The sequence below is a fragment of the Bombina bombina genome, chromosome 11 (genome assembly GCF_027579735.1).
Source record: "Bombina bombina isolate aBomBom1 chromosome 11, aBomBom1.pri, whole genome shotgun sequence".
In the NCBI taxonomy this organism is placed as follows: Eukaryota; Metazoa; Chordata; class Amphibia; order Anura; family Bombinatoridae; genus Bombina; species Bombina bombina.
Genome location: NC_069509.1, coordinates 77,549,888 through 77,694,066, shown reverse-complemented (window position 1 = coordinate 77,694,066; position 144,179 = coordinate 77,549,888). Strand labels below are relative to the sequence as shown.

The following is a 144,179-nucleotide window of genomic DNA, read 5'->3' as shown; positions in this document are numbered from 1 at the left end:
TCCATGCTATTAAAGGGGAATTAAAAGCAAAAAATAAATTTCTATCATGTATATGAAACAGAGCTGTTTTAACACATTACAAAATATATTTTTGCGTTAAATATTTTTTTATTTAAAACTGTTTATTTTGATTTTGAAACAAACAGGAAGTGTTCAACTGGTCAGTAGAATAGAAGTTCATTGGCTGTTAATGAAATCTCCCATTCTAGGCAAGATTACAAGTGACGCGCTAAATCATTTGTTTGCTCGCACACATACACCACTTAAAGTGGTGAGAACAAGACACAACACACGCTAACTTGAGGACTTTGTATATATCGTGACAGCGTTAACTTTTCCCCATGGACTTGAATGGAGCGCTCTGTTTTAAAAAAAATCTAACATTTATCGTTATTCATATATATTCAAATGTTCTTCACATAGAAGAAAATTTTCTTTCTCTTTTTAAATATATATATAAAAAAAAAATCGTAAAAATATAAATATATATATATATATAGACTTAAATATCTATATGAATATATACAGGTACAGATATATACCGATATATACTGTATATCTAATATATATATATATATATTTAAAAATACTAAAAACATTTTCTACTTTGTGAAGAACATTAGAATGTAAAATATTTACAGTAAATACAGAATAAAACACATAAAATATTAAAATTGAATAAAAATTATTTTTCATTTTTTAATGTATTTGAGTGTAAAGGACTCCAAAGTGTGTATGTATATATACGTGTGTATATATGTGTTTATAAGCTTATATATGTATGTATGTGTATATATATATATATATATATATATATACATACATACATCAATATACATGTATATACAAATATATAGACACACATATACAGTGTATATATATATATATATATATATATATGTATGTATATATATATACACACCATACACATTTTTATATATATATATATATATATATATATATATATATATATAAAAACATTAAAGCCCTTTTCATTCAAACACCTTGTCATATACCATATACCTTTTATACCTTTTAACCCTTATAAAAATTGTTATTAATATTTATACAAATAATTGTTATCAGATAGTTCATATATGAGTGTAACACCTTATTTTAATGTATTTATGTTGCGTTTGGAGCAAACCCAGCACACGCTAAATTTGTTTGCGTTCGAGTGAACAAGTTTACTTTCAACTTGTAATATTCACACAAGTTGGCACAGGCGCAATATTGCTTATCGTAACCTGCTCTAACATTAGTGCGCCACTTGTAATTTAGCCCTCTGTTGGTGGATTGTGACACACCCACAAGGTTTTAAAGAAAAAAACATTCTCTCAACCTAGGAATATATGTTCAAAAAATGAAGAAAGACAGAACATCTATAGTACTTTTTAAATTGCCCTCATTTAAACATAGCAAACAGAAATACATTTTAATATTTATTTAAAAATGTGTCGTTTCACAGCAATATACAATAAAATAATTATCAGCAAAAGATTGTCAAATATTAAAATTTACCAAGGAGATCTAGAAGTTTATCTAATATTTTGAAAATACAGTTTGTATTATTTTTGGTACTATTTACTAACTTGTACAGTGTACGTACCCTATTCATTTAATGTTAAAATATGTTTTTTAATACAATTTGTGCGTATGTTTAAAAAACCCTTGGCATGCCAGACTGCAATCAGTACATAGCCCATAGGGAGTAACAGGTCTAAAGTAACAATGTACTCAAAATTGTTCTGTTTACCAAATAGAAAACATGTTATTAATTTGGTATTTTTTTATTTTTTTTGCAAGAAGAAGTTTGTGAGCAAAAAGCTTTATAAATTTGAATTAAAACTAACACAGCTGTATGATGTGTACTTTCTTTTAATGCTCATTGGCTGATAGGTACTTCCTGTTAATGCTTATTGGTTGTCAGCTACTTCATGTTAATGCTTATTGGCTGATAAGTACTTCCTGTTGATACAGACTGAGTATTAGTAGGAAGTACACATATGCCACTGAGTGTTAGTAGGGAGTGATATTGGTATAATAGTTTAAGTGTAAATTTAAACAGTTTTTAAAGAATATTTTTTAAGGCAAAAAATGCCTACATGTTTAAATGCAGCTCATTCATATGAGTTGTAGATTTGTTTTCTTGTACAGTGTCCCTTTAAGTATTACTTTATGTTTTGAAATCTAAGTCCTTTAAATGCCCAATAAGCTGAACAGGAAATGTTCCCCTTTTTAACATTGCAGTCTATGCAGAGTTCCTTCATAAATGCTGTAATTATGTATTGTTGTGTTGGACCAATCAGAAAGCTCTGTGTCTGAAAGGTCCAAACATAAAAGACCTTACACAATGGAGTGTTCGGATTTGCTAATCTCACAGCTCTTATTAATGGGCTCATTCCTAGCAGACATCAGCTGTAGTCGCTTACTATCCAGAATACCCTTCCAATCATGACTCCAGGATTGAAGCCTCCTCTTGGGAGCGGTCAACAAGAGGTGCTGGTTGTGGCAGGCGGTGAAGAGGATGTGTTCCCAGCTTGGACTCAGCTCTGCACCTACCAGAGGGAATTAGAAGAAAGTGGAACATAAATAGGTAGTTAGGCCTCTGTTTTACAAGGAAAGATTTAAAGGGACATAAAACCCAAGATGTTTTCTTCATGATTCATATATTGCATACAGTTTTTAACAACTTTCCAAATTACTTCTATTATCTAATTTGATTAGATCTCTTGGTATCTTTTGTTGAAAAGCATACAGAGGAAGGCCCAGGAGCTGGATGCTGATTGGTGGCTTCACATATATGACTTTTGTTATGGGCTTATTAATGTGTTCTGCTAACTTCCTGTAATACATCCCTGCTCTTTCAACAAAGAATGCCAAGAAAATGAAGCAAAACAAAAGTAAAAAATCTGAATCATGGAAGAAAAAAAAACATAAATTATGCTTACCTGATAATTTAATTTTCTTCTGATGGAAAGAGTCCACAGCAGCATTCATTACTTTGGGAAATAGGAACATGGCCACCAGGAGGAGGCAAAGGCACCACAGCCAAAAGCTTAAATACTCCTCCCACTTCCCTCATCCCCCAGTCATTCTGCTGAGGAACAAGGAACAGTAGAAGAAATATCAGGGTGAAAAGATCCCAGAAGAATAAAAGGACGCCCCTCAGAAGATTACGGGTGGGGTGCTGTGGACTCTTTCCATCAGAAGAAAATTAAATTATCACGTAAGCATAATTTATGTTTTTCTTCTTAAATGGAAAGAGTCCACAGCAGTATTCATTACTTTTGGGAAATCAATACCCAAGCTAAAGAGGACACTGAATGCCAAGACGGGAGGGTACATAGGCGGCCCAAACTGAGGTCACCAGACCTGAACCACAACCCAACAAAAAATTTGAAGAAAAGCCCCGCTGACACTGACTCGCAGTCAATCCAGAGCCAAACAAGAGACCGCAAACGGACTCAACTGAGCCAACAGTCCTCCAAGAGATACCATCGCCCCAATAAACGGTTCCTCCAACCATCCTAAGCCCCCAGGGGCAAGGCAAGGAACCGAAGAAACCAAAAGGTTCCTGTAATACGATAGAAAACACCTCAAGTGTGTGAAGATCCGGCTCACGGAGACAAAAATTGATCCAAACCGAGAATAAGGCCACACCACATGAAGCGAAACACCGGAATAATCTGGACACGGAGATAGGAAAACCTTTCCCCAACATCCTGCAAGCAAGGACGTAACAGAAGACACAAAGTCCTCCCTGCTCCCGCCCATAGAATACCAAAGTATTCATCATGAAAATGTGTAATAGACCCAGGACAAAACCTCATGATCAACAACACCGTGTCCATAACAAGACGATACCAAAGAACTTGCAAGGAAGTAAGAAGCAGTCCACAGTAAGTGGACCGTATAAAAACAATCCCTAAACTGAGGGCATTCTCTCAGCAACCTAAGCTGCCCAACCTAAACTTAGGCCCCTAAAAAGGAGAACACAAGCCTCCATCAAGGCCTCCCGAGAAGGAGAACATACCCTCAGAAGCCGAAGGTAGAGAAAAACAACTCCTGTGTAGGAACAAGGAGAAAGAGAAACCCTCTCCCTGCAGACTGAGCTAACAAGCTCTCACAGACAAGGGATACCTCGATCCCTAGACCGCTCGGACAAAATAAACAGCTGCCACAGCAGGATTCAAACTCTAAGCCTTCAGCTTACTAGACAGGATAGTTATCCCGTAGGCCACTAAGTCCTGCCTGCAGACTCATACCCAGCTGGACCAACCCAGCCATGCGGATTCAGTACAGGAACTAAAGAATCCCGAAACTGATACAGGAACGAGCAAAGAGATGGGAGAACCATCTCACCGGAGTACAAGGACAACCCGACTCTGACCATAAGATAAGGCCATAAACTGATAAGTATCTATCAAAACAAGGCCCACAATCTGCTTAAAACGGAGAAGGCCCCAGGCGGACCACCTCCACCCTATGCCTCCCGAGCTAAAGAGGTCTTAAACAAAAAAGGACTTCATCTCCAAAGAAAGGAGAATATTCCCTATGAAAGGGAAAGAACCGGAAAGAACAACAATGACCCAAAGGTCCGAAACCACCGGTTAAGTGAGTATAAAAACCCCAACGTAAATGTCCTAGAAGAGGACCCCCTTACAGGTCGCATGCCAAACAGAGGCACAGCCAACCCCAATTACCTGCAAAGCAGAAATCCACGGGGACACTGGTAACCGACCAGGGAATTGCAACTCTAAGGAGCAACAGAAATTGGAACCCCCCGCCAGCAGCAGAGTCAAAACCCACACTCAAGGCGCTAGCCACCCAGGAACTCCCAGATGACATGGGATACTCAGTAAGGAGTAATAAATATGTTGATACCAGGCCAAATCTAACCCAGACAGGTAGATAGATCAAGGACACAGCCCAAATCCCCACTACCAGAGAACATCCCTACCAATCCTAAAATTCCAGAATCCGAATTAGGAAAAGGAGCAAAGCCCCAGAAGCAGAGTCTTTGAAGGAAAATAGGTCAAGGCTTCTAATAGTTCAGGCAGTCTCACCCTGGAACTAAACACCCCAACTGACCAAAGGTCAGACAAAAAGGGGAATGGACACATATCCTAAATTCGGATAGTGAGAGACAGGCCCCGACTAAAGGAAGGGACCATCCCTAGCTAAAGTTCAACACTCCAAGAAGCTAGGCCAGAAGTCATATGAAGGGACCTCTGAGCCACAGGACAACAGCGGGGAACCTCGTAGCCCACAAAACCCTACTAGCCGGGCTAGGCTCTCCATTACCTCCACACAGGCAGAGGGTACAGAGAAAAAGAAGGTTCTAAACCTTCCCAGCTCCGGGTAACCCCGAGCTAGACAAGTCCCCACAGGGATCAACCATCATCCAGGGCGCAGATCTCCAAAAGGGTATCTGACTCACCTGGAAACATGAAAAGAGACCTAAAGGTCTCAACACTAGGATAGACCACACAGTCCAGAGTAAAAACTGCATCTAGAACACTAGAATAGCAGACACACCCCCTATAAGGAGTCCAGCGCTGCAACAGGTCTTAAAGAAAACCCTCCGCAAGCTGAACAGCTTATCCATAAGCCGTAGGATCTAGTCCTAACAGGACCATCCTGAAGCCTAAACTGAAGGCAAACCACTCAAACAGCGGTAACAGGACCTAAGTCTGCCCACCCTCCCCCACCTGGAGGAGGCACTCAAGGCTCTGACGAAATCAGATGACAGATAGAGCTACGCAACGGAACACTCTCACCTAGCTATAACTAGAAGCTATAAGGACAGGTTAAAACCTTCCCGCTTTAAGAACCCTCGGGTTCCTCTCGAATGCTGCAGAACATGAAAAAATTATAATCTAAGCACTCAGCACTGATACCAAACCACAGTCGAAACAGCGCCACGTGTCTGAGCAGCCGCAAGACCGGACAAACCCAAACAGGGCCAGCCCGTACTAAGGGTCCTAACCAGCAAGCTGCATAAACTCTCCCTCATAGGGGAAAAGGAAAACAGACATTTTAAACATAGGACTAACATGTCCAACAACTTCCGCAGAAGTAACCAAGAGTATCATCCCAGATGGTTCCCGAAGGAAACAAAAACAAATAAAAGACATCCATCGGATATAAATAAATTATAAGGCAACCCAAGGGTTAACGCCCCAAAAAAGGACACGGGCCTACCCGTCGGACCAGCCAAACTGAGCCCCATCTCACAACTGGGAAAGAAACTCAAATAAAGACAATAGGAGATTACCTCATCCCCATGAGGCCTATTTATCATATGTCTGTCGGACCTGATCCGACAGACATCGCTGAATGCGGAGAGCAATATGCTCTCCGTATTCAGCATTGCACCAGCAATACTCGATCGGGTTGAATTCCGGTGATTCATGTCCGCCTCATCAGAGCAGGCGGGTAGGGTTATGGAGCAGCGGTCTTTAGACCGCTACTCCATAACTTGTGTTTCTGGCGAGTCTGAAGACTCGCCAGAAACACGGGCCCTCAAGCTCCATATGGAGCTTGATAAATGGGCCTCCATATGTCTAAAGTTTAGTACCATTCGGACCATAGGACTGAAAATTCCCATATCTATGTACTATAGGGTCATTCAGTGACTCAAACAGATGTCTGAGCAACACGCGAAGGCGCGCAATCCGGTACCGAAATGCACAACACTCCGGAACAGAACCCTTAGGATACTGCGGAGGCCCACCCCAAGGTGGAATACCCGGGACAACAGGGCACAAGCACATTCTTAAAGAAACGTCTGGACTGTGTGGACGAGCCATCGCCGACATTATCTGAAAGCGAAAGCGTGCTGCAAGTTCCGGGGGAACACACCACCCCACATGGAGGAACTATAAACTGGGTTACTCGCATGTGTAAGAGGAACATTAGGTAGGGAACTCGCTCCTTGGGAGACAGGACCCCCAGAGGCAGATGGCTCAGCAGACCCCTGATTCCCAGAGCCCGAGGAACCGGGTGCTCTCACATGGCAAATGGAACAAGAATGGTTGACAGAAGTCTATGAGGCTAAATCGGATTCGTCACCTGACACCGAATCTGAATCAGATATTATAATTGTGTAGTTATCCGAATCCTCCGTAACTGAATCTGAAATGACCACAGGCTCAGCATCAGAATCCCCCATAGCTTTAGGAAGGGATAACAATATGGACTACTCAGTAACAACAAAACGGCACCTGACACCACCAATGGCTGGGGCACTCACCACCTCCTATGACCAGACCCACGCGGACTAGAGTAAATCTCAGACGCCACACGATCGGGAATGCGGAAATGGGAACAGAGCGTAACCACGCCCGGACACAGGGTGAACGGTATAGTCTAAAAATTGCGTAGAGCCAACAGGCCACGTCACTACCAAAGGCCTCCAACCACGAGCCCATAACCTCACACATAAGCAGGTTGAATCACATAACAAACATGATTATAAACCCCCCTGTCCCATAACCCCCCTCAGGAGATATTAACCCTCGATTCCAAGATTAAACGGAGATTCACTGAGACCCCTTGTTAAAAGTTAAACCCGCGAGGAGCTTTAGCCACACGGGAAACATCACATTACAGTACATTGCATAAAGTAAACTGAAACGATCTTACCGGAATCAACGCCGTGGAACAGGAACACGGCCTTTCAAGTGTGACGAATAGTAGCATCGCCTCCGCCATGAACTTGAGAGAAGAAAGCAGGCAGCAAAGTGAAGTTTGACAACACTGATTGCTTGAGGAGTTGTTAATCTGAGTCGGGATGGTTTTGCAGAAAGAAACTTCCTGTATCTCCGGACTCTAACTTTCATCCAGGCCCATCCCATGCCGAAGAGTACTACCCTCCATAAGAGACAAAAACAAAAAAGAAAATTTATGCTTACCTGATAAATTTGTTTCTATTTAGACACGATGAGTCCACGGATTTCATCCTTACTTGTGGGATTACGCCTCCTGGTCAGCAGGAGGAGGCAAAGAGCACCACAGCAAAGCTGTATATATAGCTCCTCCCTTCCCTCCCACTCCAGTCATTCGACCGAAGTTAGGAAGAGAAAGGAAAAGCCAAGGTGCAGAGGTGTCTGAAGTTTAACAAAAAAATAATAACCTGTCTCAGAGAACAGGGCGGGCCATGGACTCATCGTGTCTAAAAAGAAACAAATTTATCAGGTAAGCATACATTTTCTTTTCTTTTTAAAGACACGATGAGTCCACGGATTTCATCCTCACTTGTGGGATACATTACCAAAGCCATAGTACACGGATGAAAAGGGAGGGACAAGACAGGGAACCTAAACGAAAGGCACCACTGCTTGAAGAACCTTTCTCCTAAAAACAGTCTCAGCCGAAGCAAATATATCAAATTTGTAAAATATAGAAAAAACTTGAAGAGAAGACCAAGTGGCGGCAGCCTTGCAAATCTGCTCAACCGAAGCATTACTTTCAAATGTCCATGAGGAAGCAACAGCCCTGGTGAAATGAGCCGTAACTCCTTCAGGAGGCTGCTGTCCAGCAATCTCGTATGCAAAACAGATGATACTTTTCAACCAAAAGGAAAGAAGTAGCCGTAGCTTTCTGAGCCTTACGTTCTCTAGAAAAAAAGTCAAACAGAGAAGACGATTGACAAAAAGTCCTTAGTCGCTTGTAAATAAAATTCTTAAAACAAGCACTACATCCAAAACGTACAGAAGACGTTCCTTCTGAGAGAAAGATTATGACATAAGGAAGGAACAACAATTTCCCAATTAATGTTTTCGTCTGAAAAAACCTTAGGAAGAAAAGCAAGTCTAGTACATAACACCACCTTATCCGAATGAAAAATAAGGTCAGGCGAATTATATTGTAATGCCGAAAGCTCAAACACTCCTCGAGCAGAAGAAATGGCAACAAGAAATAAAACTTTCCAAGATAACAACTTAATATCTAAGGAATGCATAGGTTCAATGGAACCCCTTGAAGAACTTTAAGATCTAAATTCAAACTCCATGAAAAAGTAATTGGTTGAAACACAGGCCTGACTCTAAGCAGAGCCTGACAAAAGGATTGAACATCTGGGACATCTGCCAGATGCTTATGTAACAAAATAGAAAAAGCAGAGATCTGACCCTTTAGGGGTCCCCTTTAGGGAACTCGCTGAAAAACCCTTCCCCAAGCCTTCTTGAAGAAAATACAAAATCCTGTGAATCCTAACTCTACTCCATGAGAAACCCTTGGATTCACACCAATAAAGATATCTATGCCCTATCTTATGGTAAATCTTCCTAGTTACAGGCTTACATGCCTGAATTAAGGCATCTATGACCGAATCAAAGAAAACTCACCTGTATAGGAGCAAGAGTCCAATCTCCAAGCAATGAGCTTCAGAGAAACTAGATTTGGGTGGAAGAAGGGACCCTGAATAAGAGGTCCTTCCCCAACGGAAGCATCCAAGGTTGCAGAGATGACATTTTCGCCATATCGGCCTACCAAATTCTGCGAGGCCACGCAGAAGCGAGGAGAATCACTGATGCCTTCTCCTATTTGATTTGAACAATCACCCGGCAAAGAAGCGCAAACGGGGGAAATAGATATGCTAGGCTGAAGGATCAAAGAACTGCCAAGACAGTTATCAGCTCGACTGGGGGCCCTGGACCTGGAACCGTATTCCAAAAGCCAGGCATTCCGACAAAATGCCATGAGATCCAACTCCGGCCGACCCCATTTGAAAATCAGGTTGGAGAATACTCCCGGATGGATGAAAAGTCTGTCTACTCAGAAAATCCGCTTCCCAAGTGTCCACCCCGGGGATATGGATCGCTGATAGATAGCAAGAATGAAACTGGGCCAAAGAGTCCAGACCAGAAGAGCCTTGAAACTCGCTCTCAGTTGCAGGAAGTCTTAAAAAAAAAAAAAAGAACAGACTCCGCCAGAGTCCACACTCTGCTAAACCATGTTCCCTGGGATAGATGAGCCAGAGACAACCACCATAGAAGAGAATCCCTTGTCTCCTGATCCAGAGTTATTTGAGGAGACAAGTTTGCAAAGTCTCCGTTCTATTGCCTGAGTATGCTTAACTGCATAGGTCTGAGGTGGAACGAACAAACAGAATTTTAAATGTCACAAGGCGCTGCTCATTTTATCAACCTTGGAAGGATGAAAGGTTGAGTGGACCTCACCAGAGATTGAACCTACAACCCTCGGGTTGTTACAGACCTCAGCCACCGTGCCTTAGGATGCTGAGCTATCTGTCCGGCTAATGTCCATTGCCGTCACCATCAGCCCAAATACCTCTATGTACTGAGCCACTGAAGGCCGAGAAGTGGACTGAAGGACTAGACCAGAATTGATAGACCTTGATTTCCTGACCTCAGTCAGAAAAATCTTCATTCTTATGGAATTTGTCATGATTCCCAAGAAAGCTACCCTTGTGTTTAGGACTAAGGAACACTTTTCCAAAGTCACCTTCCACCCGTGAGCTCACGGGAAGTATAACCCCATGTCCGTGTAAATCTTGCTTGCCGTAAGGATAACACCTGGACTTGGATATTAGCCAGATAGGGCGCCATTGCAATGCCCCGTAACTGAAGCATCGCCAACAGCGATCCCAGAGCCTCCGTAAGAACTCGGAACTGTGGCAAGACCGAAAGGATGGACTACAAGCGGGAAGTGTTTGTCCACAAAGGTAAACCCTAGAACTTGAGACGATTCTCGTGAACGGCACATGAAGGCACTTGACCTTTAATCCACCGTTGACATAAATTGACCCTCTAGGATCAAGGGAGAAACAGAACAAATTAATAGGTTCTATCTTGAAGGACAGTACCCTTCTTAAAAAAATGGTCTGAAGATTCCCCTTGTTTTGGGAATCACAACCCGACCGGTAACCCCAAATCCTGTACCAGTATGAGAACTGAAACAACCACTCCCAGGTCTGAGGGGTCTCCTACGCAGTGTAAGGACGTCTCTCCCTTTGTCTGATCCTCAGGCAATCTTGAAAGCAGAAACTGCCTCTGAGAGGAAAACATTTGAGCTCAAAACCGGAAAGTCAGCCCCCTACAAGATCCAATCCCGGACCGGGGCATGTTCCCCATGCTGTTTTTGATTCAACAGCAGGCTATGTGTTTACATATAGCCATAAAACAATGCTCTAACCATAAGGTTCCAAGAGTTGGAACAGAGCCACCTATGCTCCCAGTTTGATAACTGGAAGGGAAGAAATTGAAATAAAGGAATTAGTCAATGTGAAAGCTTTATCCAGTTCTGGATTTTATCCAGGGAAGCTACTGACTAATAGCCTCAGATAACGCAACAACCCAATATGCCGTCACACTAGTGACGGTAGCAAAGTACACAGATGGTTTCCATTGTAAACCCTGGTGTGTGTCCCATCACTAACTTTTGTCCATAGGACTATCCTCTAAGGGTATACAAGTTCTCGTAGTGAAGTTGAAACTACTCCTTCCCCCCTAAGGAATGTCGTCCAGTCTCCTTAGCTGATTCGGCTATGGGAAACAGTCTTGTAAATATAGGGAATGCCTAAGGTACCAATTCCATCTGAAACTGAGATTCTCAGTAACATGGAGGAATCTTTTAGAATAGCAATTCCTCTTGGAAAAATATAAAATGCATCATAACCCCGAGTGGAGTGTGAAGTAAATGCAGGGCACTGCATGTGGGCCATAAAATTTCGACGGAAACTATAGGAGAAATTTGTGGCCATTGTTAACAGACTCCCAAACAGCAATCGTCATAGAGGGAATAGGTTCAAAAAGAAAAAATAAATTTGAACAAATTTTAATACATTTTTCACATAGGAAACGATACTGTTCCTTTAAATCTGAAAAGTAACTCTATTCTTGTGTGCGTTTGTTTCATCCTCAGTCACAAGGGATGAATGAACAAATGAACAGCTGAAAATCATTTATTATAATGTACACAGAACAAAACGTTACTGTCTCTTTAAATCTTAAAGTGACTCATGTTTGTGTGTTTTTGTACCATCCTTCGTCACAAAGGATGAATTAACAAATAAACAGCCGCAATTCTTTTAATAAAATTTACACCGAAAAAAATGTTACTGTCTCTTTAAATTTTAAAAGAACGTCTTATTTCTGTCGTGCAGAAACAATCCAATAACAATATTAATATTGCTGTAACTAGACATCGCTATGCACATCAAAAGCAATGTCTGTGCAAGGAACCGCAGAGCACTGCCTGTGGGTCATAAATGATTTTGGACACTATAGGTAGAAAATTGTAGCACGGATTGACCAGTGTCACCAGACTCCTAACAGTCATCGCTTTAGAAGGAGTATTTACAATAAAAATGAACACATGAAAATATGTTACTGTCCCTTTAAATTTAAAGGAACTTTATTTTTGGTGTGCTTCTGTTCTATCCTAAGTCACACAGGATGAATTGAACAAAATAACAGAAATTATATATATATATATATATATATATATATATTTTTTATTTTTTTTTTAAATAACAGATAAAAAGAAACGTTACTGACTCTTTAAATATCAAAAGCAACAATATCCTTGTGAGTGTTTTTCACATTAAATTTCAAACTGTCACCTTTCCATTATGCGTGCAGGATTGAAATTAAAATAGTAAGCCAACATTGGACAAATACTATCAGAAACTGATGGTGTAAGGCCTCTTACAACCCAAGTTGTTTAGCTAAAAATCTGGTGGTACTGTGCCTTTAAATAGTAAACAAAACAGTGCTTTATCTTTACAATATGAACTGCAACAGTTGTCCCTTTTTGTCAGCTAACGTAAGGCTGACCAACAAACAGTAGGCAACGCACCACTCCAAACTAAACTTAACACGCGTGAGAAAGCCTCCCTGACGAATTGACCGCAGCAGAGGAGACCCCTTCGCTCAACGTTTACCGGGACTGTACAGAAAAAGGCGTGCAAACTTTCTTTAGTGTGACGTAGCGTAGCCTAGCTCTGCCCATCGTGGGTAAATCAAGCTGGAACTCCCGGGCAGCTATTAGTAAAAATGGAGCCGTCGGAACAGAAATACACAACATAGCTCCGCCCCTTGTGGGCGTATCAAGCAGTAACTCCCGGGCGGCTAATTAATAAAGATGGAGCCGTCTAACCCACACCATAGCCAAGGAAGAAAAAAAACATACCTCCCGATCGGCTAGAAAGTAAAATACCGCTATCGGGAGTGGAGAGTTAAGCTACCATGATTAACCCCACTCTTTCTGTTGTTTTCTCCAGAAAATAAAAGTTAGTCATCTCCCGGTCTACGCTGAAACCGCCGGGAGTAAAATAACACTGTTTGCATTCAGCCCCAGTGTCTGTAATATAGCTCTCCCTCATGAAGAGACCACAGTCCCATCACAATAAGAGCCCTACTTTATCTTAGCCCTTGACATGTGATTGAATGTAATGTAGTGCTCACTTTCTTCTCAGAGAATGTGTCCCCAGAAATAATAAAGTTAGCACTTACCTTGAATGCTGTGCGACAGCATGGTAGTCCAGCAGGTGTAAGAGGTCCTCTCCCTCCCATAGCCCTGTTGAATAAGATAAGCCTGAGTAAAAAGTGCTTAGGCTATCTGGATTAGGGCAGCAAATATGTATAGGAGGCGCAGTGAGAATAATGTCCCACCAGTTCCTATTGCTTTAAAGCCACCAAATGCCCTACTGTAGAGACTGATCTGGTCTAGGCTACACCCTAGCAAAAAGTACCACTCTCTGGCACTACTTTAAAAATAATAAACTCTTGATTGAAGAATCTTTTCTAACACCTCACTTTGCCATCTCCTATCTACTAACGCAGGCAAAGAGAATGACTGGGGTGGGAGGGAAGGGAGGAGCTATATATACAGCTTTGCTGTGGTGCTCTTTGCCTCCTCCTGCTGACCAGGAAGCGTAATCCCACAAGTAAGGATGAAAACTGTGGACTCATCGTGTCTTTAAAAAGAAATTTAAAAAATGACACGTCTCTGCCAACCTCCTGAGACGAAAGGCAAAGAATGACTGGAGGATGAGGGGAGTGGGAGGAGTATTTAAGCTTTTGGCTGGGGTGTCTTTGCCTCCTCCTGGTGGCCAGGTTCTTATTTCCCAAAAGTAATGAATGCTGCTGTGGACTCTTTTCATTTAAGAAGAAAATTGGTTTTGTGTCCCTTTAAATACGCCATGCCACAAATGCATCCACAAGCATAAATAATGTGATTTATCTGTTATATGCCACAACCTGGCCTGCCTATGACATTAAAGAGATATCATAATGTTTTTTTGCCTCTTTAATATCTAAAATAAGTTATTTTATAAAAAAACATATCACAGTTTTTATTTTTTGTAAAATTGGTGTGATGGGATGTAATTAATTTTAATGGTTTAAAAACATTAGGAGGAAGAACTTTGTGCTAGGAAAATAATCAAAATTATCTGAAAGAATAACTTTAATGGACCACCTATGTATTTATGGGAGTTAAACATATAAACAAATTCAGCTCCAAATCGGCAACGCACTTCCAATCCTGAGATTAACACGGCTGGAGATTAGTGAAATTTATCGGACATACTCAACAGAGGGCCCGGTGCAAATCTTGTTTTTTGGGTCCCTTCAAAAGGTAACTCAGTAGTAAGCAATAGTAATAATATACGTGCTACTCTGTGTAATGATTTTGAGGATAGATTAGATGATAGATGATAGACAGACGTATTAATAGATAGATAGACATATTGTTTAAATTGATAGACAGACATATAGATAGATTAGATAGATGACCTGTTACTTGCAATAATTAAAGGGTCCCTGCATTAGGATTGTACACAATCTGCATAAATACAGACCGGACGCTATGGTCCCCCCGGCATTTGGGCCCCGGTGCCACTGTACTGCACCATTGATAGTTCCTCTCCTGATTGGTGGCAATGTATATATAACTCCAATTATTTTTCAGTAGCCATGATCAGCTCCAGACCAGTATTGCGCTGCAAGTCCATAGCTACTATTTAACACCTTTCAAAACCTTTGTGGGGCTTAAACACATAGGTCTCCATTTATCATAGATTCAACTGTTAAATCACTGAAAATATGCGTCAAATTACACGCAAAATTTACACCCCTAAGTTATCACCCCTAAGTTATCATTGCGACAACATTGTCAAATGTAGCTCAAATTGCTGTAACATATGTTACAGTGATATACGTTCGATATAAATTGGAGGCAACGTTATTTGAACGTAATGATGCTAATCTGCCCGTACATTCGACTCTGTTCGACCAAATTAAAATATATGTAACATTCAACTGGTACATTCAGGTCTCAATTGACGCAGCGATTGTTATTCTCAATCTGCGACCTTTGAGCTCACGAATGCCAAAAGAATTTAAAGGGATGTTAATGCGATTTTACTAGACTATAAACGGGCGTGAAAACATCATATTACAAGGTAGATAGACAAATATAAGTACATAATAAGATAATGTAACAAATATTAGTGACGCCTCATAGTAATATATATATATATATATATATATACTGTATATACTAATATAATATATTTCTGAGACATTGATAGTTTGAAATTTATAAATAAAGGGCCGAATTAGGAGTGATGCATATTAACAGCTACGCGCGAGCAATGTCGGATTTATTGTGGCTGTTTTTGCGCATGTCGGATGTAATGCATGCATTACAAGTTGAAAGTAAACGCGATTGCTTGAGCACAATTTAATTTAACAAGCCTCGGGATATGAATAAATAGAACATTTTCGGCTATGTGAAGAACATTGGAATGTGGAATATTAATATTTTCATGTCGGGTTAGTGCACTTGAGAATATGAGATCGGGATTGTGCGCGAGTAGGCTCTTAGGTTTTTTCCACTTTTTAGCTCCATTGACTTCTATGGGGAAATATGTTAACGTTGTTGCAATATTCTTTTAGTGGTTTTAGTGCACAAGCAGGAGCAATAAATACAGATCCACTCATAAACTGGCCCAAAATATTTTAAGGATGTAACAAGTACATGAAATTAAAAATACCATTAAGAACTGTACTTATTCATGAACAAGAATAAAATGGATTTTTCAAAATGGCGATCTTTATAAAAACTGTATAAAAAAACTCACATGATGGTCATGTGATGGTGATCGAACAAAATTCAAGGTCGATTAAATGATAAATACTAAAATATGCATCATTGATGATTCATAGTTATTATCAGTATGATGTGCTTCGTGTCAAAATTGACGCATACTTGTTAGGACTTTTTTTTTTATAAATAAGGACGTCGAATTTAGATTCGTGGACAGTGAGCATACTTAACCCAGCGAATGTTACCAGGTTGACACACTTTGATAAATGGAGCCCATAGTAGTTGATCACAATCTTGTGCTTGTTTTTGTCAGATAAAAATGTGTCAGCATGGTTTTTCAGTGATCACATTCCCAAAATGCTTCTGCCGGTAGTTGCTCTGAAGTTCGAAATCATTACCTCCAGAAAACAACACAAAATCATTATCTACGTCATTAATCTCCCGATTTTGGAAACAGAAAATAAAATGTGCACAAATAAGGACAAACAAAATGGCGATTTTGCAGGTATAGTGAATACATTACAGGTTGAAGGCCCTTTATTTTGACAGACCCCTTTTATAGTGTGTTTTGAGGTAAATAGGTGATATGAACCCCACTTTCTTTTGTGATTCAGACAGAGCATACCATTTAAAAAAAGTTTCCAATTTACTTCTATTATCAAATCTGCTTTGTTCCCATGGAATTCTTTGTTGAAGAGCTACCTTGGTAGGTGTCTGATGCAATACATGGCAAATAGGCAGGAAATAGTGCTGCCATCTAGTGGTCTTGCAAAGCAAATTTTATAATAGAAGTAAATTAGAAAAAAAATTAAAATCACATGTTTAACACCATTCAATATGGTGGCACCTTATTTCAGTGGCCTAGTTTTCCTTTCTGTTGTAAACTGTGTAAACTAGTAGTAAACTATTATTAACATAAAACATCTACAGGTATAGAAATAATTGTTCTTACCACAAGCTTATACAGTTTACAACAGCTATGGAAACTAGGCCACTTTATTTTGCCCATGGTCAAAGCAAATGTAATATCTGAAAAATGTTGGGGTAATTAGTAGTAAGTGTTGCCTATGGGTTTATAGTTATAGCTATTGAATTTCGTAAGAGAAACATGACCCAGTAAATGTTTTGTTAAAGGGACACAAAACCCAATTTTTTTCTTTCGTGATTCAGATAGAGCATGTGATTGTAAGCAACTTTCTAATGGACGCCTATTGTAAATGTTTCTCCGTTCTCTTTGTATCTTTATTTGAAAAAGCAGGCATGTAAGCTTTTGATTCAGCACCTGGGTAGCACCTGCTGATTACATTCCTGTTTTTTCAAATAAAGATTGCAAGAGAACGAAGAAAAAATTATCATAGGAGTCAATTATAAAGTTGCTTAGAATTGCATACTCTATATGAATCATTAACGTTTAATTTTGACTAGACTATTCCTTTGTAATTTAAAAAAAAACTAATTTTTTCTATTATCTAACTTGTTTTATTCTTTTTATGTCCTTTCTTGAAAAGCATACCTAGGTAGGCTCAGGGGTACAGCAATGCACTACTGGGAATTAGCTGCTGATTGGTGGCTGTTCAAAAATTATTCTTCTCATTGGCTCGACACTTAAAGGGCCACTGTAAGTAAATATTTTCTATGTCTGTTACTAACTAACTACCCCAAATACGCTTTTTATCAATAGCATTTCATTAACATATCTCTACCGTATATCAGAAATCTTGTCTGCAAATTTAATTGCTTTCCAAACCCACTCCGTGGGTATCCTTTGCTCTGTACCAATCCGTTTACAATACCTAGGTTTCAAAATGGCGCTTTAAACACAAAGTTATTGGTTTAAGTATTTTGAACATGCAGTGCTGAAAATAGTGGGCAGGATAAAGTGACATCATCGGCGAATAAAAGATATAACTTTTAGAACGTTATGAAACTTCGTTTTGGAGAAAATATAGGTCAGTAGGTTTTAATTAATGTTTATTAACTTTAATATGTTAGTTGTTTAGCTTAAAAATTATAACAGAAAGTAATCCTATAAGTGCTCAGCTAAGTCCCCAGTAGCCCATTTACGTTCCTTTAACAAAAGGTACCAAGAGAATGAAGAAAACAGTAGTAAATTGAAAAGCTGTGAAAAATGTTATGCTCTAAACCATGAAAGACAAAAATGGGTTTCATGTATCTCACATAAGTGCAGCAAATATTATGTCAATTGCTTTTTTTTACAATTTACGTTAAAAATGACTTTTCTAATTTGCAAGGTGTAAGTATTATTATATACTATTATATATTTAGATATATTTTTGGGGCACTGATATTTTGGACAAATGTCAGGTTGGTTTAATCTGCAGTCTGTGTTTGATTTTAATGTTTGGTTTACTAAAAAATGTAAATATTTATATATTTATCCTCAATTTATTTTACCAGTCAAACCTACAGCTGATGTGATGGTTTTTTTTAACTGAAGCATTATCACCTAATAGCTCTTTATAAGTTGATGATTACATTACCTGTAATATCAGGTCTATCATCAATCAGAATGTCAGCAGAGATCACAGTTTTGTCTCTTGTCAGAATGATGTGATCAAGGAAGTCGTGTCCCAGATGCTCCTCCACCCAGGAGTACTGCAGCAAAAAATAAAACGAACTTAAAGGGACAATTTACGGTAACATTTTCTCCCCTTTACTGTGTTCCCAAGTATTTATTTTACCTACTGGAGTGTATTAAATTGTTACAGATAGCTACTTTACCTTTATTATGTCATTTAAAGTAGCTGTTTTTGCCAGTTTTTTCCCCACCTATACTGAAAATTTCAGCACTGCAGTATTGGTTTTAAAAAAGCACAACTGGGCTAAAAAAGGTTGTTCCCAGGAGGTGATTTGCCAAAGAACATACTACTGAGCTGTTGTTTGTTTCTGCTAGACAGCTTCTCTTTCTATAAATATGTTTCTTATGACCCTGAGGAATGTCTCTCTAAGGATGATGGGGGAAACCGGACATAGACTCCCTGACCTATGTGATGGCAAACCTTGGCACTCCAGATGTTTCAGAACTACATTTCCCATGATGCACTACTGGATTGCAGAGTGCCTAAGCATCATGGGAAATGTAATTCTGAAATATCTGGAGGGCAAAAGTGCGTTCATGCAGTATCTTTTAATACAATGAACTGTTTTCAGCTGCTTTCCTGAGTACAATGTGTCAATAAAGGATAAAGAAAAAAAAATGTGGGCATTGTGTATATATTTTCATCTATAAAATGCAGTACAGCGCTGGGCAACAGTATTGTTTAAAGGATATGAGTCTTTAAAAGGCTAAAGTGTATAAACAGTTGTCATTTTAAATACAACCCCAATTCCGAATAAGTTGGCACAGTATGGAAAATGCAAAAAACCAAACAGTCATTTGAAAATTCAATTCACCCTGTACTATATTGAAAATACATTATTAACAAATTATTTGATATTTTACTTTGTGAATTTAATGTATTTGTGAGACTGAGAATACACTCATTTCCAATCTGATGACTGCAACACGTTCCAAAAAAGTTGAGGCAGGGGCAATTTAGGACTAATAGCGATGTGACTAGATGAAATAAGAAGGTGAAGTGAAACAGGTGAGGCAATCGTTTAATCATAGTATATAAGGAGCTTTCAAAAAAGGCCTAGTCCTTTAAGAGCAAGGATGGGTCGAGGCTCGCCAACCTGCCAACAGATGCGTCAGCAAATAATACAACACTTTGAGATTAACATTCCCCAAAGACAACTCAGTAGGATTTTGGGTATTTCACCTTCTACAGTGACAATAAAATGAAAAGATTCAAGGTATCCAGTCAAATCTCGGTGCGTAAAGGGCAAGGCCGAAAACCACTTCTGAATTTGCGTGATCCCCGATCCCTCAGACGTCACTGTCTCAAAACCCGTCATGAGTCTATAATAGATTTCCTGACATGGGCTCGGGAATACTTTTGTAAACCTTTTCTCAGTAAACACCATTCACCGCTGCATCCACAGATGCAAGTTAAGGCTTTACTATGCAAAGCAAAAGCAAAACACCAACAATGTCTAGGAGCGCCATCGACTTCTCTGAGCTCGATCTCATCTGAGATGGACAGTAGCACAGTGGAATTATGTTTTGTGGTCCGACAAGTTAACATTTCAAATAGTTTTTGGAAAAAACAGCCGTCAAGTTCTCCAGGCCAAAGAGGAAAATGACCATCCAAGCTGTTATCAGCGTTAGGTCCAAAAGTCAGCGTCTGTCATGGTATGGGGGGGGGGGGGGGTGTTCAGTGCCCATGCCATGGGTAACTTGCACATCTGTGAGGGCACCATTATTGCAGAAAGATATGTATACATTTTGGAGCAATATATGCTGCCACCCAGACGTCGTCTTTTCCAGGGACGTCCCTGCATTTTCCAGCAGGACAACGCCAAACCCCATTCTGCCCGGATTACAATTGCATGGTTGCATAAGCATAGAGTACAGTTGCTAGCATGGCCTGCCTGCAGTTGTGACTTGTCTCCGATTTAGAATGTGTGGCGCATTTTGAAGCGTAAAATAAGGCAACGAAGGAGCTGTACGGTTGCGCAGCTGAAGACATGCATAATGCAATCATTATGCATGTCTTCAGCTGCGCAACTGTACGGGGCCTTCGTTTCCTTAATGGGGGAAAATTCTGCTTGCTAAACTTAACCAACTGGTGTCTTCAGTGCCCAAACGCTTAATAAGTGTTATTAAAAGAAAGGGTGATGTTACACAGTGGTAAACAGTTGACTATCCCAACTTCTTTGGAGTGTGTTGCAGTCATCAGATTTAAAATGAATGTATATTTTCAAAAATACATTCAATTCACAAAGTAAAACATAAAATAATGTGTTAATAAAGTGTTTTCAAAATAGTACAGGGTGAACTGAATTTTTTTTTCAGTTCACCCTGTATTTTTCGGAATTGGGGTTGTAATAAAGATTCTTGTCACAGCAACATACTCATGGTCAACAAGTGTCTACTGTCCCCTGCTGCTGCACCCTTAGGCAACTGCCTATTTGTATTGATGATAACACCAGTCCTTGTTGCTGAACAAAAAAACTATCTGTTTTGCTCACCCAAGAGGAAAGTGTTGTATCTGAAGACATTCAAAGTGTGAGTACTGGTTTAATGCTGCCTTTTACGCCAGTTAATTCACAAAGTTGATATATTGGGGGTCTACAATTCCCTGTTCTTCAGCATCACATACATTATTATCACAAAACTAGTATTGGATATGCACCACCTGTGCCCCTAGACACATTTTAATTAAAGACCCTTAGCTTTTCAGCACACTGCTGATATGAATGCTTACATATACTGTACATGTATTATTACTAGCACAGAAATCAATATATGTTTAATAAAAAAAAAGTATTATTTAAACAGTTATGAGATGTAAGTTGATCCTGAAAGAGCTGAGTTTTACCACGTCTGGTCAGGAAGGTATCCCTAGGCAGCTGCCTTATAGCAATATGAGACATTTTTCAGTGCAAAAACAAATACAGGTACAAAGCCCTTTATCAATACTTCTAGGGACCAAAACATTTAGGTTTTGGAATAGTTTATTTGCATTTGTAAAATGGGACAGCTTGAAAAGTGTAAACATATCATTAGGCGATACTTACATGTTATAATACAGCTTATATATAAGGTAGTTTTATAAAAATATTAATACTTTTGTATACATAGTACCATCAGTAAGATAGTACAGTACTATAATCAGAAAGGTAATAGTTGATGTTTTAAATAAATATAGACTAGCATTGGCATTTTAGAAAACAAACCAAAGAGACTGGAACAGAAGATTGTGACTTACTAGTGGGGAACTTTTTTGTCATTGTATTTATTTATTTATTTTAATATTAAAGGGCCATAATACCCAAATGTTTAAACACTTGAAAGTGATGCAGCATAGCTGTAAAAAGCTGATTAGAAAATATCACCTGAACATCTCTATGTAAAAAAGAAAGATATTTTACCTCAAAAGTTCCTCAGTAGCCACCTCCCATTGTAAAGGATTTCTAAGCAGCATATTAGTATGTCTGTCCCGGGACAACTGAAAGGATGAGCTTCGTGCACTCTCATATTATTTCACCAATCAGGTAAAGGAAGCTTACTATGAAATCTCATGAGAGTTAAGTCAAATCTCATGAGATCACAGTAAGAGTTCATGACCTCAGCACTGCTGATGCTGATTGGCTGCTGTTCATTTCTTCATTTTTTTAATTTTTTTACCTGCAGCTGGGAGCAGCTGAGTATAACTTTTTACACAGAACTTACTCTGGTGAGCTGAGGAAATTGTGAGGTAGAATATCTTCCTTTTTTACATAGAGATGCTCAGGTGATATTTTCCTGTCAGCTTTTTACAGTTATACTGCATCAGTTTCAAGTGATTTAGCATATGAGTATTATGTCCCTTTAATGAAAGTTTGGATTTCAGAATCATACTAAAAAAAAAATAGTTTATTATCTTACCTTCTCATAAGGGCAATGCTGGTAGCGTTTTATGGGACTGGTGCATATGAAGACATCTGTGCTGCAAGAAAACAAAATCAAAGCTATGAATAGACACCTTTGTATAACTTGGGTAACAATATTTTTATTTATAAAGCAGTGCTGTATAGCAACGGTGAGATGTTTAAATTGATATACAACAAGGAAAACAATATTTACTGTCACAATATTATACTGTACACAAATTTATATTGAATAATAATAGGTACATATGTAAGATTAATTATACTCAATTGCCGAAAGACACACTCCTATTATTGCAATAACCTCTTAACCCACTTCATACCTCCTAAACAGCTATAAACCCCTAAACCAACAAACCCCTCAATGCCATAACCACCCCCCACCACCACCACAACAAATAACTTTTAAACTGCCAAACCACAACTTACGGCTAGATTACGAGTTTTGCGTTATGAGCGGTGCGGTACTAACTTGCAAGTTATTGTCACCGCTCACTTCCCTACAGCACTGGTATTACAGGTTTATAAAAACCCGGCATTAGTAGGCAAAAAGTGAGCATAGAGCAAAATTGAGCTCCATACCGCACTCCAATACCAGCGCTGCTAAAAGCTGCGCTAAGCTGGTTTTACGTGCTCGTGCACGATTTCCCCATAGACATCAATGGGGAGATCCGACTGAAAAAAAGCCTATCACCTGCAAAAAAGCAGCGTAAAGCTCCGTAACGCAACCCCATTGATTCCTATGGGGAAACAAAATTTATGTTTACACGTAACACCCTAACATGAACCCCGAGTCTAAACACCCCTAATCTTACACTTATTAACCCCTAATCTGCCGCCCTCGACATATACATTATACTTATTAACCCCTAATCTGCTGCCCCGACATCGCCGACACCTACATAATGTTATTAACCCCTAATCTCCCGCCCCCAATGTCTCAGCAACCTACCTACACTTATTAACCCCTAATCTGCTGCCCCCAACGTCGCCGCCACTATACTAAATTTATCAACCCCTAAACCTAACCCTAAGTCTAACCCTAACACCCACTAACTTTAATGTAATTAAAATAAATCTAAATAAAACCTACTATTAATAACTAAATTATTCTGATTTAAAACTAAATACTTACCTGTAAAATAAACCCTAAGCTAGCTACAATATAACTAATAGTTACATTGTAGCTAGCTTAGGTTTTATTTTTATTTCACAGGCAAGTTTGTATTTATTTTAACTAGGTAGAATAGTTACTAAATAGTTATTAGCTATTTACTAACTACCTAGCTAAAATAAATACAAATTTACCTGTAAAATAAAACCTAACCTGTCTTACACTAACACCTAACCTTACACTACAATTAAATCAATTACATAAATTAAATACAATTAACTAAATTACAAAAAAAACCCACTAAATTACACAAAATAAAAAAAGAAATTATCAGATATTTAAACTAATTACAACTAATCTAATAGCCCTATCAAAATAAAAAAAGCCCCCCAAAATAAAAAAAAAAACCCTAGCCTAAACTAAACTACCAATAGCCCTTAAAAGGGCCTTTTGCGGGGCATTGCCCCAAAGAAATCAGCTCTTTTACCTGTAAAAAAAAATACAACCAACCCCCCAACAGTAAAACCCACCACCCACACAACCAACCCCCCAAATAAAATCCTAACTAAAAAAAACTAAGCTCCCATTGCCCTGAAAAGGGAATTTGGATGGGAATTGCCCTTAAAAGGGCATTCAGCTCTTTTTCCGCCCAAAAGCCCTAATCTAAAAATAAAACCCACCCAATAAACCCTTAAAAAACCTAACACTAACCCCTGAAGATCCCCTTACAGTTTTTGAAGACCCGACATCCATCCTCAATGAAGCCGGCAGAAGTCTTTAGCGAAGCGGCAGAAGTCTTCATCCAACCGGGCAGAAGTCTTCATCCAGACGGCATCTTCTATCTTCATCCATCCGGTGCGGAGCGGGTCCATCTTCAAGACATCCGGTGCGGAGCATCCTCTTCTCTTGACGTCTAACAAAGAATGAAGGTTTCTTTAAGTGACGTCATCCAAGATGGCGTCCCTTGAATTCCGATTGGCTGTTAGAATTCTATCAGCCAATCGGAATTAAAGGTGAAAAAATCCTATTGGCTGATGCAATTACTCAATAGGATTGAGCTTCAATCCTATTGGCTGATCCAATCAGCCAATAGCATTGAGCTTGCATTCTATTGGCTGTTCCAATCAGGATGGATGTTGGGTCTTCAAAAACTGTAAGTGGATCTTCATGGTTAGTGTTAGGTTTTTTTAAGGGTTTATTGGTTGGGTTTTATTTTAAGATTAGGGCTTTTGGGCGAAAAAAGAGCTAAATGCCCTTTTAAGGGCAATGCCCATCCCTTTTCAGGGCAATGGGAGCTTAGGTTTTTTTAGTTAGGATTTTATTTGGGGGGTTGGTTGTGTGGGTCGTGGGTTTTACTGTTGGGGGGTTGTTTGTATTTTTTTTTACAGGTAAAAGAGCTGATTTCTTTGGGGCTATGCCCTGCAAAAAGCCCTTTTAAGGGCTATTGGTAGTTTAGGCTAAGGTTTATTTTATTTTGGGGGGCTTTTTTTTATTTTGATAGGGCTATTAGATTAGGTGTAATTAGTTTAAATATCTAATAATTTCTTTTTTTATTTTGTGTAATTTAGTGGGGTTTTTTTTGTAATTTAGTTAATTGTATTTAATTTATGTAATTGATTTAATTGTAGTGTAAGGTTAGGTGTTAGTGTAAGACAGGTTAGGTTTCATTGTACAGGTAAGTTTGTATTTAATTTAGCTAGGTAGTTAGTAAATAGTTAATAACTATTTAGTAACTATTCTACCTAGTTAAAATAAATACAAACTTGCCTGTGAAATAAAAATAAAACCTAAGCTAGCTACAATGTAACTATTAGTTATATTGTAGCTAGCTTAGGGTTTATTTTACAGGTAAGCATTTAGTTTTAAATAGGAATTATTTAGTTATTAATAGTATTTTAATTACATTAAAGTTAGTGGGTGTTAGGGTTAGACTTAGGGTTAGGTTTAGGGGTTAATACATTTAGTAAAGTGGCGGCGACGTTGGGGGCGGCAGATTAGGGGTTAATAAATGTAGGTAGGTGGCAGCAATATTAGGGGCAGCAGATTAGGGGTTAATAAAAAAATTACTAGTGTTTGCGATGCGGGAGTACGGCGGTTTAGGGGTTAATATGTTTATTATAGAGGCGGCGATGTCCGGAGCGGCAGATTAGGGGTTAATAATTTTATTTTAGTGTTTGCGATGCGGGAGGGTCTCGGTTTAGGGGTTAATAGGTAGTTTATGGGTGTTAGTGTACTTTTTAGCACTTTAGTTATGAGTTTTATGTTCACTTTTTGGAGGCAGACTCGTAATACTATGGAAGTCCCATTAAAAAAGGACTTTTTGAAAGCTGCGGTAATTACGTTGCGTTACGGCCAAAAAAGTGTGCGGTGCCCCTAAACCTGCAAGACTCGTAATACCAGCGGTAGTGAAAAAGAGCCTTAACACTGCTTTTTCACTCATACTGCAAAACTCGTAATCTAGCCGTTAATTAACTCTCTAAATGCCATAACCTCCAAAGCAAAAAAAGTGCTATTAACCCCCACAACCCCAATGTTGAAAATTTCCTTTCACTATTAAAACCACCACAACCCCCAACAAATAGGATCATTGATCTTATTGGATGATTTAAAAAATCGATCAGGTAATATAAATAAAATTAAAAAAAGCTGGACAGTGCTGAACCACAATTTTGTATACATGACAGAAGACTTTGGACGGTAAATAGAATGGGCATTTTTTTCTATGAGGGTTTTATTTTTATGTAGTGCTTTTTCTTCTAGTTTAATTTTATTTCTTTTAATTGTAACTTTTTACTAGTAATCTGAATAGTCTTCTTTTCTGTATTTTTCTTTATATGCAATTAGGGTTATGGTGGGTTAGGGGTTAATAGTACAATTGACGGCAGCAGTTAATATACCTGTAAAGTTTTTTATTTTAAGCTTATATTTGTTTGTGTCTTTGCGGGCATTGTGCTACTGTAAATGTTTTGTTTGGACTACCACAATGTACACCACTCACAAAATTAACACAAGCACAAAAAAAGTAATCATTAATGTAATTTTAGCTCAAAAATTAAAACAGTACGGATTTTGCACAACTGATATCAACAGTCCGTGGCAATTGCATTTTTGTGCTCCACTTCTGGCCGATAGTGTTTATAAAATAAACCTAAAATGAGTTTATATTTATAGTATTATTTAGTTGCTGTAAAACCTACATATACACAAAAATACATTTGAAACACACAGATAGAAGAGAAATTAGTCAGCATTCAGTGTGCAACAAATCTAAAGAAGTTTGGGAGTACAGACTTGGAACTAGGTCAAATAAAAAAATCCGGAGAACGTTGTTTGCTGAATTGATGCAGGTGCCACTATGACGATGGCATTTCAGCTGTTATTGGGCATTGCCCTAGATTCTTCGGCAAACATGAGATTGCTGAGAGGCGTCGTTTTAAAGGCAAAATTATGTCTGAAATTCATTTCAATGCATCACTTCACCTATATTTTCTAGCATTTTGTTAATGGGCGCTCTTGACATTAAAGTGATGATAAATTTAAGACTTTAAGAATATTGCAATAAAAAATATATTTGTTTGTTTGTGTATGTATATTTTATAATAAAAGATTTATAATCCTACTTGGTATCTTCTGTTCCTCTGCCCCCTTCATTTCCTCTTTTGGATTGGCTGTTATATACAGAGCAGTCCCACCCACTCTCTACATAGGCTTCCTAATGGCTGGACTTCAAGAGTGACATATGACACACACACTGATTGGATGTTCATTGGAATAGTCATAAAAAAAAGTTCATCCCAGTGGGCCGGCATAACATTGTAATAGAAGCATTGCTATAGGCATGGATTTAACCCTTTTCACAGATAGATTGGTGCACATATATATTTTTTAACGGCAAAGATTACATATATGGCATTTGATTAGCTAAAGTTTACCATAATGATTCAGATAGAACATGCAGATTTTAACAACTTTCCAATTTACTTCTAGTATCTAATTTATTTTGTTCTCTTTGTATCCTTTGTTGAAAAGCATACCTAGGTAGGCTCAGGAGCAGCAATATGATACAGGGAGCTAGCTGCTTATTGGTGGCTTCACATATATCTTGTTTTTGGCTCACCCACTGTGTAAAGCTAGCTCCCAATAGTGCATTGCTGCTCATTCAACAAAGGATGCCAAGAAAATGAAGCAAATTTGATACAGAGAACAGAGGTGAATTTTAAAGTAGTTTAAATTTTATTTTCTATCTGAATCATAAGAGAAAAATGTTGGGTTTCATGTTTCTTTAATATCTATAGTTTTATGAGGTGCCAACCCATGATATCTAGCACATCAAATGTGAGCCACGAGCAACATGGTAAAACAATAATTAGAGCCGGGTAGAACCTCCAGGGACTGTATAGATGAGAAAAAGTAGGAGAATTGGATGTGCAAGCTCATTTGTGATGCCAATCAGTGGCGTTTACAGGTATTTATTATTGGGTGGTACTTTCAGGAGATTTTGTGGGCGGACACACTAGAGGAGGGCTAGGGAAGGCAGAGTGGGTGGTCAGTGGGCGGGGCCAGGTGGAGCTGGGAGGAGCCTGAACAGAGAGGTGGCGGGAAACCAAAGCGATGATCACAGGTGGTTGGGCACAAGGGGGCTCAGCTCTTATGCTAGGGAGAAAGTTCCCCCTCCAGCAATGCAACCAAGATCTTTTACAGTATAGCTCTTTTTCACGGCGTGACCTCAGGCAATGTTTGCTCAGGGGGGAAGCCATGATTGGAGGAAGCCGGATTCGTTATTGCTGACGTAAGAAGAGACGACCTGTAGGCGGGGAATCGCTGCTCCGGCTTGCAAGAAGAAAAGGTAAGTATTTTAACAAAACCGCTGAAATGTAAACTTTCATGAATTAAAGTGCCCCTGTTTCTAATATTATTTTTAAAATCGGGCACTCATACGTGAAAGTTTACCTTCACTTTAATGGATAAGGAAATTAATAGAATGAGGCGGGTTAAACAGTCAAAGAAGTGTAGGTAAAAGTAAAGGTTATAGGAAGGGATAATTGTCATAGAAAAAAGTGACATTTGTGAGAAGAGAGGAAAATTAAATATTTGAATAGATTTTAAAAATTATTTCCAAAGGACACCATAATGTCAGAGTTGCCATGGCAATGTTATGATAACAAAAAGCCTTTGCTCTAACCCTTGAGATTTAAGGGCCGATTTATTAATGTGCGGACGAACATGATCTGCTGTAGCGATTATGTCTGCCACACATTGATAAATGCCGACAGCATACGCTGTCTGCATTTATCATTGCACAAGCATTTTACTAGAATTGCTTGTGCAATGCCGCCCCCTGGCCGCTAGCAGGGGGTGTCTATCAACCCGATCGTATGCGATCGGGCTGATTGCTGTCTGCTGCCCCAGAAGTGGTGGACGAATTAAAGAGCAGCTGCTTCTTAACTCCTGTTTCCGGCGAGCCTGAAGGCTTGCGCGTAAACAGATGTATTTGGCTGCATTCGGCCATTAATAAATCGGCCCCTTAGACAGCAAATGTAAATTTAAACAACTTTCCAATTTATTTCCTTTATCAAATTTGCTTTGTTCTCTTTGTATCTTTTCTTGAAAAGTAAACCTAGGTATGTCCCCAAACAGGTTTATTACAGTCTAAGTTGCATCTACTACACGCGGTTTACCTTATCTCATGTACTCAGTATAAGTTGCAATATGTGGGTATGACCGTTTTTGAAGTTAGAACCAGAATTAGGAAGCATTTGAGCAACCTCTGGTTAGATAAAGAATTTTCAGCCTTCAGACTTTTAAACCTAAGAGAGGAGGAGATAAAGTCTGTCTTCTAGAGGTGAGAGACGTTTTTTGGATACATAAACTCTAGACAAGAATTCTAAAGGTTTTCAGTTCCAATTAGTATATTTTGTTTTTTCTTTCAACATTGATACAATTATATTTGGATAGGTTCATTTTATAAGTATACAAATTCATTGCAATTTTATGCACTATTATTGGGAACATTAAAATAAATGCCGAATGATATTTACTGAATAGGATATAAGGTTCTTATATTGTACACATTTACACAAATACTTAATAGTAAATCTGCTGAATATGAGCAATGTATTCTAATGATTCATCTTAGTAATTTATGTTTGTACTTATAATAACGTTACAAGTATATATATATATATATATATATATATATATATATATATATACACTGTATAAATAAATATCAGATAGATTACGAGTTTTCAGCGCTATAGGGAAATTAATGACTGCCACAAAAGCTGCGTTATTTCACCTCCCTATAGCGTTGCTGTTACAAGTTTACAAAAAGCAGGCTTGTAAGGGAAATATGGTTGCATTGAGCTCCATACCGCACCCAAATACAAGGGCTGCTTTGACGTGCTCGTGCACGATTTCCCCATAGACATCAATGGGGAGAGCCGGAAAAAAAGAAGCCTAACACCTGCGATTGCGGAAACAAAAGCTCCGTAACGCAGCCCCATTGATGTCTATGGGGAAAGAAAAAGTTAACACCCTAACATAAAAATCACGTCTAAACACACCTAATCTTCCGCCCCGACATCGTCGCCACCTACCTACTGTTATTAACCCCTAATCTGTCGCCCTTAACATCGCCGTCACCTAAATAAAACTATTAGCCCCTAATCTGCCGCTCCCGATATCGCCGCCACCTACATGCAGTTATTAACCCCTAATCTGCTGCCCCTAACATCGCCGCCACCTAAATACACTTATTAACCCCTAATCTGCCACCCTTAACATCGCCGCCACCTACATTACAGTGAGCTGGACCACTACAAAGTTCCAGTCTGCCCCACTAGCACCATTGGGAGCGCTGCTTTTGTGAGTACCCATCTTCTTCTATCAAAATATCCCTTTGCTTGACGGAACTAGGCCATGATGGCGCCTCTGTGTTTTCTTTTCTCCTAAATACAAACTTACCTGTAAAATAAAACCTAAGCAAGCTACAATATAACTATTAGTTACATTGTAGCTAGCTTAAGTTTTATTTTTATTTCACAGGTAAGTTTGTATTTATTTTAACTAGGTAGACTAGTTAGTAAATAGTTATTAACTATTTAATAAATACAAAGTTACCTGTAACATAAAACCTAACCTGCCTTACACTAAAAACTAACATTACAATAAAATAAAATAAATTAAATTATTAAAATACAATTTACTAAATTACAAAAAAAAAATAAACACTAAATTACAAAAAATAAAAAACGAAATTGTCAAAAATAAAAACAAATTACTCCTAATCTAATAGCCCTATCAAAATAAAAAAGCCCCCCCAAAATAAAAAAAACCCTATCCTACACTAAACTGCCAATGACCCTTAAAAGGGCCTTTTGCGGGGCATTGCCCCAAAGAAATCAGCTCTTTTACCTGTAAAAAAAAATACAAACACCCCCCAACAGTAAAATCCACCACCCACCCAAACAACCCCCCCAAATAAAAACCTATCTAAATAAACCTAAGCTAACCATTGCCCTGAAAAGGGCATTTGGATGGGCATTGCCCTTAAAGGGGCATTTAGCTAAAAAAAAAAAACACCCAAAAAAACACTTAAAAAACCTAACACTAACCCCTGACGATCCACTTACAGTTATCGAAGGTTGGACATCCATCCTCCTCCAGCCGGCGAAGTCCTCATCCAAGCGGAAAGAGGTCTTCATCCAGGAGGCCTTTTCTATCTTCAGGATTGAGCTCTCATTCTATTGGCTGTTCCAATCAACCAATAGGATGAAAGCTCAATCCTATTGGCTGATTGCAACAGCCAATAGGATTTTTTCCCCTTTAATTCCTATTGGCTGATAGAAATATTTCAGCCAACAGGAATGTAAGGGACGCCATCTTGGATGATGTCACTTAAAGGGAACCTTCATTTTTCCAGCAACGACCTTAAGAAGAGGATGCTCCACGCCGGATGTCTTGAAGATGGACCCGCTCCGTGCCGGATGGATGAAGATGCCGTCTGGATGAAGACTTCTTCTTGCTTGGATGAGGACTTCGCCGGATGGATGAAGAGGCCTCCTGGATGAAGACTTATTTCCACAGGCTGGAGGAGGATGGATGTCCGGACTTCGATAACTGTAAGTGGATCGTCGGGGGTTAGTGTTAGGTTTTTTTTAAGGGTTTTTTGGGTAGTTTTTTTTTTAGCTTAGAGTTTGGGCAATGTAAAAGAGCTAAATGCCCTTTTAAGGGCAATGCTCATCCAAATGCCCTTTTCAGGGCAATGGTTATCTTAGATTTATTTAGATATGTTTTTATTTGGGGGGGTTGTTTGGGTGGGTGGTGGGTTTTACTGTTGGGGGGGTAGTTTGTATTTTTTTTTACAGGTAAAAGAGCTGATTTCTTTGGGGCAATGCCCCGCAAAAGGCCCTTTTAAGGGCCATTGGTAGTGTAGTGTAGGCTAGGGTATTTTTTTATTTTGGGGGGGCTTTTTTATTTTGATAGGGCTATTAGATTAGGAGTAATTCGTTTTTATTTTTGATAATTTTGTTTTTTTATTTTTTGTAATTTAGTGGGGGGGGGTTTTGTAATTTAATAAATTGTATTTTAATAATTTAATTTATTTTATTTTATTGTAATGTTAGTTTTAGTGTAAGGCAGGTTAGGTTTTATTTTACAGGTAACTGCATTTATTTTAACTAGGTAGTTATTAAATAGTTAATAACTATCTACTAACTAGTCTACCTAGTTAAAATAAATACAAACTTAGCTGTGAAATAAAAATAAAACCTAAGATAGCTACAATATAACTATTAGATATATTGTAGCTAGCTTAGGATTTATTTTATAGCTAAGTATTTAGTTTTAAATAGGAATTATTTAGGTAATAATTGTAAGGTTTATAGGGGGTATTAGGCTTAGGGTTACGTTAGGGTTAGGGTTACGTTAGGGTTAGAGGTTAATTATATTTATGTAGATATAGTGATGTGGGAGGTCAGAGGTTTAGGGTTTAATAATTTATTTTAGTATATTTTGTTGTGGAGGCTTGCGGTTTAGTGGTTAATAGGTTTATTATAGCGGCGGTGTGGGCGGACGGAAGATTAGGGGTTAATAATCTTTAAATAGTGTTTGCGATGCGGGAGGGCGGCGGTTTAGGGGTTAATAGGTTTATTATAGTGGCGACGATGTCGGGGAGCGGCGGAATAGGTTTTAATAATTTTATTTAGTGGCGCCGATGTCTGGAGCGGCAGATTAGGGGTTAATAATTTTATTTTAGTGTTTGTGATGCAGGAGGGCCTCAGTTTAGGGGTTAATAGGTAGTTTATGGGTGTTAGTTTACTTTTTAACACTTTAGTTATGAGTTTTATGGCACAGCTTTGTAACATAAAACTCATAACTACTGACTTTAAATGGCGGTACAAATCTTGTGGTTATAGAGTGTACCGCTCACATTTTGGCAAACTCGTAATACCGGCGCTATGGAAGTCCCATTGAAAAAGGACTTTTTTAAAAGTGCGGTACTGATGTTGCGTGGCGGCCAAAAAGGTGTGCGGTACACCTATACCTACAAGACTTGTAATAGCAGTGTTAGGGAAAAAGCAGCGTTATGAAGCAAAACGCAAAACTCGTAATCTAGCTGTTTATAAATATGTATGTGAAAATTATGTTTATATATTGTTTGTTTAAAGGAATTATTTAGTCAAAATTAAACTTTCATGATTCAGATAGAGCAGGTAATTTTAAGCAACTTTACAATTTACTCCTATTATAATTTTTTCTTCATTCTCTCGGTATCTTTATTTGAAAACGCAGGAATGTAAGCATAGTAGCTGAACCATTTTTGGTTCAGAACCTGGGTAGCACTTTCTGATTGGTGTCTAAATGTAGCCACCAATCAGCAAGTGCTACCCAGGTGGTGAACAAAAAATGGGCCAGCTCCTAAGCTTACATTCAAATAAAGATACTAAGAGAACAAAGAAAAAAATATAATAGGAGTAAATTTGCTTAAAATTGCTGCTCTATCTGAATATGAAAGTTTAATTCTGACTAGACTATTCCTTTAAGGTGAATTGTTACATTTATTTATATAAAGAAAAGGAGTGTCTGACAGTGGCACAGTAAATTACGGTCTTAAACTGAAATGCGTCATACACCATGGTCGACGACAATGCCTACTTACGTTTTCTGGGGGGTTTTATGCGCCCTGATGCTATTCATATGGGTTTTAGATGCATGTATTAATAAAGAATGAGTTTTCTTCAAACCTGACTGCCTTACACATTATGTTATTGAGATTAATCCACAAAAAATGTTCAGCAGCAGGTTAAAGGGACAATCTAGTCCAAAAGAAACTTTCATGATTCAGATAGGGCATGTATTTTTAAACAATTGACCAATTTACTTTTATCAACAATTTTGCGTTGTTCTCTTAGTATTCTTAGTTGAAAGCTAAACCTAGGAGGTTCATATGCAAATTTCTTAGACCAAGAAGCCGCCTGTAAGCTTAATCCGGTTTGACAGTTTTTCACCACTAGAGGGTGTTAGTTCATGTGTGTCATATAGATAACACTGTGATCATGCACGTGAAGCTCCTAGGAGCCAGCACTGATTGGCTAAAATGCAAGTCTGTCAAAAGAACTGAAATAAGGGGGCAATTTGCAGAGGCTTAGATACAAGATATTCACAAAGGTAAAACATGTATTAATATAGCTGTGTTGGTTGTGCAAAACTGGGGAATGGGTATTAAAGGGATTATCTATCTTTTAAAACAATAACAATTCTGGTGTAGTCTGTCACTTTAAGTTAACTCTATACTAATGAGTTTGGGACTTGCTTTGAATCTTGTTCAGACTATAGTTTACGTAAAGGTTATGTGACCCTGTTACCTGGAATCGAGTGGACTGATGAGGACGATACTGGCCTCATGGCAGCAGTAAGCTGAATTTGTCTGTTCACCTTTGTTTGCATTTGTTAAATGCACTGAATTGACATTTTGGATACAGTATTGTGTTATTTGTTCTACGATACTTTGGATTGTGCTAATCGTTCTCCCTTATGTGCATTTGAACATTGACCGGGCCTGCATTTTCATGTGCACTGAACTCAGTTACGAAGTGGCTGCTTTTGGTATTACTGAAAACTCTGCTGCCATAGAGCACTAAAGACACGTGCACGCTCCTGAGCTCATATGAGCCAACCTAGATTTACTCTTTAAGAAAAGATACCAAGAGAACAAAGCAAATTTGATAACTGAAGTAAATTGGAAAGTTTCAAACTGCATGTTCTATCTAAAATCAGGGATGGCTAACTGGCACGTCATAGGCCAAAAGCGGCCCTCTGAGCTATGTTTTGCTGCCCCCCCCCCCCCCACCAGCCCAGAGAATGTGAAACTAAAATTCATGCTTTGGGGACCTGTGGTGAACAGTCAGACAAGGTGGTACAACCAAAAATAGCCCACTGGAGGAAAACAGCGTAAACATGTTACCAAGCAAACTTACCTAAATCTGACCCTGTATCCTGGGATTTTTAGGGTAATATATTATTTTATGTAGCCTTTAAGGCTTCTAAAACATTGATATGCGCCCCCCTCCCCCTTCATGTGTTAGGAAGTTGGCCATCACTAATCTAAATCATGACAGTTCACCTTTGACTTTACTGTCTCTTTAAGGTCTATATGTGCCCTGCCCTTTTTTAGAGGTTCAACTTACTTTGCCAAATTTGCCATCTCTTTCACAGCCTCCACTGCACCTTCAATAGGATCAAGGTCCAGGAAAAAATTCTTTGCCTCCCATATACTGGTAGCTTTCTTCTGCGATAAGAAAATGAGATAGTTACTTGTTAGATGTGGTTTATAATGCAATATAATACAGGCTCTATGCATTCAATATTATTATTGATAACATTAAAGTGAATGTAAATTTTGATGCTAAAGTGCCCAGTTTTTAAAAATCTGATTAAAAACAGGGGCACTTTAATTCATCAAAATTTACATTTCACTCGTGTTGTGAAAATACTTACCTTTTAATCTTGACAGCCGCTGCATCGCTTCCTCCGCCCGTCGCAAAGCCTCTTCCAGGGTCTAAAATGAGGAATCCTGCTTCCTCCAATCACGGCGTTGAATCAGACACTGATTCCCCCAGGAGGGAAGCCGTGATTGGAGGATGACCGATCCGTCATTTCTGATGTATGAAGAGGCTTGCGACGACCGGGGGAATCGCTGGAGCGGCTGACAAGATTAAAAGGTAAGTATTTTCACAACATGAGTGAAATGTAAATTTTAAATATTTATAAAGTGCCCCTGTTTTTAATCGGATTTTTAAAAACCAGGAACTTTATCATCTAAATTTACATTTACTTTAACTGTGAGACTTACCCTAAGTGCTTTGTGCTTAGCTTAATGTATTTATTTATTGTAGGTTTTAATTATACAGGAACAAATTCCTAAATCTGTATTTGCAAAATCCAAACTTATTTAAAATTCCAAACTTTTTAACTATTTAAAAAAATATATAAGAAATTAATATTTTCCCAGCCTGTAAGTCACAATCTTCTCTGCCAGGGGGGGCAGACAAACATGATCCGCTGTAGGGATCATGTCCGACGCACACCGATAAATGTCGACAGCATACGCTGTCTGCATTTACCATTGGACAAGCAGTTCTGGTGAACTGCTTGTGCAATGCCGCCCCCTGCAGATTTGCGGCCAATTGGCTGCTAGCAGGGGGTGTCAATCAACCTGATAGTATGTGATCAGGCGGATTGCTGTACGCTGCCTCCGAGCAGGCGGGCGAGTTAAGGAGCAGTGATCTTAAGACATCTGCATCAAGCTCCATTCTATGTAGGAACCAATCACCAGCGAACTCCCATTAGTGGAGGATATGTACTTCAACACAGGATACCAAGAGAACAAAGTACGTTTGAAAATTTTGAAAATTTACTTTGAAATTAAAACTGTTTTAAAATGACATTCTCTATCTGATTCATGCAAGTATAATTTTGACTTTCCTATTCCTTTAACCTTCGTTTTAAATGACATGTTTAAAGTGATATTAAATTCAAAATGTTTCTCTCACGATTTAGATAGGGCATCTTTCTAATTTACTTCTATTATGAAATGTTCTTCGTTCTATTTTATTAAAAGGCAGAGATGTAAGCTCGGGAGGGTGCAGCAGCCTAGAGCACTATATGGCAGCGGTTTTGCAAGAATGTTATCCATTTGCAAGAGTTTCCTGCAACTTAGTGCTCCAGATGCCTACCTAGGTATCTCTTCAACAAAGAATACTATGGGAACAGATTTTTTTTTAATTGTATGCTCTGTCAGAATCACAAAATAATGTTTTGGGGTTTCATATCCCTTTAGCTGTGCTTCTTTCATGCACTCAAAATTTTTAGCTACTGCGTCCCTTTAAGAATGGTATTTTTACTCAGCTTATTAGTTGTTTCAAATTGATTTGTTCCAGATGGTGCCCACAAAAGAAAGGTCTAAGCACAACATTCTGATGACTAACAAGAGATTATTTCTTTTTTTTAACCCCTTAACGACCGAGGACGTGCTAGATACGTCCTCCAAAAAAACAACCATTAACGACTGCGGACGTATCTAGCACGTCCTTGGTCAAAGTGAGCGCTGGAAGCGATCACTTCCAGCTGCTCTCAGGGTTTGCAGCGATGCTTCGATATTGAGGCATCGTACAATACCCTCCGGTCAGTAACTGATGCAGAGAGGGCCACCCTATGGAAACATTGGGTATTTCTAAACTCAGGACAAACTTTAGAAACTATTTAGCATGGGTGTTTTTTGGTGGTTGTAGATGTGTAACAGATTTTGGGGTTCAAAGTTAAAAAAATATTTATTTTTTTCTATTTTTTTATCATATTTTATCATTTTTTTTATAGTAAATTATATGATATGATGAAAATAAACTGAAAAAATTACAGCTAAACACAAACACCGCAGAAATGTAAAAACAGCCCTGGTCCTTAAAGGGCCATTATACACTCATTTTTTCTTTGCATAAATGTTTTGTAGATGATCTATTTATAAAGCCCATAAAGTTTTTTTTAAATGTATAGTTTTGCTTATTTTTAAATAACATTGCTCTGATTTTCAGACTCCTAACCAAGCCCCAAAGTTTTATGTGAATACCGTCAGCTACCTTCTCCAGCTTGCTCCTGTTTGTGTAAAGGGTCTTTTCATATGCAAAAGAAGGGGGAGGGGGGGAGTGTCTTATTTCCCACTTGCAGTGGGTGTTCCAGTAACCTTTTCAACAGAGCTAAACTGAAAGCTTCTAAGTAAGTTTTTAAACTATTTTATACTGGATTGTTATATCAGTATCTGTGCATCTTATTCTTTATAGTAGTGTCTATTACATGCAGTTATATGAAAATGAGTGTATACTGTCCCTTTAACGGTAAGAAAATTTAAAAAAAAAAACGGTTTGGTCACTAAGGGGTTAAAGGGATATGAAACCCATTTTTTTTTTCTTTCATGATTCAGATAGAGCATGTAATTTTAAGCAACTTTCTAATTTACTCCTATTATCAAATTTTCTTTGTTCTCTTGGTATCTTTTTAGTTTAGGAGCCGGTCCATTTTTGGTTTAGCACTCTGGGTCGCGCTTGCTGATTAGTGGCTAAATATAGCCACCAATCAGCAAGCGCTACCCAGGTGCTTAATCAAAAATGGGCTGGCTTCTATGCTTACATTCCTGTTTTTTCAAATAAAGATAGCAAGAAAACAAATAAAAAAATATATAATAGGGGTAAATTAGAACGTTGCTTAAAATTGCATGCTCTATCTGAATCATGAAAGAAAACAATTGGGTTTTCTGTCCCTTTAAAGGACCACTAAATACAGCTGAATTTAACAATTGACAAATACACAATAACAGGACAATGCAATAGCACATACTTTGAATTTTAAATAAGAGCAGTAGAATATTTTTTATGGCAAATTTCAAAGTCAATCTAATTTTCCCTTCCCCAACATCATGTGACAGCCATCAGCCAATCACAAAATATACTTTAATTTTGACGTGTGCTCCTTTAAATCAAATTAAATTTACACAACCTTTCCCTTCCTTTTTTTAACATGCAAATAAATAAAATGATGCAGCACCAGAGTGGCCCCGTTTAGCTAAATTGTGAACACAATGACAAAAAAGGTGGTTCACTTAGAAACAGACTATTACAGGCTATTATTAAACAGGCCAGACAAACCTCTGCTATATACAAAGTTATTGTTGGGATGCCCCAGGCAGTAGGAGAGGTTCTTTTGTTTATCTCCATGCAGCATAAAGTTAAAAAGCTACAAATAAATGGGGAATTGGCCTGCAGTAAGCATGAGATTATCCAGCCTCTCTGTACAAGCGGGCTTGTGCTTCACCCCTCTTGGGGACTGAGGGGAAGAGATACCTGGGTTACACAAAATAATTATCCCATAATTGTCCCTAAGGGGCATATTTATCAAGCTCCGTATGAAGCTTGATGCTACGCGTTTCTGGCGAGCCAAGTTATGAAGCAGCAGTGTAAAGCCGCTGCTCCTTAACCTGTCCACCTGCTCTGAGGCGGCGGACAGACATCGCCAGAAATCAATCCGATCGAATACGATCGGGTTGATTGACACCCCCTGCTAACGGTCGCAAATCTGCAGGGGGCGGCATTGCACCAGCAGTTCACAAGAACTGCTGGTGCAAGTATAAATGCTGAGAGCGTATGCTATCGGCATTTATCGATGTGCAGCGGACATGATCCGCAATATCGGATCATGTCAGCTCGCACAATGATAATTCGTCCCCTTAGGGTGAAGGGCACAGGTAGCTACTGGGCATGCACGCCCTCATGTCACTTGCAGGGGCTGTTTGTAATCACTTGCTGGGCAGTAGCATAGGAATTATTGATTGTGTACACAAATTTGGAAACACGTGCATACGATTTGCTTAAAGTGATTGTCATATTGCACCTCTTTGAGCATTCCTGTAGGTTGGCTATCCCAAATTAGTAAAATTGCTACTTTTTTTTTAAAAAAAAAATTGATTGCAAAACAATTTATATTCGTTGTGTAAACTTTTATTGTTACCGTGCCTCGCTCTGCCCCCATTATACTTCCTGCTCTATGCTCAGTCGGATGTAGAGAGCTATTCATTGCTTACTCATGTAGTAGAGAGCTAAGTTGTGTCTCATTTCGCTGCGATCGTAATCCCCTAGACCGAAAGAGCATTTTAATTTAATAACTGTGAAATTAGATGGAATTCCCTTGAGTGATCAACACACATGCGTCATACGGGAGCACGCTTTTACTTTTTAACTCTGTTAAGTAACTTTAGTATGCACTGCAGATAGAGGGGGCAGTTTTGCTAAAGTCCTGGTCACCTAGTGGCCTGGATTTCAACTGGATACCAACAAAAACGTCATAAAAAAAACGGGTGGAATACGGGACACTCGGATTGAAAGTTTTAAGTATTAATAACTTTATTTTTATTTAAAAAAATAAAATGGCGAATGAAATGTTTATCTCAAAAGATGTAACAAATACTGCTTTGAACATGACACAACTTTTCAATCACTTTAATCGATTGTGCACATGATTTCTTTTTTTATGTGTACAATATGCAAAATCATGCATAATAGAATGCTCTAATTCAGTACAGTTTTGAGATTGCTCAATGGTAATTATCGGGTCTGCCACCTTTCGATTTGACGCAATCAATAGCGCATGTTTGGCTCTTTCTTGCACCAACAAACGTGTTTTAGCATCCTTGTTAAAAACCCGATTTTTACTATGCGGACGAAAACATCTCGTTGATCACAATCCATTTTTGAGGCCAGTTTTGACTTTTCAAACTCAACACCTCGAGGCACTTGAAATGGGATTTTGGAGACATCTTTGCAGCTATTCCGAGACTATTTGGAAAAAGTCTTTTATCTTGCACATGTGCAAAACACTCACAGGAGAGATTGCAGAAGTATATAAACATATGTGATATTGATTCATTAAAGTTCTATTCATCATTATTGTATAGGCGTCTACACATGTCAGGGCATACAATTACATATTTATAGGTTCATACATAAACATATAGCAAAAATATAACAGAAGCACAACTAATATAAATTAAAACACAATTATTTTAATATTAAAAACAGTAAGAATCACACTCACACATTCAGACTTCAGTTATATATACGGTATAAATAAGGGCATATACAAAGTTTTCCAATGTAGAATAGGGTATTATCCCGGCTTGTTTAGAGCAGTGTTTCTCAAATGCGGTTCTCAAATACCCCCAATAAGTCAGGTTTTTATTATAGCTGAACCAGTGTACATGTAAAGTAATCAGCTGAATACCATGGTAACTTTCTCTCAACCATCAGATGATTATTTCACCTATGAAAACCTGGGCTGTTGGGGGTACTTGAAGACTGCAGTTGAGAATCACTGGTTTAGAGGAGAGAGTTCCGTGTTCAGCTCTCAATTTAGGTCTTGTGTCGTGCACCTCTCCACAAATGTGTTCCAATAAGAGTACACCTTCCTCGCGCCTACACAGTTCACAGATGTACGGTGTCACTTTCCTCTACTGTATGAGTCCTCTATGTCCAAGAAAAACAAACTGATGAATAGTTCTCACCTTCTCGACTCCTGCTGCTTGTCAGAAAGCCGATATGACTAACTCTGGGTGTCGAGAGAGGCAGCGTCAACAATGTTGACATAGTCTGGCGCGTTTCGTATGGCTCTAGCCTACTTCATCAGAGGCATGCCCACCAAGCTCAAATTTCATATTTAATTATCCCTATTAACCATTTTATTTCTTGAGACATTTTTGCCAAAGAATATGAACAGTTCTCATTTTGGGCGTGATCTAAAAAGAAGATGGCGACTACAGGTTTCTATTGAAAGGATTTATAATATCTTCTTTTACTGGATTTTAACAGAACTGAAACTGTAGAGTGTGAACCTGCTCCATTGCAACATTTTATCTGCCTAGAAGTTGTTTAAACAAGATTGTGCCTTTAAAGTGTGCTCAATAATGAAAGCGCAAGCATTTTGTCATGACCGTGTTGGGACTTAGCATGCATAAAGGTGCCCTATAAAACATCCCCTATAAAAACCCGGTCATAAAAGCGCAATATCTTTTGAGCATCTACTATGTAGAAACAATGTTGAAATGGAGCGGGTTCACTCTCAACAGTTTCAATACTGTTAAAATCCAGAATAAGAAGATATCATAAGTCCTTTCTTTTAATACAAACCAGTAGTCACCATCTTGTTTTCAGATCACGTCAAAACGGAAACAGTGCTTTAACATACAATCAAAATAAATATTGTAAAATACAATACTTTTCAAACTAAAATACAATACAATACGTAAAATACAATACTTTTAAAACTAAAATATATAGCGATGGAAAATTGAACGCAGTATTCCCATCTGCCAACATATAATTGGCATTCAGATGGTTTACCAGTGGTGCGAATTGGTAACCGATTGCAATAGGTTCCTATAGAACTCACGTTTAAAAGTCCAGTTATGAAGACGCCTGTACTGTTAGTGACAATCACGACAGTAAGAGTGTGACTTAGACTTAAACATTTACTTTAAGAGATTACTACACACCATTTGTAGATGTTAGGGTCCTGATGTGACTACTGTAGTATGTCCATCATGCTAAAATATAAATGGCATTCAGATGGTTAATCTGTGATGAGGATGGATTTGGATTGCAAATAGATTAGTCACACATGTAAATTGGTATTTCCTTTCCATAGTAAACAAAGGAGTTAATTGATTAGACCTACTGTAACATTAAGACGTGTGAATAGTCTATTGTATCAGTCAGATTCAGGTGAGTTCCCAGTTTCTATTTTAAAAACAGGTATTTAACAAACTAAGACCTAGATTTGGAGTTTGGCGTTAGCCGTGAAAACCAGCGTTAGAGGCTCCTAACGCTGGTTTTAGGCTACCGCCGGTATTTAGAGTCGTGTAGGTAAGGGTCTAACGCTCACTTTTCAGCCGCGACTTTTCCATACCGCAGATCCCCTTACGCCATTTGCGTATCCTATCTTTTCAATGGGATCTTCCTAACTCCGGTATTTAGAGTCGTTTCTGAAGTGAGCGTTAGACATCTAACGACAAAACTCCAGCCGCAGAAAAAAGTCAGTAGTTAAGAGCTTTCTGGGCTAACGCCGGTTTGTAAAGCTCTTAACTACTGTACCCTAAAGTACACTAACACCCATAAACTACCTATGTACCCCTAAACCGAGCTCCCCCCACATCGCCGCCACTCGATTAAAAATTTTAACCCCTAATCTGCCGACCGCCACCTACGTTATACTTATGTACCCCTAATCTGCTGCCCCTAACCCCGCCGACCCCTATATTACATTTATTAACCCCTAATCTGCCCCCCACAACATCGCCGCCAGCTACTTAAAATAATTAACCCCTAATCTTCCGACCGCAAAGCGCCGCCACCTACGTTATCCCTATGTACCCCTAATCTGCTGCCCCTAACACCGCCGACCCCTATGTTATATTTATTAACCCCTAATCTGCCCCCCTCAACGTCGCCGACACCTGCCTACACTTATTAACCCCTAATCTGCCGAGCGGACCTGAGCGCTACTATAATAAAGTTATTAAGCCCTAATCCGCCTCACTAACCCTATAATAAATAGTATTAACCCCTAATCTGCCCTCCCTAACATCGCCGACACTTAACTTCAATTATTAACCCCTAATCTTCCGATCGGAGCTCACCGCTATTCTAATAAATGTATTAACCCCTAAAGCTAAGTCTAACCCTAACACTAACACCCCCCTAACTTAAATATAATTTTAATCTAACGAAATAAATTAACTCTTATTAAATAAATTAATCCTATTTAAAGCTAAATACTTACCTGTAAAATAAACCCTAATATAGCTACAATATAAATTATAATTATATTATAGCTATTTTAGGATTAATATTTATTTTACAGGCAACTTTGTAATTATTTTAACCAGGTACAATAGCTATTAAATAGTTAAGAACTATTTAATAGTTACCTAGTTAAAATATTTACAAAATTACCTGTAAAATAAATCCTAACCTAAGATATAATTAAACCTAACACTACCCTATCAATAAAATAATTAAATAAACTACCTACAATTACCTACAATTAACCTAACACTACACTATCAATAAATTAAATAAACACAATTGCTACAAATAAATACAATTAAATAAACTAGCTAAAGTACAAAAAATAAAAAAGAACTAAGTTACAGAAAATAAAAAAATATTTACAAACATAAGAAAAATATTACAACAATTTTAAACTAATTACACCTACTCTAAGCCCCCTAATAAAATAACAAAGCCCCCCAAAATAAAAAATTCCCTACCCTATTCTAAATTAAAAAAGTTACAAGCTCTTTTACCTTACCAGCCCTGAACAGGGCCCTTTGCGGGGCATGCCCCAAGAAGTTCAGCTCTTTTGCCTGTAAAAAAAAACATACAATACCCCCCCCCCAACATTACAACCCACCACCCACATACCCCTAATCTAACCCAAACCCCCCTTAAATAAACCTAACACTAATCCCCTGAAGATCTTCCTACCTTGTCTTCACCATCCAGGTATCACCGATCGGTCCTGGCTCCGATATCTTCATCCAACCCAAGCGGGGGCTAGACATCCACTGAAGAAGTCCAGAAGAGGGTCCAAAGTCTTCCTCCTATCCGGCAAGAAGAGGACATCCGGACCGGCAAACATCTTCTCCAAGCGGCATCTTCTATCTTCTTCCATCCGGAGCGAAGCGGCAGGATCCTGAAGACCTCCAGCGCGGAACATCCATCCGGCCCGACGACTGATCGACGAATGACTGTTCCTTTAAGGGACGTCATCCAAGATGGCGTCCCTCGAATTCCGATTGGCTGATAGGATTCTATCAGCCAATCGGAATTAAGGTATGAATTTTCTGATTGGCTGATGGAATCAGCCAATCAGAATCTAGTTCAATCCGATTGGCTGATCCAATCAGCCAATCAGATTGAGCTCGCATTCTATTGGCTGATCAGAACAGCCAATAGAATGCGAGCTCAATCTGATTGGCTGATTGGATCAGCCAATCGGATTGAACTTGATTCTAATTGGCTGATTCCATCAGCCAATCAGAAAATTCATACCTTAATTCCGATTGGCTGATAGAATCCTATCAGCCAATCGGAATTCGAGGGACGCCATCTTGGATGACGTCCCTTAAAGGAACAGTCATTCGTCGATCAGTCGTCGGGCCGGATGGATGTTCCGCGCTGGAGGTCTTCAGGATCCTGCCGCTTCGCTCCGGATGGAAGAAGATAGAAGATGCCGCTTGGAGAAGATGTTTGCCGGTCCGGATGTCCTCTTCTTGCCGGATAGGAGGAAGACTTTGGACCCTCTTCTGGACTTCTTCAGTGGATGTCTAGCCCCCGCTTGGGTTGGATGAAGATATCGGAGCCAGGACCGATCGGTGATACCTGGATGGTGAAGACAAGGTAGGAAGATCTTCAGGGGATTAGTGTTAGGTTTATTTAAGGGGGGTTTGGGTTAGATTAGGGGTATGTGGGTGGTGGGTTGTAATGTTGGGGGGGGGGTATTGTATGTTTTTTTTTACAGGCAAAAGAGCTGAACTTCTTGGGGCATGCCCCGCAAAGGGCCCTGTTCAGGGCTGGTAAGGTAAAAGAGCTTGTAACTTTTTTAATTTAGAATAGGGTAGGGAATTTTTTATTTTGGGGGGCTTTGTTATTTTATTAGGGGGCTTAGAGTAGGTGTAATTAGTTTAAAATTGTTGTAATATTTTTCTTATGTTTGTAAATATTTTTTTATTTTCTGTAACTTAGTTCTTTTTTATTTTTTGTACTTTAGCTAGTTTATTTAATTGTATTTATTTGTAGCAATTGTGTTTATTTAATTTATTGATAGTGTAGTGTTAGGTTAATTGTAGGTAATTGTAGGTAGTTTATTTAATTATTTTATTGATAGGGTAGTGTTAGGTTTAATTATATCTTAGGTTAGGATTTATTTTACAGGTAATTTTGTAAATATTTTAACTAGGTAACTATTAAATAGTTCTTAACTATTTAATAGCTATTGTACCTGGTTAAAATAATTACAAAGTTGCCTGTAAAATAAATATTAATCCTAAAATAGCTATAATATAATTATAATTTATATTGTAGCTATATTAGGATTTATTTTACAGGTAAGTATTTAGCTTTAAATAGGAATCATTTATTTAATAAGAGTTAATTTATTTCGTTAGATAAAAATTATATTTAACTTAGGGGGGTGTTAGTGTTAGGGTTAGACTTAGCTTTAGGGGTTAATCCATTTATTAGAATAGCGGTGAGCTCCGGTCGGCAGATTAGGGGTTAATAATTGAAGTTAGGTGTCGGCGATGTTAGGGAGGGCAGATTAGGGGTTAATACTATTTATTATAGGGTTAGTGAGGCGGATTAGGGGTTAATAACTTTATTATAGTAGCGCTCAGGTCCGCTCGGCAGATTAGGGGTTAATAAGTGTAGTTAGGTGGAGGCGACGTTGGGGGCGGCAGATTAGGGGTTAATAAATATAATATAGGGGTCGGCGATGTTAGGGCAGCAGATTAGGGGTACATAGGGATAACGTAGGTTGCGGCGGTTTACGGAGCGGCAGATTAGGGGTTAAAAGTGTAATGCAGGGGTCAGCGATAGCGGGGGCGGCAGAATAGGGGTTAATAAGTGTAAGGTTAGGGGTGTTTAGACTCGGGGTACATGTTAGAGTGTTAGGTGCAGACGTAGGAAGTGTTTTCCCATAGGAAACAATGGGGCTGCGTTAGGAGCTGAACGCTGCTTTTTTGCAGGTGTTAGGTTTTTTTTCAGCTCAAACAGTCCCATTGTTTCCTATGGGAGAATCGTGCACGAGCACGTTTTTGAGGCTGGCCGCGTCCGTAAGCAACTCTGGTATCGAGAGTTGCATTTGCGGTAAAAATGCTCTACGCTCCTTTTTTGGAGCCTAACGCAGCATTTTTTTGAACTCTCGATACCAGAGTTAATTTTATGGTGCGGCCAGAAAAAAACCCGCGGAGCGTTAACAGCCCATTTACCGCCAAACTCCAAATCTAGGCCTATATACCCAATAAACTCAATGACCAATTTGGAAAGAAAGCAAAAATCATTTTTGGCAGCTAATCGCTGATCAGTTGTAATTGAACCCTATGGGCCATATTACGAGTGGAGCACAAACATTTGCGCGCGAGTGATAAAGGGTTTACCGTTCAGCTTACCGCTCGTAGTACGAGTTGAAAGTAAACACGATCGCTTGAGCACAATCGCAATTTAAGCTAGAATGAGTACCATGACTTTAGAGCTCTGGTTAACTGTTTTACAAAATTAAAAAGTTGCACAAAACACATCAAAAAAAGTATAGTTACACTCATAATAACACTATCTAATAAACATTAATAAGACAAAACATTGCACACAAGTTATAAAGGCTTAAAGATATGAGGTGTTAGAAAAAAAGAAGATAGGCAAAGGGCTTTAACATAGAAATACATATATATACATGTCTAAAGATATATATATATATATGTATACATATGTATTTATATGTGTATATATGTCTGTGAATACATATATACACATATAAACACATAAGTACGTATGTACACATATATAGACATATATATAAATGCATTAGAGCCCCTTGCCATTAAGTAGATGAAAACATGAAGAAAAAAAAATATGCAATAATCATATTTAATAAATTGTTTAACTATGTTTTTACTGTAAATATTTCACATGCTAATGTTCTGCACATAGCAGAATATGTTCTAAGTATTTTTAAATAGATATGCATATACAGTATATATATATATATATTCATATCAGGTTAGTGCACATGAGAATACACAATCAGGTTTGCGCAATAGTGGAGAGTTTTCCACTTTTTTTTACTTCTATGGGGGAATACGTGAACGCACACACAATATTCTAAGTTCGGCTTTCTGCGCTCATCGGGTTAGCGTGCGAGTAAAAAAGTTTACTTTAAACTCATAATACAAGCGCAACCTGACGAGCGCAAAAAGCTTACTTCTATTTACTCGAGCAGGAGCGTTAATTAACACGCCACTTGTAATCTGTCCCTAAGTTTTTAACGGCAAAGGGTTAACACATAGGGGTAGATTTATCATGGTGCGGACGGACATGATCCGCTGTAGAGATCATGCCCGCTGCACATCGATAAATGCCGACAGCATACACTGTCTGCATTTATCATTGCACAAGCAGTTCTGGTGAACTGCTTGTGCAATGCCGCCCCCTGCAGATTCGTGGCCAATCGGCCGTTACCCGGGGAGTGTCAATCAACCCGATTGTATGCGATCGGGCGGATTGATGTCTGCAGCCTCTTAAGACCGCTGCTTCTTAACTCCTGTTTCCCGAAACAGACAACTTTATCTCTCAAGCAGGTCATTTCATCTACTGAATTGCAAAATGTAGGCCTCACATTTATAACTAAAACAAGCTACATGTGTGATGTCATTTAAAGGGACATAAAAATAAAATGAAACTTACATGGTTAAAATAGAGCATGTAGTTTTAAGACTTTTCGGTTTATTTCTCTTATCAATTTTACTTTGTTTTCTTGGTGCTCAGAAGCAGCAAAGCACTATTGGAAGCTAGTTGGTAACAGGTGACTACACACATATCTCTTGTCATTGGTTCATCAGATGTGTTCAGCTACGTTCCAGTAGTGCAATGCTTCTCTGGCGCCGACTTTAAGGGAAATAAAACCCAAATTTTTCTTTAGTAATTTAGACAAAGCATACACATTTTAGAAAGTTTCCAGTTTACTTTTATTATCAAATTTGCTTCGCTCCCATAGTATTCTTTGTTGAAGAGATACCTAGGTAGGTGTCTGGTGTGTTGCCATATAGTGGTCCAGACACGTGCATGCTCCTGAGCTTATGTCCCTGATTTTCAAAAGAAAATGGAGAAAATTTGATAATAGAAGTTAAAGGGACACTGAACACATTTTTTTTATTTCATGATTCAGATAGAGCATGACATTTTAAGCAACTTTCTAATTTACTCCTATTATCAATTTTTCTTCGTTCTCTTGCTATCTTTATTTTAAAAGCAGGGATGTAAATCTTAGCAGCCAATCCATTTTAGGTTCAGCACCATGGATAGCGCTTGCTTATTGGAGGCTGACATTTACCCATCAATAAGCAAGCATAACCCAGGTTCTCAACCAAAAATGGGCCGGCTCCTATGCGTCACATTCCTGCTTTTTAAATAAAGATAGCAGGAGAACGAAGAAAAATTGATAATAGGAGGCCAATTTATCAAAGGTCTTGCGGACCTGATCCGACAGTGCGGATCAGGGCTTTAGGCCGCTGCTTCATAACTGCTGTTTCTGGCGAGTCTGAAGACTCGCCAGAAACACGGCTCTTCGGAGCATTCGGAGCTTGATAAATGGGCCTCTAGGAGTAAATTAGAAAGTTGCTTAAAATTACATGTTCTATCTGAATCATGAAAGAAAATGCTTTTGTGTCATGTCCCTTTAAAGTGAATGTAAAGAGGCACTTTCATTCATTAAACTTTACATTGAGGTGTTTTTTATATACCATTTATTTATAAAAACATCTTCCGCCCGCAGCTCCTACTGTACTTTGCACAGCAATGACGAATCCAACTTCCTCCAATCGTTGCAAGCACCCCAAGGCGTCTAACTCATGAGGTCACGCAATGTTTGGAGGAAGCCGGATTCGTCATTGATATGGTAAGTACAGCAGGAACTGTGATCGGAGGATCATCGGTCTGTTTTCATAAATAAAAAGTATTATAAAAAATATGCTTCAATGTAAAGTTTAATGAATGAAAGTGCCCCTGTTTTTAAGAGTATGTTTAAAAACCGGGCACTTATTCATTTAACTTTACATTCACTTTAACTTTCTACAAATATCCCTATAGACTTGGAGATTTTTTTTAGAAAAATCAATTAAACTTTACTAAAGAATTTTGAGTCATAATTGTTTAACCCATTCGCTGGAATTAACAAAGATTTCTATGCAATCAATAGTGCAAAAATAAAAAATGCTCTCTAACTCGTAAAAGTGAATGTAAGTTTTCACGAATGAAAGCCCTGTTTTTAAAACTACTATTAAAACCAGTGGCACTTTCATTCATGAAAGTTTACATTGCAGCCGTTTTTTTAAAATACTTACCTTTTATTCTTTTCAAGCTTGGAACACTGCAGCAGCGATTCCCCCGCACCAGGTCCTCTCTTCTTACGTCAGAAATGACGAATTTGGCTTCCTCCAATAACGGCTTCCCCCCCCAGAGCAAACATTTCCTGAGGCCACGCTGTGATTGGAGGAAGCCGGATTCGTAATTTCTGACAAAAGAAGAGACATCCTGGGGGCAGGGGAATCGCTGCTCCGGTGTTCCACGCTTGCAAGGAATAAAAGGTAAGTATTTTTAAAAAACGGCTGCAATGTAAACTTTCATGCATAGCACCGTATTTTAAAAATACTTACCTTGTTCTTCTGAAACGCTGGATCGCCGTTCTGAAACGATGCCCCGCCTGCTTCTTCCTGGTTTACTTACCCAACAATGACAAAACCGGCTTCCTCCAATCACAGCGTTGCCTCAGGCAATGATTACCCCGGGGGGAAGCCGTGATTGGAGGATGCCGAAATCGTCATTGCTGACGTATGAAGAGGCTTGCAACGGGCTGGTGAAGCACTGGAGCGGCTTCAAGAAGAAAAGGTAAGTATATTTTTTTTAAAAACGGCTGAAATGTCAATTTTCATGAATGAAAGTGCCCTTGTTTTTAATAGTTTTTTTTTTTAAAAACTGGGCACTTTCACATGAAAATTTACCTTCACTTTAAAAACAGGGCTTTCATTTGTGAAAATTTACATTCAGTATGTTCTTTTACACTTTTATATCCTTTTAACATGCAATGAATTCCTGTATCATCTATCCCTATTCACCAATTTCAGTAAATAAAAGCGTATTTAAATTACTCTGCCTTTTATAAATATTTTAAGTGCTCTGAGAAACTTACATCTAGCCCAGGCTTCAAATGTTCATATTGTTCGGATACCCAGAATCCTCTGCGATCCTCAAGTGTAATATAGGGTTCCTCAGGGTACCGAGCTTGGAATTTCTTCAAGAAACCACCTTCAAAGTCTGCCAGCACCCCATCCATGTCTACCAGCACCCGCAATCTCCTGGCAGTAGTAGAGGAACATGTTCTGTAGTTTTGTGAACACAGGTTGGCAGAAAGCATAGTGAAATGGCGCAGAAGGCGTTTTAAAGGGAGCATGGTAACAGACCTAGGCAAGCATTATACAGAATAGAATATTGCTTTTGGTAAATTCAGCAGTTGCTCTGCACACCCAGTAGAAAAACAATTCTCAGAAGTTTGATAAGCTCAGAGAGAGTACATAATGATACTATATGGACCTTATTGTAAGTATATATATGGCCTTATGACCTTAACCAAAGTCCCTGTACAACTATAATAACTGCCATCCATCTGAAATGAGCCTTACTCACTTAAAGTCAGTCCCATTCATTCAGCACCAAAGTCCTCATTGACAGCAACAACATACAATTAAGGGATTGCAGAATCATTCTGGTAAAATGCCACTCGTGGGTCCTGTCACTTTTGCACGGGAAGACAGATGGCAGACTTATATCAGTGCAGAGCAATGCAGCATTTCCTATAAGTCCAGTCTTGCAAATAGACCTTTGAGAGTGTGTGCAGCAGAGGCGGAGCCTGGGTGTGCAGCTGCCCATAAGAAAGCGGTGCAGAAGGGAAATGCCTTTGGGATCAGCTGCAGGGAGGTGTCCTTACGTTGCTGGGGAGAACACAACTCGGCTGTGCATTGCATAACATACAGCTCTGCAGGGAGATGACAGTGAGCTCTGCAGTGCAGTGACAAACAGCTCTGACTCTGCAGTTCCTGTGCTTCTGTTGCCTTGTAGGGACAAGCTGCTTCCTCTTAAAGAGACAGGCTACCAGTAACCTAAGGTGCATGCAAGCCCTTGCTGCTGTCAGACTTGCTTGTAAAATATTACAATAAAACATCAGTTTACCTTTTTATATTAAAATCTGGTATTTGTTTTTTTTATTTGCATAGATACTGCAGCTATAACAACATTAGTATTGTACTAGCTGCAGATACATTAGTAAACAAACTGCTGGCATACTGCAAAGCAAATATAGAATTGAACTATGTATGTAAACTGATTATAAATCCCAGCTTTACCTAAATGTAACTATGGTAAAAGCATACACAAACTAATAAAGAAAAGGTACCACACTAAGTTATAATTCTGTTACTTTATTAAAACTTTAAGGATTATAAACTCTCAGTTTTGTTTTGCTATTGATTGGCAGCAAAGTTTGCAATATATCAATATATTTTACACAAAAACTATACAAATATATATGTGTGTGTGTATATATATATTTATATATACATATATATATGTGTGTGTGTATATATATATATATATATATATATATATATATATATATAATACACACACACATATATATATATATAAAAAAAAATGTGAAAAATAGAATATACCACTAACTAGTAGTAGTATAAGCTCTGGACCTGACAAAGTTATGGGAGTCAACTACACATAAATCAGGGTATAATGATGTATAAAAATGATGTATAAAAATGAGGACACCCTAATAAAAGCAGCTAGAAACACTGTCCCCCAAATAAGCGAAATATCTTTTCCAAATATTTCTAAAACAAAATGTATTACAAAAGGGATATGGGTGAAATGTAACCAGCGCTAATAATAGGAGGCCCAAAAAATGTATAAATATCTAAAAAATGGTTATTTCATATATAATTATAAGGTAATAATAAAACAATAAAATATTAAAACCAATAACTTGCAATGGTTATCTCATATAAATATGAATAAAAATGAGACAATATATATAAACCTCACAAAGATACATATATCATCATACAACAAATATAGATAAAATAGCAGTCTAAAATCAAATATAGATAAAAATATAGATGAAATGTAGATACCAATGGCAATACAACATACGTAGATAAATAAGGTGGTCTGCGGTGTGTCGATCCGAAAATAATATTCTATCAAGCCTAAGCCTAAGGACACTTATATGAGAGGAGTATTGTTCACCATTTGGAGGGTGTTTGAAGTTGAAAAGAAAGAAACACAAACGGCTTACTTCTTTCATAATTACACCCTATTGACACTAATTGGGACTTCTTATGTTGGGACTTTTTTCACTTTCCATCTAAGTGTGTTTTCATCTATATTTTTATCTATATTTGATTTAGACTGCTATTTTATCTATATTTGTTGTATGATGATATATGTATCTTTGTGAGGTTTATATATATTGTCTCATTTTTATTCATATTTATATGAGATAACCATTGCAAGTTATAGATTTTAATATTTTATTGTTTTATTATTACCTTATAATTATATATGAAATAACCATTTTTTAGATATTTATACATTTTTTGGGCCTCCTATTATTAGCGCTGGTTACATTTCACCCATATCCCTTTTGTAATACATTTTGTTTTAGAAATATTTGGAAAAGATATTTCGCTTATTTGGGGGACAGTGTTTCTAGCTGCTTTTATTATTTATTATTATTAGCGCTGGTTACATTTCACCCATATCCCTTTTGTAATATATATATATATATTTACACACAAACACATCATATATACAACCACTCACGTACACACACACGCACGCACGCACATATATATACATGTATATAGACAAAGGCACACATGTTGAGCAATTACAAAACAAAGCTCTGTCGTGGTCCCCATTTATTATGCCGCCGCCCCTGACAAATATCTTTAAAATAATTTTTATTTTGGGTAAAGCAGTACATACATTTGAGAAGCTTTGAAATGATTTTGCATGCATACGTGTAAGACTTATATTAAAGGATGTCTGAATATTTCAGAAAATAATTTATGTGAACAGGAAGATGTGCCAGTTTTGTGTAACTGATTGTCATGTACAACATTCAGCGATGTGAGGCATCTTCAACTGCCCTAGTTGTGTCACTTAAAACTATTCAACATGCCTCATGTTTATCTTAAGGAGATCCTTTTTTTAAAATGTAACCTAGAATATGTCTCCGCTAACTATATTTTATTTGGCCTCACATGTAATGGATTCCCTGTAATGAGAGGAAAAAATCATAAACATGAAACAGGATAATGTAGAAGGAAAATCCTTTACTAACATCAACTGCCCTAGTTGTGTCCCTAAAAACTATTCAACATGCCTCATGTTTATCTTAAGGAGATCCTTTTTTTAAAATGTAACCTAGAATATGTCTCCGCTAACTATATTTTATTTGGCCTCACATGTAATGGATTCCCTGTAATGAGAGGAAAAAAAAATCATAAACATGAAACAGGATAATGTACAGGGAGTGCAGAATTATTAGGCAAATTAGTATTTTGACCACATCATCCTCTTTATGCATGTTGTCTTACTCCAAGCTGTATAGGCTCGAAAGCCTACTACCAATTAAGCATATTAGGTGATGTGCATCTCTGTAATGAGAAGGGGTGTGGTCTAATGACATCAACACCCTATATCAGGTGTGCATAATTATTAGGCAACTTCCTTTCCTTTGGCAAAATGGGTCAAAAGAAGGACTTGACAGGCTCAGAAAAGTCAAAAATAGTGAGATATCTTGCAGAGGGATGTAGCACTCTTAAAATTGCAAATCTTCTGAAGCGTGATCATCGAACAATCAATCGTTTAATTCAAAATAGTCAACAGGGTCGCAAGAAGCGTGTGGAAAAACCAAGGCGCAAAATAACTGCCCATGAACTGAGAAAAGTCAAGCGTGCAGCTGCCAAGATGCCACTTGCCACCAGTTTGGCCATATTTCAGAGCTGCAACATCACTGGAGTGCCCAAAAGCACAAGGTGTGCAATACTCGGAGACATGGCCAAGGTAAGAAAGGCTGAAAGACGACCACCACTGAACAAGACACACAAACTGAAACGTCAAGACTGGGCCAAGAAATATCTCAAGACTGATTTTTCTAAGGTTTTATGGACTGATGAAATGAGAGTGAGTCTTGATGGGCCAGATGGATGGGCCCGTGGCTGGATTGGTAAAGGGCAGAGAGCTCCAGTCCGACTCAGACGCCAGCAAGGTGGAGGTGGAGTACTGGTTTGGGCTGGTATCATCAAAGATGAGCTTGTGGGGCCTTTTCGGGTTAAGGATGGAGTCAAGCTCAACTCAAAGTCCTACTGCCAGTTTCTGGAAGACACCTTCTTCAAGCAGTGGTACAGGAAGAAGTCTGCATTCTTCAAGAAAAACATGATTTTCATGCAGGACAATGCTCCATCACACGCGTCCAAGTACCCCACAGCGTGGCTGGCAAGAAAGGGTATAAAAGAAGAAAATCTAATGACATGGCCTCCTTGTTCACCTGATCTGAACCCCATTGAGAACCTGTGGTCCATCATCAAATGTGAGATTTACAAGGAGGGAAAACAGTACACCTCTCTGAACAGTGTCTGGGAGGCTGTGGTTGCTGCTGCACGCAATGTTGATGGTGAACAGATCAAAACACTGACAGAATCCATGGATGGCAGGCTTTTGAGTGTCCTTGCAAAGAAAGGTGGCTATATTGGTCACTGATTTGTTTTTGTTTTGTTTTTGAATGTCAGAAATGTATATTTGTGAATGTTGAGATGTTATATTGGTTTCACTGGTAAAAATAAATAATTGAAATGGGTATATATTTGTTTTTTGTTAAATTGCCTAATAATTATGCACAGTAATAGTCACCTGCACACACAGATATCCCCCTAAAATAGTTATAACTAAAAACAAACTAAAAACTACTTTCAAAACTATTCAGCTTTGATATTAATGAGTTTTTTGGGTTCATTGAGAACATGGTTGTTGTTCAATAATAAAATTAATCCTCAAAAATACAACTTGCCTAATAATTCTGCACTCCCTGTAGAAGGAAAATCCCTTACTAACATCATAGTAAATCCTTTTGTGCCCTAGAAATGTAAAGTCAAAATCTGCTGGCAAAATCTTTTTTTTCTCTCCTTTAGGTGTCTTTATATTGGGAAATTCTATAACATTAAAGGGGCATATTCATGTATATCTACAAATGGCATATACATGATACATTGCACTGCATGTGAAGTGGGATGTTATATTTGAAAAACAAGCCAAAAACTGCACCTTCGGATGAACTTACACAGACACCCAATCAAAAATTACTGTGAAACAAAATACTGTACCCCTGTTGGTCACCATTTCACCCAACCTGACCACTCCATCCAAAACCTCAAAATCAAGATTCTCAGAGGCAACTTCAAAAACACCATGGAAAGAAAAACCTTCAACTTGCTAAATTCTGGACTAAATGTGGTCTCAAAAATGTTTGTAATGTACTTTCATATAGTCAATTACATTGTACTGTATATTCCACACTCTCTATGCATAGGTACACAGGTAAGCCTATGTCCACAATGTTGTTATGATTATTATTATTATTCCCCTTTTTATTTCTTTCCTTTCTCCTTTTTTTCTTATATTCATTCCCCTGTATACCTAATTTCACAGCTTTATACATATTGATTTAATATTGATATATATAACTTTATATCAGTATATGCTCTGTGTATAACCATATATTTCCCCTGTCTGTTATCCTTCACTGGACACGGTATGCCTCTGTCTCTTAAACCCCCCTCATAATTTTTACGACACCCCCTCCTCCCCCTGCACTCAGACTTCTGTAACACTTTCTGTCTTTTTAGCCTGAGTTTTAAGATATAATCTGTAAATTCCATCACATTGGTCAGTATTGCTTCAGACTTGAAAAAGGAGGACATTCTTCCGAAAGCTTGTCATCTTATAAATATATAGTTAGTCCAATAAAAAAGTATCATTTCTCAATGCAATACTCTTGTTATTTTGATATCTATCTATCTATCTATCTATCTATCTATCTATCATCTATATTTCTATCTATCTATCAATCTATCTATATGTGTGTGTATATAAGGGACACTGAACCCAATTTTTTTCTTTAGTGATTCAGAGGATGAAGTTTTAAGAAACTTTCTATTTTACACCTATTATCAAATTTTCTTCGTTCTCTTGCTTTCTTTATTTGAAAAAGAAGGCATCTAAGCTATTTTTTGGTTCAGAACCATGGAAAGCACTTGTTTTTGGTGGGTGAATTTATCCACCAATCAGCAAGAACAACCCAGTTTGTTCACCAAAAATGGGCCGGCATCTAAACTTACATTCTTGCATTTCAAATAAAGATACCAAGAGAATGAAGCCAATTTGATAATAGGAGTCAATTAGAAAGTTGCTTAAAATTGCATGCTCTATCTGAATCACACACACAAAAAATTTGTGTTCAGTGTCCCTTTAAGAGAGGGTGGTATTATATAGCAGCAATGCACACATAAGAGCCCGGCCCACCCGACATTTGCCCTGTATGCCCTATGGCTAGTGACAGTGAGAGGTACAATTAAAATCATACGGCTAGATTACGAGTTTTTGTCGGTAAGGCTTGCGGTGCTAACGAGCATTTTTTTCTCACCGCTCACTTAAGACAGCGCTGGTATTACGGGTTTTTACAAACCCGGCGTTAGCCACATAAAAATGAGCGGATAGCAAAATATAGCTCCACGTCTCACCTCAATACCAGCGCTGCTTACGGTAGCAGTGAGCTGGCTAAACGTGCTCGTGCACGATTTCCCCATAGGATTCAATGGGGGAGAGCCAGTTGAGCTGAGAAAAAAACCTAACACCTGCAAAAAAGCAGCGTTTAGCTCCTAACGCAGCCCCATTGATTCCTATGGGGAAATACTTTTTATGTCTACACCTAACACCCTAACATGAACCCCGAGTCTAAACACCTCTAATCTTACACTTATTAACCCCTAATCTGCCGCCCCCGACATCGCTGACACCTGCATTATATTATTAACCCCTAATCTGCCGCTCTGGACACCGATGCCACCTACATTATACCAATGAACCCCTAATCTGCTGCCCCTAACATCGCCGACACCTACATTATATTTATTAACCCCTAATCTGCTCCCCCAACGTCGCCGCAACCAAACTACACTTATTAACCCCTAATCTGCCGCCCACAACGTCGCCGCCACTATAATAAAGTTATTAACCCCTAAATCTAAGTATAACCCTAACACCCCCCTAACTTAAATATAATTTAAATAAATCTAAATAAAATAACTATAATTAAATAAATTATTCCTATTTAAAACTAAATACTTACCTATAAAATAAACCCTAAGCTAGCTACAATATAACTAATATTTACATTGTAGCTATTTTAGGATTTATTTTCATTTTACAGGCAACTTTGTATTTATTTTAACTAGGTAGAATAGTTATTAAATAGTTATTAACTATTTAATAACTACCTAGCTAAAATAAGTACAAATTTACCAGTAAAATAAATCCTAACCTAAGTTACAATTCCACCTAACACTACACTATAATTAAATTAATTACCTAAACTAACTACAATTAAATACAATTAAATTAAATAAACTAAATTATGAAAAAAAAAAACACACTAAATTACAGAAAATAATAAAATAATTACCATTTTTTAAAAACTAATTACACCTAATCTAATCCCCCTAATAAAATAAAAAAGCCCCCCCGGAATTAAGGTAGAAAAAATCGTATTGGCTGATCCAATCAGCCAATAGGATTGAGCTTGCATTCTATTGGCTGTTCCAATCAGCCAATAGTATGCGAGCTCAATCCTATTGTCTGTTCTAATCAGCCAATAGGATTGAACTTCAATCCTATTGCCTGATTGGATCAGCCAATAGGATTTTTTCTACCTTAATTCCGATTGGCTGATCGGAATTGAAGGGACGCCATCTTAGATGACGTCATTTAAAGGACCCGTCATTGTTCCAGTCGCCATTGAACGAAGAGGATGCTCTGCAGATGTCTTGAAGATGGACCCGCTCCGCTCCGGATGGATGAAGATAGAAGATGCCGCCTGGATGAAGACTTCTGCCCATCTGGAGGTCCTCTTCTGCCCGGATAGGATGAAGACTTCGGACCGTCTGGAGGACCACTTGTGCCCGGCTGGTTGAAGACGTCTCAAGGTAGGGTGATCTTCAAGGGGGTAGTGTTAGGTTTTATTAAGGGGGGATTGGGTGGGTTTTAGAGTAGGGTTGGGTGTGTGGGTGGTGGGTTTTAATGTTGGGGGGTATTGTATTTTTTTTTCAGGTAAAAGAGCTGATTACTTTGGGGCAATGCCCTGCAAAAAGCCCTTTTAAGGGCTATTTGTAATTTAGTGTAGGGTAGGGATTTTTATTATTTTGGGGGGCTTTTTTATTTTATTAGGGGGATTAGATTAGGTGTAATTAGTTTTAAAATTTTTAATTATTTTATTATTTTATGTAATTTAGTGGTTTTTTTTTCATAATTTAGTTTATTTAATTAATTTGTATTTAATTGTAGTTAGTTTAGGTAATTAATTTAATTATAGTGTAGTGTTAGGTGTAATTGTAACTTAGGTTAGGGTTTATTTTACAGGTAAATTTGTACTTATTTTAGCTAGGTAGTTATTAAATAGTTAATAACTATTTAATAACTATTCTACCTAGTTAAAATAAATACAAAGTTGCCTGTAACATTAAAATAAATCCTAAACTAGCTACAATGTAACTATTAGTTATATTGTAGCTAGCTTAGGGTTTATTTTATAGGTAAGTATTTAGTTTTAAATAGGAATAATGTAGTTAATTATAGTTATTTTATTTAGATTTATTTAAATTATATTTAAGTTAGGGGGGTGTTAGGGTTAGACTTAGACTTAGGTTTAGGGGTTAATACATTTAATATAGTAGCGACGACATTGCGGGCGGCAGATTAGGGGTTAATAAATGTAGGTAGGTGGCAGCGAAGTTAGGAACGGCAGATTAGAGGTTAATAAAATGTAACTAGTGTTTGCGAGGCGGGAGTGTGGCGGTTTAGGGGTTAATATATTTATTAAAGTGGCGGTGATGTCCGGTCGGCAGATTAGGGGTTAAAAATTTTAGTTAAGTGTTTGCGATGTGGGGGGGCCCTCGGTTTAGGGGTTAATAGGTAGTTTATGGGTGTTAGTGTACTTTTTAGAACTTTAGTTAAGAGCTTTATGTTACGGCGTTAGCCCATAAAACTCTTAATTACTGACTTTTAAATGCGGTAGGAGTCTTGACAGGAGAGGGTGTACCGCTCACTTTTTCCAAGACTCGTAATACCGGCGTTAGGCAAATCCCATTGAAAAGATAGGATATGCAATTGACGTAAGGGGATTTGCGGTATGCTCGAGTCGCGGAAAAAAAGTGAGCGGTACACCTGTACCTGCCAGACTCATAATACCAGCAGGCGTTAAAAAGCAGCGTTGGGACCTCTCAATGCTGCTTTTTAAGGCTAACGCAAGACTCGTTATCTAGGCAATAGTAAATTGTTTTGTACTCTAGATATGCAAATAATGCCGGTCGGCTACCACAGCTATTGGCTAAGAGTAGGGATGGGTAAATATTTCTAAAAATTTGAAATTTAAAATTAAATTTGATACATTCGTTCTTTCAATCGAATTTCTAATGTTTATATAACATTCTAACATTCTATTTTCGAATTTTCGTTTTTCTAATTTTTCAATAAAATTCGAAAATATTCGTTCAAATAATAGAATGTTTAGCTATGTATTCATTCAATTTCAAAATGTAATGTGACATTCGAATTCGAATGTAATGTAAAATTCGAATTCGAATGTAAGAGTCAAATTTTAAATAGTATTTCTAGTCTACAACTATGTTTAATAAATGTGACATTCAAATTCGAAATAGTATTCCTAGTCTAATACTGTGTTTTATAAATGTAATATTCGAATTCGAATGTAAGATTCAAATTCGAAATAGAATTTCTAGTCTACAACTATGTTTAATAAATGTGACATTCAAATTCGAAATAGTATTTCTAGTCTAATACTGTGTTTTATAAATGTAATATTCGTATTTGAATGTGACATTCGAATGTGTCATTTGAATTCGAATGTAACATTCCAATTTAAATGTGACATTCGAATTCGAATGTGACATTCAAAAATTGTAAATAACATTCGATAATAGAATTTTTAAGAATAATAGTTCTTATCAACATTCTATTATGTAAATCGAATTTCTACAATAACATTCATTCTAACATTCGAATTCGAATATAATCACATTCTCTCATCCCTAGCTAAGAGGTGAAAACGTCACCTCATTAAAAAAAATAGAGTTTTGCTGTGGGCGGCCAGAGGTGCTCAGCTCCGCATAAACTCGCAGGCAAATAAAGGTACTTTCAGCGTAAGTTTTTTTTTATACTTCATGACTGAAAGACCCCTTTTTGTATAGCATGGTAAAATCCTAGTGTTACAATAATGGTAGGATTTACTATCACTTTGATGTATTTTGTTCCAGTCAAAGAAAGTTTGAAGTACCTCAGATAATGCCACCCCTGCCATCCGGAGCAAGCAGGGTCACGTTCCACTCTGTAGTATTAACACTTGGATTACCATATGTAGTGGAGGTAGGCAAGGAGTGGAAGAGGATACTAGTGAGCTCCACCGAATGGAAGTATTACAATTGGCAGCACTTTTGCATTGTTTTTGAATTTTTACCGCTCTTTGATTACAAAGCTTTTGCGGTAGTTTGGCTTTAACAGTAATTTACGCTCACTTTTGTGATAGATTGCAGCCACTTGTAACGAAGGTTTGTATTTTTTGTTTTACCAGAGTCATTTATCAGCCAGTAATTTCGAATTATTGTGTAGTGGTAGGAAAGACCTGCTGTGCTTGTCTTGATTAGCTCTGTTGATGGTTTTCCAGTATTCGTCATTGGAAATAAATTGAGTGGTGTGCACTACATAACACTGAGTGAAATACACTTTCCATAACGTTTGTTCATTGGCAGAGTTGCACTACTATACTTGACATGAAACTAAACATTGAGAAACTGGTATCACTTCATCAAGCCCATGCATCACATTAACACTTTTGTCAATAGTGAAGTAATTTATGTGGTATATACAAGACAATTTCACAGTAACTATCAACTTTAAAAAGCTGGTATCACAATATCAAGATAATATATTTTGCATTACTTAATTAAAGGGACACTGAACCCAATTTTGTTCTTTTGTGATTCAGATAGAGCATGCAATTTTAAGCAACTTTCTAATTTACTCCTATTATCAATTTGTATTCATTCTCTTGCTATCTTTATTTGAAAAAGAAGACATCTAAGCTTGTGTTGGTTCAGCACTCTGGACAGCACTTTTTTATTGGTGGATAAATGTATCCACTAATCAGCAAGGACAACCCAGGTTGTTCAACAAAAATGGGCTGGCATCTAAACTTACATTCTTGCATTTCAAATAAAGATACCAAGAGAATGAAGAAAATTTGATAATAGGAGTAAATTAGAAAGTTGCTTAAAATGTCATGCTCTATCTGAATCACGAAAGAAAAAAAATTGGGTTCAGTGTCCCTTTAATTAAAGGGACATGAAACCCATTTTTTTTTCATTCATGATTCAGAACTTCAAGTTTTCATTTAAAATTTGAATAAATGTTTGTTACTTTGTTGATATTTTACCAGGTAAGGTATGAGTGCTGATGGTGAATTTTAGGGATGTGATATTTGTCACTCTTTTTACTAAACGGATGACTAAAACACCTGCAGGTTTTTGGCGGGACATATATTCTTACAAATGTGCAACACACAAGTTTCTGGAACTGCAGAGATATGTGTGTGTTGCTCTTTTGTACGAATATATCCAGTGCCGAAAAGAGACAAATTACACATTTTTTATTTTTTTAACTTCATCATTACCACCTGTTTTTTTGTGCAGCCGTATTTTCTTTTTGTTTTGTTCATCTGATGCAGTGGACTCGGCCGTTCATGGCTTGCACCCCCTAGGCTGTATAGTATACCATGAGACTCCCCTCACTTCCAGTGGTGTGTGCAGCTTACAACAGGACCTGGAGTGGTTTGGTGTGTTGTGATCCAAATGACGCAGACTGTGGCCATTTTTGGCATTGGTTTAGTAAACAAATCATGACAAATGGCACAGTCCTAGAGAGTTTATGGTAAAGGGAGAGGTGGCCGAAAACATTTTTTGGAACCACTGGTAAACGGGCAGTAAACTTACAAACTAATGTTATAATTCTGCACATAGTGCAGAATTATATAACATTAGCTTACCGGCAGATGTATACATTTAAATAATGCAGAAAAATGTTATGTAAAAGTTCATTTTACCAGAACGCCGCTCCTTGCTCTACTGAGTGGGTCTGGTTTTTTACACAGCGCATCGCGGTAACACTGTCTAGTCACAGTGTGCCCGGTCGCGCCATTAAAATGAATGTAGCTCGCTCCCGCTACTAGACCAGAGCGGGAGCGAGCTACATTCATTCAGACCCGCTCAGTAGAGCAAGGAGCTGCGTTCTGGTAAAATGAACTTTTACATAAAATGTTCTGCAGTACTTTAATGTATACATCTGCCGGTAAGCTAATGTTATTTAATTCTGCACTATGTGCAGAATTATATAACATTAGTTTGTAAGTTTACTGTGCCTTTAAAGGGACATTAAACACTTTGAGATGATAATATAAAATGATAAATTGTATATATATATGTATATATTCTATTCTAATGTAATCATAAAATGCTCAAAGTTTTTATTTTTATATTCTTTTATTACTAAGTGTTAACCCCAACAAAAGGGGTAAAACATAATTTAAAAAAAAAAAACATTTTGCGCATTATTAAAGGGATACTAAACCTAATTTTTTTCTCTCATGATTCAGATAGAGCATGCAATTTTAAGCAACATTCTTAATTAACTCCTATTATCAATTTTACATAGTTCTCATTATCTTTATTTGGAAAAGCAGGAATCCAAGCTAAGAAGCCGGCCCATTTTTCGTTCAGAACCTGTCCTGGATAGAGCTTGCTGATTGATGGGTACATTTAGCCACCAATCAGCAAGCGCAACCCAGGTGCTGAACCAAAAATGGTCTGGCTCCTAAGTTTACATTATTGCTTTTCAAATAAAAATAGCAAGAGAACGAAGAAAAAGTGAATAGGAGTAAATTAGAAGTTGTTTATAATTGCCTGCTCTATCAGAATTATTCCAACAAATTATAGCATTTTAGTATTTAATTTGAAGTTTCAAAAGATGCTGTCACTGTAATCTGTCACTTCCCACATTACTTTGTAGATCAATAAGAAATCAGTGTAACAAATAAAACCGTACTGCACATACAGTTGTTGAACACAAAACTCAATAAGGTTTACATTGAAACTTAGAATGTTAATTTGCTTTAATTTGTTCCCCCATAAAAACAACAGGTATTATTATTAGAGAACTGCGCCTTTAAGAATTTGTTTAGCATCTTGAAACGTAACAACGCTCAACTACTTTGCCACGCATATCGCGAGACTTGCCAAAGAATCATAGCGTCTCGTTATTGATGACGTATTTGTTCGTGTCGCGGGATTGGCGCCGTGACTATGCGACATGAAGCCCCAGTTCTCGCGAGATTTGTTTTTTTGTTGGTGAGCCTGGCCCTGTGCTTTACTTTCTTCCTGCTCCGCTCCCGGCACCAGCTCCCCCCGCGGAGGGAGGCGGGACCCGCGCAGCATGGCGTCCGCACTGGAGCAGTTCGTCAATAGCGTGAGGCAGTTGTCCTCTCAAGGTGAGGGAGGCAAGTGGTAATAATCCCACGGCTCAAAGAGGGACTGGCAATGCGTTGCAGCCCTCTCTGGCAACCAAGGGGTTAACACAGCTGCATAACTTCAATTATGTATACATAGGCGAACTTTCTTAAATTCATTCCGTTACGAAACCTTTTTAGGGCGTCAGTAATATTTGCTGCATAGGCTAATGCATTTGTATGAAACTTAGAGCAGGCATTACTAATAAACAATCATGAGTCTTTGTATATAGAGATATTTAGAATGAGCCAGAAAGCTATGGACCCTGGTTCATGGGATTTTGCAGATTTTTATTTAGAGATTCATGAGATGAGAATTATAAATTATATATAAGCGAATCCAGGTCCTCTTTAAGATAAAACTGAATATACAAGTTCCTTCCACAACATAGCAGTCTTGCCTAAGATTGTGAATACAGCAGATGCCTTCTTATTAATTATACTTTAAAGGGTCATTAAACTCAAGTCAATTCACCATAAAAGGTTTATGCATATTTAAAAACATGTGCAATGCCCTTTTTTTGTGTAATTTGTCTGCTTTTTCCTGTAATTTAACCCTGAAATTTGTATTGTTTTCCACTCCCTCAAGATATTCTGTGAACCAATCACAATGCAGCATGTAGGAGTGTAGGGTAATGCACCTTATACTCATACATGCTGCACTGTGATTGGTTCATATGTGCCACAGCATGTTTATAGCTGAATTGGCCACAACAAAGGCAGATAAACAACATTTCAGTGGCTTTTCAATGGGTGTGTCACTTAGAAAATGACAGTTTTTTTAAAGTGTAATTTTTATTTTATAACAAGTCACAAAGTATAATCAGTCATAGTGCGTGTAAATGATCTGCTTAATAGCAATAGAACAGAAATAAAAAGGGAAATTAAGGGGGGTGGGGAAATTGTGTCCAGGTGCCCATTTTAATTTGCTACAATATTGGTATGTGAGGCTAAAAGAAAAATGAAATACTCAGAGTAAACTGCCCATATTAGTGTTGGCCACATAAGAAATTATCCACAAACAGGGCAAAGAGACAGACATAAGCCGATTGGGTAAGTAAGTAAACCAAGTAGTGAGTTTGTGTCTATTACCCCTCCCATTAAACCATAAGAGAGCCCATAAGTGTCTTTTATTTATGCTTTCCCAGCCCCTTTCAGTGGGTGTCCCAGCCCAACCTCATCAGCAGTGCTAAACTGGGAGCTTCTAAGTACGTTTTTAAAAGGTTTTATACTGGATTTTTAGATCAGAATCTGTGCATATTCTTCTTTATAGTAGTGTTTATTACATGCAGTTTTTTTTGTAATGAAAATTAGTGTACACTGTCCCTTTGTTTCATATCCCTACAAAATAGTATTATATTCAGGTCAGCATTCTAGTTGATACTGACTCCTTAACATTGCTTCTTATTCTGACTCCAAGGTACCACAGCCCTGCCAAACTTTTGTAACTAGTGTTGACTCACAATTACTTTAATCAGAAGTTTTATTTGCACCTTCATTGGGTAAAACACTGCTACAACCTTTACATGCATTTTAATCAATAATTCTAAGTAAAAGTGTCTGTTGATTCACTGTTTCAGGAAAATGTGTTATTTGGTTAAAAAAAATAATAAAAAAATAAATAAAAATAATATATATATATATATATATATATATATATATATATATATATATATATATATATATATATATATATATATAATTATAGTGTGGTGAGTTAGCACTGAGTTCCTGAACATCATAAGACAAGGTGAAATTCTGTAATTTACAGCTAGATATAGGTATCTTTGGTTGATGGGACATTTGAGAGAAATATTTAGGGAGAAAGGTAACTTTGGCAATGTAAAGTATTTCTATACATAGGTTTCCTAAAAGTATCTTAGTGCCCCTAATCCTTAGTTACTTAGGGTTAAGACAGAGGAGGTTCAAACATCTACCTTAAGCAGCCTTTTGTAAGGGTAATACTTGCAGAGTTCAGTACACATTAGAAGACGCAGAACGCTTTAAAGCTACTGAATCATGGTGCGTTCTCATGTTTGAACTGCTTTAAATAGCTTTATCAAATGAAATTATATTCGCGATCCCTATTATTGGCATGTCTGCATTTTATTGCATATTGTGGGGCACGTTTGTTCTCCATATTTATAATCTCACAAGCAAATGCTTGTGCAATAATTCTGCCCTTGCACAACCAATTGTGTGAGAGTAGTGCTAGTCAATCACCCTGGTGGAATGAGTCCAAGGAGATTTTCATCCTCCATTTCTAAATTGGCAGAGAGGGTTTATGAACTAGGATTTTAAACTGCTGTTTTACAAATATCAGTTGCTGGCTCAAGAGTGAGCCTGCAGCTGATCGGGACTTTTGGATCATGAGAAATCTAGCCCTTTGAAAGATTACATATGTAATTCATATTATGTGGTGTAGGTGTTTAAATGTCCATGTGACCTTCTTTATATAGGTGAAACGTCTCAAAAGGTCAGGGAGTGCATAGGCCAACACAGATAAACTATGTGAAACCCTAAACTGTGGGCTCCAATTACCCCTTTTTATTCTTATAAGATGGGACATTTCAAAAAAATGAATTGTTTTTATGGTTTTGTGCCATGTCCCTAGATCCTGTAAAATAAAGTATACAACAGAAGTGAGTACACCCCTGTGCAAAATCACTTAAAAGTGAAATGATCTCTCAATCATTTTATTACTTTGAAGTTGACAAGTAGAGTATTTCCTCTTATGAACAATCAAAAACACTTTAGAAAGACTACATTAAAAATACAGTCCTAAAGTACAAACTTGATGCAACAAAATCATTGAAACAAAATTAAGTACACCTGTGGTTTCCAATTAGCCTAATTGCATGAACATGGTGATAAAATAACATTTTAACATCCAGAGCTTTCTTAGTTTTAGACCTATGGACTTTGTCTATTTGCATGTCTGCATTGCTCCACATGGAAAAGAATTGCCAGAGGAATTGAAAAATTTGTTTGTGAGACTTCACAAAGATGGAAAAGGAAACGGGGAGATTGGTGACCAACTAAAAATCAGTTGCAACACAGTTGCTGCAGTAATCAGAAGCAATAGAACGAGCCATAGTACCACTAATCAGAGCCGCAGTGGCCATCCTCAAGTGATGCCACAGACAGTGCGCTATTTGCACAATCTAGCTCTGAAAAATTGACGGACAAATGCTTCAGACTTGGCTCGGGTTATTAATGGAAATTGGAGTTTCTGTGACAGCTAAGACAGTGCAAACGGCATTGCATAACGTCAACCTCCATGGACAGCATCCAAGAAAAAAAATCTTGCTGGCTCTTCTGCACAAAACTCCAAGATTAAACTTTGCTAAACAGCTTGGAAAGAAGTCCTGATTAATATTGGGAGTACATTCTTTGGTCATGAGACCAAGATAAATTTGGGGTCCAACATGTTTGGTGTGGACCTGGCCAGGATTATTACAGTGAATGCATAGTCTGAAAAGTGAAGCACAGAAGTGGGAGTGTGACGATATGGGGCTGCACAAGTGTAAAAGGTGTTGGGGAGGTGACCTTTATGGATGGTATCATGAATGCCTGTGGATATACCAAAATACTGGCTGACAAGATGACTCCCAGTCTCAAGAAGATTGGCAGAAGAGGAATATTTCAGCATGATAACGATCCTAAGCAAACTGCCAAAATCACAAGTTTCTAAAGAAGAAAAACTATGACCTGGTCAAGTATGTCGCTTGACTTGAATCCAATAGAACACGTTAAAGAGAAAGATAGAGCTACAACCCCTCCAGCAAAGAGCAGCCAAAAAAATTGTGTCTGAAGAATGGCAGAACATCTATGCAGAACTTTGTGCAACGTTGGTATCCTCTACTGAGGAGAATAGAGTCTGTCGTCAAATAAAAGAATCTCATTAACAAAAGGTTTACTTACTTTGGTTGCATTGAGTTCCTACTGTGGGGGCAGTGTTGTTCACATAGTAAATCTGAACTGTTACTATTTAATTTTACATAGGAGCAAATACCCTGCTCTAAAACATAGAATTGATGCAATTACTGTAAGGTGATACAATTAACAATTTTGAATAATTTTGACATTTTAACCCCTTAATGACCACAGCACTTTTCCATTTTCTGTCCGTTTGGGACCAAGGCTATTTTTACATTTTTGCGGTGTTTGTGTTTAGCTGTAATTTTCCTCTTGCTCATTTACTGTACCCACACATATTATATACCGTTTTTCTCGCCATTAAATGGACTTTCCAAAGATACCATTATTTTCATCATATCTTATAATTTATTGTAAAAAAAATTATAAAATATGAGAAAAAAATGGAAAAAACACACTTTTTCTAACTTTGACCCCCAAAATCTGTTACACATCTACAACCACCAAAAAACACCCATGCTAAATATTTTCTAAATTTTGTCCTGAGTTTAGAAATAACCAATGTTTACATGTTCTTTGCTTTTTTTGCAAGCTATAGGGCCATAAATACAAGTAGCACTTTGCTATTTCCAAACCATTTTATTCAAGATTAGCGCTAGTTACATTGGGACACTGATATCTTTCAGGAATACCTGAATATCCATTGACATGTATATATTTTTTTTTAGAAGACATCCCAAAGTATTGATCTAGGCCAATTTTGGTATATTTCATGCCACCATTTCACCGCCAAATGCGATCAAATACAAAAAATCGTTCACTTTTTCACAAACTTTCGGTTTCTCACTGAAATTATTTACAAACAGCTTGTGCAATTATGGCATAAATGGTTGTAAATTTTTCTCTGGGATCCCCTTTGTTCAGAAATAGCAGACATATATGGCTTTGGCATTGCTTTTTGGTAATTAGAAGGCCGCTAAATGCCGCTGCGCACCACACGTGTATTATGCCCAGCAGTGCAGGGGTTAATTAGGGAGCTTGTAGGGAGCTTGTAGGGTTAATTTTAGCTTTATTCTAGTGTAGCAGACAACCCAAAGTATTGATCTAGGCACATTTTGGTATATTTCATGCCACCATTTCACCGCCAAATGCGATCAAATAAAAAAAAAAGTTCCCTTTTTCACAAACTTTTTGTTTCTCACTGAAATTATTTACAAACAGCTTGTGCATTTATGACATAAATGGTTGTAAATTTTTCTCTGTGATCCCCTTTGTTCAGAAATAGCAGACACATATGGCTTTGGCGTTGCTTTTTGGTACTTAGGCCGCTAAATGCGCATCACACGTATTATGGCTAGCAGTGAAGGGGTTAATTGGGTAGCTTGTAGGGAGCTTGCAGGGTTAATTTTAGCTTTAGTGTAGAGCTTAGCCTCCCACCTGAAACATCAGACCCCCTGATCCTTCCCAAACAGCTCTCTTCCCTCCCCCACCCCACAATTGTCCCCGCCATCTTAAGTACTGGCAGAAACTGCCAGTACTAAAATAAAAGCTATATTTGGGCTTTTTTTTTTTAAAAAGAAAAGGCATATTTACATATGCTGCTCTGTAGGACCCCCCTTTAGCCCCCAAACTGACTGATCCCCCACCAAACAGCTCTCTAACTCTCCCCCTGTCTTAATGGCCGCCATCTTGGGTACTGGCAGCTGTCTGCCAGTACCCAGTTTAGAATAAAATTGGTGATTTTTAAATTTTTCCCCTTTTCTGTAGTGTAGCACCCTGCCCCACCAAAAACCAACCCCCCACCCCCTCCTAGATACCATCGATTTATATATTTTTTGCCATAAATATACCCCTTTCTCAAACTTTTAAACAGTTATATTTTCTGTAGTGTAGCGTTCCCGCCCGCTCCCGCCCCGTGCACCCGCCCGCCGCGCCCGTGCGCGCCCCCATCGGCTCTGCCCCCGATCCCGCCCCCCTCTACATTACCCGGCCCATCGATGGCCGCCCACCCGCCTCCCAAGTCGGCTCCCACCCACCGATACCGGCCATCGATGTCCGGTGCAGAGAGGGCCACAGAGTGGCTCTCTCTGCATCGGATGGCCATCTAGCGTTATTGCAGGATGCCTCCATATCGAGGCATCACTGCAATAACCGGAAAGCAGCTGGAAGCGAGCAGGATCGCTTCCAGCTGCTTTCCACACCGAGGACGTGCAGGGTACGTCCTCAGGCATTAACTGCCTTTTTTTTGAGGACGTGCCCTGCACGTCCTCGGTCATTAAGGGGTTAAAGGAGTATGAAACCCACATTTTCTCTCTCATGATTCAGATAGAGCATGTGATTTTAAACAACTTTCTAATTTACTTACATTATACATTTTTCTTTGTTCCTTTGGTATCTGTTGTTGAAAATCAGGGACTTATGCTTAGGAGCCGGCCCATTTTGGAGCACTATATAGAATGTTATCCATTTGCAAGGGCACTAGATGGCAGCAATATTTCCTGCCATGTAGTGCTCCAGATGCCTACCTAGGTATCTCTTCAACACAGAATATCATGGGAACGAAGCAAATTTGATAATGGAAGTGAATTGGAGGCAAGTGGTATTTATCCCTGAGTAATGGTGATTATTAATGTAGTGGAATCTTTATAACACAGGGTCTGTTTTCCGATGTGTATTGCAGGACAAATGACCCAGTTATGTGAGCTAATCAACAAGAGTGGCGAGCTGCTGGCGAAAAACCTCTCCCATTTAGATACAGTGCTGGGTGCCCTAGATGTCCAGGAACATTCTCTGGGGGTCCTTGCTGTTTTGTAAGTAATTTTTGCATCATTGCAGGTATTTTTTTTTTAATTTAAGATGTTTTAGTAATAAAACGGACACAAATCTAACAATATATTGTCCTCAGAGTGAACATACTTTGGATCCACATTGTGATATGATGGTATAAATTATGCTAGTATGTGTTTTTGGAGCATATGGAACTACTCACTGTGTATATACCAGTGATGGTGAACCTTGGCACGCCAGAGGTTTTAGAACTACATTTCCCACGATGCTCGACTGGACTGCATAGTACCTGGGCATCATGGGAAATGAGGTTCTGAAATATCTGGAGTGCTAAGGTTTGCCATCACTGGTACCATGCACTTAGCAGCTTGTCATTCAAGACCAGACGTTGTGTATGCGACCAATCGGAATCTGCATGTTTTGAGATTGGCACTAGGGGCGTGCATATGGTACTAATATCCATATTTACATAAATGTTGTCTCTCTAAACTTTTAACGCCATTACGACGTTGTATTCAGTCAGAATTTTTCTGGGCTTAAACGCAGATGGACGGAATAAAACGTCCTAACCGGGTGGTTTTCTTGAAGCCAATAGCCCTTCCCTGATGGGATCGCGGTCTGGAGGGCGTGCCTAGCATCATAGGGATGCCCCCCTGACGCAATCCCATCTTTGAAATCTCGTGATCATGTGCACGATCGCAAGATTTCAAATTTTTTTCATCGGAACAGTTGTTCCGATGTAGACACTTTAACCCCTGCAGGAAAGGGTTAAATATTTAAAACAAATTCACAAAATAAAAAAAACAATTATCTTTACCTATTATTGGCAGCAATTATGTTTATGTAGGAACCTTTCTTTGAATCTGTTTGTGGCACTTTAAGGTGATTTAATTCTTACAGGTTTGTGAAGTTTTCGATGCCCAGTATTCCTGACTTTGAGACCTTGTTCTCTCAAGTCCAAATCTTTATCAGCACTTGCAATGGAGAGCACATTAGATACGCAACAGACACTTGTAAGTACTAACACAAATTTAGACTTCTGTTTTTTGTTATTGGTAGCTGTTTCTGACGTTTTTTTCTTTGTTTTTTTCCCCATACATAGTTGCTGGACTTTGTCATCAGTTAACAAATGCACTTGTGGAAAGGAAGCAGGTAAATATCTGTTCATTTCAGCAAATACCTAAATACGCTGTATAATCTAAAAGTATCTACATATTGATGCCGTATATGCAGCAAAAATTAAATTAATGTGTTTGACCACTATAATATATGTCCCAGGAGTTCTGGTTGATATCTCCCAAATTTAATCATTTTACTATAGTACTTTAACACATTTAAATGCCTTATAGTTTGTTTAAACATACTTTATTTCTTTGTTTCATCTAAAATAGGGCATTTAAAAACTATTACTTTTTTACTGAATGATCTTTTTTGCGAATAAACATTTTTCTTTTTGTCAGCCAGATAATAGCTGATATTTAAGTATGAAGTGTGAAGTATATTCACTCCACATTTTTCAAATTGTTGTATGTATTCAAACACTATCAGTACTTAATCCTTTTAAGTTGAATCATTTGAGCAAATGTTTAATCTTATTTGATAACATTTTTTATGGATTAGTAGATAATTGTAATAAAAAGTAAGTTCTCAGACTCTTACCAGCTCAGTCATTATAGAGCTTAGTTTCTCAGTATGGAATATGTGGACCCCTAAAATTACTTAGTTCTTACGCAGTGGGGTGCACCAGGACTTCATTCAATTCATTTAAGTTGAGGGGGGGAGAGAAATGAGTCAAGGTTCTAAAAAATAGAATGTGATGTTTTCTGATCTCCACAGTTAAAGGGACATGAAACCCAAATTTTTTCTTTCACGATTTAGAAAGAGCATGTAATTTTAAACAACTTTCTAATTTACTTCTATTATCTAATTTGCTTGATTCCAATGATATCCATTGGTGAAAAGCATATCTAGATATGCTCAGTAGCTTCTGATTGGTGGCTGCTTATAGATGACTCGTGTGATTGGCTCACCCATGTGCATTGCTATTGCTTCAACAATGGATATCTAAATAATTAAGCAAATTAGATAATAGAAGTAAATTGGAATGTTATTTAAAATTGTATTCTCTACCTGAATCATGAACGAAAAATTTTGAGTTTAGTGTCCCTTTAAAGGAAGGGTTTCTCCTCATATAAATAAGGGTATTTATGTATATTTATTTATCCTGTATCTGCACATAAGGGCTCATATGAGCCTCTACTCAAATGCACATTTATTTACACCAGGTGATCACTATTACTGCAGTTCCATCCTATATAGTAGCTTTATTTCAGAGGTGCTTCTTGGCTTTCTCTAGGTCTTCTTGATGACTAGATAGATTTTTGAGTTATGTGATCAGCTGTTTAATCGTGGTCTTTTTCCGGCAGCCTCTCCGAGGAATCTGTGTTCTCAGACAAGCCATAGACAAGATGCAAATGAATACAAACCAGCTGACCTCAATTCACGCAGACCTCTGCCAGGTATGGGATGCTTTGTGTCTAACCAGCTCTGTAAATGTAAATAATCACTGTTTTATTTATTTTTTGTTACTTCGTGGTGAATTAACTTCTTTCTTTGCGCCTTGTAGTAGAATGTTTTCTTTATGCTAGTAAAGTGTAAATGTCTCTCTTTTCTCTTCTCTCTCCTCTTCTCTTCTTTCTCTTCGACTGATCAAATTTGCTGAGACCATAATGAGGAAGACTCAGGAGCATACCTGTGTTTGTGCACTGTATGTCAACAATATTTGTAGCACTTGTAACAAGGTTATGTCTTTACAAACAGCTGTCATATAATACTCAACAGTGTATAACATTTATAAACATTGTTGCCCTGTAGAGCTTAAAGTGAAGCTCAATTTTGATGAATTGGTGCCCGGTTTTTAATAATCCTATTAAAAACAAGGGCACTTCATCAATTGACATTTCACTTGTTTTCTTCAAAAACGTACCTTTTAATCCTGGCAGGTGCTGCAGCGATTCCTCCGCCCATCACAAGCCGTCTTCGCGGGTCCAAAATGACTAATCCAGCTTCTTCCAATCACGGCGTTGCCTCAGGCCATGATTCCCCCGGGGAATTGGAGGAAGCCGGATTCGTCATTTCTGACGTCTGCAGAGGCTTCCGACGGCCGGGGGAATCGCTGGAGCGGCTGTCAGGATTAAAAGGTAAGTTTATGAAGAAAACAAGTGAAATGTTAATTTTGATGAATTAAAGTGCCCTTGTTTTTAATAGGTTTATTAAAAACTGGGCACTAATTCATCAAAATTGACCTTCACTTTAAACACGTGCATGCTCTTGAGCCTACCCTGCTATGCTCTCCTGGAAAGTAAGTTTTTCTACAAAGCATAACAAGAGAAATAAGTAAATTTGGTAATAGATGCCAAGTTTTTTTTTTTTTATTGCATGCTGTATCTGAATCATGAAAGCTTAATTTGGACTTTCACAAAATTGACCAAAAACGCTAAATCGACATGAAACGGCAGACATACTGATCTCGAACAAATGTGCTTGTGAACCTTGGCACGGGTTTAACCATGCTCAGCTGTATATACTTTAATGACTTTAAACCTTTATCTGTTGCAAGTATTTTACTATTTGTTAACTATTTCAGGATTGTAAAATGAAATGAATCTTATCAATCAAGATACCCACATTGGAACCTTAAAGGGACATGAAATACAATTCTTTTTTTTTTTCTTCATCGTTCAGATAGAGCATGCAATTAACAACTTTCCAGTTTACTTTTATTATCTAATTTGTTTCATTTTATTGGCGTCCTTTGTTGAACATACCTAGGTAGGCTAATGAGTACACTACTGGGAGCTAGCTGCTGATTGGTAGCTTCACATATATGCCTCTTGTCATTGTCTCACCTAATGTATAGCTGCCAGTAGTGCATTGCTGCTGATTCAACAAAGAATACCAAGATATTTAGCAAATTTGATAATAGAAGTAAATTGGAAAGCTGTTTAAACATGACAAGAAACTTTCACCCAATTTTAAAGTGAGCCGAGGACCCAGAAGCTGATTCTTTTTTAGATACAGATTCAGGATCATCTTTACTAGTCGGTAAAGAAACACCACACATGCATTCCTTTTGAGGTGTGAGCCTTGGAAGAAAGGGACACATAACATATACTTAAATTACCCAATTACCCATTTCCATACTACAGAAGCTGTGGTTTACAGAATACAAAACGTTACTGCCGGCCTGAGCTTTAGAGGCTGCTTTCTTACAGACCGCGTTATAAAAACTATTTACTGTTGAGCACTAATTGGTGTAAGGATTTGCAAACCTTGTTTGTAAGCAAGTGTCAAGGAATCGGTTTTTGTTGCATTTCCAACCCACTTTTATTAAATGATCTAAACCATAATCCTTGAAAAAGTCACTGGAGAGTGGTGAAACTTGTTTATTTTATGCTGCAGGAGGGATTTGTCCTACTTACTGATACAGAATTTGCCATAAGAGAGGGTACAGTTACAGAAAGATTTTAGTTCTTATGTGCCCTGTATTCACCTCAGTGTGGAGTTATGTTTTGTGGGCTCAGTCATTAGTGTCACAAATTTGTTTAAAGGACCACTAAAGGCAGTAGAATTGCGTAATTAACAAGTGCATAATACAAAGCCAATGCACTAACACCTACTCTGAACTTTAAATAAGTTGTATTTTTTTTTTTCCATTTTCTGGCCCCCTGTATCATGTGACAGACATCAGCCAATCACAAACTAGTATCGTATACCCTGTGAGCTTGTGCACATGCTCAGTAAGATCTTGTTCCCCAGAAAGTATTAATATAAAAAGACAAAAAAGAAAATTTTATATTGGTAGTAAATTCGAAAGTGTCTTAAAACCTCATAAACCTCATGCGCTATCTGAATCATAAAAGTTTATTTTGACTTGAGTGTTCCTTTTTAATTTATTATTATTATTAATATATATATATATATATATTTATTTTATTAAAAAAAATTTAAAAAACCGAGAACATGACTTCTGTAGCTTACTTTTCCCTTTTTAATGTAATGTTTTCTTTCTTTACAGCTCTGCCTGTTGGCAAAATGTTTCAAGCCTGCACTTGCTTACTTGGATGTAGACATGATGGACATCTGTAAAGAAAATGGGGCATATGACGCCAAACCCTTCCTGTGTTACTATTATTACGGGGGCATGATTTACACAGGCCTGAAGAACTTCGAGAGGGCGCTGTATTTTTATGAGCAGGTACAAATTCTTTATTACAAATTAAACAAATTACCTGCCTAATTTGTGCACGTTATTGTTACTAAGGTAGTATTAATATATTTTTGTATTTTGCTTTTTATTCCAGGCTATTACAACTCCAGCCATGGCTGTTAGTCACATTATGTTGGAATCTTATAAAAAGTATATCCTAGTGTCTTTGATACTCCTTGGAAAGGTTCAGCAGCTACCTAAATATACCTCACAGATTGTTGTTCGATTCATCAAGGTGAGTTAGAACACTCATTTTTATGAAAACTGTGACATTCTTTTAAGTACAATGACAAAATTATCCACCATTAGGTATACAAATACAACAACAAAAAAGAATTCATTCAGTCATCACAGTAAATTCATTAAGCAAAAACCCTGTGCTTAAATAGTTAAACTGTTATAATAATAAAGTGTTACGGTTGATTAGAACAGTTTATTTAACAAATTATTATTGCAAACTGTTTAACCCCTTCACAACTGTTAAACATATAGTTAAAGTATGTAACATATTGGGTAAAATTGATCATTGGGAACACATTAAAGGGATAGTATAATAAAAATAAAACGTTCATGATTCAGAGCAGCAATTTTAAGCAACTTTCTAATTTACTCCTATTAATTTTTATTCTTTTTGTTATCTTTATTTGAAAAAGCAAGAATGTAAGCATAGGAGCCGGTCCATTTTTGGTTCAGCACCTGGGTAGTGCTTTCTAAATGGTGCCTTAATATAGCCAACAATCATCAAGCGCTACCTAGGTGCTGAATAAAAAATGATCCGGCTCCTAAGCTTAAATTCAAATAAAGATACCAAGAAAACGAAGAAAAATTGATAATGGGAGTAAAATAGAAAGTTGCTTAAAATTGAATACTCTATCTGAATCATGAAAGTTTAATTTTGACTAGACTATTCCTTTAAGGGGAGTACACAGTACACTGTCCCTTGAATGCATTTACAATATGCAACAATGTATTTTGAATAATGGAAATTGGAGACGTATGAGCTATATGAATGCTTTTAATGATAAATCACCATTTTTGTCTGTCTTTGTAGCCTCTTAGTAATGCCTACCACGAGTTAGCACAGCTCTATTCAACTAATAACCCAACAGAACTTCAGAATCTGGTGAACAGACATAGTGAAACGTTTACCAGAGACAACAACATGGGGCTGGTGAAACAATGTATATCATCTGTGTACAAGAAGAATATTCAGAGGCTCACCAAAGTATGTTCATGTTAACTTCTGATTAATATATTTAGTGCATATTAGCATATTTTGCTTATACCTGTTTAGATGTGAATGAGCTTGTGCCCTGCTGTAAGCTACAATTTGAGACTGTAACCTTTCTCTGTATATAGTCAGGTGTGTATGTGTAAACAGTGCCCTCCACTAATATTGGCACCCTTTGTAAATAAGAGCAAAGAAGGCTGTGAAAATATGTCTTTGTTTAACTTTTTGTTAATAAGAATACACAAAAATGCTCTGATCTCATGAATATCAAACACAACACAGGTTTATCCAAAAAATGGAATCTTTGTTAAATATGTATTGTCACCCTTTTAGTCAATACTTTGTGCTACCTTCCTTTGCCAAGATAACAGCTCTGAGTCCTCCTATAATGCCTGATGAGGTTGGAGAATAAATGGCAAGGGATCTGAGACCATTCCTTCATACCGAATCTCTCCAGAGCCTTCAAATTTTGAAGTCTACGCTGGCGGACTGTTCTGTTTAGTTCACTCCACAGGTTTTCTATGGGTTCAAGTCAGGGGATGGCCATGGCAGGATCTTGATTTAGGTTAATTTTCCTACTGGAAGATCCAACCACAGCCCATTTTTAAACTTTCTAGCAGAGGCAGTCAAGGGTTCATTTAATATCTGATATTTGATAGTCCATGATGACATGTATCCTAACACAATGTCCTGCTCCTCTGGCAGATAAACAGCCCCAAAACATTAAAGAGCCAACTCCATATTTAACCGTGGGCATGAGGTACTTTTCCATATGGTTACCCCTCTGTGTGCGCAAAACCAACCTCTGGAGTTTATTGCCAAAAAGCTCTATTTTGGTTTCATCTGTTCATAGAACCCCATCCCATTGGAAGTTCCAGTAGTGTCTGGCAATCTGAAGATGTTTGTTTTTGGATGAAAGTGGAGGCTTTTTTCTTGAAACCCTTCCAAACAACTTGTGATGTAGATGATGTCGATTGTAGTTTTGGAGATTTTCCCCAAGACGCAACTAACTTCTGTAATCCTTGAATATATTTTGGCCACTGGAACCATCCTTTTCACAGTGTGTTGAGACAATATAGACACTCTGTCCTATTCCAGGTTGATTTATAACATTTACAGTTGACTGGAACTTCTTAATTATTGCCCTGATCGTGGAAATGGGCATTCTCAATGCTTTTGCTTTCTTCTTATAGACACTTCCCATTTTGTGAAGCTCAACAACCTTTTGTCGCACATCACAGCTATTTTCCTTGGTTTTACCCATTGTTATAAACGACTAAGGGAATGTGGCCTATGTGTTATATCTCATATTTTTATACCCCATTTGAAACCGGAAGTCAAGCTTGAACAAATTCCTATTCCTAGTCACCCAGGTGTACTAAAAAATGTAAAATAGCAATGGGAATATACTTCAAATATATTATTCTCATATGAATTCATAGGGGTGCCACACACATATTTAACAATTTTTCCTTCCATAGGGCAGGGAGAGTCCACGACTTCATTCCTTACTGTTGGGAAATAAAACATCTGGCCACCAGGAGGAGGCAGACACCCCAGCCAAAGGCTTAAATATCCCTCCCACTTACCCTATCCCCCAGTCATTCTTTGCCTTTCGTCACTATAGGAGGTGGCAGAGAAGTGTCAGAAGATTTGGATAGTCCTGTAATGGGTATGTTCCCTTCAAGAAAGGACTGGAGTTTTAAGTAAACATGTCAACCTCTCAGTAAGAGTATTGATGAAAGTTTATCTGGAGGTGCAGTGAAGGGTTTGCAGAAAAACTATCCAGTCTGCCGCCTAACAGCTCCTGAGCAATCGGTGTTGACTAGTTTCACTGCTTGCTGTTACACACTCAAGTCCATGTCAGAGCGTCACTGCAAGACTGTCACACTTAAGAGGCTGTGCCTGTTCCACAGCATGGATCCTGGAGGGTAAGACTGTTATTATATATTCACTTTTGCTATGCAGGGTCACAGTGTGGCTCCTTTTTGCCTCGATAGGATCAAGGGTTAATATCTCCGACAGGGAGTTTATTTGAACAGCTAGGGGTTATTTATAACTGCGTTAATGTGAGAGTTTTTTTGGGCTCATAGACTGTTTTTGGCTTGGAACAAACAGGTTTTATTTTCGTTTTAGAGTGTTGCGCAGCTCATAATAGCTTAGCGCCTTTTTCATAGCCGGGGAAGTCCTGTCCTACGCACTACGTGACTGGGTGCGGTCTTTTCATTTTCCTACGATCCTGCTGGGGTCACTCCTAGGGAGACCATTTTCACTGTTAGTTGTCTGGTCCTAGGAGGTGGTGAGTGCCCCAGCCATTGGGATTATAAAGGTGCTGTTTTTTGAATAAAAACATTTACTTTTTGTATGTCCTTCTGTGAATATATCTTAGCTATGAAGGACTCTGATACTATATTAGAAGGTTCCGCTCCTTCTGTACTGATTAATAATTCCTTTTTATATTGTGAGGAGGCCGTGGTTTGTCCGCCTGCTCAATTTTGTTCCATTTGCCATAGCACTGTTCTAAAGCTTAAGAAGGGAGACAAGCCTTCTAATACTCATAGCGCTATTAGCCCCTCTGAGCCGTCTATCTCTCTAATCTGTGTCCCAAGAGGTTGCTACCCTTTCTACTCTACCCTCTCCACATGCAGTTCCCCGTGGCTCAACTAATCCTCCATCTGGAGGGGGCTTTTTTCCTGCGGACTTTACCGCACAGTTACAATCGGCGGTGTCTGTGGCCCTGAGTGCCTTACATCCTTCTAGCAAACGCAAGAGAAAGCTTAAACCTAGTTCTCCTGACCTAGAGTCATCTAAATATTTGTCGGATTTAGCTACTATGTCCCAGCTATCTGAGAATGCGTTAACCTCTGTAGCTTCAGAGGGTGAACTTTCTAAGTTGGAGACCTCAGTTTCTAAACCTTCAGCGGAGGAACCCTCCTTTTTAGATTTAAAATTGAGCATCTGCGTTTTTTATTAAAGGAGGTTCTGTCTATGCTAGAGGTTCCAGAGGCTAAACTACCTGAGGAATCTAAGATCCCTAAATTAGAAAGGGTTTATGAAGACAGGTCCCTCTTACTTTTCCTGTGCCATTTAAGATGGCGAACATTACTAGTAAGGAATGGGAAAGAATTGGAGCTTCTTTTCCCCCTCGTCTACTTTTAAAAAATTATTCCCGGTCCCTGACTCTCTCAATTAGATTTGTGGGGCTCCATCCCTAAGATGGATGGCGCTATTTCTATGCTGGCTAAGCGTAATACTATCCCGCTGGAGGATAGTTCTTCTTTTAAAGAGCCTATGGACAGGACAATGGAAACTTTTCTGAGGAAGATGTTTCAACATACAGGGTTTTTATTTCAATCGGCGGCAGCTGTAGCCACGGATGCTAGAGCAGCTACCTACTGGTGCGATACTCTTTGGAGCTCATTGTAGTGGAGACTCCACTCAATGATATTCAGGAGAGAATTAAAGCCCTGAAAATTGATAACTCCTTTATCTGTGACGTGAATATGCAAATTATTCGCCTAAATGCAAAGGCTTCTAGCTTTGCGGTCCTAGCCCACCGGGCTCTCTGGTTGAAGTCTTGGTCTGCAGATATGACTTCTAAATCCAGACTCCTTTTCTCTTCCTTTCAAGGGGAAGATTTTATTTTGTATAGGGCTGGACTCCATCATTTCTACAGTTACCGGAGGGAAGGATACCTTCCTACCACAGGATAAGAAGAATAGTCCTAAGGGACGGCAATTGTCTAATTTTCGTTCTGACAAATCACGACGACAGCTATCCTCCTACAAGTCCGAGCAGCCCAAGAGTTACTTGAAGAGACTGCCCCCGATACGGGATCGGATCGAGTAGGGGGCAGACTGTCCCCTTTTTTTTTTTTTTTTTTTTTTTTTTTTATTTACAGACGCTTGGTTTCAGGATGTACAGGATCCTTGGGTCCTGGAGGTTGTAGCTCAAGGATACCAGATAGGATTCAAATCTCATCCGCCCAGGGGCAGATTCCTACTCTCCAGACTCTCTACAAGACCAGAAAAGTGGACTGCCTTTTTAGGTTGCGTTCCGGAATTCTCCTCTCTAGGAGCAATTGTCCCGGTACCTACAGCAGAAAGAGATTTGGGACTTAGAGTGCCTAAACCAGTTTCTAAGCGTTGCCTCTTTCAAGATGGAGACAATATGGTCAATCCTTCCTCTGGTTCAGGAAGGACAGTTTATGACCACCATAGACCTGAAGAATGCATACCTTCACATTCCGATACACAGGGAACATTTTTCAGTTCCTGAGGTTTGCCTTTCTGGACCAGCATTTCCAGTGCTTAGCTCTTCCATTTGGCCTAGCTACTGCTCCAAGGATTTTTTCGATCATTCTGGGGGCTTTTCTAACTGTTGCCAGAACACGAGGTATTGCAGTAGCGCCTTACCTGGACGATATCTTGATACAGGCACCATCTTTTCGTCTAGTTGAAAAACACTCTGAGTCCGTTCTCAGTCTTCTTCAATCACATGGATGGAAGATAAATTTGGAAAAGAGTTCTTACCCCAAGTACAAGGATAAATTTCCTGGGGACAACAATAGACTCCATATCCATGAGAATATTTCTCACAGATCAGAGACGTTGCAAGCTAACTACTGCATGACTTGCCCTCCAGGCCTTTTTGAGACCCTTTGGGCCCAGTGTATGGAGGTGATCGGAGTCATGGTGTCCTGTATGGACATCATTCCCTTTGCCAGATTCCATCTCAGACCCTTACAACTATGCATGCTGAGACAATGGAACAGCGGCCATTCAGATCTATCTCAACAGATTGTGCTGGACAACCTGTTGAGAGACTCTTGATTTTCTTTCCCAAGGCATGTGCTTCTTGACTGTTAAAAATAGATATATAAGAAACTGCGCCTGGAATCTAATCTTAAAGCTCCTTCACAGGTAATCTTCCCTATGATTACGGGGTTAAATTTCAAAGTGACAAAACAATATAGTGTGTAGGAGCGCTATAAGCTAAATAACCTCTTTACAATTTAACAAAAGTACATTTATTTAAAACATAAAAACATAATAAAAAAAAATATATAATATTCCAAAAATATAGATATGGGACGTCTCCCTGGATTTAAAATAAGCAATGTTTAGTTATATAAAATACTTCTATAATAAGCTTTTTATGATCTTTCTAAGTTATTCCACCTTTTTAAAATTTATTTTTCTTTATTCCACCTTAATAGTTTATTGCCGCAGTTTTTTAGTGGCTTTCTTTTCTCTCGATGTTACTATTTTCTTGACTGTCCTGTTTGTGACTACGGACGCAAGTCTTTCCAGCTGGGGAGCCATTTCGGGTACCAAGAAGGCACAAGGGCTGTGGACTCAGGAAGAGTCCTCCCTTCCGATCAATATATTGGAACTTCAGTGCCTTGAAGGCTTGGCCCCTTCTGGGTTCATCCCATTTTATCAGATTCCAATCGGACACTATAACCTCGGTTGCCTACATCAACCATCAGGGGGGAACGAGAAGTCAGAGTACCTCAGATACTAGAGTGGGCAGAGACTCGCAGATGTATGCTGTCAGCAATCCACATTCCGGGTGTGGATAACTGGGAAGTGGACTTTCTCCGCCGGCAATCTTTTCACCCAGGGGAATAGTCTCCACCCCGAGGTGTTTACAGAGATATGCAGCGAGTGGGGTACGCCTGAGAGATCTCATGGCATCCCACCTCAATACCAAGCTACCCAGGTATGGGTCGTGGTTGAGGGATCCTCAGGCGGAACTGATAGATGACTTATCAGTACCATGGAGGTTTAGACTCATATCTTTTTCCTCCATTTCCGCTTCTCCCTCGTGTGGTGACTCGCATCAAGCAGGAGTGAGGATCAGTGATTCTGATTGCTCCATAGTGCCCGCAAAGGACGGGGTTTGCGGAACTGGTGGGAATGTCCTAATCTCCTCAGTGGAAGTTACCTTGTCGGAGAGATCTGCTGATACAATGTCTATTCGTTCATCAAAATTTAGATTCTGAGGTTGACTGCGTGGAGATTGAACGGTTAGTCTTAGCCAAGAGAGGTTTTTCTGAGTGTGTTATTGACACTCTCTGGTTCAGGCTCGTAAGCCAGTTACTCGTATCTACCATAAAGTGTGGAGGACTTACTTGTACTGGTGTGAAGAGCGTGACTTTTCCTGGCATAAGCTTGCCAGAATTTTATCTTTTCTCCAGGATGGACTGGAGAAGGGTCTATCTGCTAGTTCCCTGAAGGGACAGATATCGTCCCTGTCGGTGTTATTGCAAAAGAGATTGGCTGAGCTTCCGGATGTGCAGTCTTTTGTTAAGGCTCTGACTAGGATCAAACCTGTGTGTTTAGATCTGGGGCTCTGCCTTGGAGCCTCAATCTTGTTCTTAGTGTTTTGCAGCAGGCTTCGTTTTAGCCTATGCATACTGTTGACATTAAATTATCTTGGATGTTTTTTTTTTGTTTGTTGGCTGTTGCCTCTGTGCGCAGAGTTTGAGATTTCTGCTTTGCAATGTGACCCCCCCATCTTGTTTTCCATGCTAAGGCAGTTTTACGTACTAAATTAGGGTTCCTCCCCAAGGTGGTGTCGGATCGTAACATTAATCAAGAAATTATTGTTCCTTCCTTGTGTCCTAATCCTTTTTCAGCGAAGGAACGCTTGCTTCACAATCTAGATGAGATTCGTGCCTTTAAGTTCTATCTTCAGGCTACTGAGGAATTCAGACAATCTTCCTCTTTGTTTGGCATCTATACAGGGAAGCGTAAGGGGCAGAAGCCTGCTACGACTTCCCTATCTTTCTGGTTGAGGAGTGTCATCCGCTTAGCTTATGAGACAGCGGGGAGACAGCCTGTTGAGAGGATAACTGCTCATTCCACTAGAGCAGTGGCTTCCTCTTGGAGTTTTAAGAACGAAGCCTCTATGGATCAGATTTATAAGGGGGCTACCTGGTCCTTCTTACACTCCCCCCCCCCCTAAATTTTAAGTTTGTGTTTTTGTGTTTGCTTTCTGGAGAAAAGTTTTGTAGGCTGCCTCCTCCCCTTTTTTTTTTTTTTTTTTTTGTTCCCTCCCATTATTCCTTCAGTGTCCTCTGGAGCTTGGGTATAGTTTTCCCAACCGTAAGGAATGAAGTTCTGGACTCTCTTCCTGGCAGGGAGAGTCCACGATCGCCCGTAAAAATAAATAAATAAATAAATAAATAAATTATATATATATATATATATATATATATATATATATATATATATATATATATATATATATATATATATATATATATATATATATATATATATTCTCTTTACCACAGATAGGGATTACATCCCCTCCATGCTTCCAACATACCTCACATGTTTGAGGTTAAACAAGGTGAGCACATTTAAATCTCACTTTTAGTTTTTGATTGCCTAGTACTGACATACTGCACCATAATTTGTTTTTGTTTTTCTCCATTCTATGTGTGCTGAACTCTGAAATAAATATATATAATTTTTATTTTCTTCTAGCACCTTTTATACCCTGATGTTTCTCCTACTTTTCCTTGTTCCCTCGGCAGAATGACTGGGGGATAGGGGAAATGGGAGGGATATTTAAGCCTTTGACTGGGGTGTCTTTGCCTCCTTCTGGTGGCCAGGTGTTGTTTTTCCCAACAGTAAGGAATGAAGTCATGGACTCTCCCTGCCAGGAAGGAAAGGAATTTATCTGGGCAAAATTTTTTTTTTTGGATAAACCTGTTATGTTTGCAATTATTTGATATCCATGAGAGCAGAGTATTTCAAAGATTTTTTTTCACAGCCTTCTTTGCTCATATTTACCATAAATTATGGCTAACAAAATAGATGTGTGTGTATGTATGTAATATGGTTGATGTGTATATATACATGGATAGAAATAGAAAGAAAAACACAAGCGCCCAAAGCACCTCTAAGGGTAAAAGTTTTACTAGACACTTAAAATAGCGCAAAACATAGGATTGCACGTACAAAATTTAATAGTAAAATATGCAGATTGTGAAAAATATCACCGTGTATTTCTCCTCCGCAAGTGAGACAGTCTTGTGCCGAATAGTTCTCCTACTGTTCTCACCAATCGGGTGGGTAGGTCAACTTCAAGACAGGTGTGGGACTTGCGTTGGTAAAGAAACACGTAACCTCAACACGTTTCATCTGGTGACACCCAGACTTTTTCAAGAGGATTATTACGGAGCCTCATATACATGGATCTATTTAGTTAAATTCACTTTCTAGTAACATCTAGAATCAGTTTTACTTCAACACAATTCCCCACCTCCTCCTTTTGGAACATGTCTTAGTACCAGGCTGTGTTTAACTCTGACCACATTTTCACCACTTTGACGTTCTACATCACAAAATGCATGTTTTGTTACATACCCACTTTATTTTACATAGTCAATTTTGTAGTAATTTGTGTGTATGTGACGAGAAGGTTATAAAAGTCTGTGTAGAAATTATTTTTATCAGACACCACTTTATCATCTTTAGATGTCTCATCGCCTGCTGGTTTTGAATCTGGGGTTTACTTTAACCTATTACTTGCCATTCAAAGAAGAAATGTAATAAAAGTATTTACTCATATCTTTATGTCTGGGAAGTACCTGTAAGTGTGTGTATGGAGAGTTCTTCATTTATTTTTTGAATATACCCTACTTACAATACCGTGAATATAGAATTTTGTTTGTAGTCTTTCAAGATATGCTCCATAATATATTTGCTCACACTTCCTTTTTATTTTTTTATTTTATTTAAGCCTTTCTTAAATATAGTTCCTGTTTTTGTTTTAGACATTTCTCACCCTCTCGTTACAAGACATGGCGAGTCGAGTACAGTTGGCTGGAGCTCAAGTGGCAGAAAAATATGTTCTCTACATGGTAAGAAATCACTTTTATATTATCTTGTGGATACTGTAAACATTGATTCAGTATTTTTTTTTTTTTCTTTTCTAATGTGAAGACACAGCTTGGAATAAAGTGTGATTAGTGTTTGCTATTTTTTTTTTATTTAAAATTATCATGCAGAGCTATAATTGTACTCATTCGTTACTAATGTGCCAGAATTTGACTGAATGGAACAAGACTTTAACATCATGCTCAGTTAAAGGGACACTGAACCCAAATTTTTTCTTTCATGATTCAGAGCATGCAATTTTAAGCAACGTTCTAATTTACTCCTATCAAATGTTTTTCATTATCTTTGTATTTTTATTTGAAAAGCAAGAATGTAAGTTTAGATGCCGGCCCATTTTTGGTGAACAACCTGGGTGGTTGTTGTTGATTGGTGGATAAATTCACCCACCAATAAACTAGTGCTGTCCAGTGTTTCTGAACCAAAAATTGGCTGGCTCCTTAGCTTAGATGCCTTTTTCAAATAAAGAGTGTGAGAGAACGAAGAAAAAGGTATAATAGAAGTAGATTAGAAAGTTGCTTAAAATTGCATGCTCTATCTGAATCACAAAATAAAAAATGTGGGTTCAAGTTAATGCAACAATTGGTTACGCATAAGACCAAAGAGAGAGACGAAGTCTTAACAAAAGTCAAAGAATTGTTTCATTGTATTTGTAATTTTTGAAACTAATGAATTGTAATAGAAAACCTTAGCACTGAACTCTCCTCACATAAAATGGCTAAATATGAGAGATGTTAAAGATTACCAATTAGATAGTGTTTTTTGTTGTTACTTTTTCCATGAATAAACTAACAGATTCAGCGGTAAAAAAGCCAGTCAGAGCAGTAGTGGTCAAAAGAAAGTTACATTTACTACATCTAGTGTTTCTGGAACTGAAGCAGAGACCACTAGTGCTTCAATTGTAACCATTCCTGCTGAATCAGATACCAATGAAATGCAATCACATGGTAAAAGACGAGATCTTATTAACAAAGGTCCCACCAAATAGTACTCCCAAATCTTCTCGTTACCCCAGCAGGTTTCCCAAAAACAAAACTTGTCTAGCCATGTTTTAACACGCTCTCAGGAGAGTGTATTGCTAAAAGGTCTAAAATTTGCACCAACCACACATTTTAATTTAACACAGTGTTGGATATTAATAAATTTAATGAGAAAATTTGACTTTGCAAAAGTTTTTTTATTTTACTGAAATTGAAAATGCTGAACACACACAATGCTCCTCAGTTAATGAGAATTCTAGATCAATTTCAAGCACATATACCAGTTCTAACACACTTCAAACATTTTCATGATTTAGGTTTACAAAATGATTTAGTGACTTTGAATTCTGAATCTCTAACTCATCTAACAAAACCATCAAACTCTTGAAAAAAACTTTAGGCTTTTATCCAATACAAAATAGTGGAGATTATTTAGAATTTCTCTTGTAAGATGTATCGAGTCCACGGATTCATCCATACTTGTGGGATATTCTCCTTCCCTACAGGAAGTGGCAAAGAGCACCCACAGCAGAGCTGTCTATATAGCTCCGCCCCCTAGTTATTCTCTTTGCCTGTTTAACTGCTAGGAAGGGTAAAGTGAGTGTGGTGACAAAAATGTTAGTTTTTATTTTCTCAAGAAAAAGTTTATTTTAAATGGTACCGGTGTGTACTATTTACTCTCTGGCAGAAAAGGGATGAAGATTTCTGCAAGGAGGATGATGATCTTAGCATTTTGTAACTAAGATCCACTGCTGTTCTCACAAGGGCTGAAGAGTACAGGAAAACTTCAGTTGGGGGAACAGTTTGCAGGCTAAACTGCATTAAGGTATGTTCAGTCTATTTTTTGATTTTTTTTATTTTTTTTTTTTATAATTTTTATTGAAGTCAGAAAAAGATACAGAATATGGGGTAAGCCCCAAAACATTTATACATCAGTGTATACATAGTATAGTTAGCTACATAATATATTCACATATCTCAAGCATTACTATACAATGTGGGCTGTCTCACAGAAAGACTTCAGTTTTATTATAGAGTATCATAATGTAAAATAAACAATAATGGTCCTCTCCCAGCTGTGTAAGAAGAAAATTAGGGTATCTATTCAAATAAGGTTAGGGCTAGGGAGAAGGTGGCTCTATAGTTTTATGGGGTAGGGGGATGCAGCGGGCGAGAGCCGCTCAAAGTGGAGTAGGGGGGGTGGAGGGGGGGGTGGTGGGGGGGCGGAGCCAGTTAGTATGTCAAATTTGTAGGCAGGAGTTACTCAGGGTATAGGGATTTATATGTATAGTTGAGGAGCTTTCAATAAGATAAGTAAGGGTAGTTCTTAAGAAAATTATATAGAGGAGGGGATATTAGTATGTATGGAATAGAATATACAGGATCTCTGGGTGAGCCCCTCTCCTGGGGAAGTGTCAGCTATAGACGATGCAGGAAAAAGGGGAATGGATATGACCCGCAGGCAACCAGTACCGGCGGGAAAGGGAGGAGAGGGACCCAGCAGTAACAGGGTGTGAGCAGCGTAGGCAAAACCTATGATAGATATACTTTCTAACAAGCAAGTCATACTATAATATGTTCATGATAACAATACCAAGTTATATACTTAAGAAACCTAACTGAAGATCATGAAGAGTCTATACTAACATGCCATTTGAATCATATCACTCCAAGTAACACAAGTAAAATTGTTGGCACACCACACTGCCTCGGCCGCTGGCAGTGCGGAAGAAGGCCAAGATATACTGGGGTCTCAGAAAGCAATATTCCAGTGTAATGCAGCATGACACTTTCCATTATAATCCCCTGTAACATAAGGATGCACCCATGTACAATCATTGAAAACAAACACTTATATCCTTATAATTACTAGCCCCAAAAAATTGCTAAAGCTAGGGATAAAGATATTTAGCATATGCAATACTAGCAAATATAGAGTTTGAAAGAAAAAAAAAAAACAGAGAGGGCTTATGTAACAAGCTGTATTGCTATAGCATATTAGTGAGGTTTACATGAGAGTTGCTAGGATGGGGTAATAAATTGTGCATATTAGTTTAGATCTAGTGTGGGGGAAAACCATCAGAGGAGCCTATAATTGTTGATATAGACATAAGACATAATGATCGTGTACATAGTGCTAAGAAGTAATGTTAAATGATTTAGAGAACATACTGCGTTTACTGTGATAGTGGAGACTGCCACTTATGTAGAAACTGGAGTGAGGCTACCTCAGAGGGGTAGGGGAAATAGCAATGCTCCGTTAGTTAAATGTAACTGCAAACCACATTTTTAGCACTAATTCAGATTGTAGAGGCTGTATACTATCAGCAACATTATGAATACACCAATAGCAAGGGATTTGCATGTATTTAACCTTTCAGGGGTCAGTTAGGGTCCTATGCTTAGAAAGTTGAATGTGCTATCTTAGTAATACTCACATCTTAGGTGTATGTAAAACTAGTTAGCATGAGAAACTATACTGCAATGCAAATATAGACAGTCCCACTGATGCCAAGCAACCCCCTCACACACGTATCAATATATAAAAATAATATAAGCATATATATGAGCACATTACTTTTGAGTATTGAACAGTTAATAACATATAGAAAGTTTACATTGCAGACAATCTCCTGCTCCCACCCAAAACAGTGCCACGTTTAAAATCCTTTTATACATAAAGATTAAAACAGATTACTGCAAGAGTGCATTAAACATACACAGCAACATAACAAAAATTAGTGTAGTATAACGACTGTTTACTTATGTAATAGGGATATCTGGGATAGAGTTCTTAAAAGCTGCTATTAATAACGATTGGACTAGTAGTTAAATATCTATAAGCTACCTCAAAGCACAAAAGTCCCATTGAACGAGATGGACAACAAACATTGGCAAACTTCAACTAGAGTCTTGAACATGAACTAAAACGCTGTCCTGGGCGTATGGAGGCAAGAGTTCTCCGCAACGAGTAAATCATTTCTTTACCCTATACCAACTCTTAGGTCTGCCTGGGCATATCGGTAAACGTCAAGTCCGCTAAAGAGGTAATTTTGAGAATAGACCTTGTGAATCTGCACATAGAAGACTGTGAGATCTCTTAAGGGCTGCACTGGGTTAATGGGCTTTGAGAGATCGGCAAGGTAGAAATCATGCGCCTTCGTGTTGTGAGTGTCCCCAGATATTAGTGCCGTAATATCAGCGATCCCCTGCTTATTGATAAACATATCACCCATGCCTGGGTCTGAAGAAGAGGACATGTGGGTCGCTGATGCGATCCTCCCAGTGCCGGCCAGTTTAACTTCATTGCTAGAGATCACGGGAGTAGGAATGACCGGAGCTATGTGCGTACCTCTAATTGTAGCCTTGAGGTCTTCAAATCCGGCAGTAAGCTTGCGGTCCAGTTCCAGCAGAAGGTCTCGGATAACAATAATCTCCATATTCCAGAGGAGACAGCAGGTGGGTATTACTCACCGGCTACTCTAGCATCTGGTGGGACTTTGTGTCGTTACTGCTTAGAGTTGTCCATTTCAGAATTAAAGCCGTCTGAGCTGTAATCAAGATGGCGCCGTAGCTTTGCTTTTGTAGGATCCTCTAACCATCAGTACTGCGGCCTGAGCTCTAGATAGTCATCCAAATCTCCTATAGGAATAGATCAGCTTGACATATACCATATTGGTGCCACATGTAACTTAGATTGGACAGCTGTGGCACCGGAGCATTGCGTAGTTATAGATGCGGGGTCTTTTCAGGGCATTTTGGCATGTCACCCCAGGTCTTCAACATAACACCGCCTGATTCGCCAAAAAACTCAGATTAGCTTCCATAACTTCCAGATATGATTTACTATCACTTCTAAAGTATAGTTGAGCACTTTTTAAACCAATGGACTGCAGAAATTGCAGTTATAGATGGTAAAATATGTGGAGCTCCTCTGGTGCGACTGATCTGCATGGCAGTTGGCCTGTTCAGTCTATTTTTAACTAGACAGACTGTTATTTCTAGAAAAGGCTGGCAATATCCCCATGAGGGAAAGGTAAGCTGTATTCAGTAAAAGAGGAATCTAAGCTTGCATAAAGGGCTCATAGTTACTGGTGACACTGATAGGAAAAAACGTTTTGGTTTAATTACAAATGTTTTTTTGAGGGACTTTAAGGGGTCTTTGTGGCTTGTTTAAGGGTTATTAACCCACATGGCTAGTTTAAGAAACACTCTGTGGTGTTTCTTTTAGGCCCCATAACATCGAGTGAGGTGGGAGGGGCCTATTTTCAGTTGCACAGTTTATTTACCTCAGAAGCATCCAGCTACTTCTCCAGAGGTTCCTGCTGTAAAGAGGTTTTTTTCCCCCACAAATCGTTCCTAATGGGCAGGTAGGTGCCACAGCAGAGCTGTGGCAAGGTGCTGAACGTTATTTTACCGGTTTTTAAGTTTTTTTCAATCCGGTTTTTACATTAAGGGGTTAATTGTTTATTTGCATAGTGGTGCAAAGTTACTAAGGCTTTATGATGCTACTGTAAAAATTTCGTTTTGTTTACTGCTTTTTTACACTGTTTTGCAGAGTTTGTGCAGCTTTTTTTCTCTTAAAGGCACAGTACCGTTTTTGTTTAAAGTGTTATTTTCTTTGATTAAAGTGTTTTCCAAGCTTGTTTGTTTCATTACTAGCCTGTTTAACATGTCCGACACCAAGGAAAATCCTTGTTCTATGTGTTTAGAAGCCATTGTGGAACCCCCTCTTAGAATGTGTCCCACTTGCACTAATATGTCTATAAATTATAAAGAGCATATTTTAGCACTTAAAAATATTGCAATAGATGATTCTCAGTTAGAAGGAAATGAGGGTTTAGCATCTAGCTCTCCCCAAGTGTCACAACCAGTAACGCCCGCACAAGTGACGCCAAGTACCTCTAATGCGTCAAATTCATTTACTTTACAAGGCATGGCCATAGTTATGAATAAAACCCTCACAGAGGGTTTCTCTAAACTGCCTGGTTTTCAAGGAAAGCGTGACAGCTCTGGGTTAGGAACAAATGCTGAGCCGTCTGACGCTTTAGTAGCCGTATACGATATACCCTCACAATGTTCTGAAGTAGGGGTAAGGGATTTGTTATCTGGGGGAGAGATTTCTGATTCAGGAAAGATGCTCCCTCAGACAGATTCTGATATGACGGCCTTTAAATTTAAGCTTGAACACCTCCGCTTATTGCTCAAGGAGGTATTAGCTAATCTAGACGATTGTGATCCTATAGTGGTCCCAGAGAAATTGTGTAAAATGGACAGATACTTAGAGGTTCCTGTTTACACTGATGTTTTTCCAGTCCCTAAGAGGATTGTGACTATTGTTACTAAGGAGTGGGATAGACCAGGTATTCCGTTCGCTCCCCCTCCTGTTTTTAAGAAAATGTTTCCCATATCTGACACCATACAGGACTCGTGGCAGACTGTTCCTAAGGTGGAGGGAGATATTTCTACTCTTGCTAAGCGTACAACTATACCTATCGAAGACAGTTGTGCTTTTAAAGGTCCTATGGATAAAAAAATTAGAGGGTCTCCTATTGCATGCATTGTTCCTGTAACTACTGCAGCTGCTTTCTGGTTTGAGGCTCTCCAGGTGGAGACTCCATTAGAGGATATTATGGATATAATTAAGGCCCTTAAGTTGGCTAATTCTTTCATTACAGATGCCGCTTTCCAAATGGCTAAATTAGCTGCAAATAATTCAGGTTTTGCCATTTTAGCACGCAGGGCGTTATGGCTTAAGTCCTGGTCTGCTGATGTGTCATCAAAATCTAAGTTGTTGAACATCCCTTTCAAAGGAAAGACCCTATTCGGGCCTACACTGAAAGAGATTATTTCAGACATCACTGGAGGGAAAGGCCATGCCCTCCCTCAGGATAAAACAAATAAGATGAGGACCAAACAAAATAATTTTTGTTCCTTTCGGAACTTCAAAGGTCCCGCTTCAGCTTCCCCTGCAGCAAAGCAAGAGGGGAATTCTGTCCAATCCAAGTCAGTCAGGAGACCTAACCAGGCTTGGAACAAAGGTAAACAGGCCAAGAAGCCTGCTGCTGCCTCTAAGACAGCATGAAGGGGTAGCTCCCGATCCGGGACCAGATCTAGTAGGGGGCAGACTCTCTCTTTGCTCAGGCAAGAGATGTTCACGATTCCTGGGCTTTAGAAATTGTGTCCCAAGGATATCTTCTGGACTTCAAAGACTCCCCTCCTCCCCCCCCAGGGGGAGATTTCACATTTCTCAATTGTCTGCAAACCAGACAAAGAGGCGTTCTTACGCTGTGTAGAAGACCTATATACCATGGGAGTGATCCGCCCAGTTCCAAGAGAGGAACAAGGGCTAGGTTTTTACGCCAACCTGTTTGTGGTTCCCAAAAAAGAGGGAACTTTCAGACCGATCTTGGATCTCAAAATTTTAAACAAATTCCTCTTTCAAGATGGAGACTATTCGGACTATTCTTCCTCTGATCCAGGAGGGTCAATATATGACTACCGTTGATTTAAAGGATGCGTATCTACACATCCCTATTCACAGAGATCATCATCAATTCCTCAGATTCGCCTTTCTGGACAGGCATTACCAGTTTGTGGCCCTTGCTTTTCGGGTTGGCCACGGCTCCCAGAATTTTCACAAAGGTGCTAGGGTCCCTTTTGGCGGTTCTAAGACCGCGGGGTATAGCAGTGGCGCCTTATCTAGACGACATCTTAATTCAGGCGTCGATTTTCCAGCTAGCCAAGTCTCACACGGACATCATGTTGGCTTTTCTGAGATCTCACGGATGGAAGGTGAACATAAAAAAAGAGTTCTCTCATCCCTCTCACAAGAGTTTCCTTCCTAGGGACTCTGATAGACTCGATAGAAATGAAAATATTTCTGACGGCGGTCAGAAAATCAAAACTTTTAATCACTTGCCGAGCTCTTCATTCCATTCCTCGGCCATCAGTGGCTCAGTGTATGGAGGTAATCAGACTCATGGTAGCGGCAATGAACATAGTTCCTTATGCCCGCCTACACCTCAGACTACTGCAACTATGAATGCTCAAACAGTGGAATGGGGATTATGCAGATTTATCTCTTCAACTGCATCTGGACCAAGAGACCAGAGATTCTCTTCTCTGGTGGTTGTCTCAGGACCACCTGTCTCAGGACCACCTGTCTCAGGGAATGTGTTTCCACAGGCCAGAGTGGCTCATAGTAACGACAGATGCCAGCCTGCTAGGCTGGGGTGCAGTCTGGAAATCCCTGAAAGCACAGGGCTTATGGTCTCGGGAGGAATCTCTCTTCCCGATAAACATTCTAGAACTGAGCGATATTCACTGCACTTCAGGCATGGCCTCAGCTAGCTGCGGCCAAATTCATCAGATTTCAGTCAGACAACATCACGACTGTAGCCTATATCAATCATCAAGGAGGAACACAGAGTTCTCTAGCGATTTATGGAGGTAACCAAAATAATCCGATGGGCGGAGGATCACTCTTGACATCTCTCAGCAATCCATATCCCAGGGGTAGAGAACTGGGAGGCGGATTTCCTAAGTCGTCGGACTTTTCATCCGGGGGAGTGGGAGCTCCATCCGGAGGTATTTGCCCAACTGACTCAGCTATGGGGCACACCAGAATTGGATCTGATGGCGTCCCGACAGAACGCCAAACTTCCTTGTTACGGGTCTAGGTCCCGGGATCCCCAGGCGGTACTGATAGATGCTCTAGCAGTGCCCTGGTCCTTCAATCTGGCTTATGTATTTCCACCGTTTCCTCTCCTCCCACGTCTGGTTGCCAGAATCAAGCAGGAGAGAGCTTCTGTGATTCTGATAGCGCCTGCATGGCCACGCAGGACTTGGTATGCAGACCTGGTGGACATGTCATCTGTTCCACCGTGGACTCTGCCAATGAGGCAGGACCTTCTAATCCAAGGTCCATTCAAGCATCCAAATCTAATTTCTCTGCTCCTGACTGCTTCGAGATTGAACGCCTGATTCTATCAAAGCGTGGTTTCTCTGAGTCGGTCATTGATACCCTGATTCAGGCTAGAAAGCCTGTCACCAGGAAAATCTATCATAAGATTTGGCGCAGATATCTTGGTTGGTGTGAATCCAAGGGTTACTCATGGAGTAAGATTAGGATTCCTAGAATTTTGTCCTTTCTCCAAGAAGGATTGGAGAAGGGATTATCAGCTAGCTCCTTAAAGGGACAAATATCTGCTTTGTCTATTCTTTTACAAACGTCTGTCAGATGTCCCAGACGTTCAAGCGTTTAGTCAGGCCTTGGTCAGTATCAAGCCTGTATTTAAACCTGTTGCTCCACCATAGAGCCTAAATTTGGTTCTTAATGTTCTTCAAGGGGTTCCGTTTGAACCTATGCATTCCATAGATATTAAGCTTCTATCTTGGAAAGTTTTGTTTTTAGTAGCTATCTCTTCGGCTCGAAGAGTTTCTTAGTTATCTGCTTTACAGTGTGACTCACCTTACCTAGTTTTCCATGCAGATAAGGTGGTTTTGCGTATCAAACCTGGGTTTCTTCCTAAGGTTGTTTCTAATAGGAATATCAATCAGGAGATTGTTGTTCCTTCTCTGTGTCCTAATCCTTCATCAAAGAAGGAACGTCTGTTGCACAATCTTGATGTGGTTCGTGCTTTAAAGTTCTACTTACAAGCAACTAAAGATTTCCGTCAAACATCTTCATTGTTTGTTGTTTATTCTGGTAAACGGAGAGGTCAAAAGGCTACGGCTACCTCTTTCCTTTTGGCTGAAAAGCATCATCCGTTTGGCTTATGAGACTGCTGGCCAGCAGCCTCCTGAAAGAATTACTGCTCATTCTACTAGAGCAGTGGCTTCCACATGGGCTTTTAAAAATGAGGCTTCTGTTGAACAGATTTGTAAGGCGGCGACTTGGTCTTCGCTTCATACTTTTTCCAAATTTTCTAAATTTTCCAAATTCGATACTTTTGCTTCCTCGGAAGCTATTTTTGGGAGAGAGGTTTTACAAGCAGTGGTGCCTTCCGTTTAGGGTACCTGTCTTGTCCCTCCCTTCATCTGTGTCCTAAAGCTTTGGTATTGGCATCCCACAAGTATGGATGAATCCGTGGACTCAATACATCTTACAAGAGAAAACAGAATTTATGCTTGCCTGATAAATTTCTTTCTTTTGTGATGTATCGAGTCCACGGCCCGCCCTGTCTTAGACGGGTAGTATATTTTTAATTAAAAAACTTCAGTCACCACTGCACCCTATAGTTTCTCCTTTTTCTTCCTAGCCTTCGGTCGAATGACTGGGGAGGGCGGAGCTAAGGGAGGAGCTATATAGAAAGCTCTGCTGTGGGTGCTCTCTTTGCCACTTCCTGTAGGGATGGAGAATATCCCACAAGTATGGATGAATCCGTGGACTCGATACATAACAAGAGAGAGAAATTTATCGGGTAAACATAAATTCTGTTTTTTTTTTCCAGAGAAAAGTAATATCGGATCTAATAGAATTGGCCAAAAAAGTTGAAAATACACCTTTAAAACCTCAACAGTGTAATTTTAAGTTTTAAGGAACGTAAAGCTTTACAAGAATTACAAAAATATCAATGAGTTGTAACTGAAGCCGATAAGGGCGGCAAAATAGTTATATTGGATAGATGTAAATATGTACAAAAAGTAATGAGACAACTGAAATATGAAACACATGACTAACCTTTAACCCCACTGTTAAATACAAACAAGAAGTGGATTCCATATTCAATGGATGTAATCAGTGAGGGTCTACTAGATCAAGCTACTCCTTGATTTTATAAAAGTTGATCATCCCAAAATATCAGTATTCATTATACCCAAAATACATAAAGACATACACAATCCACCAGGTCGCCCCATCGTGTCCACAACTGGAACCCTGGGAGAAAATTTGCACCAATGGTTGGATTTTTACCTGCAGCCTATAGTGTCTATCAGTCCAGGTTATATCAGAGATTCTTGGAATTTTAAAGAAAAAATATCACAAATTGGCAATCACACTATAAATGAGCTGCTATAGATTTGGTGTCACTTTATACAAGCATACCTCATAGAGAAGGATTGGAAGCTTTATATCGGGTATTAACTCACGATCCGGTCTAATAAACTGTGCTGCAAATGAAGAGGGGACATAGTCTCACTCACTTCCACACGATGCAGCTCACAGGTTCTTGCGGCCCGCCCCCCCCCCCCCCACAGGGAATACTTCCGCTACCCCTACATCACACCTGCTTTGCTCTCAGGTGGCTTCTCCTCCAGCCAATGATAGAATGAACACCTGCTCCAATTGCACACAACAGCCGGAAATGTCAAATATGCTGGAACGAGTAGATTAGAAGAAAAAGATGAGATCTGACTTTTCCGTAAAAACAATCAGGCTGTGACTACGGATGCATTTCCGAAACGCATAAGCCTGTCAGTGCTGCACCCGTTACACTATTTCAGGATCTGCTGTGTTCCCCGTGTTTTCCATTTTAATAATGTGGATCTAATAAAGGATTGTTTTTACGGAAAAGTTGGATCTCATCTTTTTCTTCTAATTTAGTTCCATTACACACAAACATTATATTTAAATGAATGTGGGTTTTCTTTTTAAACCGAGTCCACAGCTGCATTCATTACTTTTGGGAATTCAGAACCTGGCCACCAGGAGGAGGCAAAGACACCCCAACCAAAAGGCTTCAAATACCTCCCCCACTCCCCTTATCCCCCCCCCCCCAGTCATTCATTGCCTTTTGTCTCAGGAGGTTGGCAGAGAAGTGTCAGAAGTTTGAGAGAGTCTCTTATGGAGGGTAGTACTCTTCGAAATGGGACTGGAGTTTTAAGTAATCCGGTCAGCCTCTCAGTAAGATCATAGATGAAGGTTAGAGTCCGGAGACTCATATTAACAACTCCATGCCAAATCAGCGTTTACTAGTTTCGCTGCCTGCCTTTATTCGCTCAAGTCCATGTCAGAAGCGAGGCTACTGTCTGTCACACTTGAAGGGCCGTGTTCCTGTTCCACAGCGTAGATTCCGGTAAGATTGTTTCATTTTACTTCATTATGTGAACATGATGTAAACGAGAAGGTAGGGTCCCAATGGGACTCCTTTTATCTTAAAAATAGGAATCATGGGTTAATATCTCCTGAGGGGGGTTATTAAACAGGGGGGACATCATGTTTGTTACGTGGTTCTATGTGCTGATGTGTAGTAATACTTTTGGCTCGTGGCTTTTCGGAACATTACGGCCTTATTTATCTGTGCGAATTTTTGATTTGCGCACGTTTTTATGACTTGCACGTTTTTTTTTTTTTTAGACACGGATGTCTCCGATGTGGAGAATACGTCTTGTGATGATTATGAAATGGCCCGTGTTATCCATGCCCATCAGTTATGTTCCGATTGCCGTTTCAGATTACTCTCTTCTCCCGATTCAGGGTCCTCAGAGTGCGTTGAGCCATCCGCCCCCGAGGATTCTAGGTCCTGTGAGGCGCGTGTCCCAGAACTTTCCTTTGCTACTCAGGCAGGTGTCCCTATGGCCTCTACTCTTTCTCCGTAAGGTGGCTTGTTTCCTCCAGAGGTTACTGCACAGTTCCGCATAGCCATATCTATGGCTCTGGCTCATTTGTATCTCCCAAGTGAAATATTTTTAAGATACTGTCCGTGTTCTGTCAACCAGGGCACGTTGGACGTGGGTTCGCCCAATTCAGTTCGGCCTCCTGGGGAAGTGGGGGCCTCTGAGGCTTCAGAGGCCCCAACCTTGGGACCGGAGTTGTTTGTCGATCCGGCAAGGGATAATTTTGCCTTCCGTTATAGGTTGGCACGTCTTCGTGTCCTACTAAGGCATGTTTTGGCGTTGCTAGAGGATTCCAGTCCTAGTGGGCCGAGGGATTCGAGGCCTTGGATAGGCGTTTGGGGATGAAGCTAATCTCCTTGACGCCTCTGTGTTTCTTTTTCTTATGTATCGGTTCCAGTTCTGTGCTTGGGTGAAGGGGGCCTTTGATCGGCTGGTCTGGTTGGCGTACCCTTTTTTCTTGGGTGTTCACCCGCGGATGCTGCCTTGCATTTATTTTAGATCCAGATAGGATGTTTTTGATTTGTTTTGTATAAGTTCACGTCTGTTATAACTTTCGTTTGGGAACATTAAGTCTCTGGAACCGATACTTGAGATTTTGTGGTCGCATGGGCACTTCCTCGGAAGTTGCGCACTTTGTTTAAGACCGAGGTTATGTTTTCTAGTTATATTATCAAACCTTTGGGTCGATTTTTCTTGGACCTTAGACAGATGCTGGAGCGTTCTTGTACCAGGCAGGTACTGGTCAGGCGCTGTCTACTGTTTCTTGGGTTCATGTCACCCTTGTGGTGCTGATTAGCCTGTCGGCTTTAAAAAAAAAAAAAAAGTTTAAGGCCTAGTGTTATGGACCCCGGGCTCGGATACTACAACGACGTATGGGGCCTGGGGCATAGATCTAACGCTTCTGGTAGGTAAGTTGTGAACTCCGATATAAGTTTTTTTTTTTTTTTTTTTTTTTTTTTTTTTTTTTTTTTTTCTGTCAATACTGCTTGGGATGCGTGACCGACTTTTTCAGACGTCATCGTGGTTCCTAGGATCCCTGGGGACTCAGAACCATAAGTTTCCATTCCTTTGGAGATGTGTTTTGACTTCTGGAGATCTAGTTTCTGGATAGTGGATGACTTGCGTCTTAACTTGCAGTATCTCCGGATGTCGACTCCTGTAGCTTAGTCGCATTCCTTTGGCGGTGGCGATGTTTCCTTCCCTCCCGTCTTGGTTTGGGTAATTTGTTCTGGAAGAGTGGGCATGTCCTTTTTTTTTTTTTTTTTTTTTTTTTTTTTTTAATCAGTTTTTCGTTTGCTTTAGTACGTGGAGTGCAGGGGTCACCCTGCTGTTCTAGCAGGAGCTGCGAGGCTCCCGTCGTTATTACATTTCAAGGATGTTGGGAGACCGATCCTGCAAGGATCTCTGGAGACTGTCGTCTTCTCAAGAAAAGAACTGCCCTTGTCATACCATTGTCTTTAGACTCTCGGGTGCTATCCGTCGATCTTATTGCAGATCTAGCTCTTTGGACTTGAAGGTAGGAGGTATGGGGTCAGTTATAGTCTCTTCGCCTGTCTGGGGTCAGGAAGCTGACCATTTTATCTCTTCCAGTGTGTGGGTCAGGTCTTTAGGCCTGTCTTTATGGATTGCCTTGTGGTCCAAGGGTACTTGGCCCTTTCCTAAACCAGTCTGGAGTTTTTTTGTTCAGACTCTTGGGTTTGTGGAGGTTGCTAGGTACTTTACATCTAAGGACTTTAGATGGCAGAAGGCTCTGTCTGGGTGCGCTCCTAACCATAGGAGGCAGTTATGGGTTCCTCAGGGGCTTTAGATCTTCGGATTGGCTCCGTTTTTTGAGGACTCTGGTTTAGGACCCCGTTTCTTGCCTGGAATGGGTTTGGATGGTTCTGCTTAACCCTTAGGGGTTGGTTCTCCCGCGTGTCCCTTTTGGTGGGGTCAGGGGTTTTCTGACTCTTATGTGAGTTTAATATTGACCTGAGGCTTCAGTTTGAGGTTTTCTGACGGTCCCTACTTGTCTGCTGGGACATCTGATGCTTCCTGGTAGGCTTTAGTTGCTATTCCAACTGGGCTGACAATTTTGGCCGAAGAGTTTGGCCTCTTGTAGGGTGGTTTCTGTTGATTAATCTTCTTCGCACCTAGGGTGGGGAAGGGGTTCTTATGTGTTCTCCTTGGTTTGGAGGTACCTCAGTATCTGTAAAGGGCCGTGTGTCCTTATTTTTCTTGCCTCGTAGGGTTTCTTCCCTCTCTTGCATTCTCAGAATCACGGAATTGAATTCTGGTATCGGAATGCTGTGGGTCAAAGTGCTTTCTTCCCTTGAGGAGGGTTCCTTATGGAAGGATGCAGTGTTGGGGTCCTTGGACCCAAGCATGAGGTTCCTGTCATGGTTCAGGGTAGAATGCCAATTTTTTTAGTAGCGGTCAGAGTTCTACTCTGGGGTTTTGATTCCTCGTAGATTCATCCTTTTTTTTTCCCGAAGAGAAGGTCTGAGACTCTTCTCTTCGGTCATTCACTAGCCTTTGGTCTGGGACAGTTATCCTGGAAGGAAAGCTGGGGATCAGTCTGCTTTTGGCAGTATGAACCGTTTACTTTTATTGAATCCATCCTTCCTCTTTTGAGGGGGAACTCTTAGTGCTCATCTCTCTACCGGTGGTAGCTGCTGCTGGGATGGATTGCTCCTTGGATTACGGAATTTTCTGGTCGGGAGCTGTTGAGATTTTATTGGCACTTCTCAGTGGGATGACTCCCACGATGGCTTAGGACGGCTTTGCTGCCCGTTGATCGGTCATCGCGCGTTTTGCTCACAGGTGGCTCTGTCCTCTTGGAGAGCTCTTTTTAAGCTGCTGGGATGGTTTTTCTGTCGCTGCTTGTCTATGATTAGCCTGACGGGTTTGCCTTGTCTAGGTTGCAAGGGGGAACTTGTGGTTTTGTAGAACACCATAGTTGGTATGGTGCTGTGTCAGGGATATGAGGATCATCCTAATGTTTTCTCCTGACTATGGACTCATCTTCTGGTCCTTGTCCTCCTAGGGAGTTTGTTTCCCTGGACAGTGGTTCTGTGGCAACCACGGGTTGCTCTGTTTGATTTGGTCTTTTGGATATCTCATGGGGTCCTCTATTCTCCCTCTCGGGGTAGATAGAGGTTTTTGACCAGTCTTAAGTCCGTTAGAGCGTTTAAAGATTAGGGGGTGACAGTTATATAATTACAGGTATTGTCTAAATATAACTTTATTTGTATGCTGAATAAATAAATTCTTATAATATTATTTGAGAGCAATACCTGTTGTGGAGTCTTAATTTAAACAGAACCAAACAACTAGTTAAACTAGTTGTAAAAGAGAATACAATATAGTATATAGAAATAAGCTCCACACATACACTCTGTGTCTAATATAGTGAAATACATAGGAAAATATCAGTTAAAAAGTTCCATCACATTCATTCATTCTATCTTTTATTGCATCGACTAGGAACAAACATGCATACAATAGCTAGAGCAAGGTAAATTAAAAACGCTTAAACCTGGTAATTGGTAGATATCAAAGTACTGATATAAATATCTGCTATATTGTCTGACAGCCAACAGTCCCAATGTTTAACCAAAATAGACTAAGCCCTTACAATCCGAGGGTTGTATTACATTTAACAGTAAGACTAAGACTGAAGGCTGAGAGATTAGTAGTTTAAGTATTTCTATATCAACAGGTCATTATCTAAATCAAGGCAAGCGGTTAAAAATGAACAACAAGGAGAGACAAAGCTACTCCTGTCGGACACCTAAGGGGTCCGACAGGAGTAGCTTTGTCTCTCCTTTGTTGTTCATTTTTAACCACCTGCCTTTGTTTATATAATGACCTTATCTCTTCTATAACCCCCTGGGAGTGTAATTTCTATTACTGACTGTGTTAACACAGCTTGGCCTTGAGGCCAAAAACTTTTAGAATAGGTGGGGAATACCACAGGCTAAATAAACTAATTCAAATGCCAATATAAGGTTAATGGAAATACTTGTAAACAATTTAATACACTCCAGCAGGTGAACTGGTTCATTGGGAACATATTAAAGGGGAGAACATTTTTGAGTAAACTTTCCCTTTAATAAAATCCTTAGGTATAAAGGAACCACACACCTGCACATCCACACCTCTCTGAGCGTTTGGTCACACGAAACACGTAAGAGGACTTTTGTTGCTCTATGTGGAGTTTGGTAATGTTCTACCTGCACTGACCAGAGGGCATGTAATTTGAAACAACTTTCCAATTTACTTTAACACCAATTTTGCTTTGTTCTCTTGGTATTCTTAGTCAAAAGCTAAACCTAGGAGGTTCATATGCTAATTTCTTAGATCTCTAATCTGAAAGCATTTTGACAGTTTTTCACCACTTAGAGGGCATTAGTTCATGTGTTTCACATAGGCTAAAATGCAAGTCTGTCAAATTAACTTAAATAAGGGGGCAGTCTGCAGAGGCTTAGATACAAGGTAATTAGAAGTAAAACGTGTATTATAACTGTTTGTTATGCAAAACTGGGGAATGGGTAATAAAGGGATTTCTTTCATGTAATTAGCAAGAGTCCATGAGCTAGTGACGTATGGGATATACATTCCTACCAGGAGGGGCAAAGTTTCCCAAACCTCAAAATGCCTATAAATACACCCCTCACCACACCCACAATTCAGTTTTACAAACTTTGCCTCCGATGGAGGTGGTGAAGTAAGTTTGTGCTAGATTCTACGTTGATATGCGCTCCGCAGCAAGTTGGAGCCCGGTTTTCCTCTCGGCGTGCAGTGAATGTCAGAGGGATGTGAGGAGAGTATTGCCTATTTGAATGCAGTGATCTCCTTCTATGGGGTGTATTTCATAGGTTCTCTGTTATCGGTCGTAGAGATTCATCTCTTACCTCCCTTTTCAGATCGACGATATACTCTTATATATGCCATTACCTCTGCTGATTCTCGTTTCAGTACTGGTTTGGCTATCTGCTATATGTAGATGAGTGTCCTGGGGTAAGTAAATCTTATTTTCTGTGACACTCCTAGCTATGGTTGGGCACTTTGTTTATAAAGTTCTAAATATATGTATTCAAACATTTATTTGCCTTGACTCAGAATGTTCAACTTTCCTTATTTTCAGACAGTCAGTTTCATATTTGGGATAATGCATTTTAATTTAACATTTTTCTTACCTTAAAATTTGACTTTTTCCCTGTGGGCTGTTAGGCTCGCGGGGGCTGAAAATGCTTCATTTTATTGCGTCATTCTTGGCGCGGACTTTTTTGGCGCAAAAATTCTATTTCCGTTTCCGGCGTCATACGTGTCGCCGGAAGTTGCGTCATTTTTTGACGTTATTTTGCACCGAAAATGTCGGCGTTCCGGATGTGGCGTCATTTTTGGCTCCAAAAAGCATTTAGGCGCCAAATAATGTGGGCGTCTTATTTGGCGCGAAAAAATATGGGCGTCACTTTTGTCTCCACATTATTTAAGTCTAATTTTTTATTGCTTCTGGTTGCTAGAAGCTTGTTCTTTGGCATTTTTTCCCATTCCTGAAACTGTCATTTAAGGAATTTGATCAATTTTGCTTTATATATATGTTGTTTTTTCTCTTACATATTGCAAGATGTCTCACGTTGCATCTGAGTCAGAAGATACTACAGGAAAATCGCTGTCTAGTGCTGAATCTACCAAAGCTAAGTGTATCTGCTGTAAACTTTTGGTAGCTATTCCTCCAGCTGTTGTTTGTATTGATTGTCATGACAAACTTGTTAAAGCAGATATTTCCTTTAGTAAAGTACCATTGCCTGTTGCAGTTCCTTCAACATCTAAGGTGCAGAATGTTCCTGATAATATAAGAGATTTTGTTTCTGAATCCATAAAGAAGGCTATGTCTGTTATTTCTCCTTCTAGTAAACGTAAAAAATCTTTTAAAACTTCTCTCCCTACAGATGAATTTTTAAATGAACATCATCATTCTGATTCTGATGATTCCTCTGGTTCAGAGGATTCTGTCTCAGAGGTTGATGCTGATAAATCTTCATATTTATTTAAAATGGAATTTATTCGTTCTTTACTTAAAGAAGTACTAATTGCTTTAGAAATAGAGGATTCTGGTCCTCTTGATACTAATTCTAAACGTTTAGATAAGGTATTTAAAGCTCCTGTGGTTATTCCAGAAGTTTTTCCTGTTCCTAATGCTATTTCTGCAGTAATTTCCAAAGAATGGGATAATTTGGGTAATTCATTTACTCCTTCTAAACATTTTAAGCAATTATATCCTGTGCCGTCTGACAGATTAGAATTTTGGGACAAGATCCCTAAAGTTGATGGGGCTATTTCTACCCTTGCTAAACGTACTACTATTAATACGTCAGATGGTACTTCGTTTAAGGATCCTCTAGATAGGAAAATTGAATCCTTTCTAAGAAAAGCTTATCTGTGTTCAGGTAATCTTCTTAGACCTGCTATATCTTTGGCTGATGTTGCTGCAGCTTCAACTTTTTGGTTGGAAACTTTAGCGCAACAAGTAACACATCGTGATTCTCATGATATTATTATTCTTCTACAGCATGCTAATAATTTTATCTGTGATGCCATTTTTGATGATATCAGAGTTGATGTCAGGTTTATGTCTCTAGCTATTTTAGCTAGAAGAGCTTTATGGCTTAAAACTTGGAATGCTGATATGGCTTCTAAATCAACTTTACTTTCCATTTCTTTCCAGGGTAACAAATTATTTGGTTCTCAGTTGGATTCCATTATTTCAACTGTTACTGGTGGGAAAGGAACTTTTTTACCACAGGATAAAAAATCTAAGGGTAAAAACAGGGCTAATAATCGTTTTCGTTCCTTTCGTTTCAACAAAGAACAAAAGCCTGATCCTTCATCCTCAGGAGCAGTTTCAGTTTGGAGACCATCTCCAGTCTGGAATAAATCCAAGCCAGCTAGAAAGGCAAAGCCTGCTTCTAAGTCCACATGAAGGTGCGGCCCTCATTCCAGCTCAGCTGGTAGGGGGCAGGTTACGTTTTTTCAAGGAAATTTGGATAAATTCTGTTCACAATCTTTGGATTCAGAGCATTGTTTCAGAAGGGTACAGAATTGGTTTCAAGTTGAGACCTCCTGCAAAGAGATTTTTTCTTTCCCGTGTCCCAGTAAATCCAGTAAAAGCTCAAGCATTTCTGAAATGTGTTTCAGATCTAGAGTTGACTGGAGTAATTATGCCAGTTCCAGTTCCGGAACAGGGGATGGGGTTTTATTCAAATCTCTTCATTGTACCAAAAAAGGAGAATTCTTTCAGACCAGTTCTGGATCTAAAAATATTGAATCGTTATGTAAGGATACCAACGTTCAAGATGGTAACTGTAAGGACTATCTTACCTTTTGTTCAGCAAGGGAATTATATGTCCACAATAGATTTACAGGATGCATATCTGCATATTCCGATTCATCCAGATCATTATCAGTTCCTGAGATTCTCGTTTCTGGACAAGCATTACCAGTTTGTGGCTCTGCCGTTTGGCCTAGCTACAGCTCCAAGAATTTTTACAAAGGTTCTCGGTGCCCTGCTGTCTGTAATCAGAGAACGGGGTATTGTGGTATTTCCTTATTTGGACGATATCTTGGTACTTGCTCAGTCTTTACATTTAGCAGAATCTCATACGAATCGACTTGTGTTGTTTCTTCAAGATCATGGTTGGAGGATCAATTTACCAAAAAGTTCTTTGATTCCTCAGACAAGGGTAACCTTTCTGGGTTTCCAGATGGATTCAGTGTCCATGACTCTGTCTTTAACAGACAAGAGACGTCTAAAGTTGATTACAGCTTGTCGAAACCTTCAGTCACAATCATTCCCTTCGGTAGCCTTATGCATGGAAATTCTAGGTCTTATGACTGCTGCATCGGACGCGATCCCCTTTGCTCGTTTTCACATGCGACCTCTTCAGCTCTGTATGCTGAAGCAATGGTGCAAGGATTACACGAAGATATCTCAATTAATATCTTTAAAACCGATTGTTCGACACTCTCTAACATGGTGGACAGATCACCATCGTTTAATTCAGGGGGCTTCTTTTGTGCTTCCGACCTGGACTGTAATTTCAACAGATGCAAGTCTCACAGGTTGGGGAGCTGTGTGGGGATCTCTGACGGCACAAGGAGTTTGGGAATCTCAGGAGGTGAGATTACCGATCAATATTTTGGAACTCCGTGCAATTTTCAGAGCTCTTCAGTTTTGGCCTCTTCTGAAGAGAGAATCGTTCATTTGTTTTCAGACAGACAATGTCACAACTGTGGCATACATCAATCATCAAGGAGGGACTCACAGTCCTCTGGCTATGAAAGAAGTATCTCGAATTTTGGTTTGGGCGGAATCCAGCTCCTGTCTAATCTCTGCGGTTCATATCCCAGGTATAGACAATTGGGAAGCGGATTATCTCAGTCGCCAAACGTTGCATCCGGGCGAATGGTCTCTTCACCCAGAGGTATTTCTTCAGATTGTTCAAATGTGGGAACTTCCAGAAATAGATCTGATGGCGTCCCATCTAAACAAGAAACTTCCCAGGTATCTGTCCAGATCCCGGGATCCTCAGGCGGAGGCAGTGGATGCATTATCACTTCCTTGGAAGTATCATCCTGCCTATATCTTTCCGCCTCTAGTTCTTCTTCCAAGAGTAATCTCCAAGATTCTGAAGGAATGCTCGTTTGTTCTGCTGGTAGCTCCGGCATGGCCTCACAGGTTTTGGTATGCGGATCTTGTCCGGATGGCCTCTTGCCAACCGTGGACTCTTCCGTTAAGACCAGACCTTCTGTCACAAGGTCCTTTTTTCCATCAGGATCTGAAATCCTTAAATTTAAAGGTATGGAGATTGAACGCTTGATTCTTGGTCAAAGAGGTTTCTCTGACTCTGTGATTAATACTATGTTACAGGCTCGTAAATCTGTATCTCGAGAGATATATTATAGAGTCTGGAAGACTTATATTTCTTGGTGTCTTTCTCATCATTTTTCCTGGCATTCTTTTAGAATACCGAGAATTTTACAGTTCCTTCAGGATGGTTTAGATAAGGGTTTGTCCGCAAGTTCTTTGAAAGGACAAATCTCTGCTCTTTCTGTTCTTTTTCACAGAAAGATTGCTATTCTTCCTGATATTCATTGTTTTGTACAAGCTTTGGTTCGTATAAAACCTGTCATTAAGTCAATTTCTCCTCCTTGGAGTTTGAATTTGGTTCTGGGAGCTCTTCAAGCTCCTCCGTTTGAACCTATGCATTCATTGGACATTAAATTACTTTCTTGGAAAGTTTTGTTCCTTTTGGCCATCTCTTCTGCCAGAAGTTTTTCTGAATTATCTGCTCTTTCTTGTGAGTCTCCTTTTCTGATTTTTCATCAGGATAAGGCGGTGTTGCGAACTTCTTTTGAATTTTTACCTAAAGTTGTGAATTCCAACAACATTAGTAGAGAAATTGTGGTTCCTTCATTATGTCCTAATCCTAAGAATTCTAAGGAGAAATCGTTGCATTCTTTGGATGTTGTTAGAGCTTTGAAATATTATGTTGAAGCTACTAAGTCTTTCCGAAAGACTTCTAGTCTATTTGTTATTTTTTCCGGTGCTAGAAAAGGCCAGAAAGCTTCTGCCATTTCTTTGGCATCTTGGTTGAAATCTTTAATTCATCTTGCCTATGTTGAGTCGGGTAAAACTCCGCCTCAGAGGATTACAGCTCATTCTACTAGGTCAGTTTCTACTTCCTGGGCGTTTAGGAATGAAGCTTCGGTTGATCAGATTTGCAAAGCAGCAACTTGGTCCTCTTTGCATACTTTTACTAAATTCTACCATTTTGATGTATTTTCTTCTTCTGAAGCAGTTTTTGGTAGAAAAGTACTTCAGGCAGCGGTTTCAGTTTGAATCTTCTGCTTATGTTTTTCGTTAAACTTTATTTTGGGTGTGGATTATTTTCAGCAGGAATTGGCTGTCTTTATTTTATCCCTCCCTCTCTAGTGACTCTTGTGTGGAAAGATCCACATCTTGGGTAGTCATTATCCCATACGTCACTAGCTCATGGACTCTTGCTAATTACATGAATGAAAACATAATTTATGTAAGAACTTACCTGATAAATTCATTTCTTTCATATTAGCAAGAGTCCATGAGGCCCGCCCTTTTTTTGTGGTGGTTATGATTTTGTATAAAGCACAATTATTCCAATTCCTTATTTTATATGCTTTTGCACTTTTTTATCACCCCACTTCTTGGCTATTCGTTAAACTGAATTGTGGGTGTGGTGAGGGGTGTATTTATAGGCATTTTGAGGTTTGGGAAACTTTGCCCCTCCTGGTAGGATTGTATATCCCATACGTCACTAGCTCATGGACTCTTGCTAATATGAAAGAAATGAATTTATCAGGTAAGTTCTTACATAAATTATGTTTTTCTATCTTTTTAAACAACAAAAATTCTGGTGTTGACTGTCCCTTTAATCTGCACATACTCTGGATTGCTGTTTTCTTTCTCTTTACATTGGTATAATTGTGCTAGGACTTGACCTAAACCCCATATTTCTATATGCATGTTACCTTGCATGACGATCCTAATAGTCGCACCATTGCTGTATTTAAAGGGATATGAAACCCAGAAAAAAGCTTTTGTGATTTAGACAGAGAATACCATTTTCAAAAAGTTTACCTTTTACTTCTATGATCAAATTTGATTTTTTTCTAATGATATTCTGTGTTGTAGAGTACCTAGGTAGTAGCACTATGGCAGGAAATAATGCTGCCCTGTAGTGCTCTTGCAAATGGATAACAAAACTGCTGCCGTATAGTGCTCCAGAAATGGGCCGGCTCCTAAGCATAAGTCCCTGCTTTTCAACAAGATGCCAAGAGAACAAAGAAAATTTGATAATCGAAGTAAAATAGAAAGTTGTTTAAAATCACATGCTCTTTCTGGTTTCATATCCCTTTAAAGGGACATTGTACATTAGGTTTTTCTTTGTATGAATGTTTTGTAGATGATCCATTTATATAGCCCATCTGGGGGTGTTTTTTCAGACCCAAAGTTTTAGATGTCTACAGACTCTAGCTTGCTCCTGCTGGTGTAATGGGCCTTTTCGTATGCAGGGGTCTGCTATTCCTGCTTTCTTAGCCCATTTTAGTGGGTGTCCTAGCCTAACCTCAACAGTGCTAAACTGGGAGCTTCTAACTACGTTTTTAAAAGGTTTTATACTGGATTTTTATATCGGTATCTGTGCATATTATTCTTTATAGTAGTGCCTAATACATGCAGTTATATGAAAATTGGTGTATAATGTCCCTTTGCGAAAATTTGGCTTATCTCACGCTGTTTTTTTAATACAGAGCTGGATAAATACCATGAGCAAAAAATATTTAAAAATAAATAAATGTTCGTTGGTTGCTAAACCGTTTATGTCCAGCTCCTTGGTATTTTTGCTGGCCCCTAACTTTGATATAAACTTGTCATCACCTGCACTAATGCATTCGGTACTTAGGCACAGGTTCAGATTCACTGAGCACAAATGTAAAACATTTAAAAGTTGTGAGTGTGTACAACAAATTAAAATGTAACTTTTTTTTTTTTTTTTTATTGAATTTGGCTTACACTCCTATTTTATAGTAACGTAGTAGATGAAATTGATGATGATTGAAAAAAGACCGAAGTCCAAGTTCAACCTATACAAAATACTTCCAGTTCCAGTTAAACTTGAATAACCTCACTAAAAGGTGACCTATTTAATACAAGCAATCATATCCATGAATTTTGTTTCTAGACAGAAATGTATCAAAACCATTTTTAAATGTATCTATGGTATTGGCATTCACTACTTCCTTTGGTAATGAGTTCCACAATTTTATTGCTCTTACAGTGAAAAAACATTTCCGTTGCAGGAGATTAAATCTCCTTTCCTCCAACCTTAAATTGTGACCTCTTGTCACAAACAATTTTCTTGGAATAAACAGAGCTTCTGCCATCTCTTTATATGGGCCTTGAATATATTTATATAAAGTAATCATGTCACCTCTCAAGCGCCTTTTTTCTAAAGAAAACAGACCCAGTTTGGCTAGCCTCTCCTCATAGCTTAAATTCTCCATTCCCTTTATTAGCTTTGTGGCCCTTCTCTGAATTTTTTCTAGTTCTGCAATATCTTTTTTTGCGATCGGTCCCCAGAACTGCACTCCATACTCAAGGTGAGGTCTTACCAGGGCTTTATATAGTGACAGAATCCCTTGAATCAATGCCTCTCTTAATACATGCTAGTATCTTATTAGCCTTTGAAGACGCTGCCCTGCATTGTGCACCCATCTTTAGCTGGTTATCTATTACTACTCCCAAATCCCTTTCCTCCTCTGTTTGGTAAGTCTTGTCCCATTTAAATAATTTCCTGCTTATTTTTACTTCCAAAATGTAGAACCTTGCATTTTCCCGTATTAAATCTCATTTTCCATTTACCTGCAAATACTTCTAATTTTTGCAGATCCCTTTGTAACGAAAGTTCATCCTGCTCTGACCTAATGACCTTACTTAACTTAGTATCATCTGCAAAAATAGATGTCGCTATTTAATCCTTGCTCCAAGTCATTTATAAAAATATTAAAAAGAACAAGGCCCAGTACTGATCCCTGGGGGACTCTACTGATTACCTTATACAAAATGTTAATGTTTAATGCTATATTAGAATAAGAGCAATTTCTAACTTGTGCTGTTTTGAAGATCACGTGATTCATAAATTGTACTCTGTAATCCAAGGTTATTCATTTCCGTTCCCTAGGAAACGCTGACGGGACAATCTTTAAACTGCTTTGACAAGATGCTTTCACCCAAAGTAATCCTGGAAATCTGTGATTTTAGGTAGTCATTAGGGCTGTTATTAAAGTGTGAAACACTAGGACTGACCATTGAAACAAATAAAGGGGACTTTCATTCATTCAGAACGCTATTTTGCTGAGAGGTTACGTTTCCCCCTCCTTATCAAAAAGTGTGTGGGAAATCCGGCGCCACAGGGAGATGGGCCGGATTTCCCGCATGTCTATTGGCTAAGAGGTGAAGTCATCACCTCTCTAACAAAACCACGTTCTGCAGTGGGCTGCCTGAGCAGCTCAGTGCGGCAACGCTTGGCACAAATAAAGGAGCTTTCAGCATGAAGGATTTTTTTACTTCATGAATGAAAGCCCTTTTTATTTTTTTCACTGGTCAATCCTAGCGTTTCACAAACTCTAGGATTGACTTTTTCTTTAAAGAACTTGAGTGTTGGCCAACTGATTTATATTCAGTGTGAAAAGCCTGTTTAAGTCTTTATTGAGGATTTTGCATAATCTATGGAAAGGCTTTTCTTTCTTTTCAAAAAAACTTTAGAACCCCCTTCCTCCATGGATTGGGAAGTTAAAACTTTGATAATAGGGTTAATTTGTCTACATCAGAAGAACGTTCCAATGTAAACAAATTGAAATCCCGCGATCATGCGCAATTGCGATATTTCAATGATGGGATCGGGTCGGGGGCGTCCTTATGACGATAGGCACACCCTTCAGACCGCAATCTAATTCTGGAAGTGCCATTGGCTTTAGGACAGCCAAACGGCTAGGACGTTCTATTCCGTGCTAAAGCCGGCACAGTTAGGACGGAACAGAACGCCATAACGGCGTTTAAAAGGTGAAACAAGTGATGTTTGGTGTATTGCTGTGAAAATAGGCTAAGCTGGTTCAGTTGTATGATGGCTTTGAGAATAGGTCATATTGACCAGCCAACCATAATTCATTTTACATGATCTAAACCTGGGATTTCTGTCTCTCTAAAACTTTGAAGTGGTTGTTTGTTGTTGAGATTTATTTTTGTGTGTGCTTATGCGCTCTCTCTTTGGTATCATTCAGATTGAAGACGGGGAGATCTTTGCAAGTATTAATCAGAAGGATGGCATGGTGTGTTTTCATGATAATCCAGAGAAATATAACAATCCTGCTATGCTTCACAACATTGATCAAGAGGTAAAGAATTTGCATTTTGAATATGCCGTAACTGCTATACCCACATTCAATTTACTCTACATCTGTAAATATAATTTGCCTGTTTGGGAAAAAAAAAAAATCACAGATACTGTGTATAATATCACTGACATACGGAAAAGGATGTTTTACTAAGGTTTTTCCCTTTCCAGATGTTACGATGTATAGATCTTGATGACCGATTAAAAGCTATGGATCAAGAGATAACTGTGAACCCTCAGTTTGTTCAGAAGGTACAGTATTTGGCTGCTGTTTTTACCATTTGGTTTATCTATACAATGTAATTAAAGGGACAGTCTTGTCAAAATTAAACTTTCATGATTCGGATAGGGCATGCAATTTTTAACAATTTTCCAAAATACTTTTATCGTCAAATTTGCTTTGTTCTCTTGGTATTCTTTGTTGAAAGCTAAACCTAGTTAGACTTGTATGCTAATTTCTAAGCCCTTGTAGGCAGCTGTAGTAAATCTAGAATGCTGCTTGTCCTAAATTCACAAAAAAAATGTGCTGTTCGCAATGTAAGATGTAAATGTGCAATAAAATACATTTTACAGCTGTTATGGGTTTCAACATACAAACCTTATTCATCAATACAATGTAAGGAAAAAATTGTTCTTTCATGATTTAGATAACGTGTACAATTTAAAAAAAAAAACTTTCCAATTTACTTTTACTCTTGGTATCCCTTGTTGGAAAGCAAGCAGGCAGGCTCAGGAGTGTGCACAGTTTTGGATCACTATATGGCAGCAAGAATGCTGCAAAAAAAAGTTTAAAAACTGCTGGCATATAGTTTTCCCCACACGTGCACGCAACCTTCCTAGGTATTTTCAACAAAGGATAACAAATTTAATTTTAAATTCTCTTTAAAACTATGTGCTCTATATGAGTCATGGAAGAAACATTCCCCCTTTAATTCTTTTACCAAACCAACAATTATTGAGGTTTTTAATTTGATATAATTAATGGGACAGTTAAGTCAAAATTAAACTTTCATGATTGACATAGGACCTGCATTTTTAAACAACTTTCCAATTTACTTTTATGATAAAATTTGCTTTGTTCTCTTGGTATTCTTTGTTGAGAGCTAAACCTAGGTAGGCTCAAATGCTAATTTCTAAGCTCTTGAAAGACCCCTCTTATCTCAGTGCTTTTTGACAGTTGTTTACAGTTAGATGGTGCTAGTTCATCTGTGCCATATAGATAACATTTTGCTCACTCCCGTGGAGTTATCTAGGAGCAATCACTGATTGGGTAAAATGCAAGTCTGTCAAAAGAAGGGGGCAGTCCACAAAGTCTTAGATACAAGGTAATCACAGAGGTAAAAAGTATATTAATCCCTTTATTACTTATTCCCCAGTTTTGCATAATCAACAGTTATATTATCTCTTTAAAATAAAAAATTCTGGAGTAGATTGTCCCTTTAAGGGATGTATTTGAAGTCTATGGCGAGGCATTTAAAATTCCATTAGAAGCAGTTTGGCAATATGCTTATTTTGCACAAATAATTTTTAAAAAAAAGTTATAATATTTTATGCATTTACGGTGTGTCTGTACATGACCTGCAGTGTATACATTAGTATGCAACCTGCACAGACATTCACCACTTGCCCCCCGGTCTGCTGAACATTTCAAATTCACTTTTATCTCCTTTTTAATCCCTTAGTGACCAGACCATTTTTCAATTTTCTTACTGTTGAGAACCAGGGCTGTTTTTACATTTCTGTGGTGTCTGTGGTTAGCGTAATTTTCCTCTACTCATTTACTGTACCCACACATTCTATACCGGTTTTCTCTCAATTACATGGACTTTCTAAAGATACCATTATTTTTATCATATCTTATATGATTTACTATAAAAAAAAATTAATTGGGTTTCTCACTGAAATTTATTTACAAACAGCTTGTGCAATTATGGCACAAATGGTTGTAAATGCTTCTCTAGGATTCCCTTTGTTCAGAAATAGTAGACATATATGACTTTGGCATTCCTTTTTGGTAATTAGACCGCTAAATGCTGCGTGTGACGTCAACGCCCGAATCATGAAGCCCTGGCAATGTCTCTCACTATTCAGGCCAGATCGCCGGGGTGTGGAGCCCCCTGATTGCCCTGAGCCATCATCAGAAAAGCCTCTTGGCAACAAACAATAGCAGTATCTGATGTCCCTCCTCAAGACCCCCTTACTTGCATAAATAATTATCCTCACGTGCACACTTTGTTATATGATAGAATAAGATTTAGGACACTGATGGAGGGGGGTAGGGGGTTGGAGCAAGCTTCACCTGGGAACACTAAAGTATAAGTATTTTGCAGATTTTTGGAAATTTTATTAAAATACTTGTAAGCTTTTTTTTTTCACACTCAAAATGTTTTATGGCACTTTAATTGATTTCTTCAAATGAAGATGCGCTGTAACTTACTTTTTAATCTAGCCGTGCCATTCTAATACCCTGTAGTACAGCTGCCCACTTCAAAACGTTTCCGTTCGGCACTCTAGCCATACGGTACTCAAACTATTTTTTATGGCTAGTGTGCCGATTGGAGAAAGTCAAAACAGTTAGCTCCCACCAAAAAAACAAAGCAAAATACTTTTGAAATAGACCGCCATAGCACGGGGCATTAGAATGGCACGACTAGACTAAATAAGTTGCAGCGCATCTTTATTAGAAGTAATCAATTAAAGTTCCTCTAGAACACTGGTTTTCAAACCTGTCCTCAGGCCTCCTAACACGCCACATTTCTTTCTGACACGGTGAGTCCACGGATCTAATTACTATTGGGAATATCACTCCTGCCCAGCAGGAGGCGGCAAAGAGCACCACAGCAAAGCTGGTAAATATCATCTCCCTTCCCTCCAACCCCAGTCATTCTCTTTGCCTACGTTAGAGCAAGGAAGTGGTAAAGTTAGGTATTGGAAAGAAGATTCTTCAAGCAAGATTTTATTATTTTTCAAGCAGTGAAAGATTGTTCTGCTTTGTCCTAGGGTGTAGCCGTAGTCCATATCAGTCTCTTCAGTAGAGCAGTGGTGGCTTTCATGCAATGGGAGCTTGTGGGGTACAATTATCACTGCCCCTCCCATGTATTTAATGCTGCCCTATTCATGCAAGCCTGAGTAAGATTACTCAGTCTTTGTTTTTAGCCACAGGTCCATGTGAGGAAGCTGACCTTCTCAAACCTAGTGAGCTGCACTGCTGCCTGGCAGAAGTCTAAAGGTAAGTGCTAACTTTATTTTTTTCTGGGACACATTGCAGAAAATAAAGGATTGCACTTTACAATAAATTGTGGGACAAGAGGATTCACATATTACTTGGGGGATCATTTTATTATGGGCAGCAATAGCAGGCACTGGGGGCGAGGAGATATGGCTCAGAGGTGGAAATTCTTTTAGCCGATCGGGAGGTTAACGTTATAACGCCCACGATGGGCGGGGTTAGCTGAGGCGGCATTTTCTTTTGCGCGCCTTTTTCTCCCTTCACTTCCTGTGTTACGGAGCGGAGCTATAGCTGCGTCACAGACACTAGCTGAATAACGGTTACCAGTCTTCACTTTCAGAAAGAATAGCAGTTGAGTCCGGATTTTCTAGCAGGATAATCACACCGTTTTCAGTCAGGTAGGTAAGCACCTCAGCAAAGCCAAGCTGAGGTGTAGAGGTTGTCCGGAGTGGTTTTTGTGCTACTTTATATTTTTACTGCAGAAAAATAAAGCAGTTTTATTTTAAAATTTAAAGGAACAGTAACATATTTTTCTAAATAAAATATCTGTTTATCCTGTTTATTAGTGAATAAAGGTGGACGAAGAGGCCCTGCAAGATGTTACATGTTCTTTATGTTTTAACGCTAATGTGGAACCACCAATCCCTTTCTGTTCCTCATGTATTGAGAGAACTTTACATTACAGGGAGACTTTTCTCCAACATAGGTGTGTCCGGTCCACGGCGTCATCCTTACTTGTAGGGATATTCTCTTCCCCAACAGGAAATGGCAAAGAGCCCAGCAAAGCTGGTCACATGATCCCTCCTAGGCTCCGCCTACCCCAGTCATTCTCTTTGCCGTTGTACAGGCAACATCTCCACGGAGATGGCTTAGAGTTTTTTAGTGTTTAACTGTAGTTTTTATTATTCAATCAAGAGTTTGTTATTTTAAAATAGTGCTGGTATGTACTATTTACTCTGAAACAGAAAAGAGATGAAGATTTCTGTTTGTATGAGGAAAATGATTTTAGCAACCGTTACTAAAATCCATGGCTGTTCCACACAGGACTGTTGAGAGGAATTAACTTCAGTTGGGGGAACAGTGAGCAGTCTTTTGCTGCTTGAGGTATGACACATTCTAACAAGACGATGTAATGCTGGAAGCTGTCATTTTCCCTATGGGATCCGGTAAGCCATTTTTATTCAGACAGTAAATAAGGGCTTCACAAGGGTTTATTAAGACTGTAGACATTTTCTGGGCTAAATCGATCATATTTACACATATTTAGCCTTGAGGAATCATTTAATCTGGGTATTTTTTGTAAAATAATATCGGCAGGCACTGTTTTAGACACTTTATTCTATAGGGGCTTTCCCTAATCATAGTCAGAGCCTCATTTTCGCGCCGGTATGGCGCACTTGTTTTTGAGAACAGCATGGCATGCAGCTGCATGTGTGTGGAGCTCTGATACATAGAAAAGTCTTTCTGAAGGCATCATTTGGTATCGTATTCCCCTTTGGGCTTGGTTGGGTCTCAGCAAAGCAGATTCCAGGGACTGTAAAGGGGTTAAATATAAAAACGGCTCCGGTTCCGTTATTTTAAGGGTTAAAGCTTCCAAATTTGGTGTGCAATACTTTTAAGGCTTTAAGACACTGTGGTGAAATTTTGGTGAATTTTGAACAATTCCTTCATACTTTTTCGCAATTGCAGTAATAAAGTGTGTTCAGTTTAAAATTTAAAGTGACAGTAACGGTTTTATTTTAAAACTTTTTTTGTGCTTTGTTATCAAGTTTATGCCTGTTTAACATGTCTGAACTACCAGATAGATTGTGTTCTGACTGTGGGGAAGCCAAGGTTCCTTCTCATTTAAATAGATGTGATTTATGTCATAAAAAATTTAGTAAAAATGATGCCCAAGATGATTCCTCAAGTGAGGGGAGTAAGCATGGTACTGCATCATCCCCTCCTTCGTCTACACCAGTCTTGCCCATACAGGAGGCCCCTAGTACATCTAGCGCGCCAATACTCCTTACTATGCAACAATTAACGGCTGTAATGGATAATTCTATCAAAAACATTTTAGCCAATATGCCCACTTATCAGCGAAAGCGCGACTGCTCTGTTTTAGAAAATACTGAAGAGCATGAGGACGCTGATGATATTGTTTCTGAAGGGCCCCTACACCAGTCTGAGGGGGCCAGGGAGGTTTTGTCTGAGGGAGAAATTTCAGATTCAGGAAAAATTTCTCAACAAGCTGAACCTGATGTGATTACTTTTAAATTTAAGTTGGAACATCTCCGCGCTCTACTTAAGGAGGTGTTATCCAATTTGGATGATTGTGATTATCTGGTCATTCCAGAAACACTATGTAAAATGGACAAGTTCCTAGAGGCCCCGGGGCCCCCCGAAGCTTTTCCTATATCCAAGCGGGTGGCGTACATTGTTAATAAAGAATGGGACAGGCCCGGTATACCTTTCGTACCTCCCCCCATATTTAAAAAATTGTTTCCTATAGTCGACCCCAGAAAGGACTTATGGCAGACAGTCCCCAAGGTCGAGGGGGCGGTTTCTACTCTAAACAAGCGCGCCACTATACCCATAGAAGATAGTTGTGCTTTCCAAGATCCTATGGATAAAAAATTAGAAGGTTTGCTAAAAAAGATATTTGTTCAGCAAGGTTACCTTCTACAACCAATTGCATGCATTGTCGCTGTCACTACAGCCGCGTGTTTCTGGTTCGATGAGCTAGAAAAGGCGATTATTAGTAATTCTTCTTCTTATGAGGAGATTATGGACAGAATTCGTGCTCTTAAATTGGCTAATTCTTTCACCCTAGACGCCACCTTGCAATTGGCTAGGTTAGCGGCGAAAAATTCTGGGTTTGCTATTGTGGCGCGCAGAGCGCTTTGCTTAAAATCTTGGTCAGCGGATGCGTCTTCCAAGAACAAATTGCTTGACATTCCTTTCAAGGGGAAAACACTGTTTGGCCCTGACTTGAAAGAGATTATCTCTGATATCACTGGGGGCAAGGGCCACGCCCTTCCTCAGGATAGGTCTTTCAAGGCCAAAAATAAACCTAATTTTCGTCCCTTTCGCAGAAACGGACCAGCCCCAAGTGCTACGTCCTCTAAGCAGGAGGGTAATACTTCTCAAGCCAATCCAGCCTGGAGACCTATGCAAGGCTGGAACAAAGGAAAGCAGGCCAAGAAACCTGCCACTGCTCCCAAGACAGCATGAGATGCGGGCCCCCGATCCGGGACCGGATTTGGTGGGGGGCAGACTCTCTCTCTTCGCTCAGGCTTGGGCAAGAGATGTTCTGGATCCTTGGGCGCTAGAAATAGTCTCCCAAGGTTATCTTCTGGAAGTGATTCATCCTGTTCCATTAAGAGAACGAGGGATGGGGTTCTACTCCAATCTGTTCGTAGTTCCCAAAAAAGTGGGAACGTTCAGACCAATCTTAGATCTCAAGATCCTAAACAAGTTTCTCAAGGTTCCATCGTCCAAAATGGAAACCATTCGAACAATCCTTCCATCCAGGAAGGTCAATTCTTGACCACGGTGGATTTAAAGGATGCGTATCTACATATTCCTGTCCACAAGGAACATCATCGGTTCCTAAGGTTCGCATTCCTGGACAAGCATTACCAGTTCGTGGCGCTTCCTTTCGGATTAGCCACTGCTCCAAGGATTTTCTCAAAGGTACTAGGGTCCCTTCTGGCGGTGCTAAGACCAAGGGGCATTGCTGTAGTACCTTGCTTGGACGACATTCTGATTCAAGTGTCGTCCCTTCCTCAAGCAAAGGCTCACACGGACATAGTCCTGGCCTTTCTCAGATCTCACGGATGGAAAGTGAACGTGGAAAAGAGTTCTCTATCTCCGTCGACAAGAGTTCCCTTCTTGGGAACAATAATAGACTCCTTAGAAATGAGGATTTTTCTGACAGAGACCAGAAAAACAAAACTTCTAAACTCTTGTCGGATACTTCATTCCGTTCCTCTTCCTTCCATAGCGCAGTGCATGGAAGTGATAGGTTTGATGGTAGCGGCAATGGACATAGTTCCTTTTGCGCGCATTCATCTAAGACCATTACAACTGTGTATGCTCAGTCAGTGGAATGGGGACTATACAGACTTGTCTCCGAAGATACAAGTAAATCAGAGGACCAGAGACTCACTCCGTTGGTGGCTGTCCCTGGACAACCTGTCACAAGGGGTGACCTCCCGCAGACCAGAGTGGGTCATTGTCACGACCGACGCCAGTCTGATGGGCTGGGGCGCGGTCTGGGGATCCCTGAAAGCTCAGGGTCTTTGGTCTCGGGAAGAATCTCTTCTACCGATAAATATTCTGGAACTGAGAGCGATATTCAATGCTCTCAAGGCTTGGCCTCAGCTAGCGAGGGCCAAGTTCATACGGTTTCAATCAGACAACATGACGACTGTTGCGTACATCAACCATCAGGGGGGAACAAGGAGTTCCCTGGTGATGGAAGAAGTGACCAGAATCATTCAATGGGCGGAGACTCGCTCCTGCCACCTGTCTGCAATCCACATCCCAGGAGTGGAAAATTGGGAAGCGGATTTTCTGAGTCGTCAGACATTGCATCCGGGGGAGTGGGAACTCCATCCGGAAATCTTTGCCCAAATCACTCAACTGTGGGGCATTCCAGACATGGATCTGATGGCCTCTCGTCAGAACTTCAAGGTTCCTTGCTACGGGTCCAGATCCAGGGATCCCAAGGCGACTCTAGTAGATGCACTAGTAGCACCTTGGACCTTCAAACTAGCCTATGTATTCCCGCCGTTTCCTCTCATCCCCAGGCTGGTAGCCAGGATCAATCAGGAGAGGGCGTCGGTGATCTTGATAGCTCCTGCGTGGCCACGCAGGACTTGGTATGCAGATCTGGTGAATATGTCATCGGCTCCACCATGGAAGCTACCTTTGAGACGAGACCTTCTTGTTCAAGGTCCGTTCGAACATCCGAATCTGGTCCCACTCCAGCTGACTGCTTGGAGATTGAACGCTTGATCTTATCAAAGCGAGGGTTCTCAGATTCTGTTATTGATACTCTTGTTCAGGCCAGAAAGCCTGTAACTAGAAAAATTTACCACAAAATTTGGAAAAAATATATCTGTTGGTGTGAATCTAAAGGATTCCCTTGGGACAAGGTTAAGATTCCTAAGAGTCTATCCTTCCTTCGAGAAGGATTGGAAAAAGGATTATCTGCAAGTTCCTTGATGGGACAGATTTCTGCCTTGTCTGTGTTACTTCACAAAAAGCTGGCAGCTGTGCCAGATGTTCAAGCCTTTGTTCAGGCTCTGGTTAGAATCAAGCCTGTTTACAAACCTTTGACTCCTCCTTGGAGTCTCAACTTAGTTCTTTCAGTTCTTCAGGGGGTTCCGTTTGAACCCTTACATTCCGTTGATATTAAGTTATTATCTTGGAAAGTTTTGTTTTTGGTTGCAATTTCTTCTGCTAGAAGAGTTTCAGAATTATCTGCTCTGCAGTGTTCTCCTCCTTATCTGGTGTTCCATGCAGATACGGTGGTTTTACGTACTAACCTGGTTTTCTTCCAAAAGTTGTTTCTAACAAAAACATTAACCAGGAGATAGTCGTGCCTTCTCTGTGTCCGAAACCAGTTTCGAAGAAGGAACGTTTGTTGCACAATTTGGATGTTGTTCGCGCTCTAAAATTCTATTTAGATGCTACAAAGGATTTTAGACAAACATCTTCCTTGTTTGTTTATTCTGGTAAAAGGAGAGGTCAAAAAGCAACTTCTACCTCTCTCTCTTTTTGGATTAAAAGCATCATCAGATTGGCTTACGAGACTGCCGGACGGCAGCCTCCTGAAAGGATCACAGCTCCTTCCACTAGGGCTGTGGCTTCCACATGGGCCTTCAAGAACGAGGCTTCTGTTGATCAGATATGTAGGGCAGCGACTTGGTCTTCACTGCACACTTTTACCAAATTTTACAAGTTTGATACTTTTGCTTCTTCTGAGGCTATTTTTGGGAGAAAGGTTTTGCAAGCCGTGGTGCCTTCCTTTTAGGTGACCTGATTTGCTCCCTCCCTTCATCCGTGTCCTAAAGCTTTGGTATTGGTTCCCACAAGTAAGGATGACGCCGTGGACCGGACACACCTATGTTGGAGAAAACAGAATTTATGTTTACCTGATAAATTACTTTCTCCAACGGTGTGTCCGGTCCACGGCCCGCCCTGGTTTTTTAATCAGGTCTGATAATTTATTTTCTTTAACTACAGTCACCACGGTATCATATGGTTTCTCCTATGCAAATATTCCTCCTTAACGTCGGTCGAATGACTGGGGTAGGCGGAGCCTAGGAGGGATCATGTGACCAGCTTTGCTGGGCTCTTTGCCATTTCCTGTTGGGGAAGAGAATATCCCTACAAGTAAGGATGACGCCGTGGACCGGACACACCGTTGGAGAAAGCAATTTATCAGGTAAACATAAATTCTGTTTTTTTTCCTGAACCAACATTGTCTAAGGCGGATGCCAATTCTTTTATTACGGATGCCTCCCTACAGGTTATTAAACTAGGAGCAAAAATTTCTGGTTTTGCCGTATTGGCTTGCAGAGCCTTATGGTTGAAATCCTGGTCTGCGGATGTGTCATCTAAATCCTATGCTTTTGGCGATCCCTTACAAGGGAAAGACCTTGTTTGGGCCGGGTCTGGCTGAGATCATTTCCGACATTACAGGAGGAAAAGGTCATTTTCTCCCTCAGGAAGAGAGGAATAAGCAGAAGGAACGTCAGAGTAATTTTCGTTCCTTTCAAAACTTCAAGGGCAAGCCTTCCTCTCCCTCTACAAAATAAGAACAGTCCAAGCCTTTCTGGAGGTTCAATTTATGACAACGGTAGATTTAAAGGATGCGTACCTGCATGCTCCCATCCACAGGGACCATCACAAGTTTCTGAGGTTTGCGTTTCAAGACAAACACTTAGTTTGTGGCTCTTCCATTCGGCCTTGCCACAGCTCCCAGAATTTTCTCAAAGGTTCTGAGATCCCTGTTGGCGGTGTTCCGTTTGCAGGGCATTGCAGTGGCGCCTTATCTGGACGGCATTCTGGTTCAGGTGCCATCCTTTCAACAAGCAAGATCTCACACGGAAATGTTATCCATCCTGTGATCTCACAGATGGAAGGTGAATTTGGAAAAGAGTAACTTAGTTCCAACTACAAGGGTAGTTTTTCTTGGGAACTATAATAGATTCCTTATCAATATAAAATTTCTGACAGAAGTCAGGAAATCAAAGATTTTCAATTCCTGTCTAGTGCTTCAGTCCTCTCCTAGGCCATCAGTGGCTCAATACATGGAGGTAATCGGTATGATGGGTGGCAGCCATGGACATCAATTCAGTTTGCCCGTTTCCACCTCAGACCTCTGCAGTTATGCATGCTCAGGCAGTGGAACGGAGAATATGCGGATGTGTCTCCACGATTACATCTGGATCAGGAGACAAGGGATTCTCTTCTTTGGTGGTTGTCTCAGGATCATCTCTCCCAGGGAACTTGCTTCCACAGACCCACCTGGGTGATTGTGACAACTGTCGCCAGCCTACTAGGATGGGGAGCAGTCTGGGGCTCTCTAAAGGCTCAGGGAACATGGACTCGGAAGGAGTCGGTTCTGCCCATAAACATTCTGGAACTGAGAGCAATCTTCAATGCTCTTCTGCCTTTGCCTCAGTTAGCTTCGGCCCGGTTTATCAAGTTCCAGTCGGACAACATAATTTCAGTGGCTTACATCAACCATCAGGGGGGAACTCTGAGTTCCTTGGCCATGGCAGAGGTAGCCAAAATAATTCAGTGGGCGGAGTCCCACAACTGCTGCCTGTCAGCGATCCACATCCCAGGAGTGGACAACTGGGAGGCGGATTTTCTGAACAGACAGACCTTTCATCCGGGGGATTGGGAACTCCATACGGAAGTGTTTTCCAGCTTAATTCTCAAATGGGGACAGCCAGAGCTGGATCTCATGGCATCTCGGCAGAATGCCAAGCTTCTGAAGTATGGGTCGAGGTCAAGGGATCCTCAGGTAGTAATGATAGACTCTCTGGTGGTGCCTTGGAATTTCACTCTTGAATACCTATTTCCCCCGGTCACTCTCCTTCCTCGAGTCATTGCTTGAATCAAACAGGAGAGGGTGTTGGTTATTCTCATAGCACCAGTGTGGCCTCGCAGGATCTGGTATGCAGACCTGGTTGAGATGTCGTCTCGTCCACCTTGGAGACTTCCATTGAGAAAGGACCTTCTACTTCAGGGGCCCTTCCTTCATTCAAATCTAGTTTCTCTGAAGCTGACTGCTTGGGGATTGAATGCTTAATTTTATCTAAGCATGGATTTTCAGTCGGTCATTGAGACCATGATTCAGGCGCGTAAGCCTGCGACTAGAAAGATTTACCATAAGATATGGCGGAAATATCTGCATTGGTGTGAACTCAAAGGCTACTCTTGGAGTATAGTTCGGATTCCTAGAATTTTGTCCTTTCTCCAAGAGGGCTTGGAGAAGGTTTATCGGCAAGCTCCCTAAAGGGTCAAATATCTGCCTTCTCTATTTTGTTAGATAAACGTCTGGCTGATGTACCAGACGTGCAATCGTTCTGTCAGGCCTTGGTCAGAATCGGGCCTGTGTTTAAGCTGGTTACTCCTCCCTGGAGTCTTAATCTAGTTCTTAAGGTTTTTCAACAGGCTCAGTTTGAGTCTATGCATTCCTTAGATATTTATTATCTTGAAAGGTTTTGTTTCTGGTTGCTATTTCATCTGCTCGTAGAGTGTCAGAGCTCTCGGCATTACAGTATGAGTCTCCTTACCTTCTTTTTCATTCGGATAAGGTAGTTTTGGGTACTAAGTTAGGGTTTCTCCCTAAAGTGGTTTCTGATCGGAACATTAATCAGGAGATTGTTGTTCCTTCCTTGTGTCCTAACCCTTCTTCTCAGAAGGAACGTCTGCTGCACAATCTGGACGTGATGCGTGCATTTTAAATTCTATTTACAGCCGACTAAGGATTTTCGTCAGTCTTCTGCTCTGTTTGTAGTTTTCTGTGGAAAACGTAAGGGGCTCAAAGCTACGGCTACTTCTCTCTCTTTGTGGCTGAAGAGTATCATTCGCTTGGCTTATGAAACTGCTGGACAGCAGCCTACTGAGAGAGTTACGGCTCATTCTACGAGGGCTGTTTCCTCTTCCTGGGCATTCAAAAATAAAGCTTCTGTGAAACAGATTTGCAAGGCTGCAACTTGGTCCTCTCCACACTTTTTCAAAATTCTATAAATTTGATACTTTTGACTCGGCTGAGGCTTCTTTTGAGAGAAAGGTTCTTCAAGCAGTGGTGCCTTCCGTTTTTCGGTTCCCTGTCTTGTTCCTCCCTTATCTGTGTCCTCTAGCTTTGGGTATTGAGTCCCAATAGTAATTAGATGATCCGTGGACTCACCGTGTCATTAGAAAGAAAGAAAACAAAATGTATGCTTACCTGATAAATTTATTTCTTTCTTGACACGGTGAGTCCACGGCCCACCCTGTTTTCTTAAGGACAGGGTTTTGTTTTTGTTATAAACTTCAGACACCCCTCTGCACCTTGTTACTTCCTTTCTCTCCTTGCTTCGGTTTGAATGACTGGGGTTGGAAGGGAAGGGAGGTGATATTTAACAGCTTTGCTGTGGTGCTCTTTGCTGCCTCCTGCTGGGCAGGGGTGATATTCCCAATAGTAATTAGATGATCTGTGGACTCACCGTGTCAAGAAAGAAATTAATTTATCAGGTAAGCATACATTTTTGTTTTTGTGGATTTCAGAACTGGAGCACAAGTGAAACAATCAGCTGATTAGTAAACATGGTTATATTACCTGCTCTCATCCAAGGAAATCTTGAAAACCTGGCCTGTTGGGGAGGCCGAGGACAGGTTTGAAAACCCAGAGCTCTAGAATATCCCTTAGATTCCAAACCTGATTTTAAAACAAGTGAAGTTTACCATCCCTTTAATATTCCTTTGAGAGTGGTAGATCTGATACACTGTATAGCATTGAGTATATTAATAAAAAATGTGAAACTGCTATAATGAAGTTTATTTATTCTTTTTGTGCAGAGTATGGGTTCTCAAGAAGACGACTCAGGAAGTAAACCCTCCAGTTACTCTTGAAGGAGAAAATCTACAGTGCGACCCCCAAAGTCTCCTGTCAGCAATGCAAAACCTTCTAAATACATCATATAATGTCTTCGATTTAAAAAAACAAAAAGAGAGAGCTGAGGGAAATAACACCTGCCTGGACATTTATCTAAAATGAAACAAATATTTATAATTTTTTTTCTTTCCGCTCTGTATTTGTTCAGTTATACTTCAAGGAAAGGAATTGTAAAGAAATAAAGTCTGTTGTGAATTTAATGCTGGAAATTGTTGCGATTTAAAACATTTGTTGGGCAAATCGTATGGAAACATCTTTAATTTGGCATAAGTTATGATTTGATCATTGATAAAACAGTTTCATCTCTTATTTATGCAGCTGTCTCCATGGTTTATATATTATTTTTTTTATATTATGAATATGATTTCCCTTGTTAACAACCATTACAATTAAAGGGATTGTCTAGTCAAAATTAAACTAACATGATTCATCTAGAGCAGCAACTTTCTAATTTACTCCTATTCTAAATTTCTTTGTTCTCTTGATATCTTTATTTGAAAAGCAAGAATTTAAGATTAGGAGCCGGCCCATTTTTGGTTCAGCACTTGGGTAGCGCTTGCTGATTGGTGGCTACATTTTAGATGAATGCTTACTGGAACTTTATTAGCGGGGTTGGCAAGGCCTGCGCAAATAAAGCCAGACAATCCCTTAATGACTAGCAACGTACAGGATATATATCTATCTTTTTAACCACTTAAAGGGATAGTGAACCCAAATATTTTATTTCATGATTCTGATAGAGCATGCTATTTTAAGCAACTTTCTAATTTACTCCTGTTATCAAATGTTCTTTTGCCATCTTTTTCTTCTGTAGTGTGATCAGTCCACGGGTCATCATTACTTCTGGGATATTACTCCTCCCCAACAGGAAGTGCAAGAGGATTCACCCAGCAGAGCTGCATATAGCTCCTCCCCTCTACGTCACTCCCAGTCATTCTCTTGCACCCAACGACTAGATAGGATGTGTGAGAGGACTATGGTGATTATACTTAGTTTTATATCTTCAATCAAAAGTTTGTTATTTTAAAATAGCACCGGAGTGTGTTATTATCTCTCTGGCAGAGTTTGAAGAAGAATCTACCAGAGTTTTTGTTATGATTTTAGCCGGAGTAGTTAAGATCATATTGCTGTTTCTCGGCCATCTGAGGAGAGGTAAACTTCAGATCAGGGGACAGCGGGCAGATGAATCTGCATAGAGGTATGTAGCAGTTTTTTATTTTCTGACAATGGAATTGATGAGAAAATCCTGCCATACCGATATAATGTCATGTATGTATACTTTACACTTCAGTATTCTGGGGAATGGTACTTCACTAGAATTACACTGTAAGAAATACATAAAGCTGTTTAATAACTAGAGATTATGTTTAACGTTTTTGCTGGAATGTAAAATCGTTTTCATTTACTGAGGTACTGAGTGAATAAATGTTTGGGCACTATTTTTCCACTTGGCAGTTGCTTAATCTGTTTTTCTGACAGTTTCTGTTCTCCCTCACTGCTGTGTGTGAGGGGGAGGGGCCGTTTTTTGGCGCTTTTACTACGCATCAAATATTTCAGTCAGCAACTCATTGTATTCCCTGCATCATCTCTACAGAGCTCAGGGGTCTTCAAAACTTATTTTGAGGGAGGTAATTTCTCTCAGCAGAGCTGTGAGAATTATAGTTTGACTGAGATAAAAAACGTTTATTCTGTAATTTGTTTCCTGCTTTCAGAATTTATCTTTGCTAATGGGATTAAACCTTTGCTAAAGTTGTTTATTTACAAGGATTGAGGCTATAACTGTTTCAATTTATTAATTTTCAACTGTCATAGATCTTCTGTGCTTCTTAAAGGCACAGTACGTTTTAATATTCTAATTGAATTGTATTTCCAAGTTACAAGTTTATTTGCTAGTGTGTTAAACATGTCTGATTCAGAGGATGATACCTGTGTCATTTGTTGCAATGCCAAAGTGGAGCCCAATAGAAATTTATGTACTAACTGTATTGATGCTACTTTAAATAAAAGTCAATCTGTACAAATTGAACAAATTTCACCAAACAACGAGGGGAGAGTTATGCCGACTAACTCGCCTCACGTGTCAGTACCTACATCTCCCGCTCAGAGGGAGGTGCGTGATATTGTAGCGCCGAGTACATCTGGGCGGCCATTACAAATCACATTACAGGATATGGCTACTGTTATGACTGAGGTTTTGGCTAAATTACCAGAACTAAGAGGTAAGCGTGATCACTCTGGGGTGAGAACAGAGTGCGCTGATAATATTAGGGCCATGTCAGACACTGCGTCACAGGTGGCAGAACATGAGGACGGAGAACTTCATTCTGTGGGTGACGGTTCTGATCCAAACAGACTGGATTCAGATATTTCAAATTTTAAATTTAAACTGGAAAACCTCCGTGTATTACTAGGGGAGGTGTTAGCGGCTCTGAATGATTGTAACACAGTTGCAATACCAGAGAAAATGTGTAGGTTGGATAAATATTTTGCGGTACCGACGAGTACTGAGGTTTTTCCTATACCTAAGAGACTTACTGAAATTGTTACTAAGGAGTGGGATAGACCCGGTGTGCCGTTCTCACCCCCTCCGATATTTAGAAAAATGTTTCCAATAGACGCCACCACAAGGGACTTATGGCAAACGGTCCCTAAGGTGGAGGGAGCAGTTTCTACCTTAGCTAAGCGTACCACTATCCCGGTGGAGGATAGCTGTGCTTTTTCAGATCCAATGGATAAAAAATTAGAGGGTTACCTTAAGAAAATGTTTGTTCAACAAGGTTTTATATTGCAACCCCTTGCATGCATTGCGCCGATCACGGCTGCAGCGGCATTCTGGATTGAGTCTCTGGAAGAGAACATTGGTTCAGCTACTCTGGACGACATTACGGACAGGCTTAGAGTCCTTAAACTAGCTAATTCATTCATTTCGGAGGCCGTAGTACATCTTACTAAACTTACGGCGAAGAATTCAGGATTCGCCATTCAGGCACGCAGGGCGCTGTGGCTAAAATCCTGGTCAGCTGATGTTACTTCTAAGTCTAAATTGCTTAATATACCTTTCAAAGGGCAGACCTTATTCGGGCCCGGGTTGAAAGAGATTATCGCTGACATTACAGGAGGTAAAGGCCATGCCCTGCCTCAGGACAAAGCCAAAGCCAAGACTAGACAGTCTAATTTTCGTTCCTTTCGTAATTTCAAAGCAGGAGCAGCATCAACTTCCTCTGCACCAAAACAGGAAGGAGCTGTTGCTCGCTACAGACAAGGCTGGAAACCTAACCAGTCCTGGAACAAGGGCAAGCAGACTAGGAAACCTGCTGCTGCCCCTAAAACAGCATGAATTGAGGGCCTCCGATCCGGGATCGGATCTAGTGGGGGGCAGACTTTCTCTCTTCGCCCAGGCTTGGGCAAGAGATGTTCAGGATCCCTGGGCGCTAGAGATAATATCTCAGGGATACCTTCTGGACTTCAAATACTCTCCTCCAAGAGAGAGATTTCATCTGTCAAGATTGTCAACAATCCAGACAAAGAAAGAGGCGTTTCTACGCTGCGTACAAGAGCTCTTGTTAATGGGAGTAATCCATCCAGTTCCACGATCGGAACAGGGACAGGGGTTTTACTCAAATCTGTTTGTGGTTCCCAAAAAAGAGGGAACTTTCAGACCAATCCTGGACTTAAAGATCCTAAACAAATTCCTAAGAGTTCCATCGTTCAAGATGGAGACTATTCGGACAATTTTACCTATGATCCAAGAGGGTCAGTACATGACCACTGTAGATTTAAAAGATGCTTACCTTCACATACCGATTCACAAAGATCATTATCGGTACCTAAGGTTTGCCTTCCTAGACAGGCATTACCAGTTTGTGGCTCTTCCATTCGGATTGGCTACAGCTCCAAGAATCTTCACAAAGGTTCTGGGTGCTCTTCTGGCGGTACTAAGACCGCGGGGAATCTCGGTAGCTCCATACCTAGACGACATTCTGATACAAGCTTCAAGCTTTCAAACTGCCAAGTCTCATACAGAGTTAGTGCTGGCATTTCTAAGGTCACATGGATGGAAGGTGAACGAAAAGAAAAGTTCACTCGTTCCACTCACAAGAGTTCCCTTCCTGGGGACTCTTATAGATTCTGTAGAAATGAAGATTTACCTGACAGAAGACAGGTTAACAAGACTTCAAAGTGCTTGCCGCACCCTTCATTCCATTCAACACCCGTCAGTGGCTCAATGCATGGAGGTAATCGGCTTAATGGTAGCGGCAATGGACATAGTACCCTTTGCACGCTTACACCTCAGACCACTGCAACTGTGCATGCTAAGTCAGTGGAATGGGGATTACTCAGACTTATCCCCTTCTCTGAATCTGGATCAAGAGACCAGAAATTCTCTTCTATGGTGGCTTTCTCGGCCACATCTGTCCAGGGGGATGCCATTCAGCAGACCAGACTGGACAATTGTAACAACAGACGCCAGCCTTCTAGGTTGGGGTGCTGTCTGGAATTCTCTGAAGGCTCAGGGACAATGGAGTCAGGAGGAGAGTCTCCTGCCAATAAACATTCTGGAATTGAGAGCAGTTCTCAATGCCCTCCTGGCTTGGCCCCAGTTGACAACTCGGGGGTTCATCAGGTTTCAGTCGGACAACATCACGACTGTAGCTTACATCAACCATCAGGGAGGGACAAGAAGCTCCCTAGCTATGATGGAAGTATCAAAGATAATTCGCTGGGAAGAGTCTCACTCTTGCCACCTGTCAGCAATCCACATCCCGGGAGTGGAGAACTGGGAGGCGGATTTCTTAAGTCGTCAGACTTTTCATCCGGGGGAGTGGGATACTTCGACGTTGGGGCAAACCAGAGATAGATCTCATGGCGTCTCGACAGAACGCCAAGCTTCCTCGTTACGGGTCCAGATCCAGGGATCCAGGAGCAGTCCTGATAGATGCTCTGACAGCACCTTGGGACTTCAGGATGGCTTACGTGTTTCCACCCTTCCCGTTGCTTCCTCGATTGATTGCCAGAATCAAACAAGAGAGAGCATCAGTGATTCTAATAGCACCTGCGTGGCCACGCAGGACTTGGTATGCAGACCTGGTGGACATGTCATCCTGTCCACCTTGGTCTCTACCTCTGAAACAGGACCTTCTGATACAGGGTCCCTTCAAACATCAAAATCTAACTTCTCTGAAGCTGACTGCTTGGAAATTGAACGCTTGAGTTTATCAAGACGTGGGTTTTCTGAGTCAGTTATTGATACCTTAATACAGGCTAGGAAACCTGTTACCAGAAAGATTTACCATAAGATATGGCGTAAATACCTATATTGGTGTGAATCCAAAGGTTACTCTTGGAGTAAGGTTAGGATTCCTAGGATATTGTCTTTTCTACAAGAAGGTTTAGAAAAGGGTTTATCTGCTAGTTCATTAAAGGGACAGATCTCAGCTCTGTCCATTCTGTTACACAAACGTCTGTCAGAAGTTCCTGACGTCCAGGCTTTTTGTCAGGCTTTGACCAGGATTAAGCCTGTGTTTAAAACTGTTGCTCCACCATGGAGTTTAAACCTTGTTCTTAATGTTTTACAGGGCGTTCCGTTTGAACCCCTTCATTCCATTGATATAAAGTTGTTATCTTGGAAAGTTCTATTTTTAATGGCTATTTCCTCGGCTCGAAGAGTCTCTGAATTATCAGCCTTACATTGTGATTCTCCTTATTTGATTTTTCATTCGGATAAGGTAGTCCTGCGTACTAAACCTGGGTTCTTACCTAAGGTAATTACTAACAGGAATATCAATCAAGAGATTGTTGTTCCTTCTTTATGCCCAAATCCTTCTTCAAAGAAGGAACGTCTACTGCACAACCTGGATGTAGTCCGTGCTCTAAAATTTTACTTACAGGCAACTAAGGAATTTCGACAAACGTCTTCTCTGTTTGTCATTTACTCTGGGCAGAGGAGAGGTCAAAAAGCTTCCGCTACCTCTCTTTCTTTTTGGCTTCGTAGCATAATTCGTTTAGCTTATGAGACTGCTGGACAGCAGCCTCCTGAAAGAATTACAGCTCATTCTACTAGAGCTGTGGCTTCCACTTGGGCCTTCAAGAATGAGGCCTCTGTTGAACAGATTTGCAAGGCTGCAACTTGGTCTTCGCTTCATACTTTTTCCAAATTTTACAAATTTGACACTTTTGTTTCATCTGAGGCTATTTTTGGGAGAAAGGTTCTTCAGGCAGTGGTTCCTTCTGTATAAAGAGCCTGCCTATCCCTCCCGTCATCCGTGTACTTTTGCTTTGGTATTGGTATCCCAGAAGTAATGATGACCCGTGGACTGATCACACTTAACAGAAGAAAACATAATTTATGCTTACCTGATAAATTCCTTTCTTCTGTAGTGTGATCAGTCCACGGCCCGCCCTGTTTTTAAGGCAGGTAAATATTTTTTAATTTATACTCCAGTCACCACTTCACCCTTGGCTTTTCCTTTCTCGTTGGTCCTTGGTCGAATGACTGGGAGTGACGTAGAGGGGAGGAGCTATATGCAGCTCTGCTGGGTGAATCCTCTTGCACTTCCTGTTGGGGAGGAGTAATATCCCAGAAGTAATGATGACCCGTGGACTGATCACACTACAGAAGAAAGGAATTTATCAGGTAAGCATAAATTATGTTTTTTTTAAAAAGCAGAAATAAAAGCTTTGGAGCCGGCCCATTTTAAGTTGAGAACCTGGGTTGTGCTTGCTGATTGGATGACTAAATGTAGCCACCAATCAGCAAACCCTATCCAGGGTACTGAACCGATAAGCCAAGCCGTCTCTAAAGCTTTCATTTTCTGCTTTTTCAAATAAAGATACCAAGAGAACAAAGAATTTGATAAGAGTTAATTAGAAAGTTGCTTAAAATTGCATGCTCTATCTGAATCATGAGAGAAAATATTTTACTATCCCTTTTAAGTGGTTTAAAAGATAAATAATCCCTTTATTACCCATTCCCCAGTTTTACATACCCATCACGGTAATAATACACTTTTTACCTCTGTGATTACCCTGTATCTAAGGCTCTGCAGACTGCCACTTATCTCAGTTCTTTTGACAGACTTGCATTTTAGCCGATCAGGCTGACTCTTAAATAACTCCACGGAGTGAACACAATATTATCTGACACACATGAACTAGCAGTGTCTAGCTGTGAAAAACTGTCAAAATGCACTGAGATAAAGAGGCAGTTTCTATGACTTAGAAATCAGTTTGAGCCTACCTAGGTTTAGCTTTCAACAAAGATACCAAAAGAGCAAAGATGATAAAAGTAAGTTGGAAAGTTGTTTAAAATTGCATGCCCTATCTGAATCATGAACGTTTTTAATTTTGACTTCACTGTCCCTTTAAGCCTTCCTAGGTATGCTTTTCAACAAAGGATACAAAGAGAACTAAGCAAATTAGATTGCAAGTAAACTGAAAGTTGTTCAACATTGTATCCTCTATCTAAATCATGAAAGAACATTTTTGGTTTCATGTTCCTTTAAAGGGCCACTGTAAGTAAATATTTTCTATGCCTGTTACTAACTAACTACCCCAAATACGCTTTTTATCAATAGCATTTCATTAACATATCTCTACTGTATATCAGAAATCTTGTCTGCAAATTTAATTGTTTTCCAAACCCACTCCGTGGGTATCCTTTGCTCTGTACCAATCCGTTTACAATACCTAGGTTTCAAAATGGCGCTTTAAACACATTTTGAACACTCAGTGCTGAAAATAGTGGGCAGGATAACGTGACATCATCGGCGAATAAAAGATATAACTTTTAGAACGTTATGAAACTTCGTTTTGGAGAAAATATAGGTCAGTAGGTTTTAATTAATGTTTATTAACTTTAATATGTTAGTTGTTTAGCTTAAAAATTATAACAGAAAGTAATCCTTTAACATTTTTGTTGTCTTAGTATTCTGTAGAAGTACTAATTTTATAAACAGACAGTTTCAGGCTGTGTTTCTATGTAAATGGCATAACCTCTGTGTACGGCAAGTAGAGAACAGACCATAATTTCCAAACTGTTCCTTTTAAAGAAACTCCCATTACTATAATTTATAAACAGTTTCACATAAAATACACATAATCAATTACTAGTTATTTTTTCCCTTTGGTTTTTTTGGAACGGTCCACATTTTAACCCAAAGTACTGCATTGGTATTTATACAGTGATGATATAGATATATATATATATATATATATATATATATATATATATATATATATATATATATATATATATATATATATATATATATATATATATATATATATAATTTTTTTTTTTTTTTTTTTCTCTCCAGAGTTTACATTCTTGCTCAAGCATACAAAAACAGGAAAATTCCTGGTTCAAGCGCTCATGTATTAGAAATGCTACATTTAAATTAGACGTGAACAAAAATGTATTCAGCATTTGTTTTCTAAACTGTATAAGGCTGCGGCACTTGATTATATTCGGCTGGGATTTACCCGCACAGATGTTTGTATTCACTTTGACACTGATAAATCTGGCACCAAAAATACTTCAATGCCACTGCCTGTGGCCATATTCAGTATTTGTTTAATAAACGAACATGACATTTTTGCCCATGTCTAATAAAAACTATGCCCAGATGCTTTGTTATAAGTACAACTGCAAAAACATTGCATTATCCTACCCAGGATCCATCCATGTAACCACAACAGATTATATATTTTGCTCAGGGGGCACAGCATTTTTTTCAAATTTGAATTAGGAATGTAATCCAAAATTGTTCTTCCATTTTATATGTCTGAGAGAGAACCTAGGTATTAAATATTGTTTCATGCTGTTTAAAACCACATATATTTGCAGTATAAAGTTAGCCAATTTTCAGATAACCCCTACAGCAATTTGTCAGTACAGAAATGACTGTGTACTTAAAGGGACAGTATACACTAATTTTCATATAACTGCATGTAATAGACACTACTATAAAGAATAAGATGCACAGATACCGATATAAAAATCCAGTACAAAACTGTTTAAAAACTTACTTAGAAGCTCTCAGTTTAGCTCTGTAGAAAAGGTAGCTGGAAAGCCCACTGCAAGTGGGAAATAAGCCACTCCCCCTCCCCTTCCTTTGCATATGAAAAGATCCTTTACACAAACTGAAGCAAGATGGAGTAGGTATCTGACGGTATTCTCATAAAACTTTGGGGCTTGGTTAGGAGTCTTAAAATAAGAGCAATGTTATTTAAAAATAATCAAAACTATACATTTTAAAAAAGCAAAAACTTTATGGGTTATATAAATAGATCTACAAAACATTTATGCAAAGAAAAAAAAATGTGTATAATGTCCCTTTCATGACCGCATATAGAGCTGTAGGTGATTCTGGGTAACTGAGTCAGCAGTACGCCATCCACTAGGTGACAAACTATTCAACCGGAAACTTTACCTTTCCTTATCCTCCAGTTTGTCTTGCTTGGAGAAGACAGTTTTCTTTGTAACTCTGCTCCTTTTCTGATTTGTACCAGATGGAGCCATACATATTAGCTCATTTTGGATCTTTTTGTTTCATTGATATGAACTCTAAAATTTGTCTATGCCGCAAAACTTTAAAAAAACAGCATACTTTAAAATTGGTTTCCATTGACTTGTTACACCAGTTGCAGAGTATGAAAAGTATAGATGTGTTCATTTGGGTTTATTTATATATATATGAAATAGCTGTTTTTGCTAACAAAAAATAAAAAATTAAACCACAACCCATTACAATTGTCAGAGCTTGCATGGAGAACATATCACTTTATATGAACACATTTTAGTACTCACTAGTCAGTAAAATGGATCATTAGGAACACGTTAAAGGGGAGAATATTTTACAGTACACTGTCCCTTTATTAAAATTCTCTATATACTATACATGAGCTCTCTGTACAAGAAGTAGAATGCTATCCTATTTAGTTTTTCCATATGCTCTTATCTTTGGGACCTGGGATAAGGATTGGACAGGTTTCTGGTTCTCACACTCTGGATTGCAGGAGATGACACTATTTGCTTGTTGTGGTTCAGCTCACAGCTGTCTGTATTTTATAGCATGAAACACTTTGGTATTGTAATATAAAAGGGTTAATTACATATAGTAAATAACTTTGCGTTTACTTTCATTATTTTTATCCCCTTTCCTGTAATTTAACTGAATATTGTGGACAATTTCTGTTAGAAGTGGAGGTGCAGATTTCAGACTTGACACTACTATATACCACACAGTCATTGGTTGCACATTCTAGTGACCCATTTAGAACGGTCCTTATTTGGCCTCAGAGTATCTGAACTGGTTGCCTTGCAATGTGAGCCCCTTATCTGGTTTTTCATGCGGATAAGGCTGTACTACGCACTGGTTTGGGGTTTCTTCCCAAGGTGGTGTCTAACCGTAACATCAATCAGGAAATAGTGGTTCCTTCTTTGTGTCCTAACCCTTCTTCTTCAAAGGAGAGATTACTTCATAACCTGGATGTGGTTCGTGCCTTGAAGTTTTATCTTCAGGCTTACAAAGGATTTCAGACAGTCTACATCTCTTTTTGTGGTGTATTCAGGGAAGTGCATGGGGTAGAGGGCCTCTTCTACTTTGTTCTTTTTAGTTGAGGAGCTTGATTCGCCTGGCCTATGAGACAGCGGGACATAAGACTCCTCAGAGGTTCACGGCTCATTCAACTAGAGCTGTGGCTTCTTCTTGGGCCTTCAGGAATGAGGCCTCTATAGAGCAAATTTGTAAGGTAGCTACCTGGTTCTCCTTACACACTTTTACAAAGTTTTACAAGTTTGACGTTTTTGCTTCTGTGGAAGCTGTTTTTGGGAGAAAGGGTTTGCAGGCTGTGGTGCCCTCAGATTAGGGTCCGCCTTTTACCCTCCCGGTTTCATTCAGTGTCCTCTAGAGCTTGGGTATATGTTCCCAACAGTAATGAATGAAGCTGTGGACTCTCCTCCCCTTTAGATGGAAAACATAAATTATGCTTACCTGATGCCTGATGAAACGGTTGGTTAACCGAGAAACGCGTTGCAACTATTGGGGCAACAATTGTTAACCCCACTTAGCACAACAAACCTGTGTGTTGTTGTTTTTTAACCTGTTTTTATTAAACATTTTTATTTTTACTTATTGAGTGGATTCTTCTACCTACCTACTGCCTAAATTGCACATAAGAATTGCTCCAGATATTTTGTGTGCTCTGAGAATATGTGAGTACCCACCTACATAACTGAGCAAATATAGCTGGTTGTACCCTTAACAGTCTGCACATGTAGTAGTGTTTTATTTCTATTACATTCCCAGCACTACAGAACTGAAAACGCCATTGTACGGGTGAGCTGCCACACCCCCACCCGGCCCCTACCAGCACATAAGTGTGCTCCTGGAGTGTGTGAGTACCCATTTGGCTCAATCTGTTTTTATTGTGTGTCCATTTACCATACTACACATGAGGCGCCCCTCTGTTTTTCATCTCTTTTAGTTTCGCTTGGACCAGCCAGTGAGGAGGCAGCCAATACTGGACAATAACCTATATCACCTTAAGGACATTTCTTACATAAACTTTTCTAGGACTTATTGCCATCTTAATTCCTACTATTCATTTTTATATATATTTATATATATTTTAGTACTTATTGTATTTTTGTGTATTTTGCTCATTTAGCGCCCCCCCTTCTTTTGTGACTAGGTCACATTTGCTATATTTACCTAATAATTTCATTTCCATCGAGGGGAGGAGAGTCCATGACTCCTGCCCGTATCTCCGATGGGCGGCCCTAAATTTAATTAATCTTCTGGCACCTTTTTTACCCTGCTATTTCTCCTACTGTTCCTTGTTCCCTCGGCAGAATGACTGGGGGATGAGGGAAGTGGGGGGTATTTAAGCCTTTGGCTGGGGTGTCTTTGCCTCCTCCTGGTGGCCAGGTTCTTAATTCCCAACATAATGAATGAAGTCGTGGACTCTCCTCCCCATGATGAAAATGAAATTATCAGGTAAGCATAATTTGTTTTTGGGTTTCATGTCCCTTTAATTCATGATTTTTTTTTTCTTTCATGATTTAGAAAGTGTGCAGTTTTAAACTCCTTTCCAATTGACTTCTACTATCTAATTTGCTTCAGTCTCATAATATCCTTTGTTGAAAAGCATATATAAATAGGCTTAGTAGCCGCTGATTGGCTCACCTATTAGCATTGCCATTGGTTTAACAAATGATATCTAAAGAATTAAGCAAATTTAGATAATAGAAGTAAATGTGAATGTTGTTTAAAATTGGTGTTCTCTATCTGAATTATGAAAGAAAAAAATTGGGCTTTATGTCCCTTTAAGGTCTATTTAATTTAGTCCATAGATTCAGCCTAGGGTTTAAAAAAAAAACACTAAATTTTACCATCTCTTTAAAGGGACAGTCTAGTCAAAATGAAGCTTGCACGATTCAGATAGGGCATGCAATTTTAAACAACTTTCCAATTTACTTTTATCATCAAATTTGCTTTGTTCTTTTGGTTTTCTTTGTTAAAAGCTAAACCCAGGTAGGCACATATGCTAATGACTAAGCCCTTGAACGCCGCCCCTTATCTTAGTGCATTTTTTAAAGTTAGACACTGCTAGTTCATGTGTGTCATATAGATAACTGCACACTCCCGTGGAGTTGTTTAAGACAGCGCTGATTGGCTAAAATGCATGTCTGTCAGAAGAACTGAGATAAGGGGGCAGTCTGCAGAGGCTTAGAAAAAAGATAATTAGAGGTACAAAGTGTTTTTAAAGGGACAGTAAAGTAAAAAGTAAACTTTAATAATTAGTATTGAGCATGTAATTTTAAACAACCTTCCAATTTGCTTTGTTCTCTTGGTATCTTTTATTGAAGAGTAAAACTAGGTATGCTCATAAGAGCTCAGGAGTGTGCACGTGTATTGCTACATTGTATTTCAAAGCTACAAATAATTTTGCAAAACACTGCTGCCATAGAGACCTAGTTACGTGCACACTCCTGAGCTCTTATGAGCCTACCTAGTTTTACTCTTCAATAAAAGATACCAAGAAAACAAAGCAAATTTGATAACAGAAGTAAATTGAAAAGTTGTTTAAAATTACATGCTATATCTGAATCATGAAAGTTTAATTTTGACTTTACTGTCCCTTTAATATAACTGTGTTGGTTATGCAAAACTGGTGAATGGGTAATAAAGGGATTATCTATCTTTCTTTCATGTAATTAGCAAGAGTCCATGAGCTAGTGACGTATGGGATATACATTCCTACCAGGAGGGGCAAAGTTTCCCAAACCTCAAAATGCCTATAAATACACCCCTCACCACACCCACAATTCAGTTTTTACAAACTTTGCCTCCTATGGAGGTGGTGAAGTAAGTTTGTGCTAGATTCTACGTTGATATGCGCTCCGCAGCAGGTTGGAGCCCGGTTTTCCTCTCAGCGTGCAGTGAATGTCAGAGGGATGTGAGGAGAGTATTGCCTATTTGAATGCAGTGATCTCCTTCTACAGGGTCTATTTCATAGGTTCTCTGTTATCGGTCGTAGAGATTCATCTCTTACCTCCCTTTTCAGATCGACGATATACTCTTATATATACCATTACCTCTGCTGATTCTCGTTTCAGTACTGGTTTGGCTTTCTACAAACATGTAGATGAGTGTCCTGGGGTAAGTAATTCTTATTTTCTGTGACACTCTAAGCTATGGTTGGGCACTTTGTTTATAAAGTTCTAAATATATGTATTCAAACATTTATTTGCCTTGACTCAGAATGTTCAACTTTCCTTATTTTTCAGACAGTCAGTTTCATATTTGGGATAATGCATTTGAATTAATCAGTTTTTCTTACCTTCAAAAATTTGACTCTTTTTTTCCCTGTGGGCTGTTAGGCTCGCGGGGGCTGAAAATGCTTCATTTTATTGAGTCATTCTTGGCGCTGACTTTTTTGGCGCAAAAAATCTTTTCCGTTTCCGGCGTCATACGTGTCGCCGGAAGTTGCGTCATTTTTTTGACGTTTTTTTGTGCCAAAAATGTCGGCGTTCCGGAAGTGGCGTCATTTTTGGCGCCAAAAGCATTTAGGCGCCAAATAATGTGGGCGTCTTATTTGGCGCTAAAAAAATATGGGCGTCGCTTTTGTCTCCACATTATTTAAGTCTCATTTTTCATTGCTTCTGGTTGCTAGAAGCTTGTTCTTTGGCATTTTTTTTTTCCCATTCCTGAAACTGTCATTTAAGGAATTTGATCAATTTTGCTTTATATGTTGTTTTTTCTCTTACATATTGAAAGATGTCTCACGTTGCATCTGAGTCAGAAGATACTTCAGGAAAATCGCTGTCTAGTGCTGGACCTACCAAAGCTAAGTGTATCTGCTGTAAACTTTTGGTAGCTATTCCTCCGGCTGTTGTTTGTATTAATTGTCATGACAAACTTGTTAAAGCAGATATTTCCTTTAGTAAAGTACCATTGCCTGTTGCAGTTCCTTCAACATCTAAGGTGCAGAATGTTCCTGATAACATAAGAGATTTTGTTTCTGAATCCATCAAGAAGGCTATGTCTGTTATTTCTCCTTCTAGTAAACATAAAAAATCTTTTAAAACTTCTCTCCCTACAGATGAATTTTTAAATGAACATCATCGTTCTGATGATTCTTCTGGTTCAGAGGATTCTGTCTCAGAGATTGATGCTGATAAATCTTCATATTTATTTAAAATGGAATTTATTCGTTCTTTACTTAAAGAAGTACTAATTGCTTTAGAAATAGAGGATTCTGGTCCTCTTGATACTAATTCTAAACGTTTAGATAAGGTATTTAAATCTCCTGTGGTTATTCCAGAAGTTTTTCCTGTTCCTAATGCTATTTCTGAAGTAATTTCCAAAGAATGGGATAAATTGGGTAATTCATTTACTCCTTCTAAACGTTTTAAGCAATTATATCCTGTGCCGTCTGACAGATTAGAATTTTGGGACAAAATCCCTAGAGTTGATGGGGCTATTTCTACCCTTGCTAAATGTACTACTATTCCTACGTCAGATGGTACTTCGTTTAAGGATCCTTTAGATAGGAAAATTGAATCCTTTCTAAGAAAAGCTTATCTGTGTTCAGGTAATCTTCTTAGACCTGCTATATCATTGGCTGATGTTGCTGCAGCTTCAACTTTTTGGTTGGAAACTTTAGCGCAACAAGTAACAGATCATGATTCTCATAATATTATTATTCTTCTTCAGCATGCTAATAATTTTATCTGTGATGCCATTTTTGATATTATTCGAGTTGATGTCAGGTTTATGTCTCTAGCTATTTTAGCTAGAAGAGCTTTATGGCTTAAGACTTGGAATGCTGATATGGCTTCTAAATCAACTCTACTTTCCATTTCTTTCCAGGGTAACAAATTATTTGGTTCTCAGTTGGATTCTATTATCTCAACTGTTACTGGTGGGAAAGGAACTTTTTTACCACAGGATAAAAAATCTAAGGGTAAAAACAGGGCTAATAATCGTTTTCGTTCCTTTCGTTTCAACAAAGAACAAAAGCCTGATCCTTCATCCTCAGGAGCAGTTTCAGTTTGGAAACCATCTCCAGTCTGGAATAAATCCAAGCCTGCTAGAAAGGCAAAGCCTGCTTCTAAGTCCACATGAAGGTGCGGCCCTCATTCCAGCTCAGCTGGTAGGGGGCAGGTTACGTTTTTTCAAAGAAATTTGGTTCAATTCTGTTCACAATCTTTGGATTCAGAACATTGTTTCAGAAGGGTACAGAATTGGTTTCAAGATGAGACCTCCTGCAAAGAGATTTTTTCTTTCCCGTGTCCCAGTAAATCCAGTGAAAGCTCAAGCATTTCTGAATTGTGTTTCAGATCTAGAGTTGGCTGGAGTAATTATGCCAGTTCCAGTTCCGGAACAGGGGATGGGGTTTTATTCAAATCTCTTCATTGTACCAAAAAAGGAGAATTCCTTCAGACCAGTTCTGGATCTAAAAATATTGAATCGTTATGTAAGGATACCAACATTCAAAATGGTAACTGTAAGGACTATCTTGCCTTTTGTTCAGCAAGGGCATTATATGTCCACAATAGATTTACAGGATGCATATCTGCATATTCCGATTCATCCAGATCATTATCAGTTCCTGAGATTCTCTTTTCTGGACAAGCATTACCAGTTTGTGGTTCTGCCGTTTGGCCTAGCTACAGCTCCAAGAATTTTTACAAAGGTTCTCTGTGCCCTTCTGTCTGTAATCAGAGAACAGGGTATTGTGGTATTTCCTTATTTGGACGATATCTTGGTACTTGCTCAGTCTTTACATTTAGCAGAATCTCATACGAATCGACTTGTGTTGTTTCTTCAAGATCATGGTTGGAGGATCAATTTACCAAAAAGTTCATTGATTCCTCAGACAAGGGTGACCTTTCTGGGTTTCCAGATAGATTCAGTGTCCATGACTCTGTCTTTAACAGACAAGAGACGTCTAAAATTGATTTCAGCTTGTCGAAACCTTCAGTCACAATCATTCCCTTCGGTAGCCTTATGCATGGAAATTCTAGGTCTTATGACTGCTGCATCGGACGCGATCCCCTTTGCTCGTTTTCACATGCGACCTCTTCAGCTCTGTATGCTGAATCAATGGTGCAAGGATTACACAAAGATATCTCAAATAATATCTTTAAAACCGATTGTACGACACTCTCTAACGTGGTGGACAGATCACCATCGTTTAATTCAGGGGGCTTCTTTTGTGCTTCCGACCTGGACTGTAATTTCAACAGATGCAAGTCTCACGGGTTGGGGAGCTGTGTGGGGATCTCTGACGGCACAAGGAGTTTGGGAATCTCAGGAGGTGAGATTACCGATCAATATTTTGGAACTCCGTGCAATTTTCAGAGCTCTTCAGTTTTGGCCTCTTCTGAAGAGAGAATCGTTCATTTGTTTTCAGACAGACAATGTCACAACTGTGGCATACATCAATCATCAAGGAGGGACTCACAGTCCTCTGGCTATGAAAGAAGTATCTCGAATTCTGGTTTGGGCGGAATCCAGCTCCTGTCTAATCTCTGCGGTTCATATCCCAGGTATAGACAATTGGGAAGCGGATTATCTCAGTCGCCAAACGTTGCATCCGGGCGAATGGTCTCTTCACCCAGAGGTATTTCTTCAGATTGTTCAAATGTGGGAACTTCCAGAAATAGATCTGATGGCGTCTCATCTAAACAAGAAACTTCCCAGGTATCTGTCCAGATCCCGGGATCCTCAGGCGGAGGCAGTGGATATATTATCACTTCCTTGGAAGTATCATCCTGCCTATATCTTTCCGCCTCTAGTTCTTCTTCCAAGAGTAATCTCCAAGATTCTGAAGGAATGCTCGTTTGTTCTGCTGGTAGCTCCGGCATGGCCTCACAGGTTTTGGTATGCGGATCTGGTCCGGATGGCCTCTTGCCAACCGTGGACTCTTCCGTTAAGACCAGACCTTCTGTCGCAAGGTCCTTTTTTCCATCAGGATCTGAAATCCTTAAATTTAAAGGTATGGAGATTGAACGCTTGATTCTTGGTCAAAGAGGTTTCTCTGACTCTGTGATTAATACTATGTTACAGGCACGTAAATCTGTATCTAGAGAGATATATTATAGAGTCTGGAAGACTTATATTTCTTGGTGTC

At 39.2% G+C, this 144,179-nt stretch overlaps 2 protein-coding genes across 2 annotated transcripts; one reads left to right on the top strand and one right to left on the bottom strand.

The window, feature by feature from the left end:
- Nucleotides 1-1,388: 1,388 nt before the first annotated feature.
- On the bottom strand, nucleotides 1,389-51,680 carry NT5M (5',3'-nucleotidase, mitochondrial). Its single transcript, XM_053694894.1, has 5 exons — nucleotides 50,756-51,680; nucleotides 35,383-35,483; nucleotides 22,577-22,637; nucleotides 18,585-18,699; nucleotides 1,389-2,558 (listed from the first exon to the last, which is right to left on the bottom strand). The coding sequence occupies exons 1-5, from the start codon at nucleotides 51,014-51,016 to the stop codon at nucleotides 2,347-2,349; spliced, it is 750 nt and encodes a 249-aa protein (XP_053550869.1). The 5' UTR covers nucleotides 51,017-51,680; the 3' UTR covers nucleotides 1,389-2,346.
- A 12,691-nt stretch (nucleotides 51,681-64,371) lies between these two features.
- On the top strand, nucleotides 64,372-126,845 carry COPS3 (COP9 signalosome subunit 3). The gene is made up of 12 exons (XM_053695141.1): nucleotides 64,372-64,522; nucleotides 71,100-71,229; nucleotides 72,107-72,219; nucleotides 72,309-72,358; nucleotides 73,633-73,725; nucleotides 76,284-76,463; nucleotides 76,570-76,710; nucleotides 77,527-77,700; nucleotides 86,501-86,587; nucleotides 113,027-113,140; nucleotides 113,311-113,391; nucleotides 126,440-126,845. Exons 1-12 carry the CDS (start codon nucleotides 64,468-64,470, stop codon nucleotides 126,491-126,493), a joined length of 1,272 nt encoding a protein of 423 aa, XP_053551116.1. The 5' UTR covers nucleotides 64,372-64,467; the 3' UTR covers nucleotides 126,494-126,845.
- The last annotated feature ends 17,334 nt before the right edge of the window (nucleotides 126,846-144,179 follow it).

Coding starts and splice junctions, on each gene's coding strand:
- NT5M (XM_053694894.1), bottom strand. CDS start 51,016: ATGCTCCCTTTAAAACGCCTTCTGCGCCATTTCACTATGCTTTCTGCC. Junction 22,638..35,382: donor GAGATGGCAAATTTGGCAAA/GTAAGTTGAACC, acceptor GTTTTCTTGCAG/CACAGATGTCTTCATATGCA. Junction 18,700..22,576: donor AGCATTGCCCTTATGAGAAG/GTAAGATAATAA, acceptor TTTTTGCTGCAG/TACTCCTGGGTGGAGGAGCA.
- COPS3 (XM_053695141.1), top strand. CDS start 64,468: ATGGCGTCCGCACTGGAGCAGTTCGTCAATAGCGTGAGGCAGTTGTCC. Junction 76,464..76,569: donor CGCTGTATTTTTATGAGCAG/GTACAAATTCTT, acceptor TTTTTATTCCAG/GCTATTACAACTCCAGCCAT. Junction 77,701..86,500: donor ATATTCAGAGGCTCACCAAA/GTATGTTCATGT, acceptor TTTTTGTTTTAG/ACATTTCTCACCCTCTCGTT.